Source organism: Sorex araneus, chromosome 1 (assembly GCF_027595985.1).
Source record: "Sorex araneus isolate mSorAra2 chromosome 1, mSorAra2.pri, whole genome shotgun sequence".
Taxonomy (NCBI): domain Eukaryota; kingdom Metazoa; phylum Chordata; class Mammalia; order Eulipotyphla; family Soricidae; genus Sorex; species Sorex araneus.
The window spans coordinates 449,888,861-450,033,039 of NC_073302.1; the positions used below are offsets into that span (position 1 = coordinate 449,888,861).

General features: G+C 42.5%; 2 protein-coding genes and 2 pseudogenes across 3 annotated transcripts; 1 reads left to right on the forward strand and 3 right to left on the reverse strand.

Annotated features, from left to right (window-relative positions):
- Positions 1-31,734: 31,734 nt before the first annotated feature.
- LOC101544912 (GTPase IMAP family member 7-like) lies at positions 31,735-32,397 on the forward strand (annotated as a pseudogene).
- Positions 32,398-35,975: 3,578 nt separating this feature from the next.
- Positions 35,976-75,531, reverse strand: LOC129399334 (GTPase IMAP family member 4-like). Of its 2 annotated transcripts, none has more exons than XR_008627055.1 (3): positions 75,513-75,531; positions 64,812-64,865; positions 35,976-36,106 (listed from the first exon to the last, which is right to left on the reverse strand). XR_008627055.1 is itself a non-coding variant. In XM_055118990.1 (3 exons), exons 2-3 carry the CDS (start codon positions 64,849-64,851, stop codon positions 61,806-61,808), a joined length of 975 nt encoding a protein of 324 aa, XP_054974965.1. In that variant the 5' UTR covers positions 64,852-64,865; positions 75,513-75,526; the 3' UTR covers positions 61,011-61,805. The 2 variants fall into 2 exon arrangements, 1 of the variants encoding a protein (XP_054974965.1); XM_055118990.1 differs by lacking the exon at positions 35,976-36,106 and adding an exon at positions 61,011-62,740 and having other exon boundaries at positions 75,513-75,526.
- Positions 75,532-109,166: 33,635 nt separating this feature from the next.
- LOC101545182 (histone H3, embryonic-like) lies at positions 109,167-113,869 on the reverse strand (annotated as a pseudogene).
- Positions 113,870-122,305: 8,436 nt separating this feature from the next.
- Positions 122,306-123,154, reverse strand: LOC105943411 (GTPase IMAP family member 7-like; the record flags this gene model as incomplete). Its single annotated transcript, XM_012935394.2, has 1 exon — positions 122,306-123,154. A coding segment is annotated over exon 1 (849 nt), but the record flags the coding sequence as incomplete, so codon positions are not given.
- Positions 123,155-144,179: the final 21,025 nt, after the last annotated feature.

A 144,179-nucleotide genomic window follows, 5' to 3' on the forward strand; every position in this document is an offset into this window, starting at 1 on the left:
TTACACTCTCCTCCCAGTTAACACTTACGCACTTTAGCTCCAGAAAAAGAAAAGAAGTAATGAAAATTTAAATTTCCTTATTTATAAACCTAAATTGGAAGAATATATTAATTGAACCTTAATGGTGCTTTGACGTGATGCTGCTTACCTGGCTCGATACTCTTCTGGATCTAGGCAACTTTTGTTCTCAGGTTATTAATGGGGTGTATTATGTGTAAAACTCGATTTGCTTATCTTTAAACATCCTAAAACTTCTCTTAAAAATCACACTCAATTCATTTTCAGTGTCCTACAATATATTTAGTATTTTAATCAATATTCATGATGAGACATGATGTGTTTCCTCTTTTTGGGTGAAAAGTTACTAACCTGTGGGAACGATATTATACACTCATTGAAAGAATTGAGCATTTTCACTCTTTTTGATGATAAAAATACTTTATAGCATTGAGCTGATCCCTTCTTTAGAGGTTTAAATGTGTTCCCCATCTGGACCAGGAACTGTTTGTGGGAAATCTCAATCACTTTGTTTGAGTTATTTTTTCATGGTAATTGAACAATGGAGTCCTCTTTCTTTTTTTTTAATTTATTTTTTAATTAGTGAGTCACAGTAAGGGTACAGTTACAGATTTGCACATTTTCGTGCTTGTTTTTCCCTCATGCAATGTTTCAGAGCCCATCCCTCCACCAGTGTCTATTTTCCACCGCCCATGAACCCAATATCCCTCCCACCCCCCCTGTCCCATCCCCCCACCCCACCCCGCCTCTGTAGCGGGGCATTCCAATTTGATATCTATCTTTCCTTTTGGGTGTTGTGGTTCCAAGTAAGGGTATTGAGTGGTCATCCTGTTCAGTCTCTAGTCTACCTTCATCATGCATCTCCCTTCCCGCGCAGGATCTCCAATCACATATTACTTGGTGTTCCCCTCTCTAACCGGCATGACTTTCCCCCAGCGTGTGAGGCCAGCTTCCAAGCCATAGAGCCAACCTCCTGGTATTATATACTACTATTCTTGGGTATTAGTCTCCTACTCTGTTGTTCTATATTCCACAGATGAGTACAATCTTTCTATGCCTATCCCTCTCTTTCTGGCTCATTTCACTTAGCATGATACTTTCCATGTTGATCCACTTATATGCAAAGTTCATGACTTCATCCTTTCTAACTGCTGCATAGTATTCCATTGTATAGATGTACCAAAGTTTCTTTAACCGGTCATTTGTTCTCGGGCACTCGAGTTTTTTCCAGATTCTGGCTATTGTAAACAGTTCTGCGATGAACATATAAGTGCAGATATCATTTCGACTATACTTTTTTGTTTCTCCAGGATATATTCCCAGAAGTGGTATTGCTGGATCAAATGGAAGCTAAATTTCTAACTTTTTAAGTCAATGATTGTTGAAGGTTTCCACAGGATGGGAGATGTGTACTGAAACTAGACTAAGGACGAAACATGGTGACCTCTTAGTGTCTGTATTAAAAACCATAATGCCCAAAAGGAGAGGGAGAGTAGGAAAAGGTGCCTGCTGCAGAGGCAGTGGGTGAGATGGGGTGGGGGTGTTGGGACATTGGTGATGGAAAATGTGCACTTGTGGAGGGATGATTGCTTGATCATTGTATGACTGAAACTTAATCATGAAAGTTGGTAACTATATCTCATTGTGATTCAATAAAAGTTAAAAAAACTCTCCCCAATAATAAATTCCAAGCCAGATGGGCTTGCTAGTGAATTTTTCCAAATCTTCAGAGAATCATTACCTGTATTACCAGGCCCTTCCCAAGTATCAAAGAAATGGGAATTCTTCTGAAAGCTTTTATGTAGACCACATTGCCCTAATTCCAAAATCAAACAGAGATATTACTGGGAAAGAAAATGACATTTCAATATCCCAAATAAATTATGATGTAAAGATCTTCAACAAAATCTTAGCAAACTAAATCTAAAATTACACTCAAAAGAAAACATACATCATGACCCAGATTAATTCCAGGAACGCAAGGATAGTTCACAAATATACAAGGATAATACACAAATCAAGCAATGTAACACACCATATTGACAAAAGAGAAAAATCTTATATTATGTCAATATATGCAGGGAAAGTTTTTGATAATATTTAACAGCTATTCATGATATCAAAAAACCCTCAACAAATTAGAAGGAACATCAATAGAGAATAACCATTTACAGCAAATTATCATCCAAACACTGTATTTCTTCTAAAAATACCAGCATTTAATTTCATTTTCATAGTAAGAACACACTAGTTCATAGTGTTTAATAGGTTCATGAGTCCAGTGGCTTCTATATTGTGTGTTCAGGGATAGAGTCTATCAGTTCTAATAAGAGGATACAAGATGTTGTGTTTACTCAGGGAGTGGGGTGCACAGGTAAAGACATGATATGATAAAAGCATGCAAAGTAAAAGGAACGCATGAATTTAACACCAAGAAAAAAAACCCTCTAAAAAATAGAGGGGAGTGATGTTCTCAATCTTATTCCGATTGAGTTAAGGTGCACTTTAAAACGCAGAGTCGCCTTTTAGCCTGTAATACTTTGCATGTTAAGTTCTCCAACTCACCATTGTATCCCTTTGAGTTATTTGGGATGGGGTCACACGCCACTGTGCTCAGAGCTTCCTCCTGGCTCTGCCTGTCCTCGGGGGCCATTCTTGGTGGTGCTTGGGGAACCATATGTGGTTCCATGGATTGAACCTTGTTGGCTTCAGCAAGGTAAATCTCCTCAGTGATTGCGTTTTTGAATCACAACTCAGAGGAGGTTTCACTTCAAAGTCCCTCTCACCACTTAACTTTGAGACTTCAAACATTTGCTGTAAACAACGTCTCACAAAATTCATTGCCCAAATTGAAAATCCCCCCAGGCCACCTGACCTCTGTGCACCAGTGGAACAAGGAGGTCAGTGTGTGGCAGAGGCTTCAGTGGAGCTGTGGTTCTGACTGGAATGTTCCCTGAAGGGGCACATGTGTGGCCCACATACATTGGAGGTATTTGTAGATCTTGGAACCATCTTCTCCATGCCAGAGTGAGAAGTCTCTCTCTGAAATGGCGCATACACGTAATGAACTGCAATCATACTCATAAATTGAAAGTAACAAAAGACTATTTGAAATGCTTGTGTGCCCGTTAGCTGTGCCTCAAGCTTTGGGAGACAGGGGAAAGCGGCCACAGGTAGTCAGCAGAGCTGTTGAGTGGGGCCCAGCATGGAAGGAGCCAGGGAAGGGGACACACAACCATGGCTGACACTTGCCGCTGACTCCCGGGTGTCAAGAATGAGAGAAGAGCTCAGCAAAGACAGAGCACAGGGACGAACTCACAGGCCAGGGCTCTCATCACACTCCCAAGGTTGCGTGTGGGGCTTGAATGGGGCCCACAGCCATGACCCTCTTGCTTTGAGTCTCCCATTCCTCCCCTTCACCCATTAGTGCTAGACACAGAACAATGTCATTGCAGAGAGCAGGAGGGAACCTGGCACTGACCTTTGAGTCTCTTATTATAACCTTATCCTGTTTATTCCTCAGCCCACTGCCTCACCCCCTCCCCAGTGTTCACAGAACCCTGTCAGCAAGTCACTTCCTTTCTACCCACTGCCCATCTGAGACACTTTCAATTTCCCCTCATCAGCCACTCAGAGGTTGATGTGTGTGTGTGTTAAAACTTGGTTTTTAAGTGTTTTCTCCAAGTGTGAAAACAACAGTTTCTCATCTGTGATTAGAAACCACAGACAGAGGGTTGCTGGTGCTGCTGCAGAAGCTCTGTCCTCCCAGAGGCCGGAGGACTGTCCTGTCTGGTGTCACCTGAAGATCTGTTCTCTGCCCCATCCTGCAGCTGCACCTGTTCTCCTAGAATGATGCTTCCTGTCTGTGAGGAGAGGGTCCACCAGGACAGAGACAAGGCTCAGAAGGTGCATCATTGACCACAGCACACATGCACTGTAGTTGTGGTGGGCTGTTTGGGAATGATAGCTTTAATCCAAACATGCACTAATGTAGAGGGATTGGGGGGGGTGGGGGCGCACACCCAGCAGTGCTCTGGGCTTAGTCCTGGCTCTGCATTCAGCCATCACGCCAGGAGGGGCTCAGGACACCTATGTGGTGCTGGGGATCAAATCAGGGCCAGCTAACCACAAGGCAAGGGCCCCACGCATTGTCCTGTCACTCCGGCCCCATCAACATGATTTCTATTTTAGGAAACTACCGTTTCCATTGAAGGCTCCCAATAGCCGTCAACGTTTTGACTTCCAGATGGGGTGGCAGGGGTGTGTCTGGAGGCGATGGACTCTGCCAAACTTCCAGCCAGCCCATGTCCTCCCGGGCCTCTCTCAGTGCTGCTGGTGACCCAGCTGCACCCCTCAGAGATGAGAATCATAGGCGCTGCTCAGGGTGAGGGCGCTCTCCCACACCAGCTGGTGTCCACCCTCAGGCAGGACCCATGGGAGGGTCCCCAGATGAGTGCCAAGGAGAAACTGCATGAAATTTATAAATAATTTCCTCCCAATAATTAATATTCAAAAGGACTCACCTTGAAGTTTGGGCCAGAAATAAAATATCCTGGATTGGTGCACAATGAAGTAAAAGTGTTGTTATTAATGAGAGGTTGAAAACAATGATTGTTCTGATAATGAAGTTTCATAGAGAGATTTTAAGAAAACGTTAAAGCTTTTCTCTGTACGACACATGAAAGAACTTCTTTGAAGGCACCAAACAAGTTTTTAATGAAAACAAGTATTCAGAGATAAATTATTTAAAATTTTTCATAAACGGGGCCGGAGCGATAGCACAGCGGGTAGGGCGTTTGCCTTGCATGCGGCCGACCCAGGTTCGATCCCCGGCATCCCATATGGTCCCCCAAGCACCGCCAGGAGTAATTCCTGAGTGCAGAGCCAAGAGTAACCCCTGAGCATCGCTGGGTGTGACCCAAAAAGAAAAAAAAATTTTCATAAACGTTTACAATATTCTTTGGTGTAAGCTGAGATGCTTCTAAAATAATACTTCAAGTTTCCAGATCTATGAGATCTTGCAAATTAATGGCCAAAATATTAGATATAAATATATTCTAATTAACATTTTTATTCAATTCAAGAGCCATGATTTCTAAAGTTATTCGTAGTTGTTTTAGGCGTATAATATTTCAGCACCAATCCCACCATCGATGCCAACTATTCACCACTGGTGTTCCCACATTCCCTCCCACCCCACTCTGCTCCACCCCTGCCTGCCACTTTGACAGGCACATTGCAAAGGGGCCCTGGTTGCAGCTGGAATCTCATGTTTTGTGTGTTGTTGACACTATACCTCTCTCCCCCCACACCAGAATAAGTGAATCCCCTGCTCTTGTTCACCCATTATTTCCCTTTCTTATCGTCAACCTTCTCCCTCTTGATTTATTTCCCTCACTGTCCTATTCCTCCCTAAGTTTCGAGGTTAAGTATGATTTAGGCCTCCCCTCTTTACTACATTACAATCCCCCGTTCAGTTATTCTATACACCACAGATAAGTGCGATCATCCCATGTTTATCTTTCTTCTTCTGACTTACTTGAATCAATATGATAGCTTCCAGTTCGGATTTTAAGATTTGACCAGAAACATACAGCACAATGAGGAAAATATAGGCAAAATACCCCAAGATTTGTACCTAAAAGAAGTTTTCAATGAGTTGGTACCACTGACAAAAGCAATGAAATAAAAAGTAAACCAATGAGACTACATCCAATTAAAGACCTTCTGCATGGCAAAAGAAACACGTGATAAAAATAAAAGGCAGCTAACTGAATAGGGAAATTGTTACCATTCAATGCATCAGATAAAAGATTGATACCCAAGGCAAGATAATGAGTCTCAACAGAATCAAAGGCCTTCTTTAAATCCATGAACGTTAGACAGAGCAGCATCTTGAACTCACGCAAAACCTCAGTGAGCTTTGTCACCACTTGAATATGGTTGATCATACTGAATCCTTTTCAGAACCTGGCTTGCTCACATGGTTGTCCTTTATCTAGTGTTCTGCCTATTCTATTCAGGACTCAAGTGAAAAACTTGTAGACGACAGATAACAGACAGATCTGGCGATAGTTGCCAATGTTGTGGCTGTCTCTCTTCTTATAAAACAAAATGGTCCTGCTTGTTTTTCATCGGGACACAACCTTACATGCAGAGAGGTAGCATGTGAATAGCCAACCCAGTGTATTGATGAGTACTGGCAGCAGATTCTTCAGGTGTTCAGATCTGACATTGTCTGGACACGGTGTTGTCTGTATCTTTACTGACGAAATGGCATGTCAGATTTCGGAAGGGAGAATGCTGGGAACAACATATCTGTCCTGCAGAATTTGGTGTGTGGAAAGGTGAATGTGGCTATTGAAGAGATCCGGGTAGAAGTCATGAATAATCTTTTCCATTGCCCTTCTGAAAGATGTGATAGATCCATCAGGACGTCGGAGGGCAGTCATCTTGGTCTTGTAGTTGGCAAAGGACAGCAAGGCATTGCGAATACTTTTCCCAGCTTCTGCCACACCAGCCAACACTGCTACTCTTCTCTCTTTGAGGTCTTCCTTTATCGCTTCTCTACACAGCATTGCGAGTTTAGATGTTAGCTTGTGATTGCCTGAGGCTCGTGCCAAACCACACTGGCAAATGAGCTCGAGAGTTTCTGAAGACAGGCATCTGTTTGTGGCTTTCCCACTCTCAGCATTCCTCATGCAGTCATGGAGATGCTGAACCAGTCGATCGATGTTGTCAACGACAGCATCTTCCCACATTGACGCAATAATGCCAAAGAGCTCCCAGTTGGTGGTCATTCTGGGAACTCTCTTCTTAAACGTTGCAGTCCTTTCTTCCCACTCATTGTAGTAGAATTTTTTATGAAGGAGACGGTGGTCTGATCCTGTTTGGAATTTTTGGACAACAGCAACATTGGTGCAGCAAAAACGTCCATTGAATATGATGTGGTCAATTTCATTGTGGAACTGTCCACCGGGAGACTCCCATGTCCAGCGTTTAGATTCGGCCTTCTGGAACTGTGAGTTACCATGGATGGTCTTGTCGACATGATGAACTCAGACGGTCTCTCACCCTGTTCTTTCCATTCTAGGCATGGGTTCCAATATGTAGTTCTTTGGGTGACCTTCTCGGTCCTATCTTGGCATTAAAATCACCAACAGTGATCTTGTAGAAGGTGTGGTTGTCTTTATAGAACTTCTCCAGCTCCATGTAGAACTTCTAAATTTCTTCTTCATCGTAGTTGGATGTTGGTGCGTAGACGACGAAGATAGAAACTGCTGGCAGTGAGCCACATCTATTCAAGCTTAAGTGTCCGATTTGGGTTGTTAGGCATTTTAATGAATCAGTGCTCATGGCCAAGTTCATGTCGACAAGGAAACCGACACCACCGGTGCCTCAATTGTCACATGTCCTGAGGAAGAGTTCTTCTCCAGTGTCGAAAATGGCGGGATGTGATCAATGCCTTCTCATCTCAGTCAGAGCAATGATGTCATATTTGATCTTCTGCACTTGCACCATCAGTAGATAGATGCTTCCGATTCCAGTATAAGTGCATTGAAAGTACAGATAGTCATTTTAGTCCTTCTTCCTTTTGGCAGCCTCGTTCGGCCTTGAGATTTTATCAGCTTCTCCTTGCTCATTCTTCTTAACGCTGCTGTATTGAAGGCTCTTTCAGGCTCAAGGGAATGAGGCCCATTGTTTTTATTGTTTTTGGCATATTGATTTAAAGAGTTAAAGAAGACCTTTGATTCTGTTGAGACTGAAGTGATCATCGAAGTCCTAGCCAAACAGGTTGTTCAAACTCAGTACATCAGGATATTCTGCGAGCTGTATTACAGATTCACCACCAGGATCTCACCATTCTACAAGGAAGTGATCAACGATGTAAAGAGAGGGATTCGACAGGGTGATACCATTTCACCGAAACTTTCAGTGCCACTCTCGAGAATGTCATACAAAGACTGGGAAGGAATGGGAGTGAAGACAGATGGTCGGCAACTACACCACATCCACTTCGCTGATGACATCATTCTAATAACACCAAACGTTAACCAAGCGGCACAAATGCTGGCCGGCTTCAACCATGAGTATGGGAAGGTCAGACTCAGCTGAATCTCACCAAGACTATGTTCATGAAAAACGAACTAGTCCCTGACATTCCATTTGCTCTCAATGGAGTGGACATCTGCGAATGCAGCAGCTATGCATACCTGTGTCAAGACTCAACATGAGGAACGACTTGGCACCAGAACTGCGCAGGAGGAAGAGAGTGCCTGGAACGCCTTCAAGAGCATCGAAGAAGTTGTTAAGATACAAAGAACCTCCGGCTCTGGGCACATCTTTTCAACTCCATCATTCTTCCTGCACTGACATACGCCTCAGAGACCTGGGCCCTACGCAAACAAGATGAGAACGCTGTTTGGGTATCCAAAAGAGGAATTAAAAGAGCTATGCTATTGTGTAACTGAGACTTAAGCCTGAAAGCTTTGTAAATTTCCACATGGTGATTCAATAAAGAAAAAATGTATAATTAAAAGAAAGAGCTATGCTAGGAGTATCATGTTTCACTCAAGTGAGAGAAGGAATCCGAAGTTCTGACCTCTGTAGACAGTCAACAATCAGGGACCCTGTCTCTTTTGCCAAGGCATCAAAAATAAGATGGGCCAGTAATGTGATGTGATTCAGAGATGACCGCTGGACTAGAGCTGCTACTGACTGGATTCCACGGGACATCAGAAGATCGCGTGGCCGCCCACCAACTAGATGGTCAGATATCTTCATCAAATCCCTTAATGAACGGTTTGAATCTCTTCCTGCTCCTGGAGCAAGCAGATATCATTGGGCTACACTATTACGTGACAGGGACAAATGGCGACATTACTACTGCCCGCTCGAACAAATCGAAGATCAACAGGACGAAAAGTGATACAAGTGATACAAGTGATAAATACATTTTAATTAAAAATTATCTAATTCAAGAACCACGATTTTCAAAGTTATTGATAGTTGTTTTAGGCATATAATATTTCAGCACCAATCCCACTACTGATGTCAACTTCCCTCCACCGGTGTTCCCCCATTCCCTCCCACCCCACCCGTGCTCCACCCCTGCCTGCATCCTTGACATGCGCATTACACAGTGCCCCTAGGTACAGCTGGAATCTCATGTTTTCTGTGTTGTTGACATTATACCACTCTCCCCCATCACCAGCATAAGTGAATCCCCTGCCCCTGTTCACCCATTACTCCCCTTTCTTGTCTTCAACCCTCCCCCTCTTGATTTCTTTCCCTCTCTGTCCTTTTCCTCCAAAAGTTCCGAGGTTAAGTACGATCCAGGCTTCCCCTAACTACATTACATACCCCCATTCAGTTATTCTATGCATAATAGATAAGTGAGATCACTTGTATCACTTGTACCACTTGTCATCCCGTTGATCTTCGATCTGCTCTAGTGGGCGCCAGTAACGTCTACATTTGTCCCTGTGCGTGCTAGTGCAGCCCAATGGTATCTGCTCACTCCAGGAGCACAAAGAGCCTTGAACCATTCATTCAGGGTTTTGACGAAGAAGTCTGACCATCTCGTAGGTGGTTGGCCACGTACTCTTTTGATGTCCTGTGGAATTCAGTCAGTAACAGCTCTACTCCCGAAGTCATCTCTGAACCACATGACATGTCCGGCCATCTGATTTTTGATGCCTTAGCAAACAATACAGCATCCCTGATTCTTGACTGTTGGGGGAAGTTGGAACTTCAGATTCCTTCTCTCACTTGAGTGAAACGTGATACTCCAGGCATAGCTTTTTCTATTCTTCTTTGGGGTACCCAAATAGCATTCTCATCTTGTTTTTGTGGGGCCCAGGTCTCTGAGGTGTTTGTTAGTGCAGGAAGAACGGTGGGGTCGAAAAGATGTGCCTGGAGCCAGAGGTTCTTCGTCCTCTCAACCACTTCTTTGATTCTCTTGAAGGCATTCCACGCTTCTCTCTTCCTCCTGTGCAGTTCTGGCACCAAGTCATTCTTCATGCTGACTTCTCAACCCAGGTACACATTGCTGCTGCATTCAAGATGTTCACTCCATTGAGAGCAAATGGAACGTGAGGGACTAGTTCGTTTTTCATGAGCACTGTTTTGGTGAGATTCAGCTGCAGTCCGGCCTTTCCACGGTCGAAGTTGGCCAGCATTTGTGCTGCTTGGCTAATGTTTTGTGTTATTAGAATGATGTCATCAGCGAAGTAGAGGCGATATAGTTGCCGACTGTCTATCTTCACTCCCATTTCTTCACATTCCAGTCGTCACATGATGTTCTCGAGTGTGGCACTGAAGAGTTTTGGTGAAATGGTATCACCCTGCTGAATCCCTCTCTTTACATCGATGATCACTTCCTTGTAGAATGGTGAGATCCTGGTGGTGAATCCGTAATACAGCTGTCGAAGGATCTTGATGTACTGAGTTTGAACGCCCTGTTTGGCTAGGGCTTCGATGACCGCTTCAATCTCAATAGATTCAAGGTCTTTAAACAGATGAATGTTAGACAGAGCAGCACCTTGAACTCCTGCGAAACTTCAATGAGGTTGGTCACTGTGTGGATATGGTCGATTGTGCTGAATCCTTTTCAGAACCCAGGTTGCTCACATGGTTGTCCTTCATCTAGTGTTCTGCATATTCTATTCAGGATGACTCGAGTGAACAACTTGTAGGTGACGGACCACAGGAAGATTGGGCAATAGTTGCTGAGTCGTGGATGTCTCCCTTCTTGTACAACAGGATAGTCATGCTGGTCTTCCATAGGTACAGAACCCTGCATTCAGACAGGTAGTGTGTGAAGAGCCGAGCCAGTGTATTGACAAATACTGGCGGCAGATTCTTCAGGTGTTTGGGTCTGACCTTGTATGGACTGGGTGCTCTATGCTTCTTTCCCAATGAAATGGGATGTCGGATTTTGGAAGAGAGGACGTTGGGAACAACACATCCATCCTGCAGAATTTGGTGTGTGGGCAGGTAGACGTGGCTGTCGAAGAGATCCGAGTAGAAGTCGTGAATAATCCTCTCCATTGCCCTTCTGAAAGATGTGATAGATCCATCAGGACATCGGAGGCAGTCATCTTGGTTTTGTAGTTGGCGAAGGACAGGCAAGCATTGCAAATACTTTTCCCGGCTTCTGCTGCTGCTCTTCTCCCTTTGAGGTCTTCCTTTATTGCTTCTCTGCACAGCTTCACAAGCTTGGATGGTAGCTTGTGGTTGCCTGAGGATCGTGACAAACTACGTTGGTGAATGAACTCGAGAGTTCCAAAGACAGGCATGAGATCATCCTCTGTTTATCTTTCTTCTTCTGATCTACTTGATTCAACATACCTTCCTGTTCAAATTTTAAATTTGACAGAAATATTCGGCACATTGAGGATAATATAGGCAAAGCACCCTAAGATTTGGACCTAAAAGGTGTTTTCAATGAGTTGATACCACTGGCAAACACAATGAAGTAAAAAGTAAACCAATGGTACAACATCAAATTAAAGACCTTCTGCATGGCAAAAGAAACACATGAAAAACTAAAAGACAGCTAACCATATAGGGAAAAAACTCCCATTCAATGCATCAGATAAAGTGTTGGTACCCAAGACAAGTAAAGTACTTACAAATATCAACAGAAAAATTATTCAAAACCCCATCCAAGCGATGGGGAGAGGAGGTGAATAGACACTTCTCAGGAAGACAGCAGACGTGCAATATCACTTCTCATTAGGGAAATCAAATCCAGAGGACAATGAGAAATCACTCCCACCAGTGAGAATGACACATATCAAAAAGAGTAGGAACAATCTCTGTTGGCGGGAATGTGGTGAGAAAAGAACTCTCATCCACTGTTGGCAGGAATGTGGTCTGGTTCGAGACCTGTGGAAGAGAGTATGGAGACTCCCATGAAACTTAGAATTGAACTCAGGGCCAGAGCTATAGCACAATGGAGATGGTGTTTGCTTCACACATGGCTACCCCGGGTTCTATCTCCGGCATCCCATGTGATCCCCCAAGCACCACCAGGAATAACTTCTAAGTGTAGATCCAGGACTAACCACTGGGTATCTCAGTGTGTGACCATCCTCGTCCCCCAAAATAAAAATTTTAGAATTGTCCTGACATATAACCCAGTAAGTATAGAGTTTTTTCACTTTTGTTGTGGTTTTGGGGTCATACCCAGCGGTGTTCCTCAATTATCCCTGGTCCTGAGTTCAGCGATCGCTCTGGGTGGTGCATGGGGAGCCACATGTGGTACCAGGTATCAAACTCTGCGTGCTGTTCAATCATCCTAACCCCTGTACTATCTCTTATCATTAGACAGTTTCAACTTCTCAGATGAGAATTGTAATAGGTTTTTTTCACTAACCACCTGTGACCAAATCATCAGAATTCGGTCGAAATCTCAGAGTCTGAGCCCTGTTCAGACTCAGAGCAGGGAATCCCTGCTCCCAACTCTGACACTCCCAAGTCCATCTTTATTTCCCAGAAACATTCATTTCTTTCTATTTAGTGAGTGGTTCACTAGGAAAATGTTCCCAGGTGAAATAGAATTCATCCTGAAATCAGAGCCCAGGGTCTTGTCCAGACTCAGAGACCGGAAGACTGGAAAGGACACGACACCCAGAGCTGGGTCACAGGGACCCAAGGCTGAACCTGAGTTCTCCATTCTTCTTCCCCGATAAATAAATTTTGGGGTATGATAAGAGCTACACAGCCATTCAAACACTTCCTACTATTGTTTCACATTTTAAAAACCGGACGCAGATGCAGCCAAGGTCCATTCTCTCTGGGGTCAGTAGAAGCCAGTTTTGACTTTGCCAAGTCAGAGATAATTCATCACTTATCCATCACTTTTGGTTTTGTTTTACAAGCAAACACACAAGTTCTCTTCCTACCTTGAGATTTTTCATTTTTCACTAATTTGTCATTAGCTGACACTACATCATTATGAAATTTCAGAGATTTTTTTTCATATCTCTGAGTGCCTAATTCTTTGTAAATTTTGATTTAAACACCATGATGTATAAAGTTGTTGACAACGTTGTTGTAAAGTGTCCGATTGTCCTGCACTGTTCAAGGGTGATGAGAGTAATTTAGTAACATTCTGAAGAAATGAAGTGTCCGGATAAAACTTTGAAGATTTGTTTCTGCAACAGCACAGTAGTGGTCATTGCAATGAGTCCCAGGGAAGCAACTGTTAATAGTCTGATAAAAGTCATAAAGCACTGGATCAGGGGCAGCACAGCTTCTGCCAGGAGTTCTTCAGTAGGGAATGCAGCCATTCTCTGGTCAGTTTTATTGGCAGTCATAGATATGCAACCTAGCTTATGTTTGGAAAAAAACACTTTTTTTGGAAATATATCTATCATTTTATTTATTTTTTGACGGTTGAAAGATAATTTTATTTATTTATTATTTTTTAATAAATTTATTTATTTTTAATTAATGAATCACCATGAGGGTACAGTTACGGATTTATACACATCTGTGCTTATACTTCCCCCATACAAAGTTCGGGAACCCATCCCTTCACCAGTGCCCATACTCCACCGCCAGTAAACCCAGCATCCCTCCCATCCTCCCCGATCCCATCTCCCCCCACCCCACCCTGTCACTGTGGCAGGGCATTCCCTTCTGTTCTCTCCCTCTAATTAGCTATAGTGGTTTGCAATAAAGGTGTTGAGTGGCCACTGTGCTCAGTCTCTAGCCCTCATTCAGCCCGCAACTCCCTTCTCCCACATGGCCTTCGACTACATTATAGTTGGTGATCCCTTCTCTGAGTTGCCCTTTCCCCAGAATGTGAGGCCAGCCTCCTAGCCATGGAGTCAACCTCCTGGTAGTTGTTTCTACAATTCTTGGGTGTTAGTCTCCCACTCTGTTATTCTATATGTCATAGATGAGTGCAATCTTTCTATGTCTGTCTCTGTCTTTCTGACTCATTTCACTTAGCATGAAACTTTTCATGCCGATCCACTTAAATAAAAAATTTGTGACCTCCTTTTTTCTAACAGCTGCATAGTATTCCATTGTATAGATGTACCAAAGTTTCCTCAACCAGTCATCCGTTCTAGGACATTCGGGTTTTTTCCAGATTCTGGCTATTGTAAACAGTGCTGCGATGAACATACATGTGCATATGCCATTTCGATTATACTTTTTTGCCTCTCTGGGATATATTCCCAGCAGTGGTATTGCTGGGTCAAATGGGAGCTCAATTTCTAATTTTTTGAGAATCGTCCATATTGTTTTCCAGAAGGGCTGAACCAGTCGGCATTCCCACCAGCAGTGTAGCAGGGTCCCTTTCTCCCCACATCCTCTCCAACAGCGGTTGCTTTTGTTCTTTTGGATGTGCGCTAGTCTCTGTGGTGTGAGGTGGTATCTTGTGGTTGTTTTGATCTGCATCTCTCTGATGATTAGTGATGTAGAGCACTTTTTCATGTGCCTTTTGGCCATTCGTATTTCTTCTTTGGTAAAGTTTCTGTTCATTTCTTGGCCCCATTTTTTGATGGGGTTGGATGTTTTCTTCTTGTAGAGTTCAACCAGTGCTTTATATACCATTGATATCAACCCCTTATCTGATGGGTATTGTGTAAATATCCTTTCCCATTCTGTGGATAGTCTTTGAATTCTGGTCACTGTATCTTTTGCGGTGCAGAAGCTTTTTAGTTTAATGTAGTCCCATTTGTTGATCTCTGTTTTTACTAGATTGCTTAGTTCCGTGTCACCTTTGAAGATACCTTTATCTTAAATATCGTGGAGGGTTTTGCCGACCTTGTCTTCAATGTATCTTATGGTTTGTGGTCTAATGTTGAGGTCTTTAATCCATTTTGATCTGACTTTTGTGCATGGTGTCAGGTCAAGGTCTATGCCCATTTTTTTGCATGTGGTTGTCCAGTTGTGCCAGCACCATTTGTTAAAGAGGCTTTCCTTGCTCCACTTCACATCTCTTGCTCCCTTATCAAAGATTAGATGATCATACATTTGGGGTTGTGTGTAAGGGTATTCCACCCTGTTCCATTGGTCTATGGCTCTGCCTTTGTTCCAATACCATGCTGTTTTAATTGTTACTGCTTTGTAGTAAAGATTGAGGTTGGGGAGGGTGATGCCTCCCATCGTCTTTTTCCCAAGAATTGTTTTAGCTATCCTTGGACGTTTGTTGTTCCATATGAATGTTAAGATTGCTTGATCCATTTCTTTGAAGAATGTCATGGGTATACTTATAGGGATCACGTTGAATTGTATAATGCATTGGGGAGTATTGCCATTTTGACAACATTGATTCTCCCTATCCATGAGCAGGGTATATGTTTCCATTTCCTCATGTCCTCTTTGATTTCATGGAGTAGCGTTTTGTAGTTTTCTATGTAGAGGTCTTTTACTTCCTTGGTTAAGCTGATTCTGAGGTACTTGATTTTCTGGAGCACGATTGTGAATGGGATTGCTTTTTTATGTCCCTTTCCTCTGCCTCATTGTTTGCATATATAAAGGCCATGGATTTTTGGGTATTGATTTTGTAGCCTGCAACTTTACTGTATAAGTCTATTGTTTCTAAGAGTTTCTTAGTAGAGGTTTTAGGCTTCTCTAGATATAGTATCATATCGTCTGCAAATAGTGAGAGTTTGATTTCTTCCTTTCCTATCTGGATGCCCTTAATCTCTTTTTCTTGTCAAATAGCTATCGCAAGTACTTCCAGTACTATATTGAAGAGGAGTGGTGAGAGTGGGCATCCTTGTCTTGTGCCCGATCTCAGAGGAAAGGCCCTTAGTTTTTCCCCGTTGAGGATAATGCTTGCCGTAGGCTTGTGATAGATGGCTTCGACTATCTTGAGGAAAGTTCCTCCAAACCCCATTTTGGCGAGGGTTTTCATCATGAAAGGATGTTGGATCTTGTCAAATGCTTTCTCTGCATCTATTGATATGATCATATGGTTTTTATCTTTGCTTTTATTGATATGGTGGATTATGTTGATTGATTTCCGAATGGTAAACCATCCTTGCATCCCCGGGATGAATCCCACTTGGTCGTGATGTATGATCTTTTTGATGAGTTGTTGGATCCTATTTGCCAGTATTTTGTTGAGGATCTTCACATCGGTGTTCATCAGGGATATTGGTCTGTAATTTTCTTTCTTAGTGGTGTCTTTGTTTGCTTTTGGTATTAGGGAGATGTGTGCTTCATATAAACTGTTTGGGAGATTTCCTGTTTTTTCAATTTCCTGGAAAAGTTTGAGGAAAACAGGCAGCAGGTCTTCTTTAAATGTTTGGAAGAATTCGCCAGTGAAACCATCTGGGCCTGGGCTTTTGTTTTTGGGGAGGTTTTTGATTACCGTTTCAATTTCCTTAACATTGATGGGTCTATTCAGGTATTCCAAGTCTTCTTTGTTCAGTCTTGGGAGATTGTAGGAATCGAGGAATCCATCCATTTCTTTTAGGTTCTCCTGTTTTGTGGCATATAGACTTTTGAAGTAGTCTCTAATGATCTTTTGAATCTCACTGGTTTCTGTTATGATGTCCCCCTTTTCATTTCTGATTCGATTTATTAGCTTTCTTTCTCTTTCTTTCTTTGTGAGTCTTGCTAGCGGTTTATCAATCTTGTTTATTTTCTCGAAGAACCAGCTCTTTGTTTCATTGATCTTTCGGATTGTCTTTTTGGTTTCCATGTCATTAATTTCTGCTCTAATTTTTATTATTTCTTTCCTTCGATCTGGTTTGGGTTCCTTTTTCTGGTCCTTTTCTAAGGTCTTGAGTCGTGAAGTCAGGATGTCTATGTGGGCCCTTTCTTCCTTCCTGAGGAATGCTTGGAGAGCTATAAATTTTCCCCTTAACACGGTTTTAGCTGCGTCCCATAGGTTTTGTCAGCTCGTGTCTTCATTCTCATTTGTTTCTAAGTATTTTTTGATTTCTTCCTTGATTTCCTTCCTGACCCACTCATTGTTCAACATTGAATTGTTTAATTTCCAAGTGTTTGACTTGATTCTCCGTGTCAGTGAGTGGTTAGCTTCTATCTTCAGCGCATTGTGGTCTGAAAAGATGGTTGATACAATTTCGATTTTTCCGATTCTATTGAGGTATGTTCTGGGGCCCAGTACATGATCTATTTTAGAAAATGTTCCGTGTGCACTGGAAAAGAATGTGTATTCTTTCTTTTGGGGGAGTAAGGCCCTGTATAGGTCTATTAGGCCTCTCTCTTCAATTTCTTCTTTCAGAGTCAGTGTTTCCTTGTTGAGTTTTGTTCTTGTCGATCTATTTAGAGGCGATAAGGCCATATTGAAGTCTCCGACTACTATTGTGCTGTTAGTAATGTCCTCTTTGAAGTCTGCTAGGAGTTGTTTTAAATATTTAGCTGGTCGCTCATTAGGTGCATATATGTTTAAGAGTGTGATTTCTTCCTGTTGTACATATCCCTTGATAAACAGAAAATGACCTTCGCTGTCCCTTTTAATCTTTTTCAACCTGAAATCTATGTTGTCGGATATTAGGATGGCCACTCCAGCTTTTTTATGGGGGTTGTTTGCTTGCAGGATTGTTTTCCATCCTTTGACTTTGAGTCTATGTTTACTCTGTTTGTTCAGGTGTGTTTCTTGCAGGCAGCAGAATGATGGGTTTAATTTCTGGATCCATTTTGCCACTCTGTGTCTCTTTATGGGTGCATTTAGGCCGTTGACATTGAGAGAGATTATTGTGATAGGATTTTGTGTCATATTTCTGTGGTATTTGTTGTTTTTATGTGGCTCCACCTTGTCTTACAGTAGCCCCTTTAGAACTTCTTTCAAGTTTGGCTTTGAGTCTATGAAGGACCTGAGCTGTTGTTTATCCGAGAAGTAGTGTATGGTTCCTTCGAGTTTGAGTGAGAGTTTAGCCGGATAAAGTATTCTTGGTGAGGCGTTCATTTCATTGAGTCTTTTCACTATGTCCCACCATTGTCTTCGGGCTCGGAGGGTTTCCTCTGACAGGTCTGCTGTAAATCTGAGGGGTTCTCCTTTGTATGTAATTTCCTTCTTTGACCTTGCTGCTTGCAGAATTGTGTCTCTATCCATAGCATCCGTCATTCTGACTATGATATGCCTTGGAGTCTTTTTATTCGGGTCTCTTTTTGCTGGTACTCTTCGGACTCCTTGTATCTGGATGCCTGCCTTGTCCAGCTCTGGGAATTTCTTAGCAATGATGTCTTTGACTGTGTTTTTTTCATTGGGGTTACTTCCCTGTGGTTCTGGTACTCCAATGATTCTTATGTTGTTTCTCTTGAAGTCATCCCCCAGGGCTCTGATTCTCTCTATAGCCATTTTGAGGTCTTTGGCCATGATTTGTTGTTGTCTATAAGCTTTCTGCAGCTCATCTTCCAGGTCGCTGATTCTTTCTTCAGCTGTCGTCATTCTACTGTTGAGGGCATCTAGAGAGATTTTTAATTCGTCTACTGATTCCTTTATTTGTGTGACTTCCGTTCGTAGGTTTGAGATTTCTGTTCTCATTTCTTCCTGTATTTTCTTGGTGGACCGTTCCAGTGCTTCATTCATCTCCTCCCTTAGTTTATTGGATGTCTGTTCCATGGTTGCTTGGAGTAGGTCGACTCTCCTACAGATCTCCTCTCTAAATTGTTTATCTGAGAGGTCGTAGATGTGAGTAGCCCCCATTGATGTTTCTGGAATTTTTTCTTCTCCCTCTCTTGGTGAGGGGGATTTTCGCTGCTTCTTCATATTGTTACGGAAGTATAGAGTTGGAGCTTTGTAGTTATTTATTCCTTTTTCTTCTTGTGGAAAGGTTTTCTGATCGTGCTAAACTTCCCTTATTAACTGACAGCTTTTATAGTGTCAGACTAAGCTAATGGCTATTTTGCGTGTTTGAGATCGCAAAAGTGAATTTTCAAAAAAATACAAGTACCGATTGAGCTGAGGTAACAAAGAATAACTGTGGCCGCGTCAGAGGCCGCCTCTCTGAAAGGAGGCCACGCCCACTTTAGACCACGCCCACTAAGATACGGGACACGCCCCCAGAGTCTTCCTGCGAGGGCGGGCCGCAGTTAGGGGGCCAGGTGAGGAGCCGGGGCGCGGAGGACACCGGCTGGGGCTGCTGGAGTATTTATTATTTTTTTAAATAAGATTTTTATTTTATTGAATCACCATGTGGAAAATCACAATGCTTTCAGGCTTAAGTCTCAGTTATACAATGCTGAAACCACCATCCCTTCACCAGTGCCCATATCCCACCACCAAAAAACAAAACAAAACAAAACAAAACCCCACACAGTACAGCTCCCATCCCGCCCCTCCGCGCCTTGTAACTGATAAGTTTCACTTTACTTTCTGTGTACTTTGGTTACATTCAATATTTCAGCACAAACCTCACCATTATTGTTAGGAGCACCCCACTAGAGTCAGACCTGTTGTGAAGAGAAATGAGGTCGTGCGGCCACTACCGCGGCCGCGCGGTTTTGGATTTCTGTACTTTAACAACTAAGTCCAGGGAGATTTCTTAAGGATATTGGATCATTGCAAGCTTGTAAACCCCATCTGTGGTCGTCATAATATGGTGGTCCCCACGCCATTCATCCCCAGAGAGGAAGAGGCGAGAGAGAGAAATACCTTTCCCCTCCTGGGCAGGCATGGGGCTGCGGCTCAGTTCTCAGGCTGGGGACATTCTGCAAGGAGCTGTCCACACCAAAAGTGGTTCAGTTGGGTCTGGATTCACGCTCGTGCAGCTGCGTGAGAGGCCGCACACACTTGCGGCCCCTGGGGTCACATCTCAGCAGGAAAAAACACTTTGTAAAAGTTATCAGAGGCTTCGGCCATCAGGGTTTGGTACATCTCCATGTCTGGAGGTAGAGAAAGAGACAGTGGGAATCTCCAATACAAACGGATATCCAAGAAGAGAAATGAAACAGTGTTCCTGCTAAAAGTCACTCCTTCCTCCTTCAGGAACTGAGGCACCTGTCAATTCCAAGGAAAGTGTAAAAGGAAGGAATTGTTAATCCAAAATACAGGATTCTGGTGTTGTCTAATCCACAACCTGTGAAAGAGGAGTATAAGGAATGCTCTTAATGTGACCTCGTGATATGTTAAAGGAGCTAGAGGCCTTTGCTGCAGATCTTCTGATGCTGGCTCCTCTGATTTCCTTGTGACTTCCAGCTGAAATTAGCTTTGCAATGCCTTGGGGCTGGAATTTAAAAAGTTGTGAGTCCTAATGGTCTGAGAGTTAAATCAGGCGGATGAATTTGAGTCCTGTTGAGATGTATTGGGACCCAAAGTTTCTTAGTGAGGTTATCTGTTGAAAGAAAAAAATAACCTTTTCCTCAAATTAGGAGTCTCCCTACTACCCATTCTTCGTCAAATAGAAGAATTAATAATTTCCTGAGCATGTGCACCTTCCTGAAAATGTCTTTCAGCTTCTGTATAGGGATCTTCTTGAGGTAAATTATAAAATTTAATGTAAACAATGGAATTACAAACAGTCAAACCTGGCATACCTCCATTAAGATAAAAAAAAAACTGTGCCCAAGTCATAGCTCCAGGAAGATCAGAATGAGATCTGATCTGAGTAATGAAAACAGGTTCAGAGCACTTTTGTAAAAGAATCTGTAGCTGCTGAAGCAGTTGTTGAATATAGCATTTGGGGCTGTTATAGACAAAATCACAATACCAGGGAAGAGAACAACAACATAAGCCGAGTCTGATATGATATTAAAACTTGGGAGAGTGAAAAAAAACAATGTGCAAGTTACAGCCTTTATGGGAAGCTCTTTCCTGATATCAGAAATAACTTGCTTCACAACCATACATGCACAAGCAGAAGTATTCTAATGGCGATGCCTTCTGTCCCTCACCAGACTCAGCATCTGTAATGGCTGAGTTGGTGAGAACCCATGAATGAGGTGTCTTTATGCCTCCTGGGTCAATAAACAATTGTTAAGTTGGAGAATAACTACATACCCACTGGCACTGAAGCCTTTTTCCCAGAGGTGGCATCTCATGAACTAGAAGTGGAAGTTTACTTACCCCAAAATAAAACTGTACCAGCCTGAGTCATCTTTGAATAACCTTCCTTGGAACTGGCATATCACCACAGGTTCTGATAAAAAAAACAAACAAACAAACAAACAAAAACCTGAGGCCATCTTGCTGCAGTCAGCAGTGAAGAATCCTGGCTGGTGGGCACCGCAACACTGGAGAATACTCTGGACCCCAAACTGAGCTGATATTACCGAGGTGCCCCAGAAGGAGCAGGTGCTGTCTCCCCGCCTTCTCTAGATGGATCCCAGCAACCATGAGTTTCTACAAGCATGGCTCCAGTATGTGGGGACCAAGACTATTTCTCTGAACCACGCAGCCGCTTATGTAGCCACATGATCTTTCCTGATATGAAAAGTGAGAAATTTAAAATAGATGATCTAGCATCTGCTCCTAGAGGCAGGCTTGAATGGTGGTGGGAATATCCAAGCAAAATATAATGCCCAAAACTAGAGAGTATCTGAACAATTGTCTGCCATAGAGGCAGGGTAAGGACTGAAATGGAAAAGGAGGGGATAATGGGGATATTGGTGGTGGAAAGTTTGCCAGGTGGAGGGATGGGTGATCAATCACTGTATTGCTGAATATCAATCATGTTGCTTTGGGCAGAAATGTGTCCGTAATTCTCATTAGGTTATGACGCCGGACCGCTCCAGGTGGGAATGGGTTTTGTGCCTTGGCCTGTTTCCCCTGGCAGCTCAGTCCCCACTGCCATCGTTCAGAGGCCCAGGGACAGCCAGGGAGGGGCCCACAGTTCCAAGGAACACGGGATCTTATGGAATGGGGGCGGAACAGGTCCTTTCCCCCCCGCCCCTATGAGACCCTGAGTTGCTGCCCACAAACGAGCCCTCTGGCTGCTGATCGAGCTGCTTATCGGCCATGATCTCAGAGACTCAGGAACAAAGCTCAGCACCCAGTGGCTTTTGGCAGAAATGTGTCTGGACTACACATTAGGTTTCCAGTGCCGGACCACCCAAGGTGGGAATGGGTTTCATGCCTTGGCCTGTTTCCCTAGTGGCCCGGTCACTGCCGCCATTTTCCAGAGGCCTAGGAACAACCACAGAGGGGCCCACAGTGACGAGGAACTCGGAGCCTCATGGGATGGGGGCGGAGTCAGAGCCGGTCCTTCCCCAATCCCCTCCCCCCCATGAGACCCCGAGTTGCCGCCCATGAACGAACCCTCTGGCTGCTGATCAAGCTGCTTATTGGCCATGATCCCAGAGATTCAGAAACAAAGCTCGAAACACAGGGGCTTTTGGCAGAAATCTCTCTAGATTTAATTATTAAAATTTCAGAATTCCAAAATTGCACAGCCAGTAGTGCGGCCGTGTATCATCATATGCAATTCATAATCAGCAATAGAAAACAAATTGTCTAATATTTCGGGAGACCCTGGCAAGCTGCCCGTGGCATATTTGATATGCCAAAAACAGTAACAACAAGTCTCACAATGGAGACGTTACTGGTGCCCACTCAAGCAAATCGATAAGCAAAGGATTACAGTGCTACAGAGCTAATGTTACCTTTCTGGCACATCTGAGTGTTGGGGTAAAATTCCAAATAATAATGGTGGGTTTGGTGTCAAAATGTTGAATGTAATTCAAGTAGAGAGAGAGAGTAACGTGGAAATCGTATGGCACACAGGTAGGGGAAGCATGTGGGATGGGGGGTGGATATTGGGTTTTTGGTGTTGGAATGTGTGCACTGGTGAAGGGTTGGGTGTTTTGTCATTGTATGACTGAGACTTAAACCAAGAACTCTGTAACTGCTCTCAAAGTGTTTCAATAAAATATTTTTTAAAAAATTGAAAAAAAAAACCTGAGAGTTGGTTGTCCAGATTGAGTTCCTGGAAGATGTTCTTGGGAATCAAGACTGGAAAGTAGAGAAGGCTTTTTCCACCTCTGAACTGACTGAGGGCTCTCAGGGTAGCTGAGACCTTTTACACAAAGTTCTGCTTGGTTTGCCAGCACAAATTTACCAATAGACACAACTCTTTGATTCCAAAGTTTCTCACTTTTGTCCTGAATCAAAACCTGATACACATTAGGTACAGAACTCAACTTCACATACACGGAATAGCTTCTTGTTCCCCAAACTTAACTTCTTGTCGGTGAGCCTCTAGGAATGGAGTCAGGGTTTGGAGATGCCTTTACCTTCGTTGTCAGGGAATCCTCCAGACTACCATGAAAACCTGATGTGCTGCTGGTAAGATTCACTTCAGCAAAGTCCCTTTCTACCTGGGGGCTCAAATCTTGTCCCTTTGCATCAAACTTTAATCTGTATGGACTCTGTTTGGGAGAGATGGTAACTATATCAGGGCAGGGAATATCCAAGGCAGCGCTCCCTGCCGTGGCTGGTTGCAATGAATCTACTGACTGAAGCTCTAAAACTCCACATTAGGGCGAAGGGCTGTGGCTGGGAACATCCCCTGATTTTGTGGGACATGGGGCTGACCCCACTGCAAGTTTCCCGAATTGGAGTCACCAGCTGCATCAAAATTGAAGTGATAATCTCTGGCCCAATGGTTTCCCTTACGGAATGGAGGACAAGGTTCAGGTGGTGCTCTCACAGTAGCGTGGTTGGGAGGCACCCTGCAGTCCTTACGAAGGTGGCCTGGTTTCCCACAATTAAAACATTTGTCTGATCTTGCCTCTGTATGGCATAGGCCTCAACATCATTAATACAAGCCTGATGTATGATAGAACCAACATTCTGACATGCCTTCAAGTACCCCATCATGTCCTCCTTCTCCTTAATGGGGCACAGAATGACCTGGCAATCCTCATTAGCATTTTCAAAGGCCAAATGTTTCGACAAATGCTCCTGAGTTTCCTTATCCTTAACCTGCCTTTCAATGGCCTTTGTCAACCTCCCTATGAAGTCTGCATAAGGTTCTGAGGCACCCTAAATAATCTTTATATCGCTTCCCTTAAATTCAGTATCTGCATCAATCTTCTCCCAGGCCCACAGGGCGGCTTCACGGACATGAGCAAAAACAGGACGAGGTAAGGTGACTTGTTTTTTAGGGTCATGCCATTTCCCTTAACCTATTAACATCTCATGGGCTGGAGCAATAGCACAGTGGGTAGGGCGTTTGCCTTGCAAGTGGCTGACCTGGGTTCGATTCCTCCATCACACTCGGAGAGCCTGGCAAGCTACCGAGAGTATCTCGCTCACATTGCAGAGCTGGCAAGCTACCCATTGCATATTCAATATGCCAAAAACAGTAACAAGTCTCATTTGGAGACATTACTGGTGCCCGCTCAAAGAAATCTATGAGCAGTGGGATAAAAGTGATACAGTGATACAGTGATATTAATATCTCATAAACTAATTTAATTCCTGAACATTTTTGCCAGAATGGCCTAGGATTTCAAGTTTTGCCTTGACCTTATCACTGAACCACATTCTCCACTGCATGTACTGAAAAGGGTTTAAGCATGTCTTAGCGACCACATGAAAATCTTGAGCACCCAATAAGCCTTTTTACTCCAGCCTGTAATATACTCCTTACAGTTCGGAGATGTAGGTTTGTATGAGGCACAGGCCTTTTTGAAATGATTTAGTGAATCCATTCTTAACCCTTCATAAGACAGAGACTGATCTTCCTCCAGCTGGATGGGAAAGAAGAGATGGAGCTCATGAGGTCTGGCTCACTGACACTTAAGGTCGAAAGGTTTCTGCTGTAAGCTTCTATCAGGAGCGTGTCCCAACTGGCCTGGAGGCCACACGGCGAGGAGCGGAGGTTCCTGTGAGAAGCCTTCTCTACCAAGCCACTCTCAGACTCAGAATCTGAGGAAGTGGTAGCTGGCTCATCATACCCAACACTTTCCTCTGATGCACTGGAAGTGGACTCATACAGAGGAGGTGGGGGAATCTCTGGTTGACACCAGTAGGGAACGTTAAATCACCAGCATCACAGAGATTTTTACTCTGAGAACGTGGTTCCACTGGAAATGTGTTGAGCTTCTTTCGGGGCTTGGGTATTGGAGCAGCCAAGCATAGGACTTCTTTCTAGGCTTGGGTATGGGAGCGAAAGATGTGGCTCTCTCAGTAGTAGGAACTTTCTTCATTTCATCCTCCAATTTAAGATCCTCTCTGCTTAGCTTCTGAGGAAAGCCTCCCATAGTAGACCTAACATCCTCCTCTTCGGAGGTACTTTCCAAAGCCTTAAGAACGGAGTTAACAACTTCCCAAGTTACCCAGAATTTTCAGGCGATCTGAGCCCCTTCTTTAAACTCCCTGAAGACATTATTCTTAATCTTTTCCCAAACTTTAGGCTCCAAAGTACTCTTATCTGGAAACCAAGGATGAAATTTGTAGACAGTTTTTAGGCAGGACCAGAGATGGTCCCGAGAAACATGATGTCCAGTTCTATGTGCAAAATGCTTAATCAAGTCAATAAAGAACTTGCCATGTTCAGTTTGGCACGAAAAATTTTGAAAGGGCTTGACGTGGCACTGTTTTTGTGCCATCTTACTGGGGGAGTATGGCTAGTAATAGTAAAAATCTAATTTGCCACACCACAAAATCCTGTTCTCCCACTAAACTTTTCTAGAGTGGGAGTCCACCGAATGGTGTTCTTACCTTTCATTGCACACCGGTTAGAGGTTCAGGTGTGCGCAGGGATGCCAGATGTGTATCGACTAAAGGGCAGAGACACTCTATCTCTCTCGCCACCCATGTTTAGTAGTAGTCTCACGACGCTTCCCCCACCCAGGGAAAGAGAGGATGAAGGAGGGAATGAGGGCCAGGCCAATTGGTGTCAGCTTCCGTTTATTCCCATCTCCTCTCCATTCTCCTTTGATTCTCCTCCTGCTTCTTCCTCCCATATGCTACTTCATTCTCCATCTGCCTCCCCAGCCCACTCTTACAGCTTAGTTAAATCTCCAAACAGGAGAGGTTGGGGCTTACACATAGGTAAAATCCTTTCTTCAGAAAAAGCTTCTTCTAGGACAGATTCTCATCCATCAAGAGGACTCTCTCAAGACTGAAATTCCAATTACGGGTGTGTTTCTCCTTTCTGTAGTCCAACAAACATACATTCATAATATCAGTCATTTTGTATTGACACAATAAAAGATACATTCAGCTTATAGAATTGCTCTTCTGAGGCCATCTCAATCTCAGACTACAGTGCTCAGGCCACATTAGGCTTTCCTATCCCCAGCAGGGTCCTAATCTCGTCGATACTTTTGGATCATGACAGCATTTGTCCATGACCATACTGTTAACTTAAAGTTGAGTATTATGGCACTTTGGCCTGGCCCATTTCGATGCCATAGTAGCTCACAGCTTGCCCTGGGTCCATTCAGTCCCTCGTCGGGACCCTGCTTTTGGGGTGCTAGGAACTAAGGACAACTGAGGCTTACATAGAGAAAGCAGTTGCCTGGAGGGAATATTATTCAGAATCAATTAACTCCCAAGTTACAAATGTATAATATTAACTGTCTTCCTGTGTCTATACAAAAAGGACATAGCTTTAAAATAAACTATGCAAAAGGACATAAAAGAAGGAGAAAAGCAATATTTCATTCAGAAACATAAAATCATAGATTTCTGAGGAATCTAACCGTACTAGTTAACAGAGTCTGATTGGGGGAAAAGGTGATAGACTGGTTAGGGAAGAGAGCACAGAGAAAAGGTTACAGATAAACACAGTGGAATGGAAGTGCCTCATGAGAACTGTGATAAACCTAAGCTCCCTGTGGCAAGGGAAATAGGACATACCATGTTATCCTAAAATGCTTAGAGCTACTTTACAATAAACACAGAGGAATGGAGGTGCTTCAGGAGCACTGTGATCGGTATCACCCTACAAACCTAAACTCCTTGAGTCAGAGGAGGAAGCACAAACCAGCATTATTGCACACTATAGAGCAATGTTCTTTGGTTAAACACAGAAAGACCATGAATGCAATGCTCCTAATATTTGGGAGTTGATTGACTCTGAAATATATCTACTCCTGGGCATTGGTCATAATTACTTGTCTCAGGCTTCAGTTGTTTTAATTCCTATTACCCCAAAAGGGAGGTCCCCCCCCATGAGACTGGGATTGCCCCAGGGCAAGTGGCAAAGCTACCCAGCACCGAAATGGGACAGTCTAGAATGCATAAATGCATGATCTTGGTGAAAGCAGCTATGGCTTAGAATAGAGGACCCCATGGGGAAGGAGAAGCTGAACTGGCCTGAGGAGACATGGTGTGGGATTTAGGGAAAAGCCTTTCTTGCTCACTGAGCCAAGAGAATTAACTATTGAGATGTTGGGGATGGACTGAGCTATCAGGGAGAGCCCATGTAGACTGAACTGTACAACAGACAGGAACATTTTCTCCTTTCAAGCTACCTTCAGAAAATAATTTCAGTATATTGAAAGGGCCAGTTTTCCTTTTCTCACAGAAGCCTGGCTGGTCTTAGATGTGCAGATCTCAGGTGCTAGCCAGGCCAGATCTTTGACATTGTACATTGCTGGCTCTGGCCCAGCCTAGTCTTTGGGATGTAGACTTCAGGTGCTCCCAGTTTGTATTCGAAATGTAGATTTCATGTGGCAGCCCAACCTTGTCTTTGGGATGTAAATACAAGTGCTTGTAGCCCAAGAAAGGATTTGTTTCTGGTTTTGTATCTTCTTTCTGGAGGCCACAATTACTGGCCTGCAGATGCAAGGAAAAGATACCTGTACTACTGCCTCAATTTTCTTCTTGTAACTTCTTCTGATGCATTCTGTGATGTCACTGTATTGCACCCTTAAAGGGTACCATGATCAATAAAAGGAGATTACGGGGCTCCCTACCTTTGTCTCAGAGTCAGAGAGAGTCTGAACCCTCCATGACATACATTTCTTCCGCATTCCTTGTCTCAGCACCTCCAATTGCATGAATATTCATGCAACATTGAGATCTTTGTCTCTTACTGTGTTTATCCAAACCACTTCAAATATAGATAAGATATACAACTAGAAAGAAAGATAAAAGCCATGTAGATGGCCCTGAGAGACAGAGGGTCACCTATTGTCAATCTCCCCAACAAAGAATTTCCAGTGTTTTATCTATGTAAATGATCTATGTAAATTGTCAGATATCTTATCTATGTTAACAATGAATGTAAATTTCCAGATGTCTTACCTACATAACTGATCAATCACACCTAGCTCCTATACCTCACTCCCCATCAGCTGTTCTAAGTATGCTAAGCAGCTCTGCATTAAATGGACAAATTTCACCATCAGGCTGTGATCCTCCATCTCCCTGTGTCCCTGTCGCTCTGTCTTTCTGCTGGGGAACTCTGGGGAAGAGGGGAGGTGGATCTGGGACACTGAACGCAGATGCATCATCAGAGCACCCAGACAATTTTAAGAACTCACAAATGGTCTTCAAGAAAGCTAGTCTGGGCGGCTTCCCCTCAGCCCTGCTGCTCTGGCTTCCTCTCCTGACTGGGCTCTAATTCCTTTTGGCCAGTGTATAGGGAGCTCTCCTTTACTGGGTTTGAGAAGAATGGAAAACTCAGCTTTGGCCTCGATTCCCTGTGACGATCTCCCGCTTTACTAAGGGATGCCAGATCTTTGGTTAAAATATGCTGCTGTCCTTATTCCTGGACTTATGCTGTCGTTTGTGGGGTGTTGCTTGATTGGCATTCGAAACAGTTGGATCATAGGAAACTCTTGTCAAGAAGCGATTTTCGTTTCACTCTTTCAGACCCAGGGTATTAGCGCTAGTCCAGGCCACCGCAGAGTGGACTTGGTTGAGCAGCAGGACTCGGTTCCTCGTGCCTGGAAATGTGCTGGGAATGCAGATTCTCAGCTCCTCGCCACCACCACTGAATCAGAAACTTCGTTTTCACAAGTTTTCTTATATATATTTTTTTGTTGAATCACTGTGAGTTAGACCCTTACAGACATCTTATACCATTCATAACAAGTACTACAGAATGAATTATCTAGCATCTGCCTGTGGGGCAGGTTTGAGTGGTGGTGGGAAATTTGGAAATAATGGTGGGAAGGTGCAATGTTGGTGGGATTGGTGTTGAAATATTGAATGTAATCAATTACTGTGAACTTTTTTATGAAGATAATATTTTTTAAAAAATTAAAAAGTGAGCTATTCACTGAGAAGTTCAAAAGATAATAGGGATCTCCATAAACATGTTTGTGAGATCAAAAACTCAGTAATAACTGGCAATTCTCCATGGATTCAAGTGATTTTGATTTTCCCTATCAATGAATTTAAGTGATTTTGATTTTCCTTATCAATGTCTTAAAAGAGCCTTTAAAAGAAATTCCTACTCTGATTTAAAATTATGCCAGGAAAGGCAGAAAATATTTATTGTTCAAAAACAGTTTAGAAAAGAGTATAGAGGGATAAGATACTATAAATTACTATATATAGAACAAATAATCACAAATCAATAATAATATAAACCACATTTTACACAGATATAAATAAAATAGAGATTAATGGATCCTGGGTCAAGAAAAATGTTTTATGAAAATTATCATTTATTTTCACAAATAACTGAACTAACACAGCTAAATCCTTTCAACATTGTTGAGATAGCATGTCTGTTTGGAGACTCTATGTGTTGCTGGGGGCTCAATGCAGGTCAGTCACGTGCAAGGCAAGTGCATTTCCCGCCATATTCTGACTCCAACCCAGAGCCCTAGAAGTTTTAACTTTAGAGCCTCTTGATGTGTTTTAAATAGATCAAAGATGATTGCAGGTATAACTGGTTGAGGAAAGGTCACGCTGAGAATGGCTGATCTTTCATCCAAAATGCATGGCTTGCAGATGTGAAGAGAATACTATGATAAAAGAGTTAGGAAGGGAACCTCCGAATCACTGGCCACACCAGAGGTGAAGGCAAAGAAAGGAGCTGGAAGAGGCTCGCCCAAAGCCCACGGAGGGATCCTGGCCCTAAACAGAGCTTGACTTGGGATCACCAGTCTCCAATATAGTTGAAAAGAATAATTCTGTTGTTTAAGTCTTCCATTTGTAAAGCATTTGAAATTTCTAGGAAACCTGTTTCTAGGAAACAAGTCTCACAGTGGAAACGTGAGTGGGAAATGGTGCCCGCTCGAGCAAAGCCATGAGCAACAGGATGACAGTGATGCAGTGACAGGAAACAGTATGGATAGTATGAATAGTGTGGATAATATGGATCTTTAGTCTTCAATAAAAGGGAAGAAAAAAGGACATGGCAGCATGAGTGAATCTTCAAAGAAAAGCTGAGGAAAGGTATCTCCCATGAAGACCACGTCTGATCCTTTTCAACTCCTGTGTGTGGCCAAGAGCAGGCTACTGCAGTGAGAGAAGCTAATTTCAGGGTTCTGGACAGTCGGGAGGAGAGGGCTGATTGCATCCAGAAGGTGAGGGAACTAACTCCTGATTTCTGGCAAAGCTGGAGGTTATACAACTGTGCAAAAATGAATCAAACTCTATTTTAATGGGATGGATTTTGTATATATTATTTTTTCCTAGTTGGATGCTGCAATTTAATCTTTCTATGGTGGCAGTTTTTGTCATCTGGTATCATTTTGTGTGTAATCAAAATTAGGAGTCTTTCATTTTTCTACTGAATATCCTAGAAGTCCTGTCCTCTCACCAATGTTACACATACCTTGCATGGATTTCTTCTTTTATTTATACGCACTTAGTCATACATTTCAGTTTCTAATCCATTTAGAATTTGAATGACATGCAAAAATAGATGCAACAGGAGCCTTTCCACATGCCTCGAGTTGTTCCCGTGTAGCTGTGTGCTCCGTCTGCCATAACATAACATGAGGCCCTAGTGAGTGACTATGGAAACCACTCAGCTGAATTGAACCTAAAGACCGTAAAAGGTCCCGAGTGAAGCCATTCTAAATTCTAGCTCCTCTGTGGATGCACCTGCTAATCCACTGGTGGAAACTAGAATGTTTGAGTCTCCCATTGTTGATCCTCACCTATTGCTCTACTCTTTCTTTCTTATCTGGACTGCTTTACACTCTCCTCCCCATGACTGCAACTTGCACTTAGGCACTTTAGCTACAGAAAAAATAAAGAAGTAATAAAATTTGGATTTCCTTATTTATAAACCTAAATTGGAGGTATATATTAATTGCACTTTATGGTGTTTTAACATGAGAGTGCTGGCCTGGCTCTATGCACTTCTGGATCCAGGGAACTTTTGTTCTCAGTCTATTAATGCTGTAAATTCAATTTGCTTATGTTTAAACACCCTAATACTTCTCTTATAAATGACATTGAATTCATTTTTAGTGCCTTACTATATGATAAGTATTTTATTCAATGTTCATGATGAGACATGATGTGTTTCCTCTTTTGGGGTGAAGAGCTACTAACCTGTGGAAACAATATTACACAGTCTCATTGAAATAATTGAGCGTTTTTACTCATTTTGATGATAAAAATACTTGGAACAGCATTGAGCTGATCCCTTCTTTGGTGGATTAAACGTGTACTCCATCTGGACCTGGAACTCTTTGAGGTAAAGTTCCTCCATTACTTTGTTGATTTTTTTCATGGTAATTGAACAGAGGCGTTGCCTTACTTTACTGGGATCAGTATGTATTAGAGACCATCAAAAACTTGGGGGAAGGAAATATATAAGAAAAGGGCGTTTTCCCCTCTAAAGATGGACTGTGTTCCTCTCTCCTCCCTTCTTCAAGTCAAGTGCCATGTAGGTGCAGCACCTGCTGTAGACCATGGGCGACCCTCGGTTGGATGACCCTCAATCCAACGCCCTGAGGATTGTCCTCGTGGGCAAAACCGGAAGTGGTAAAAGTGCCACAGCCAACACCATTCTTGGGGAAGACAAATTTGTTTCAAAACTCTCTGCCACCTCTGTTACCCAGAAATGCCAGAAAGCATTCCAGAAATGGAATGGGAGGAACATTCTGGTCGTGGGCACCCCAGAGCTCTTTGACACCGAGGAGAAGCTGGACACCACCTGCAAGGAGATCAGCAAGCGCATCCTCTTCTCCTCCCTGGGCCCTCACGCTGTCATCCTGGTGCTTCAGCTGAACCCCTACACAGAGGAAGAGCAGAAAGTCTTTGCCATGGTCAAGGCTCTCTTTGGGGAGTTGGTCACAAGACACATGATCGTCGTGTTCACTCGCAAAGAAGATTTGGGGACAGAAGCCTACGTGACTTTTAGCAGACACTGACGTGAACCTAAAAAACATGGTCAAGGAGTGTGGGAGCCATTGCTGTGCCTTCAGCAACAGAGCAGACAGGCTGAAAAGGAAGCTCAGGTGAAGGAGATGATGCTGCCGATAGAGGAAATGATCCACAACAATGCCTACTTCACTGATAACATCTACAAGGGTGTAGAGGAAAGGCTGAAACAGAAGGCTGAGAGGTCTTGACCAAAATTTTTGATAGTCAATTGAAAAAGGAAATTCAATAGTAGAAGAAGAATATGTCACTAAGTGGACAGAGACACATTACTGCAAGAAGCAAGGTCAAAGAAGGAAATCATATACAATGAAGCACCCCTTGGAATTACAGCAGACCTATCAGAGGAAACCCTGAAAGTCCAAAGACAGTGGTGGGACATAGTAAAAAAAACTCAACAAAATGAACGCCTCACCAAGAATACTTTATCCGGCTAAACTTTCACTAAACTTGAAGGAACCATACACTATTTCAGAGATAAACAACTGCTCAGGAACTTCATCGACTCAGAGCCAAACTTAAAAAGAAGGACTATAGGGGCTATTGTAAGACAAGGAAAAACCCTACAAGAACAAAAAACCCCACAGAAAGATGACACAAAACCCGATGACAATAATCTCTCTCAATATCAATGACCTAAATGCACCAATCAAGAGACACAGAGAAGCAAAATGGATTCAGAAACTAAACCTAACATTCTGCTGCCTGCAAGAAACACACCTGAACAGTCAGAACAAACACAGACTCAAAGTCAAAGGATGGAAAACAATCATGCAAGCAAACAAATCCCTCTAAAAATCTGGGGTGGCCATACTAGTATCCAAGAACATAGATTTCAGGTTGAAAAAGATTAGAAAGGTCATCGAAGGTCATTTTCTATTTATCAAGGGATATGTACAACAGGAAGACATCAAACTCTTAAACAAATACGCACCTAACGAGCGACCGGCTAAGTACTAAAAACAACTCCTAACAAGTTTGAAGAAGAACATCCCTAGCAGCACAACAGTGGTCGGAGAATTCAACACCGCCTAAACACCTCTGGATAGATCGACAAGAACAAAACTCAGCAAGGAAATACTGACTCTGAAGGAAGAAATGGAAGAGAGAGGACTAATAGACCTATACAGGGCTTTACACCCAAAAAAGAAAGAATACACAGTCTTTTCCAGTGCACACGGAACATTTTCCAAAATAGACATGTACTGGGCCACAAAACATACCTCAATAGAATCGGAAAATAGAAATTTTATCAACTATCTTTTTACACCATGATGCGCTGAAGATAGAAGCTAATCAAACACAGACGCGGAGAACCAAAGCAAACACCTGGAAATTAAACAGTTCAGAGTTGAGCAATGAGTGGGTCAGGAAGAAAATCAAGGAAGAAATCAAGAGATATCTCGAAACAAATGAGAATTAAGACACGAGCTACCAAAACCAATGGGACGCAGCTAAAACCCTGTTAAGGGGGAAAGTTATAGCTCCGCAAGCATTCCTCAGGAAGGAACAAAGGGCCTACATAGAGAGCTTGACTTCACAGCTCAAGATCTTAGAAAAGGACCAACAATAGGAACTAAAACCAGACCGAAGGAATGAAATAAAGCAACCGGTGTTGGCGTGGATGTGGGGAGAAAGGGACTCTCCTTCACTGCTGGTGGGAATGCCGACTGGTTCAGCCCTTTTGGAAAACAATATGGACGATTCTCAAAAAGTTAGAAATTGAGCTCCCATTTGACCCAGCAATACCACTCCTGGGAATATATCCCGGAGAGGCAAAAAGGTATAGTAGAGATGACATCTGCATTTCCATGTTCATTGCCGCTCTGTTCACAATAGCCACAATATGGAAAAAACCAGAGTGCCCGAAAACAGATGATTGGCTAAAGAAACTCTGGTATATTTACACAATGGAATACTATGTAGCTGTCAGGAAACATGAAGTCATGAAATTTGCATACAAGTGGATCAACATGGAAAGTATCATGTTGAGTGAAATGAGTCAGAAAGAAAGAGACAGACATAGAAAGATTGCACTCATATGTGGAATATAATGTAACTGAGAAGTACAAGTTGGCAACGATGCAACTTCTGGCAGATATCTCTCTGGACTTAGTTACTAAAATACTAAATTACAGAAACCCAAAACTGAGAGGCCGCTAAGTGTGGTCACTCGACCTCATACCTCTTCATCCTCAGCAATGGAAAACAAATTATCTAATGCTTCCTTTTCAGCAGGTCTGACTTTAGGGGAGAGACTCTCCAAACAATAATAGTGAGTTTTGTTGAAATATTGTATGCAATCAAAGTGAAAGTAAAGTGAAATTTATTAGTTACACAGGCGGGGGGGACTTAGGGTGGGGGGGCTAGGGGCGTGGGGGGGGTTGGGGTGTGAGGGGGCGGGGTGGAGCTATACTGGGATTCTTGGTGGTGGAATATGAGCACTGGTGAAGGGATGGGTATTCGAGCATTGTATAACTGAGATTTAAACCTGAAAACTTTGTAACTTTCCACATGGTGACTCAATAAAAAATTAAAAAAAAATTAGAGCAGAAATTAACGACATGGAAACCCTAAAAACAATCCGAAAGATCAATGAAACAAAGAGCTGTTACTTTGAGAAATAAACAAGATTGATAAACTGCTAGAAAGATTCACAAAGAAAGAGAGAGAAAACCCTAATAAACCGAATCAGAAATGAAAAGGAGGACATCACAACAGAAACTATTGAAAGTCAAAACGTCATCAGAGACTAATTTGAAAGTCTGTGTGCCACGAAACAAGAGAACCTAAAAGAAATGGACGAATTCCTTGATTCCTACAATCTCCCAAGACTGAACTAAGAAGACTTGGAATACCTGAATAGACCCATTAGTATCAAGGAAATTGAAACTGTAATCAAAAGTCTCCCCCAAAACAAAAGCCCCGTCCAGATGGATTCACTGGCGAATTCTTCCAAACATTTAAAGAGGACCTATTGCCAGTCCTCCTCAAGCTTTTCCAGGAAATTGAAAAGACAGGAACCCTCCCAAACAGTTTATATGGTATTAGGCACATATCTCCCTAATACCATAAGCAAACAAAGACACCACTAACAAAGAAAATTATAGCCCAATATCCCCTGATAGCATTTGCTTGTGGGATAGACTTAAATGGTGGTGGGAAATTTGGAAAAAAAATGGTGGTGGGAATGTGCAGTAGTGGTGGGATTGGTGTTGAAATGTAGAATGTAATCAATTATTGTGAATAACTTTATGAAGATAAAATTTTTTAAATATAAAAAACAAGCGATATATTCACAGAGAATTTCAAAAGGATTTATGAGGTCTCCATAAATGCAATGTTTATGAGACCAAAAACTCAGTGTTAACTGGAAATTCTCCATGGATTCAAGTGATTTTGATTTTCATTATCAATGCCTTCACAGAGCCTTTAAAAGAAATTCCTACTTGTATCACTTGTCATCCCATTGCTTATCGATTTGCTCAAGTGGGCACTGGTAACGTCTCCATTTGTCCCTGTCACGCACCAGTGAAGCCCAATGGTGTCTGCTTGCTCCAGGGACATGAAGAACATCAAGCCATCCATTCAGGGTCTTGATGAAGAAGTCCAACCATCTCATAGGTGGGCAACCAGGCATTCTTTTGATGTCCCATGGAATCCAGTCAGTAATGGCTCCAGTCCAGTGGTCATCTCTAAATGGCATTACGGGTCAAGTCCATATGATTTTTCAACCTCTTGACAAATGAAGCAGGTTTTCTGATCCTCAATCGTCGATGGAGGACGGAACTCCGGATTCCTTCTCTCACTTGAGTGAAGCGTGATACTCCAAGCATAGCTCTTTCAATCCGAATAGTGTTCTCATCCTGTTCAATATAGTACTGGAAGTACTTACGATTCCTGTTAGGCAAGTAAAAGATGTTAAGGGCATCCAGATAGGAAAGGAAGAAATCAAACTCTCACTATTCACAGACAATATGATACTATATCTAGAGAAGCCTAAAGCCTCTGCCAAGAAACTCTTAGAAACAATAGACTTGTACAATAAAGTTGCAGGCTATAAAATCAATACCCAAAAATCCATGGCCTTCATATATGCAAACAATGAGACAGAGGAAAGGGACATGAAAAAAGCAATCCCATTCTCAATCGTGCCCCAGAAAATCAAATACCTCAGAATCAGCTTAACCAAGGAAGTAAAGGACCTCTACAAAGAAAACTATAAAACGTTATTCCATGAAATAAAAGAGGACATGAGAAAATGGAAACATATCATTGCTCACGGATAGGGAGAATCAACGTTGCCAAGATGGCAATACTCCCCAAACCATGATACAAATTCAATGTGATCCCTATAAGGATACTCATGACATTCTTCAAAGAAACAGATCAAGCAATCCTGGAATTCATAGGGAACAACATAAACCCACGGATAGCTAAAACAATTCTTGGGAAAAAGACGATGAGAGGCATCACCCTCCCCAACCTTAAGCTTTACTACAAAGCGGTAACAATTAAAACAGCATGGGACTGGAACAAAGGCAGAGCCGCAAACCAATGGAACAGGGGGGAATATCCCTACACACAAACCCAAATGTATGATCATCTAATCTTTGATAAGAGAGCAAGAAATGGGAAGGAAGAGATACAAATGGCCAAAAGGCACATGAAAAAATGCTCTACATCACTAATCAGCAGGGAGATGCAGATCAAAACAACTATGAGATACCACCTCACACCACAGAGACTGGCACACATCCAAAAGAACAAAAGCAACCGCTGTTGGAGAGGATGTGGGGAGAAAGGGACCTTTCTACACTGGTGGGGAGAATGCCGACTGTTTCAGCCATTTTGGAAAACAATATGGACGCTTCTCAAAAAAAAAATTAGAAATTGAGCTCCCACTTGACCCAGCAATACCACTGCTGGGAATATATCCAGGAGATATATATCAAGGTGATTCACTAATTTAAAAATAAATAATTTTTTAAAAAGACTATTCTACTTGACCTTCCCTCCCTTCTCTCCTTTCAGCGTCCAATACTGAAGTTTAATTGTTTTCTTTTTTTAAAATTTTATTGAATCACTATGTGATAGTTACAAGCTTTCATGTCTGGGTTACAATCTCACAATGATCAAACATCCATCCCTCCACCAGTGCACATTCCCAACAACGATATCCCGGGTATATCACCCCTCTACCACCCTCTATCTCCCTGCCTCCATGGCAGACAATATTCCCCATACTCTCTCTCTACTTTTGGGCATTATGGTTTGCAACACAGACACTGAGAGGTCATCATGTTTGTTCCATTACCTACTTTCGGCACACATATCCCATCCTAACTGGTTCCTCCAGCCATCATTTTCTTAGTGACCCTTTCTCTTGTCCACCTGCTTTCTCCCCTCCGCTCATGAAGCAGTCTTCCAGCTATAGGGAAATCCTCCTGGTCCTTGTATCTACTGTCCTTGGGCGTCAGCCTCATGTGATTTTATTCTATACTCCACAAATGAGTGTAGTCAAGAAGTTTTATTGTTTTCTGAGCACAGCGGGTAGGGCGTTTGCCTTGCACGTGGCTGATCTGGGTTTGATTCCCAGCATCCCATATGGTCCCCTGAGAACCGCCAGGGGTAATTCCTGAGTACAGAGCCAGGAGTAACCCCTGTGCATCGCCGGGTGTGATCCAAAAAGCAAAAAAAAAAAGTTTTATTGTTTTCAAACAGTGATTTGCCTCTAATTATATTCCATCTGAATAAAACTGCCAGGTAAAATTTAGTTGGATATTAACCCTTAGTGTTTTAGACTTCTTCAGGGAATTGCCACTTTCACACTTCCCAGAGAAGCTTATTATGCTCTTGCTAGCTTTAAAGTTTATCTTTAACAGAAACTTTGGTACATCTACACAATGGAACAGTATGCAGCTGTTAGAAAAGATGAAGTCATAAAATGTATATATAAGTGGACATACATAAAAAGTATCCTTTTAAGTGAGTCAGAAAGAGAGGGACAGACATAGAAAGATTGCACTCATCAGTGGAATATAAAATAACATAGTAGAAGACTAACACTCAAGAGTTGTAGAGATAAGAATTAGGAGGTCTGTCTCACAGCTCGGAAACCGGCCTCACATGCTAGGGGAAAAGGCAGCTCAGATAGAGAAGGGAACACCAAGTAGAGGTTGTCGGGAGGACCCATTCGGGTTGGAAGATGTGAGCTGAAAGTGGACTATAGACCGAACATGATGGCCACTCAATACCTCTATTGCAAACTACAACACCCAAAAGGAGAGAGAACAAAGGGGAATGCCCTGCCACGGTGGCAGGGTGGGGTGCTGGGGGATGGGGTTGGGGTGGTGAGAGGGATACTAGGATCATTGGTGGAGGTGAATGGGCACTGGTGGAGGGATGGGTAAATGATCACTGTATGAGTAAAATGCAAATACAAAAGTTCGTAAGTTTGTAACTGTACATCACAGTGATTCTCTAATAGAAAATTTTAAAAATATAAAGATCATCTTTCACCTTTCCTTTGTATTTTACCTCTCATTGTTACAGTTCCCCAAGTCAGACTTGATTACCTATGTCAAAATTTTCTGGTAATTCTGAACTTTATATTTGTATTTGGAGTGTTGTCTATTTGTACCTGCTTTTCTATTTCTCAATAGCCTTTTTATATTTTATTATAAGCAATGTTCTTTGGCTAAACACAGAAGACCATGAATACAATGCTCCTAATATTTGGGAGTTGATTGACTCTGAAATATACCTACTCCTGGGCATTGGTCATAATTACTTGACTCAGGCTCAGTTGCTGGAGTTCCCAGCACCGCAATAGGAAGGTCCCACCGTGAGACTGGGATTGCCCCTTGGCAAGTGGCAAAGATGCCCCAGCACTGAAATGGGACAGTCTAGAAAGCAAAATGCAAGCTCTTGATGAAAGTGGTTATAGCTTAAGAGAGAGGACCCCATGGGGAAGGGGAAGCTGAACTGACCTGAGGAGACTTCGTCTGGGATTTACGGGAAAGCCTTGAATGATTTCTGAACCCAGAGAACTAAGTGTTAGGATCTTTGTCTCTTACTATGTTTATCCAAAGCACTTCAAGCAATGATAATATAAACAACTAGAAGGAAAGATAAAAGCAATGCAGATGTTCGTAAGAGACACAATGTCACCTCGCATCAATCTCCCCAACAAAGAATTTCCTATGTTTATGGAGAGTATCATGCTAAGTGAAATGAGTCAGAAATAGAGGGACAGACATAGAGGGCCTGCATTCATATGGACCAACAAACCACATGAATAGCAAAAGCAATTTTGGGGAAAAAGAAGATGGGAGGCATCAACTTCCCCAACCTCAAGCTCTACTACAAAGAGGTAATAATTAAAACTGCATGGTACTGGAAAAAAGGCAGGGCCGCAGAACAATGGAACAGGGTGGAACACCCTTACACAGAACTCCAAATATATGATCATCTAGTCTTTGATAAAGGAGCAAGAAATGTTAAGTGGTGCAAGGAAAGCCTCTTTAACAAATGGTGCTGGCATAACTGGACAACAACATGCAAATGAATGGGCTTAGACCTGAACCGGACACCATGACCAAAAGTCAGATCAAAATGGATTAAAGACCTCAACATCAGAACACAATCCATAAGGTACATTGAAGACAAGGTCCGCAAAACCCTCCACGATATTGAAGCTAAAGGCATCTTCAAAGATGACACGCAACTTATCAATCAAATGGAAACAGAGATAAAAAAAACGGGATTATATTAAACTAAGAAGCTTCTGCACCGCAAAAGATACAGTGACCAGAATACAAAGACAATCTACAGAATGGGAAAGGATATTCACCCAATACCCATCTGATTCGGGGTTGATATCAAGTGTATATAATGCACTGGTTGAACTTTACAAGAAGAAAATATCCAACCCCATAAGAAAATGGGGCGAAGAAATTGACAGAAACTTTCCCAAGGAAGAGATACGAATGGCCAAAAGGCACATGAAAAAATTCTCTGCAACAGTAAACATCAGGGAGATGCAAATCAAAACAACTGTGAGATACCATCTCACACCACCGAGACTGGCTCACATCCAAAGGAACAAAATCAACCGCTGCTGGCATGGATGTGGGGAGAAAGGAACCCATCTACTCTGCTGGTGGGAATGCCGATTGGTTCAGCCCTTTTTGGAAAACAATATGGACTTTTCTCAAAAAATTAGAAATTGAGCTGTCATTTGACCCAGCAATACAACTTCTGGGAATATATCCAGTAGAAGCAAAAAAGTATAGTCGAAATGACATCTGCACTTATATGTTCATCGCAGCGCTGTTTACAATAGCCAGGATCTGGAAAAACACGATTGCCCAAGAACTGATGACTAGTTAAAGAAACTCTGGTACATCTCCACAATTTAACACTATGCAGCTGTCAGAAAAGATGAAATCATGAACTTTTCATATAAGTGGATCAACATGGAAAGCATCATGCTAAGTGAAATGAGTCAGATAGAGACAGACATAGAAAGATTGCACTCATCTGTGGAATATGAAATAACATTAGTTAGTGGGAGACTAACACCCAAGAGTTGTAGAGATAAGTATTAGGAGGTCTGCCCTACAGCTCGGAAACTGGCCTCACATGCTAGGGGTAAAGGCAGCTCAGATAGAGAAGGGAACACCAAGTAGAGGATGTTGGGAGGACCCATTCAGGTTGGAAGATGCGAACTGAAAGTAGACTATAGACTGAAAATGATGGCCACTCAATACCTCTATTGCAATTTACAACACCCAAAAGGAGAGAGAACAAAGAGGAATGCCCTGACTCAGTGGCAGGGTGGGGTGGTGGGGGATGGGTTGGGGGTGGTTAGAGGGATACTGGGATCTTTGGTGGAGGTGAATGGGCACTGCTGGAGGTATGGGAAAGGGATCACTGTATGAGTAAAATGCAAACACAAAAGTTCATAAGATTGTAACTCTACATCACAGTGATTCTCTAATAAAAATATTTTTAAATAAAGGATAGTTAAAATGACATCTGCACTTATATGTTCATTGCAGCACTGTTTACAATAGCCAGAACCTGGAAAAAAACCCAGTGCCCGAGAACAGATGACTGTTTCAGGAAACTTTGTTACATCTAAACAATGGAATACTATACAGCTGTTAAAAAAGATGAAGTCATGAACTTTGCATATAAGTGGATCAACATGGAGAGTATCATGGTATGTGAAGTAAGTAAGAAAGAGAGGGACAGACATATGAAGACTGGTCTTATTTGTGGGATATAAAGTAAAAGAATGGGAAACTAACACCCAAGAATAGTAGAGATAAGGACCAGAAGAATTGCTCTACGTCTTGGAAGCCGGCCTTACATGCTGGGGGAAAAGGCAGCTCAGACAGTGAAGGGACCACCAAGTAAAAGATACGTGGAGGACCCTCTTGGGATGGGAATTGTATGCTGAAAATAGACTATAGACCAAACATGATGGCCACTTAACACCTGTATTCCAGACCACAACACCCTAAAGGAATGATACAGTAAAAGGGAATCAGCCTGCAAGAGAGGTGTGAGGGGGGGCTTTTGAGGGGATGAGTTGGGGGTGGTGGGAAGGATACAGGGAACACTGGTGCTGGAGAATGGGCACTGGTGGAGAGATGGGTACTCAATCATTGTATGACTGAAACGAAAGTATGTTAAGTCTGTAACTGTATCTCGCGGTGATACATTAAAAAAATTAATTAAAAAAAACACCTAAAGACTGTAGAGATATGGGCCAGGAGGATTGCTCCACAGTTTGGAAGCTGGAAGCCGGCCTCACATACTGGTAAAAAGGCAGTTAGGATGGAGAAGGAACCATTAAGTCAATTATGGTTGGCGGGATGACCCAGGTTGGGGGATGTGTGCTGACAGTAGACTAAGGACGAAACATGGTGGCCTCTTAGTAACTGTATTGCAAACTATAATGCCCAAAAGGAGAGGGAAAGTAATAAGGAAGGTGCCTGCTGCAGAGGCAGTAGGTGGGATGTGGTGGGGGGTGGCAGGAGAGATACTGGGTACATTGGTGATGGAAAATGTGCACTGTTGGAGGGAGGGTTGCTTAATCAGTGTATGACTGAAGCTGAATCATGAAAGTTTGTAACTGTATCTCATGGTGATTCAATAAAAATTAAAACACTCTCACTAAGAATTAAATTCCAAGCCAGATGTGCTTACTAGTAAATTTTTCCAAATCTTCAGAGAATTATTACCTGTACTCCTAGGCAATTCCAAAATATCAAAGAAATGGGAATTCTTATGAAAGCTTGCATGAAGACAACATTGCCCTAATTTCAAAATCAGAGATATTACTGGCAAAGAAAATGACATCTCAATCTCCCCAATAAAGTTTGATGTAAAGATCTTCAACAAAATCTTAGCAAACTAAATCTCAAATTACATTCAAAAGGAACATACAACATGATCAGTGGGATTAATTCCAGGAATGCAGGATGATTCAAAATACCCCAAACAATTAATGTAATGCAATTAATGTAATTGACGAAAAAGAAATATCGTATAGTATGTTAATATAAGCAGGGAAAATTTTTTTATAAGATTCAATAGCCATTCATGATTTTTAAAAACCCTCAACAAATTAGAATAGAAGTAACCTCAAGATATAATGACCATATACAGCAAATTAACATCCAACACTCTACTTCTTTTCAATAGTAAAATATATCTCTGAAGGGGCACCTCCATGGCCCATATACATTGGAGGTATTTGGAGCTCTTGAAACTGTCTTCTCCACACCAGAGTAGAAGTCTCTCTCTGAAATGGCGCATACACGGAATGAACTGCAATCAGACTCATAAATTGAAAGTATCAAAAAGACTATTTGAAATGCTTGTGTGCCCGTTAGCTGTGCTTCAAGCTTTGGGTGACAGGGGAAAGCGGCCACAGGTGGTCAGCAGAGCTGCTGAGTGGGGCCCAGCATGGAAGGAGCTAGTGAAGGAGACACACAACCACGGCTGACACTTGCTGCTGACTCCCGGGTGTCAAGAGTGAGAGAAGAGCACAGCAAAGACAGAGCACAGGGACGAACTCACAGGTCAGGGCCCCCATCATGCTCCCAAGGCTGCATATGGGTCTTCCATATAGGGCTTGAACGGGCATCACTGTGTCCCTCTTGCTTTGAGTCTCCCATTTCACCCCTTCACCCGTTAGTGCTGGACATGGAACAATGTCATTGCAGAGAACAGGAGGGAGACTGTCAGTGACCTTTGAGTCTCTCACTCACCCTAACCTCATCCTGTTTGTTCCTCAGCCCATTGCCTCACCCCCTTCCCAGTGTAAACAGAACCCTGCAGAGAGTCACTTCCTTTCTTCCCACTCCCATCTCAGATGTTTTCGTTTTCTCTTATGGGTCATTCAGAGGTTGCTGTGTGTGTATGTGTGTGTGTGTGTGTGTGTGTGTTAAAACTTGGGTTTTGAGTGTTTGCCCCAAATGTGAAAACAACAGTTTCTCATCCGCGATCACAAACCACAGAGGCAGGGTTGCTGCTGCTGCTGCAGAGGCTCTGTCCTCCCAGAGACTGGGGGACTGTCTCTAGTGTCACCTGAAGATCTGTTCTCTGCCCCAACATGCAGCTGCACCTGCTTCCCCAGAGCAATGCTTCCTGTCTCTGAGGAGAGGGTCCACCGGGACAGTGGTCCATCGTTGACCATCATTGGCCCATCATTGACCACAGCATACACGCACTTTAGTTTTGGTGGGCTTTTTGGGAATGATAGTTTAAATCCAAACATGCACTAATTTAGAGGGATTGGGCAGAGGGCGCACACCCAGCAGTACTGTGGGCTTAGTCCTGGCTCTGCATTCACCCATCACTCCAGGAGGGACTCAGGGCACCCTATGTGTTGCTGGGGATCAAATCTGGGCCAGCTAGCGACAAGGCAAGGGCCACACCCACTGTCCTGTCAAAATACCAACATGCATTTCCGTTTTAGGAAACTGCCCTTTCTCTGAAGGCTCCTACCAGGCATCAATGTTTTGACTTCCAGACTGGGCAGCAGGGGTGTGTCTGGAGGTGATGGACTCTGCCAAACTTCTGGCCACCCCCTTCCCTCCCGGGCCTCTCTCAGTGCTGCTGGTGATCCGGCTGCACTTCTCACAGATGAGAATCACCAGGCTGCCGCGTACCCCAGGAGCTGCTCAGGGTGAGGGCACTGGCTCACACCAGCTGGTGTCCACCCTCAGGCAGGACCCATGTGGGGGTCCACAGATGAGCGCCAAGGAGACTGCATGAAGTTTATTAATAGTTTCCTCCCAATAATCAAAAATCAAAAGGACTCACCTTGAATTTGGGCCAAAAATAAAATATCCAAGATTGGTGCACAATGAAGTAAAAGTGTTGTTATTAATGATAGTTTGAAAGAAATGATTGCTCTGATAATGAAGAGTCATAAAGAAATTTTAAGAAAACACTAAAGCTTTTTTCTATATGACACACGTAAAAACACTTCTTTGAAGGCATCAAACAAGTGTTTAGTGAACACAAGTATTCAGAGATAAACTGGTTAAAATTTTTCATAATCATTTGCAATGTTCTTTGGTGTGAGCTGAGATGCTCCTAAAATAGTTTCCAAATCTATGAGATAATGCAAAATAATCACTGTCACTGTCACTGTCACTGTCATCCCATTGTTCATCGATTTGCTTGAGCAGGCACCAGTAACGTCTCCATTGTGAGAGTGTTGTTACTGTTTTTGGCATATCGAATATGGCACGGGTAGCTTGCCAGGCTCTGATGTGTGGGTGAGATATTCTCGGTAGCTTCCCAGGCACTCCAAGAGGGATGGAGGAATGGAACCTGGGTCAGCCGCATGGAAGGCAAAAGCCCTACCTGCTGTGCTGCCGATCCAGCCTCTGTAATGCAAATTAATAGCCAAAATAATTAGATATAAATATATTTTAATTATTTTTATTCATTTCAAGGACCATGATTTGCAAAGTTATTGATAGTGATTTTAGGTATAGAATATTTCGGCACCAATCCCACCTTGGTGCTAACTTCCCTCCATTAGTGTTCCCACATTTCCTCCCACCCCACCCTGCCTCACCCCTGCCTACTACCTTGACAGGAACATTACAAAGGGCCCCTAGTTGCAGCTGGAATCTCATGTTTTCTGTGTTGTTGACATACCACTCTCCCCCATCACCAGCGTAAGTGAATCCCCTCCCTACCACTGTTTACCTTTTGCTTCCCTTTCTTAACTTCAACCTTCCCCCTCTTGATTTTTTTCCTCCTCTTTCCTTTTCCTCTCTAACTTCCGAGATTAATTGTGATCTAGGCCTCCCCTCTTTACCCTGTTCAGTTATTCTCTACACCACAGAGAAGTGAGATCATCTTGTGTTTATCTTCCTTCTTCTGATTTACTTGACTGAACGTGATATCTTCCAGTTTAGATTTTAAGTTTTGACAGAAGTATACAGCCCATTGAGGAAAATATAGACAAAACACCCCAAGATTTGTACCTCAAAGGTGTTTTCAATGAATTGATACCACTGGCAATGCAATGAAATAAAAAGTAAACCAATGAGACTACATCCAATTAAAGAGCTTCTGCATGGAAAAAGAAACACATGATAAAACTAAAAGACAACTAACTGAATAGGGAAAGTTCTCCCATTCAATGCATCACGTAGAGGATTGATACCCAAGACATGCAAAGTTATATCACATATCCTTGCAAACTCACAAATATCAACAGTAAAATTATTCAAAAACCCCACCCAAAAAATGAGGAGAGGAAGTAAACAGGCACTTCTCAAGAAGACAGACAGATGCACAGCATCACTTATCATAAGCGAAATCCATATCCAGATGACAATGAGCAATCATCTCTCCCCAGAGAATGGCACATATCAAAAACAGTAGGAACAATCTCTGTCAGCAAGGATGTGGTGAGAAAAGAACTCTCATCCACTGTTGGTGGGAATGTGGTCTGGTTCAAGACCTGTAGAAAACAGTATGGAGACTCCCATGAAAAGTAGAATTGAACTCAGGGCCAGAATGATAGTATGATGGGGAGGGTGTTTGCTTTGCACGTGGCTACCCCGAATTCTATGCTCTGGATACCACCAGGAGTAACTTCAAAGTGTTGAGCCAGGACTAACCCCTGAGCATCGATGGGTGTGACCACCCTCCCCCCAAAAATAAAGCCTTTAGAATTGAACTGATACATAACCCAATAAAAATAAAGGTTTTTAATTTTTGTTGTTGTTTTGGGTTCATATCCAGTGGTGTTCATGGATTATCCCTGGTTCTGTGCTCAAGGATCACTCTGATGTTGTTTGTGGGTCCGTATGTGGTACCAGATGTCAAACTGTGATCGGTGTGTGCTGGGCAAGCAACCCCTGTACTATCCCCTATCCTAAAATAGTTTCAACTTATCAGAGGAGAATTTCAATAGGCTTTTTTCACCAGCCTCCTGTGACTAAAGCATCAGAATCCAGCTGAAGTCTCAGACTCTGAGCCCAGAATCTCTGCTACCGGCTCTGACACTTGCAAGTCCATCTTTATTCCCCAGGAACTTTCATCTCCTTCTATTTAATGAGTGGTTCGCTAGGAAAACGTGGGCAGGTGAAACAAGATTCATCCTGAATTCGGAAATGAGGGCCTAGTCCAGACCCAGTGACCGGAAGACTGGAAAGGACACAACACTCAGAGCTGAGTCACAGGGACCCTAGGCCAAAGCTGAGTTCTCCACTCTTGTCCCCCAATAAATAAATTTTGGGGTATGAAAGAGTTAGACAGCCATTCAAACACTTCTTACTATTGTTTCACATTTCAAAAACCGGATGCAGATGCAGCCAAGGTCAGTACTCTCTGGGGTCAGTCGAAGCCAGTTTGACTTTGTCTCGTCAGAGATAATTCAATTCCAACACTTTTGGTTTCGTCTTACAGGCAAACACGCAAGTTTTCTTCCTTCCTTTTAGATTTTTATTTTTCACTAATTTGTCATTAGCTGACAATACACCATTATGAAATTTCAGAGATTCTTTTCATATCTCTCAGTGCCTAACCCTTTTTAAAATTTTGATTTAGACACCATGATTTACAAAGCTGTTGACAATAGGGTTTCAGGCATATTATGTTCCCAACTCTAATCCCACCACCCCATCCTCTGCTAATGACCCTAGGTTCCCCTTCACCCCAACCTGTCTCCTTGACAGACATGATTTTTAAGTTTAATGATGGTACCTTGGGTCTATGTTTACTTAGTGTTGGTTCCAGTGGTTTAGATAGATACAGACACATCACCTCTCACCTCAGGTGAACCTGTGGCCTCTGAACCTCACCCTCTGGGACTTCCAGACTAACTCTTCTGGCTTCCTGCTCCATCTCTCTCCTTACCTGACATTTATTTTCAATAATCTACAGCCAGTAATTTAACCACATTTTAGTCTTCTACAGCCTAGTTCTTAACCATTTTTTCCACCCAAGATACAGGACCACCTCATGATTAAAAAGACTGCTCTATTTGACCCTCCCTCCTTTTCTCTTTCTAACAAGCAAGTATCCAATACTGATGTTAAATTGTTTTCACAATCGGTTTTCCTCTAATTATGTTCCATCTGAATGAAACTGCCAGGTAAATGTTTTTTGGATATTAACCCCAAGTGTTTTAGTCTTCTTCAATGAATTGCCCCTTTATCTCCTCTCAAAGAGCTCTAGTTAACTTCCCCAATTTAGTTAAAGTTTATTTTTAACTTTTCCTTTGTATTTTACTGCTCATTGTCACAGTTCCCCAAGTCAGTCTTGATTACGTATAAGAAAAACTTTATGGTGATTTTGAACTTTGTACTGCTTTGTATTTGAAGTGCTGTGTATTTGTACCTGCTTTTCTATTTTCCAATAGCCTTTTAATATTTTACTCTAGATCTATGTTCTTTGGTTAAACACAGAAAGACCATGTATGCTATGCTCCTAATATTTGGAAATTGATTGACTCTGAAGTATACCTGCTCCTGGGCATTGGTCATACTTACTTGACTCAGGCTTCTGTTGCTGTAGTTCCCAGCACCCATAAAAGGGAGGTCCCCCGTGGGACTGGGCTGTACTTTGAGTGAGCAGCAAAGCTACGCCAGCATTGAAATGACACAGTCTAGAAAGCATAAATGCAAGGTCTTGATGCAAGCTGTTATGACACAAGAGACAGGACCCCCAGGGCGAAGGACAAGCTGATCTGGCCTGAGGAGATTTAGTCTGATATTTACAGGAAAAGCCTTGCTTGTTCTTTGAGCCCAGAGAACTAAGTGTTTAAAGCCTTCCTTGGTCTCAGAGCCCAGAGAATTGAGTGTTGGCATCTTCTTCCCTTACTGTGTTTATACAAACAACTATAAGTATTAATAACATATACACCTAGAGGGAAAGATAAAGGCCACATAGATGAAACTGGGGGACAGAGTGTAGCCTTGCATTCATCTCTCCTTAGAGAATTTCTTATGGTATTTTATTAGTGAATCACTTGTGACATACAGTTATATACTTACAAACTTTTGTACTTGCAAAAGTACATACATACAATGTCATACAATGATTGAGTACCCATTCCCCCACTAGTGTCCATTGTCCACCACCAAGGATCCCAGTATTCCTCCCACCACCCCCATCCCATCCTCCACCTCACCCTGCCTCTGTGGCAGGGCATCCATTTTGTTCTCTCTTTCCTTTTTGGGCGTTGTAGTTTGCAATAGAAGCATTGAGTAGCCATTGTGTGTTCGATATATAGTCTACATTCGGCACACATCTCCCAACCCGAGGGGTCCTCCACACACCCTTACTTGGTGTTTACTTCTCTATCTGAGCTACTTTTTCTATGTTTTATTTATGTAAATAATCTTTGTAAATTTCCAGATGTTTTACCTATACAAATGATCAATCACACCTAGGTCCTATACCTCAACCCCCCTCAGATAATCTATAATTATGCCAGTGAAACTGTCTTCTCCACACCAGAGTGAGAAGTCTCTCTCTGAAATGGCGCATACACGGAATGAACTGTTATTGATAGAATTTCATGCTTACAGTATTCCAACACCACACTCTCCACCAGAGTATCTCCTTCCCCCATAGCTATTACCCCCTGAAATTTCTGTTCTGTATACCAGTTCTCAGGATCTGATTTTTCTGTTTTCAGGCCCTTTGTGATTCCCTTACTATGTTAGTTTCTTTATATCTCACATCTGAGAGAGGGCATTCTCTCTCCTTCTGACTTACTTCACCCCAGATCCATTCATTTAGCAACAAATTGCATGACTTTATATTTTCCTATAGTAGAGTGATATTCAGTTGTGTATATATACATCACAGTATTTTTTTCTTTTTGGGTCACACACGGTGATGCACAGGGGTTACCCCTGATTTTGCACTCAAGGAATTACCCCTGACGGTGCTCAGGGGACCATATGGGATGCTGAGAATCGAACCCAGGTCAGCCGCGTGCAAGGCAAACGCCCTACCCGCTGTGCTATTGCTCCAGCCCCTACATCACAGTTTCTTTATACAATCTTCTGATATTGAGCACTTTAGGTGTTTCTATATTTTGGCTACTTTGCTATTACAAATAGGAGTTCAGATGTCTTTTCTTAATAGGTTTCTTTTTTTAATTATTTTTTTTATTAAATCACCATGTGGAAAGTTACAAAGCTTTCAGGTTTAAGTCTCAGTTATAACAGCCACCCCTTCACCAGTGCAAATATTCCATCACCAAGAATCACAGTATCCCAGGGCTGGAGCGATAGCACAGCGGGTAGGGCGTTTGCCTTGCACGCGGCTGACCCAGGTTCGAATCCCAGCATCCCATATGGTCCCCTGAGCACCGCCAGGGGTGATTCCTGAGTGCATGAGCCAGGAGTGACCCCTGTGCATTGCCGGATGTGACCCAAAAAGCAAAAACAAAAAAAAGAATCACAGTATCCCTCCCCCCCAAGACCTCACCTGTGTAGCTGATTGTTGGTATACAACATCCTATAATCTCAGGCCTAGCTAGGCCTGGATGTAAACGGTTGAAATCTCAGGCCTAGCTAGGCCTGGATGTAAATGGTTGAAATCTCAGGCCTAGCTAGGCCTGGATGTAAACGGTTTATGTTTTGGTTATTGTAACTTTAAATGGCGGTTACTGCTTCTGTTGGTTGATTTGCATATTTGCCTATGTGGCTGAATATGATTGGTTTGTATGTTAATTTTATAAATAAAAGGAGGTTAAACAGGCTGTTCTCGGGCAGACCATAACACAAAACCTCCGGAGGCAGTCCTGTGATCCTCCACAAAAGATATATTTATTCTCTGAGTAAAGTGCCTCTGACTCTCCGGTAAAATTGCAACATTGTTGCAACACTGATAAATTTCACTTTACTTTCTCTTTACTTTGATTACATTCAATATTTCAACAAAAAAACCTCACTATTATTGTTTGGAGTTTCTCCCCCCCAAAGTCGGACCTGCTGAAAGGGAAGCATTTGATAATTTGTTTTCCATCACTGAGAATGAAAAGATATGAGGTCGTGAGGCTGCAATAGAGGCTGCGCAGTTTTGGATTTCTTTATTTTAGTATTTTAGTAACTAAGTCCAGAGAAATTTCTGCCAGAAGTTGCATCATTACAAGCTCGTACCTCTCAGCTACTTTATATTCCACATAGGAGTGCAATCTTTCTATGTCTGTCTCCTTCTTTCTGACTCATTTCACTCAACCTGATACTTTCCATGTTGATCCACTTAAATGCAAATTTCATGACTTCATGTTTTCTGACAGTTACATAGTATTCCATTGTGTAGATTTATCAGAGTTTCTTTAACCATTCATCTGTTTTTGGGCACTCCGTTTTTTTTTCCAGATTGTGGCTATTGTAAAGAGTGCTGCAATGAACATAGAAATACGGATGTCATTTCTACTATACCTTTTTGCTTGTCCGGGATATATTCCCAGAAGTGGTATTGCTGGGTCAAATGGAAGCTCAATTTCTAAATTTTTGAGAGTTGTCCATATTGTTTTCCAAAAGGGCTGAACCAGTCGGCATTCCCGCCAGCAGTGAAGGAGAGTCCTTTTCTCCCCACATCCACGCCAACACTGATTGCTTTTGTTTTTTGGGATGTGGGCCAGTCTCTGTGGTGTAAGATGATAGATATCTCATTGTTGTTTCGGTCTGCATCTCCCTGATGATTAGTGATGTCGAGTATTTACTCATGTGCCTCTCAGCCATTCGGATTTTTTCTTTGGGAAAGTTTCAGTTCATTTCATCACCCCATTTTTTGATTGGGTTGGCAGTTTTCTTCTTGTGGAGTTCAACCAGTGCCTTGTATATCCTTGATATCAACCCTTTATCTGATGGGTACTGCATAAATATCCTTTCCCATTCTGTAGGGTGTCTTTGTATTTTGGTCACTGTTTCTTTTGAGGTGCAGAAGCTTCTTTTTTAAGATAGTCTCTCTGTTTTCACTTGCTTGGCCAGTGGCGTGTCATCTTTGAAGATACCGTTGGCTTCAATGTCATGGATGGTTTTGCCGACCTTGTCTTCAATGTACCTTAGGGATTCTGGTCTGATGTTGAGGTCTTTAATCCATTTTGATCTGACTTTTGTACATGGTGATAAGTGGAGATCTAAGCCCTTTATTTTGCCTGTAGCTTTCCAGTTTTGCCAGCACAATTTGTTAAACATGCTTTCCTTGCTCCACTTCACATTTCTTGCTTCCTTTATCAAAGATTAGATGATCATATGTTTGGGGATGTATGTCAGAGTATTCAACCATGTTCCATTGGTCTGCAGCTCTGCCTTTGTTCCAGTACCATGCTGTTTTAATGACTACTGCTTTGCAATAGAGTTTGCAGTTGGGGAAGTTGATTCCCCCCATTTTCTTTTTCCCAAGAATTGATTTATCTATTCGTGGTGGTTTATTGTCCATATGAATTTCAGGAGTGCTTTCTCTATTTCTTTGAAGAATGTCAAGGGTATCAGAATAGGTTTCTGAATAGAAATTTTGCATTAATTCATATGGAAGCTTAATTCTTAGTTTTTTGAGAAGTGAAACGGGATGTCATGTAATTATCTCTAGAATCTTAGTATTTTTAAAAAATAAATCTGCTAGGAAGAAATGCAGTCAATGAAAAAAAAGAAATGTAGTCAATGAATCTTTAATGAATGGGATAATAAACACGAGTTATCAAACCTTGAGAGAGGAATCATGCCTCCTTTTATGGTACTGTTTTTCAAAGCTGGTGAGACAGTCCCCAGGGGATGTGGAATGATATGTGGGAGTGAAGAGCAGAGGTACAGCTGTAGCCTTGGGTGCAATTGGGTGAACCTTCAATTTTTTTTGTATTTTTCATGTACATTTCTTACTAGAGTTCAATTATTGTCACCCTATATGGTCCCTGAGCCCGACCAGAGTGATCCCTGAGTGCAGAGCCATGAGTAAATTATGAGCACTGCTGGGTGTTACCCCAAAACCCTCCCTTAAAATTCTTGAAATGGGTTCATTATTTGACAACAGCTTGTATAAATGTAATACTTTTAAAATAAGACTTGATGGGAGCTCCTTAACAGGATCAATATCAAGGTAAGAAAGCTTGTTAGGGGACTGGATAAATAGTATAGGGGGTAGGATGCTTGCCTCACATGTGGCTGATGCAGGTTTTAAAAAAATTTAATTAAATTTTTATAGAGTTTTTCATGATTACTTATTGCATTCAATATTTCAGTACCAATCCAACCACCATTACACTCTTCCACCACCATTATTTCCAATTTTCCCAAACATCACCCAAGCCGGGCCCAATATAGGCCCTAAATAATTTATTTTGTATGGTTTGTTATGAATAATTTGCTAAAATGATAAAAATTTTCTTAGAAGAATGTGTATGAAGATTGTTGCATCTGACCCTGAGTCATTTAGCTGTTTTATAAGAGAATACTAACATCTTGTTACAGGTTGAGCTTGTGGACTAATATTATCTTAATTGAGATTGGTTGCCTTCTACTTTACATCCCATCCAATGTGGTGTGCTACTCCTGGAATATCAGTGGTATAGAGTATGAGATGTTGTGCGTCTGCAAATATACCCACATGCTCTAGGAATTCTAAACTTTTGAATGGGGTGATACAGCTGGCCTTAAAGTTTTTAACTGGATGGTGACTTTGAGGCCCAGAAGCATCTCTGCAGCTTGTTGGTCTATTCTGAGATTTATTTCTGAATCTCTGGATCATGGCTAGTTAATGGGCTTATATGGCACCAGAGGCAGTTCATGGGTGTGTCTGCCAGGATCCTGGAAGAACAGGGGAATGGGGGGAGGTCACCCATCCCTGACTCCATGAGATCCTGGAGATTTCTGTCACAAAACCTACATACCTGAATTTTTCAACCTGGATGAGGTTCATCCGGAGACTCTGGAGTTCATCTGTGAGCACAGGAGCTATTGGGTTATGGAGTTTTGGGCTGCTGGAGCTCTGTTTGGGTGGGTGGTGGGCTAACCCGCCCCCCATTTGGGTGCCCCAGATAACAGTCAGTCTGGCACAGGGTCTCGAGGCATCTCTGAAGCTTGTTATCTCTTCAGAGATTTATTTATGAGTCTTGAACTTTCTGTTAGTTCACTAAAAGAAGATATATTCACGGGGGCACTGAGTAATTTACAGCAGAGCCTGGCAAACTACCCATGCCATATTTAATATGCCAAAAACAGTAACAATAACAGGTCTCATTCCCCTGATCCTCAAAGAGTCTCCAATGCGGCAGCTTTGTTGGGAAAAACGAGTAAGAATAGACTGCTAAAATCTCAGGACTGGGACAAATGGAGATGTTACTGGTGCCCACTCAAGTAAATTGATGAACAGTAGGATGACAGTGATACAGTGATACTGAGTAATTATTTTTCTGAAAAAAGGCCAGTAGGCCAAGTAATTTAAGTGTGGGGTGAAAAATAATAAGTAGTTAGGACACTTGCCAATACTCCATCCTATCTGGGTTCAATTTCCAGCATCATGAGACTCCCATGCATCACCAGGTGAAGGCCTGGAGGTCTCCAAGTACTGCTAGGTCGGGCCAGGTAATTCCTGGACCCACAGAGCCTGAGTGGAATAACATCCCTGGGCCCTGACACTGAACTGCCAGCCTTGTTAGCCGAATATCCCTGAGACTGGTCCCTGAAGCTCCTAAGCACTGCCCGGGGGTCTCCAACCAACTAGCAAAACAACCAAACAAGCAAAAGCCAAAAACAAAAATGGCCAGACTAGGGGCTTCTGTTTTATTCAACCACAATGTGCACATTTATAACGGATCTGTCAGCCCTGGAAGTGAAAGGGCAACACTGGTCACTGACTCTCTCACGTGGCGTGGTCTTCTCTTTCTGCTCCTCAAGAGACTTTTTTTTCTTTTTGGATAACACCCAGCAATGCACAGGGGTTACTCCTGACTCTGCACTCAGGAATTAACCCTGGCGGTGCTCAGGGGGCCATATGGGATGCTGTGAATCGAACCCAGGTCAGCCACGCGCAAGGCAAATGCCCTACACACTGTGCTATTGCTCCAGACCCAAGAGCAGAGATTTTTGAGATATCATCTTGTATTGGGCTCGAGCGATAGCACAGCGGTTGGGCTTTCGCCTTTCATGCCACCAACCCATGTTCGATTCCCCCGCTCCTCTCAGAGAGCCCAGCAAGCTACCGAGAGTATCGAGTCCACGCGCCAGAGCCTGGCAAGCTACCCGTGTGTATTGGATATGCCAAAAACAGTAACAATAATTCTCTCAATGAGAGATGTTACTGGTGCCCGCTCAAACAAATCGATGAGCAACGGGATAACATGTGGAGCTAACAAGCGGAGCATTTTGTATCAGTGACAATGGCACAATCAAAAACCCAACCCAAACCAAAACAAAACACTATCTGGAGACAATCTCTGTTGTGATGAAAAAGGAATTGTTACCCACTGCTGTGGGAATGTTGCTCTGTGGAAAACGGCATAAAAGTTTCTAGGCAAAGTAGGAATAGAACTGCCACCCCACTCGGTACCTAGATTCTCGGTGTCTACCCTCAAGGCACAAGCATATTCATCTAAAATGACTATTACTCATTACAGCACTTAGTACAATAACTGGTATTTGCAATCAACCCAGGTGTCCAATGACACAGGAGTCAATAATGAAAGTGTGGTAAATGTGAACAGTGGAATACTATTTGCCACAAAGAATGATGAAATATGCCTTTTGCTGCAACTAGAACGGAACTGGGAAACCTCACATTAAGTGAAGTAAATCAGAAGAAGGGCAAATATCGAATGATTTCACTTATCTGTGGTATATAAAGCAACAGGACAAGAGAATACAAGGTATCAAATGAGGGACACCTAGATTACCCTGAAATGTAGATACAGGATGAGGACAGGGAGGAAAGAAATCAGTAGGGGAGTGAAGAAGAGAAAGACGGGATGTAGCAGGGGCAGAGGTGGGTCCTCGGGCACATTGGTCTAAGGTGGGATATATTTATATATTTAAACCACAGAACCTCCTTTTGACCCTGCTGCAGAGCGAGCATGATGGAAGAGCCCAAAAGAGCGCCCTTGGACTCCAACCAGCCCACTGAACTAATTCCGGCACGGGATCGGAGACCCCACGGCGGGCTGAGACAGTGGAAACCGGGCATCCCCCAATTCTTTTAACCTCTCTCTCTCAACCCCTTCCTCCCGAGCACAGCGCAGGGTCTACGGCTTTCTGAGCGCAAAATGGAGACGTCGAGCCTCTCTCTAGGTTTCTCCATTTTATGAGCACCATAAAAGGGTAAAAGTTTGTAGTGATGTTATTTCTGGTTGTACTTTCCCAGCGGCCGCGCGACCTAATGTCATCTTAGCATCAACAATATGTAATGGTTCCTTTTTAATGGGTTGGACTTTTGTGGGAGATCCTAAAAAGAATAGTAAGTCTTTTGCTGAAATATTGAAGGCAATCAAAGTGGTAGCCATCTCTGTAGACTGAACTAAGCTATATCCCCACGCTGGTTGAGAAGAAATATCCTTCTTTCTCGGGAAGAAACGCGGCGTGGCGTCAACGATAGTGTGATGTCCATTAAGCAAACAGACCTGGTGACGTGGGAATGGGATATAAGGGGAAAAATTATGTACATGGAACAGCGGGACGCTGGTGGAATCTCAAGCCGGAGCCCATACCAGCGCAAGACATTTGGTTCCAGAAACTGCTTGCAGACACTCTACTAGACTATCAACTAAGCCAGAGCCCCACGCCTGCTGATGACGGGAAATAACCATCCTTTTCGGTTTTTTTCCCTTTGTCAGACAGCATGGCGATTACTAAACAGGCATGAACTCGGTGGCGCGGGGCAAGGGGGAAAAAGAAAAGTTATGCAACAAACAGCGGGACTTAATATCTCTATATTCTTAGCAATGGAGAACTATCAAATGCCTCCTTGGCAATAGGACTGTCTTTCTTTAGGGGGGGAAACCCCAGCAACGGTAGTGAGTTGTGTGTTGAAACATGGAATATAATCGAGATAAAACGTAAACGAAGTGAAACTTATCACTTACAAGGGCGGGGACTGGGGGGACTGGAGGGGGCGGGAGGTATAATGGGGTGGTTGGTGATGGAATATGGGCACTGGTGAAGGGAAGGATGTTTGAGTATTGTATAACTGACATAATCCTGAGAACTATGTAACCCTCCACATGGTGATTCAATAAAATTTAATAATAATAATAATAATAATAATAAACCACAGAACCAACAACTCTGTAAGCATGGGACCCCAACTACAACAACCAAACTTAAAATGTGCCTGTTAAGGAGGCACACTGGGAGGCGGGAGGGAACCTGGGGAGGGAATTAGTGGACACTGGCTGACACTGGTGGTGTGACTGGTGTTGGAACATGGTAGGGCTGACATTATATTATGAACAACCTTTGTAAGTCATGGTGTCTTAATAAAAAAGCTAGAAAATTAGCAGATATTTTCACAGTTTTATCTACAACATTAACCTGAAGACATGGGAAAGAGTAATTAAATAGATTTACGCAGAAATAACCATCACAGTTAAATACTCATTTTACTTATATTAAATATACATTTACTTTTCTTGGAAAGATATGTGTCTCTGGCTAAATATTTGTTCATCAGTGTTGTAATACAATGGGATGTTAAGTGCATCTCAGTATTTTGGCCACAATTGCTATGATGAAAATAAGAGACACAAAGTAGGTAGACATTCTGTAGAGTGAAATTAAATCTATTTTACTCTGAGTCTCTATTTCTAAATTATCAAAATTATCAAAATGATCATAAGCAATTTAAATGGAGACCAGGAGGAAGTACAAGCACTTGCCTCACCTCAGTCAGACCTCAGTTCAATCTCTGGCACTATATGTGCCCCCTGAGTACTGTCTGGAGTGATCCCTGTGTGTATTTACCAAAGGCGGCATTCTATCTCTCTTGCTGGTGCTCTATCTCTCCTGCCGCTTGTGTCTGGTGGTCTCCACTTCCCCTACCCCAGGGAGGTCAATGGCGATGGACAGGTGAAGGAAGGAATGAGGGCCAGGCTGGTCAGTCTCAGTTGCAGTTTATTCCATTCCCATCTCCATTCTCCTCTGATTCTCCTCCTGCTTCTCCCTCCCTCATGCTACTTGATTCTCCTTCTGCTTCATTCTACTTCTCCTTCTCCTCCTGTTTCTCCCTCCTCTATGCTACTTCATTCTCCTTCTGGCTATGGATCACCCTTAGATCTTACAGTCTGAGTTTATATATATCAATCACGTAGGATGGTGATACAAAGGTGGGTTGAATATTAGCAAATCAGCAAAGACAGGTAGACCACCCCTTCAAGAGATTAATCCAAGGACAAAAATCTCATCTAAGGAGATTACTCCAGATTACAAGGAGATCCGCCCAAGGGTAGGAGCCCAATGAAACTGTGTTGCTTTCCTCTTTCCTCAGCTAGCAATCCACTTAAATAGTTGTAGTAAATCTACTTCTAATATTTTCTAGCAATGTCATTCTGTGTGAGCACAGTAAGACATATATCAAACTTAAGTTTGTTTATTCCTGAGGACATCTCACTATATATTCCAGATCACAGTTCTCAGGTCAGGTTAGTCTTCCTAACCCAAGCAGAGTCCTTATCCAGTTACCTCTTTGGGTCATGACATAATTTGCCCATGACCGTGCTCTTAACTTATAGTTAAGTATTATGGCACTTAGCCTGGCTCATTTCGATGCCAGGGTAGCTCACAGCTTGCCCTGGGTCCATTCAGTCTCTCGTCGGAACCCTCTTTTTGGGGTGTTATTCTGGGAGTGAATAATATTCAAAGTCAATTAAATCACAAGTTACAAAAGCATAATATTAACTGTCTTCCTGTGTCCATACAGAAAGGACAGTGCTTTAAAATAAACTACTCAAAAGATGGAGAAAAGCAGTATTTAACTTACAATACAAGTTCAGTGTTCTTAGAAGAATCTGACCTTACAATTTAACAGAATCTGATTAGGGAAAAAGGGTGTTTTACTGGTTGGGGAGGAGAACACAGAGAAGGGTTTACAGATAAAGGAATGGGAGTGACTCGGGAGCATGTGACGGGGTATAACCTGATAAACCTAAGTTCCCTGTGGCACGGCTGAGAGGACAAACCCAATGTTTTCCTACACCCTGAGCACAGAGCCCAGAGTTAGCCCTGAGAGCAGCCAGACAGACCCCCCAAACCGAAATACAGATAATAAAATGGAGATACAACATTCCATGAATGAAGCAAGATATCAAATTAATTGAAACAATTAAACTTATTCTAAGTCAACTAGCAAGTTTCCAAGCATTGCCTCTTCCTGCTGCTATTTAAGGCACCCTTTGTCCTTCCTTTTTCGGGGAGACTTTTCCGGCAGTGCTAAGGGGGCCTACGGGCTACTTCCAGTTATAAGGGTCCTGAAGTTCAGTGTGAGGGTTTGAGGAAGTGACACTCTTTGGGCCCAGGGGTACGGGGTGTCCAGAGCCCTGGGGTGCTGGGTGGATTTCACATCCAGTCACATCCAGTGATGCCCAGTGACCATTGGTGCCGAGGATGAAGTTGGGTCAGCCACCCACACCTAACCCGCAACTCCCTCTGTACCCCAACAGAGCTTTGCTTCAGTCAAAAACAGAGCAATTACCGCTTTACTGGGAAAGGCGTCACCACGGACCTGGCCCTGGCACAACCCAGACGCAGTTTTCCACCTTGCTCTTGGCACATGTGGTGCCCACCCCACCCAGCCCGTCACAGTTCACGGGCTTCGTCCCTCCATTCCCACTTCCAGTGTCAGCTCTTTTTCTCAGGACAGACCCCAAGTAGACTTTCTTTTTGAAAAAATGTGTATTTACAATTTCAGAACTGGACCGATAGCACAGCGGGTAGGGCGTTTACCTTGCACGCGGCTGACCCAGGTTCGATTTCTCCATCCCTCTCGGAGAGCCCGGCAAGCTGCCAAGAGTATCCTGCCTGCACGGCAGAGCCTGGCAAGCTACCTGTGGTGTATTCAATATTCCAAAAAAAGTAACAACAAATCTCACAACGGAGACTTTTTTGTTTAGCCACACTCAGCTGTGCTCAGGGCTTACATCTAGCTCTGCACTCAGGGATCACTCCTGATGGGGCTGAGTAGAACCATCTGTGGTGCCAAGAATCAAACCTGGGTCGGCTATGAGACTCAGTGACTTTGTTAACTCTTATTAGTGTAGTCATTGTATTTGGGGGAAATAAGGAAGTAGTAATGATACATTTTGGGGTAAAATGTGGTGATGGGGGAGTCACTTTCAAGATGGCAGAGCAAGATGAATTGATCCAAGTGACATGTGATCACCAAACCTTTGGCATAACATGAAAGTGTACTTTGGGAAGTCTTAGAAATTTCTAGACATGGAGTGCCAGTAGAAATGAGAAAAGAGGGGCTGGAGCAATAGCACAGCGGGTAGGGTGTTTGCCTTGCATGTGGCCAACCCGGGTTCGATTCCCAGCATCCCATATAGTCCCCTGAGCACCCCAGGGGTGATTCCTGAGTGCAGAGCCAGGAAGAACCCCTGTGCATCGCCAGGTATGACCCAAAAAGAAAAATAAAAGAAATGAGAAAAGAAATAGGGACTTCAATGCTTTATATATAAATATATTTATATACAAATATATATTATATATTGGTTTTTGTCTTGGTTTTTGACTTATATCTGTTACTGTCACTGTCATCCTGTTGCTCATCAATTTGCTTTAGCGGGAACCAGTAACATCTCCATTTTGAGACTTGTTGTTACTGTTTTTGGCATATCAAATACACCACGGGTAGCTTGCCAGGCTCTCTGAGAGGGGTGGAGGAATCGAAACCGGGTCGGCCGCGTGCAAGGCAAATGCCCTACCGCTGTGCTATTGCTCCAGCATTAAAAGTAATTTAAAAATGAAAAAAAATTTAAGCATGATTTAAACGTAATTTATATCAGCTCCTAATAAAAGAATCCAAGTTTTTTCAGCTGGCACAAGGGCTGACAGTGTGGCTCAAAACTTCCAGGAGAGGGAAGAAAGATATTATGAGGGGATCCCTTAGCTAGCTCTAAAATTCCCTTAAAATTTACCTGAAAAATGTTCACATCTACAGTGAAAAAGTAAGGCATATCTATATGACCTAAGAAAAAGTAGTGTCATTTTCCAAAAAAAATCAAATAATTACACAGATTCCAGTCTTGCAATATGAGAGAACAGAAAAGTTTATTACAATGATAAAGAAACTAATAAGTCTGGCACTAGTGTAGAGATAAATGCTCAAGCAGTAATAACCAAGGTGTGGGGTGTTGGAGGTGGGGTGGTAACAGTGTCACAGCAAAAAGAGACTGCAAGCTATTAAGCAAATTGGTAGTGAGGTTAGCCACTGAGTTTCTACAGATACACATAATTAACTGAGCACTTCCGCACTGCTCTCTTCCTGTTGACCACACCCCTCCCCCTGCCTCTTCCTCCAGTCACACTCTCCCTGGCATTTGAGTTTAGTAGTATTCTGAGAGGTCACTTTCTAGAAAGAACTTTGTTTACAATGGGTAATAATAAGGAACAATTTGAGCAGTTCTGTAACTATGAATAAAATAAATCTATGGTTATCTAGAGTGAATTCATCTATAGTAGGAACAACTCCATTTCTTAAGATCACTGAATTCAGAGACGTCATTATTTCAAAGATCCATTTGGGAAAGTCATCACAGAGGAGCCAAAGGCAAAAGCATATGAGGGCAAGACTGGGGCGGGGGAGTAAGTGTCTAAAGCAGAAATTCTGTAAGTGTTAAAGAGACAAATGCTGGGTCACCTTGGTTGGCTGTCTGCATGGTCTTTCTCCATGTTTCTGAGAAAGAAGTCATAAGGTGGGGATGTTGAACACAAACCTAGAATATGTCTGCCCTCCTGTTTCATAAATTTGTCTCTTGCCAACTGCCCACAGTCAACTTGTTGACTCCTTAGTCCTGAGATTATCAGTAAAATGAGAGTGCTCTGTCTTTGAGCAAATGAGTCATGTGGAGCGGGGCAGCCAGGGAATGCGCAGGAAACAGAGATTTTCATTTGGTTTTGTCTTTAAACACTTCTGTAAGAACTAAGGAAACTACTTTCAGTACCTCTGTGAGGAATTCAATGATCCGAGTAAGAGTCTCCACTTGTTCTCTGGCATTGTCTCGCTTCGTGACATACACAGATTCCCTTTCTACCAAAGCTCTCTCCATTTCATCCCTTCTTGCTTGCTTCTCCAGAGTATCCTCCAGATTTCTCATTTTCTCTTCATACTCCTTTCTTATCTGGGCTTTCTCTTTCTCCAGCTCTTCTCTGTAATATCCTTGCTTCATGAGGGTTTGTTTTTGAATTTCCCGCTCAACCAATTGATAATACCTATTAGTGTAGTATGTTCCTTCATTCTCTGTCATCACCTTCTCGACCAGAGCGATCAGCTCTGCCTTCTGGGCCTCCTGCTCAGCTCCTGTTGCCTTGTTGTTGAACAGGCAATAGCGATTGTCCAGTCTAGCTATCAGTTCTTGAAGGACTTGAGCGCCCTTTAAGTACTCTGAGAAATCTTGGGTGCCCAACTCATCTTTCCGGGTGAATAAGAGAATCATGTGTCTCTGAGCTCTGCCATCAAACATTTCCAGGATCTTCTCTGTGGCCATCTGCTCCTCTTTGGTGTAACATCCCAGAGGGACCACCAGGATCAGAGCATGAGGACCTGGGGAGGTCAGCAGGAGGCAGCGAACAATCTCACTCTCGGTGGCTGCATCAGGCACTTCGGTGTCAAAAATGCCAGGAGTATCCACAACAACAATTTTTCTCCCCTTCCAATTCAGACTCCCTTTTTCGCAGGATTTGGTGATGGATTTTGCTGCTGTGCTTGACTTAAACACAGTCTTTCCCAGGATGCTGTTTCCTGTAGCACTTTTCCCTGCTCCAGTCTTACCCAGTAAGACAAGTCTCAGTTCTGGAAATCCGGGGTCTTTGTTTGCAAGTCCTGGGGAAACAATAACTGCAGGGTTAGGATAGTTTCCAACAGTTTCCATTGCTGGTGCCCTTCCCTTTGTCCACTAGGCACCTCTTCTGGAGTGCCGACTGTTCTCATCAGAAGTCCGTGGGAACCCTGAAGGCCTGGTGTTCTTCTTGGGGGTTCTGGGGAACCACAAGTACTTTTTCGGATTCCAATGAACTGTTTTTTTTCCTGAAACTTTTGTAACTTATTAGTCTACTGAGTAGGAAAGATAATGATTTAAGAAGAAGAAGAAGAAAAGGTGAAAAAATAAAAAAATAGAAATATGGGCCTGGAGCGATAGCACAGCGGGTAGGGCATTTGCCTTGCATGTGGTCAACCTGGGCTCGATTCCCAGCATCCCATATGGTTCCCTGAGCAGTGCTAGGAGTATTCCTGAGTGCATGAGCCAGGAGTAACCCCTGTGCATTGCCGGGTGTGACCCAAAAAGCAAAAAAAAGAAAAAAAAGAAGAAGAAAATGTGAGCTGTTCTTGTAGCTCTTCTGAGGAGACCCAGTAGGAAGTAATATAAGATCTGAACTAGAACATCCCAGTTGGAGATTCTACCCTACCCCAACTACTTTTTTTAAAATAGATCTTTTCTTCTTCCCTTAAGAAGTCAAATCAGTGCACTGTGTAACCACCCAGGCTGGGAGAGGAGCAGAGAGATAATTGTCCCTCTATAGTTCACATGAGATCCTGAAGGGGACTCAAACCCTCAGGAGAATAGGAATCCTCTAAGTAAAGTTAAAGACATAGTTAACAAGTGAGGAATAGTGGCCAATCCTCACTGCTTACATATTTGTTGCTGAAACATTTACTAACACTGACATAAGAAGAAGCATTCCTAAATCAAAGTTTCACATTTGACAACAAAAGTATTTGGAGGAGCAAAGAAAGTCTCTAAGAGGTGAGAACACAGTAAACAGGATGGCTTAGGTTATTGAGGTGAACATGGTTGGATGTTCAGATCATTATTTGTTAGATCATTTCTTGGTTACCCCACTTGGGACTATTCTGAGATTAATGATTGCCATAGAAAGGGGCACAAACAGCCACCTCCTAACTGTCACAACTTGCTGATGCCCAGAGCATTTGTATGACATTCTATATGATCAATTGAAGATAAGATCTCAATTCACCCCAGTATGCACATAGGACACAGATGATCCCAATCTGCACAGTGGATTTGTAGCTCCTTCTCTCAAGATGCTGAGTCTATTTCTCCAGCCTGTGAATCTGGTGGGCCAGGCGGATTGTGAAACCAAAAAGGCCGAGATTCCAAAAGTGCCTATGTTCAGTACCTTGCCTGTACCTGCTCTTCAGAACCCTTAGCTGCCCTTTGATGAGGTCTGAACTGGTCTACTGGAGGATGAGGGACACAAGGTCCTGTTACACCTGACCCTGGGCTGCTCAGGAGACTGCTAACTACCAAGGACGCCATGAGGCATCCAAGTTCGTTCATACTGAAACATAAGTTAGCTACAGATGAATGAGTGATTCTGAGATTAAACACATGGATCTGAGCCCGCCTCCCAAATTGAGAGACATCTTAATCCTTGATGTTTAAGCTCTACACCCTGGGGTGGCTGAAGTCATATAGTGAAAGCCTGTGGATAAGGGCATATGTCTATGGATATATAGATTTCGTCAGTCATTTGGATTGGTTGGTTATAGTGAGGTCTCCAGGAGCATGGAAACAGGGAATTGTATGAGGAATCCATGATACCCAGGTAGTCCTCCAGACTGGAAAAAGTACAGACAACAAGACCAGCTGGCCCAGCTGCTCTGGTGACTCCACAGCATAGAAAACAGGAAAAAAATACATTTATTCCCTCCAGGATCGGTCAGAATATTGGAACTGCTCTTCCTGGCAGAGTGAGTAGAAGGAGGAAAAAAATATAAAGGGTCAGAGAAATGGGAAAGCAGAGCCTATGAAGAAAGAAAGAGATTGAGTAGAAAATATTTGGCTTTGCTCAGGTGGTGACTGGCTGGAGAAACAGGTCTCTGCCAACTCTTCATGCCCAGCCTGACCTGGGGACCTCCTTGTCCATCTTACCGTGGGTTCTCCAGGGATTGCAGTGGAACTGTGCTTCCATGGTGGTCAGAATTCCTGCAGATAAGAAGATATAAACAGGTTATTTTAGAGAAGTGGACATAACTGAACATTTCACCACTCAGATAGAAAACAGTTCCTTTTCCCATAAACTTTCTGTTTCAATTTTCACATCTCCTTTCTGACATTCCTCTCACTTCCTGTTTTCTGCCTCAGTTTCAAACCATTCCATTTTCTTTGCACAAAGAAGTTCAAAGAAGTGTTCCTTGACTGTAAATCCCAATCCTTCTCCCCTCTCTAGTCAGTGGAGTAGAGACTCTATCTTAGATCCTAGAAATCCCAACTGTTTTTACCCCGTTTATCTTTTTTTCCACTTGGAAGTGTTATGGGAATTTCCAGTAGAATCAGCAAAACTGCACCCCTTGAGCTGCAGCCCGCCTGCACTGCTCCATCATGTCGTTCCGTGAATGTGATAGCTCTCATCAGAGCTATTGACTCCCGGGAAATCTTGGTTCGTCCCAGCTCTTCTTTCCTCATTTCCTCATTGTCCATCTCCAAATCCTTTTGGCTGACTCTACTTACAAAGTTCACAGAATGATATATTCTTTTTAATTTTTATATTGTTATTTGTTTGCAATGAAAACAGATCCTTCATTACTTCAGTTTAAATCTCCTTTTCTCGGGGCTGGAGCGATAGCACAGCGGCTAGGGCGTTTGCTTTGCACGCAGCCGACCCGGGTTCGATTCCCAGCATCCCATATGGTCCCCCAGCACTGCCAGGAGTAATTCCTGAGTGCAGAGCCAGGAGTAACCCCTGTGTGCTTCTGGGTGTGACCCCAAAAAGAAAAAAAAAACTCCTTTTCTCTCTTATAATCAAATGCTTTGTTCTGCTTTTGTTTTGAGACCCTACCCAGTGGTGCCCAGGGCTTACTGCTCACTCTGTGCGCAGGGATCACTCCTGGGTAAGATGAGGGGACCATACATGATGCCAGCTATGAAAGCCAGGTCTGTTATGTGCAAGGCAAATGCCTTCACACCTGTACTCTCCCTGGCCCATAATCAGATGCTTTGAAGAAACTGCGAAAATTTCTGGGGGGATGTTGACACTGGAGATAGGTTTGGTGTTAGGATATTGTATGCCTCAAGCTTAACTATGAATAACTTTATAAACCGTGGTGACTTAACAAAAATATATAAAAAAACAAAACTTAGATTTTTTTCTAACTGACATTTCCCAGTAGCTTTTTCCATAAAGAGATAAACATCAATGAGGTGGTTCACAAGATGGTGCTCGAGCAGTTTGTCTCGCTCCAAAAGGGTTTAAAGCTCCCACTCTTGCCCCTCTCTGGACTCCGTGGCATCTTCCCTCTCCCTAGAGCACTCCCAGTCCATTCCACAGCCTGCTCTGTCCCCGCTCCTGAGAAGCCTGGGTCTCAGTATTCTGACCCTCACTGCTCCTGAGAGAGTTTCTCCAGCACCGTGATCCCCAGCTCCACCACCTCGACCAACATTAGCATTGATGCTCCATTTGCTGTTTGCCCCAATAACTCTCCCGGGGGTTCTCAGAGAAACCACTTTACATTAGGTGAGGTCTGATATTTCCCTGGTGCCTCCACAAGACGTTGAGATCTTATGATGATTGGACAATCTGTGTCTCATATTTTAATCTAATCTATGGGTACAATCACAGTCCTGGACAAAGAGATGTGCAAGTGATTTCTAAATAAACAAGTTGATTGAAAAAAAGATCTTGATTCTTGCTTCCTCTCGGACTGATCTTTCTATCTGCTCTTATCTGTGAAATAATTTTTCTTGTTAAATAATAAATGTTATAACAACTTGGTAGTATGTTTTTAATATTTATACAAAGGTTTTGATGGTTTGAAGACCTCTTACATGCAGAAACTTTTCTAGAACAGACTGAAGATGCTGATTGTATACAGAAAGCTCAATAGAAAATCACCAAGTACAAAAGTGCAGCACTGAGAAAGAGGGGCGATTCTTTGAAAGGGAGGCTATTTATTCATCCTTTAGGTGTAGGCAGTAGGAAACAGAGTTTTGTACACTAGGAAGAAAAAAACATCAAGAATTTTTATGAAGCATTTTAGGTCCATTGATAGTGGTAGCGATTGGTATTAAGAGAGGCTGCCCCATCAGAAAACGGGGAGAAGCCATCCTGCAGGTAAACAGGCAATCCCTTGGAGAGCCTTCCTCAGCGCGGAGAAGCCCCCTCCCCGCCCCCTGCCCGCCTCGGCTCAGGGCTTCTCCTGAAGCCCCTGCCTGGCACCTTTCCGCCGCCGCACTCGGATCCTGACCAATCCCCACTCTGCTGCTTAGGGGCGTGTACTCATCTTAGAGGGCGTGGCCTAAAAGTGGGCGTGGCCTCTTTCCGGAGCACAGGCCGCTAACGCGGCCGCGTTCCATGCATTGTCCTTTGGCCACAATTGATTGAACCCATTCCTCCGAAGAACTCCCTCATCATCTTAGTTACTATATGTTAATATTCAACTAACCTAGCCTATCCTAACTTCACAAAAACTGTCAATGAATACATCAACTTGCACAGAAAAGTCCTTTGTCAAAAGAGCATAGCCAAATATCTTCAGTCGAGGTTCCTCCCAAGCTAACGAGAGCTCCAGATAGTAAAGCCCATAACAACATGAAGAAACTAAGAAAATCCCCACCACTAGGAGAGAGCCAAGAAAACATCTCACTAACCTCAGCAGCGACCTCCCAGAAATACACCCTCCTCTCAGATAGAGAATTCAGGGAGGAAATTGTGAGGATGGTTCACGAACTCAACACAACTATGGAACGAACATCCAATAAATTAAGGGAGGATATCGATGCAGCGTTGGAACGCTCCACCAAGATAATCCAGGAAGAAATGAGAGCAGAAATTTCAAAGCTACGAACAAAAGTCACACAACTAAAAGAATCAGTAGATGAAATGAAAAACTCCGTAGGAGCCCTCAATAGTAGAATGACTACAGCCGAAGACAGAATCAGTGAGCTTGAAGATGAGCTGCACAAAGCATATAGACAACAGCAAATAATGGTAAAAGACCTCAAAATGGCTCTAGAGCAAGTTAGAGTCCTAGGAGACGACCTCAGGAGAAACAACATAAGAATCATGGGAGTCCCGGAACTACAGGGAACCAATCCCAATGAAAAAAAACACCATTAAAGACATCATTGCTAAAAAATTCCCAGAGCTAGAGAATGCAGACATCCAGATACAAGGAGTCCGAAGGGTGCCAGCTAAAAGGGACCCAAATAGAAAATCCCCAAGGCATATCATAGTCAGAATGATGGATGCCACAGATAGAGACACAATACTGCAAGCAGCAAGATCAAAGAAGGAGATCATACATGTGCAGATGTTGTTTCGATTGTACTTTTTTGCCTCTCTGGGATATATTCCCAGCAGTGGTATTGCTGGGTCAAATGGGAATTCAATATCTAATTTTTTGAGAGTCGTCCAAATTGTTTTCCAGAAGGGCTGAACCAGTCGGCATTCCCACCAGCAGTGAAGAAGGGTCCCTTTCTCCCCACATCCTCTCCAACAGCGGTTGCTTTTGTTCTTTTGGATGTGTGCTAGTCTCTGTGGTGTGAGGTGGTATCTCAAAGTTGTTTTGATCTGCGTGGATGGGCATGAAAAGTTTCATGCTGAGTGAAATGAGTCAGAAAGAGAGAGACAGACATAGAAAGATTGCACTCATCTATGGTATATAGAATAACAGAGTGGGAGACTAACACCCAAGAACTGTAGAAATAAGTACCAGGAGGTTGACTCCATGGCTTCGAGGCTGGCCTCACGTTCCGGGGAAAGGTCAACTCAGAGAAGCGATCACCAACTACATTGTAGTCGAAGGCCATGTGGGGGAAGGGAGTTGCGGGCTGAATGAGGGCTAGAGACTGAGCACAGCGGCCACTCAACACCTTTATTGCAAACCACAACAGCTAATTAGAGAGAGAAAACAGAAGGGAATGCCTTGCCACAGTGGCAGGGTGGGGTGGGGGGGAGATGGGATTGGGGAGGGTGGGAGGGACACTGGGTTTACGGGTGGTGGAGAATGGGCACTGGTGAAGGGATGGATTCCCAAACTTTGTATGAGGGAAGTATAAGCACAAAAGTGTATAAATCTGTAACTGTACCCTCACGGTGATTCTCTAATTAAAAATAAATAAATTTTAAAAAAAAATAAAAAAAAATGCCAGAAATCCAAAATCAAAAAAAAAAAAAAAAGAAGGAGATCATATACAAAGGCGCACCCCTTAGATTCACAGCAGACCTATCAGAAGAAACCCTCCAAGCCCGAAGACAATGGTGGGATATAGTGAAAAAACTTCATGAAATGAATGCCTCACCAAGAATACTCTACCCGGCTAAACTCTCAGTTAAACTTGAAGGAACCATACATTATTTCATGAACAAGCAACAGCTCAGGAACTTCATAGACTCAAGACCAAATTTAAAAGAGGGACTCAAAGGGCTACTATAAGACAAGGAAAAAGACCTATAAGAACAACAAACCCTACAGAAAAATGGCACAAAATCCCATGACAATAATTTCTCTTAATGTTAACGGGCTAAATGCACCAATCAAGAGGCACAGAGTGGCAAAATGGATTCGGAAACTAAACCCAACTTTCTGCTGCCTACAAGAAACACATCTGAATAGCCAGAACAAACACAGACTCAAAATCAAAGGATGGAAAACAATCCTGCAAGCAAACAGCCCCCTCAAAAAAAAGCGGGGGTGGCCATACTAGTATCCGATAGCATTGATTTCAGGCTGAAAAAGATCAGAAGGGACAGCAAAGGTCATTTTATATTCATCAAGGGATATGTACAACAGGAAGAAATCACACTCTTAAATGTATACGCACCTAATGAACGACCAGCTGAATACTTAAAAGAACTCCTAACAGAATTTAAGGAGGGCATAACTAGCGCCACGATAGTAGTTGGAGATTTCAACACTGCCCTATCACCTCTGGATACATCGACAAGAACAACACTCAGCAAGGAAACGATGGCCCTGAAGGAAGAAATGGAGGAGACAGGGCTAATAGACCTATACAGGGCTATATACCCCAAAAAGAAAGAATACACATTCTTTTCCAGCGCACACGGAACATTTTCCAAAATAGACCATGTTCTGGGCCACAAGTTATACCTTAATAGAATTGGGAAGATAGAAATTGTATCAACTATCTTTTCAGACCATGATGCACTGAAGATGGAAGTTAATCATGCACAGACGCGGAGAACCAAATCAAACACTTGGAAATTAAACAACTCACTATTGAACAATGAGTGGGTCACGGAGGAAATCAAGAAAGAAGTTAAGAGATACCTCGAAACAAATGAGAATGAAGACACAAGCTACCAGAACCTATGGGACGCAGCTAAAGCTGTGTTAAGGGGAAAATTTATAGCTCTGCAAGCCTTCCTCAGAAAGGAAGAAAGGGCCTATATAGATAGTTTGACTTCGCAGCTCAAGATCTTAGAAGAGGACCAGCAAAAGGAACCCAAACCAGATCGAAGGAAAGAAATAATAAAACTTAGAGCAGAAATTAACGATATGGAAACCCGAAAAACAATCCATAAGATCAATGAAACAAAGAGCTGGTTCTTCGAGAAAATAAATAAGATTGATAAACCGCTAGCAAAACTCACAAAGAAAGAAAGAGAGAAAACCCTAATAAACCGAATCAGAAATGAAAAGGGGGACATCACAACAGAAACCAGGAGATTCAAAGGATCATCAGAGACTACTTTGAAAGTCTGTATGCCACGAAACAAGAGAACCTAAAAGAAATGGATGAATTCCTTGACTCCTACAATCTCCCAAGACTGAGCCAAGAAGACGTGAAATACCTGAATAGGCCCATAAGTATCAAGGAAATCGAAACGGTAATCAAAAGTCTCTCCAAAAACAAAAGCCCAGGTCCAGACGGATTCACTGGTGAATTCTTCCAAACATTCAAAGAAGACTTGTTGCCAGTTCTCCTCAAGCTTTTCCAGGAAATCGAAAAGACAGGAACCCTTCCGAACAGTTTCTATGAGGCACATATCTCCCTAATACCAAAAGCAAACAAAGACACCACTAACAAAGAAAACTACAGACCAATATCCTTGATGAATACCGATGCGAAGATTCTCAACAAAATACTAGCAAATAGAATCCAACAACTCATCAAAAAGATCATACACCATGACCCAGTGGGATTCATCCCAGAGATGCAAGGTTGGTTTAACATTCGGAAATCAATCAACATAATCCATCACATCAACAAAAGTAAAGATAAAAACCATATGATCATATCCATAGATGCAGAAAAAGCATTTGACAAGATCCAGCACCCATTCATGATAAAAAAAAAACTCTCACCAAAATGGGTTTTGGAGGAACTTTTCTCAAGATAGTCAAAGCCATCTACCATGAACCTATGGCAAGCATTATCATCAATGGAAAAAACTAAGGGCTTTTCCTCTAAGATCGGGGACAAGACAAGGATGTCCACTCTCACCACTTCTCTTTAATATAGTACTGGAAGTATTAGCAATAGCCATCAGGCAAGAAAAAGATATTAAGGGGATTCAGATTGGAAAGGAAGAAATCAAGCTCTCACTATTCGCAGACGATATGATACTATACCTAGAGAAACCTAAAAGCTCTAGTAAGAAACTCTTAGAAACAATTGACCTATACAGTAAAGTCGCAGGCTATAAAATCAATACCCAAAAATCCATGGCCTTCCTATATGCAAACAATGAGACAGAGGAAAGGGACATGAAAAAAGCAATCCCGTTCACAATTGTGCCCCAGAAAATCAAATACCTTGGAATCAGCTTAACTAAAGAAGTAAAGGACCTCTACAAAGAAAACTATAAAACGCTACTTCATGAAATAAAAGAGGACATGAGGAAATGGAAAAATATCCCCTGCTCATGGATAGGGAGAATAAACATTGTCAAAATGGCAATATTCCCAAAAGCATTATACAGATTTAACCCAATCCCTATAGGGATACCCATGGCATTCTTCAAAGAAACGGAGCAAGCAATCCTGAAATTTATATGGAACAATAAACGCCCAAGGATAGCTAAAACAATTCTTGGGAAAAAGATGATGGGAGGCATCACCTTCCCCAACCTTAAACTCTACTACAAAGCGGTAACAATTAAAATAGCATGGTACTGGAACAAAAGCAGAACTGCAGACCAATGGAACAGGGTGGAATATCCCCACACACAACCTCAAATGTATGATCATCTAATCTTTGATAAAGGTGCAAGAGATGTGAAGTGGAGCAAGGAAAGTCTCTTTAACAAATGGTGCTGGCACAACTGGACAACCACATGCAAAAAAATGGGCTTAGAACTCGATCTGACACCATGCACAAAAGTCAGATCAAAATGGATTAAAGACCTCAACATCAGATCACAGACAATAAGGTACATTGAAGACAAGGTCGGTAAAACCCTCCAGGATATTGAAGATAAAGGTATCTTCAAAGATGACACGGAACTAAGCAATCTAGTAAAAACAGAGATCAACAAATGGGACTACATTAAACTAAAAAGCTTCTGCACCGCAAAAGATACAGTGACCAGAATACAAAGACTATCTACAGAATGGGAAAGGATATTTACACAATACCCATCAGATAAGGGGTTGATATCAAGGGTATATAAAGCACTGGTTGAACTCTACAAGAAGAAAACATCCAACCCCATCAAAAAATGGGGCGAAGAAATGAACAGAAACGTTACCAAGGAAGAGATACGAATGGCCAAAAGACACATGAAAAAGTGCTCTACATCAGTCGTCAGAGAGATGCAGATCAAAACAACCATGAGATACCACCTCACACCACAGAGACTAGCACACATCCAAAAGAACAAAAGCAACCGCTGTTGGAGAGGATGTGGGGAGAAAGGGACCCTTCTACACTGCTGGTGGGAATGCCGACTAGTTCAGCCCTTTTGGAAAACAGTATGGACGATTCTCAAAAAACTAGAGGTTGAGCTCCCATTTGACCCAGCAATACCACTGCTGGGAATATATCCCAGAAAAGCCAAAAAGTATAGTCGAAGTGACATATGCACTTATATGTTCACCGCAGCACTGTTTACAATAGCCAGAATCTGGAAAAAACCCGAGTGCCCTAGAACAGATGACTGGTTGAAGAAACTCTGGTACATCTATACAATGGAATACTATGCAGCTGTTAGAAAAAATGAGGTCATGACGTTTGCATATAAGTGGATCAACATGAAAAGTATCATGCTAAGTGAAATGAGTCAGAAAGAGAGAGACAGACATAGAAAGATTGCACTCATCTGTGGAATATAGAATAATATACTATAAGACTAATGCCCAAGAATAGTAGAAATAAGTACCAGGAGATTGTTTCCATGGCTTGGAGGCTGGTTTCTCATTCTGGGTAACTCAGGGAAGGGACCACCAAGTAAAATGTGGTTGGAGGTCATGTGGGGGAAGGGTGAGGCGGGCCGAATACAGACTAGAGACTGAACACAATGGCCACTCAACACCTTTATTGCAAACCACAACATCTAATCAGAGAGAGAGAACAAAAGGGAATACCCTGCCATAGTGGCAGGGTGGGGTGGCGGGAGACGGGACTGGGGAGGGGGGGAGGGATGTTGGGTTTACGGGTGGTGGAGAATGGGCACTGGTGAAGGGATGGGTTATCGAACTTTGTATGGGGGAAACATGAGCACAAAGATATATGGATCTGTAACTGTACCCTCACGATGACTCTCTAATTAAAAATAAACTAATAAAAAAAATAAAATAAAATAAAATGCTTGATGGGTACCACTAAAAAAAAAGGGAAAAAAAAAGAAAACGGGGAGAAGAGATGAGCAAAAACTTCCTCAAAGAAGAGATATAGAAGACCAAAATGTACGTAAAAACGTGATGCACCATACATCATCAGGGAAATCCAAATCAAAACAATAATAAGATGTCACCTCATACCAGTGAGACTGGCACACAACACAGATTAAAAACAACTATGTCGGCAGGGATGTGGGGAATAAGGAACCGCAGGTGGGAATGTTGATTGGTCCAGCTCTTTTGGAAAACAATATGGATATGTCTAATAAACTAGGAATCTGGGATTAGAGTGACAGGACAGTGTGGAGGACACTTGTCTTGCGTGTGACCAACGCAGGTTTAAACTTCAGCATCCCATATGGTCCCCTGAGTACCACCAGGAGTGATTCATGAGTACAGAACCAGGAGTAAACCGTGAGCATTGCCAGGTGTGTCCCCTCCCCCCAAAACCCCAACAAAACCCAACAAATTAGGAATTAATCTCCCATATTGTGCAGCAAATTCACTCTGGCATTTACTCCAAGGGCCCTAAAACTCTATTTAGATAGGATGCCAGTGGAGAGTTTCACTACAGGACCGAGACACACAACTGTGTCATTGTTCTTGCAACACTATGTTCATTGCAACACTATTCAAAATATTCAAAATACGGAAACAACCTAGGTGTACAAGAACAGATGAGTGGGTAAAGACACAATGGTAGGTACCATTGTGTATATGGTATATATATTCAGTGGAATACTACTTGGCTATAGGAAAAGATGAAATCACACAGTTTGCTGCTAAGTGCATGAATATGGAGAATATCATGCTGAGTGAGGTTAGTAATAAGGAGAGGGATAGATACAGAATGCTCTCCCTCAGATGTGGGTTACAAAGAAACATAATAAGGAACAACCGAAACCCAACCAGGGCCTGAGAACTGAGTGGTCTTTAGTAGGGGGCCCACAGTGAAGGCAGATGGAGCAGCGGGGAAGAGTTGGATAACAAAAACTGGAAAACAAAGTTTTGGGCATTTCTTCTAAAACTTGTACATTCTGTAGCCTTTTAGCCTGCCAATTTATTTTCAGTAAAATTTATATCGAATTACTATTGGTTGACAATACTGCACGCGTTTTGGGAGTAACTCCACACTTGGATGCGTTTCTCTACCTTCCTGCCAGCTCTATGCTGATCCCACTCTCAAACCCACACCCCCTCCTCCTTCCAGCGAACTCTCTGGTCAGAGGTTTCAGCTCTGGACCATTTACCCTGACCCAAGAAGGAACCAAGAGTTGCACTTCTAGGGTGTTCGCATGGCTTAGCTCCCATTCTGCAATTTAAGAACAAGCACCTGCTGACCCCCAGTCTCCCCTGAACCTCCGAGTCACACGGGAGGAATTTCACTCTTCTTGCCTCCTGAAGGTTCCCTTTCCTGACCTGTATGTGACTTGGGACATGCCCAGTTGTGCGTCTCGGTCCTGTAGTGAAACTCCCCACCGGCTCCCAACAGAATTCATTCTGACAGCTCAATACTGTCCCTGGAAGTTTCAGATTAATTGGAACTCCCCAAGAGGCAAAAGAAATAACTTATTTGAATAAATATTTTTATTAATAATTAATACCCCTTGAGAGGTTATGCCTGAAGGAGGCATTTGTTCATAATGAACAGTTTTGAAAATAGTTCACAGTCCAAAATCAGCACAAACAGGAAGCAGGAAACAATGAGAGATACATTTTGAGAACAAGTTTTTTCCCCAGTTTAAGATAGACTCGGGATCGGGCACTCCTTTATCAATTACACGCAGGCACCCTCGTTTCCCACTCACAGATCCCCCATAACCCTTACCTGGAAAATCTGGGTCCAGCTCCCTTCTTGAATTTTACAGTATAAGTGAGTCAGGATATTGAGAAGGAGGAGGAGGAGAGAGGAAGTGAGGGGAGGAGCTGTCGTCGCTGCTCAGGAAGAGGTCTGGCGCCTATTCAAGCATCTAGCAAACCTGAGCTGACTGTCCGCTGCTGGGCTATGAGCGGATTAAGAGTGGCCTGACCCAAGACTGACTTGTTTCTTCTTTTAGTCTCCCAAGCAGCGCTCAGGGGGCCCAGGTGTCATTGCTGAGAGAACTGGGATGAATATTTCACACCTAGGGCCTAAAGATGCAGTGTTGGGGGTGCCCAGGGGTAAGCAGGGCACAACCAGCATTTTTCCTTTTATATAATCACTTTTATGGAGCTACTGGGATTTACAATACTGTTAATCATACTTTTTTTGTACATACATCACTCCGATACTACAGCCATTACTGAGACAGTGGAGAGGCAGCGGGGGCTGGGTCGGGCTAGTCAGGCACGAAGGGGCTGTTGAGGAACGATAGAGCCAAATATCCAAGCCACAGAGTCAGCAGCACTGAAGTGAAGAGACCCAAACTTTAACAACTGAACCTAGAAAGGTGCCTGTCAGGTGTGGGAGGGAACCTTGGAACACTGGAGGAGGGACATTGACACGGGTGGTGGGACTGATGCTGCGATATCACTGTCACTGTCACTGTCATCCCGTTGCTCATCGATTTGTTCGAGCAGGCACCAGTAACGTCTCTCAATGTGAGACTTATTGTTACTGCTTTTGGCATACCAAATACGCCACGGGTAGCTTGCCAGGCTCTGCCATGCGGGTGCAATACTCTCGGTAGCTTGCCGGGCTCTCCGAGAGGGGTGGAGGAATTGAACATGGGTCGGCCGCGTGAAAGGTGAATGCCCTATCCACTGTGCTATCACTCCAGCTCTGCGATATCATGTGTCTAAAACTCAACTCTGAATAACTTTGTAAATCACGGTGCTTAAGAAAAACTACCTACCTCTCTATGTATTATTATCATCTATCTTCACAGATCTATAAATAATAAATAATGTGTAAAAAAATTGGAAAACTGGGCTTGGAAGGTGGTAAAGTACTCGTCTTGTATATGTGAGGCTATTGCTTCAACTTTCAGGACCATAGCACTGTAGCACTGTTGCACTGATGCCCGTTGTTCATCGATCGCTCGAGCGGGCACCAGTGACATCTACATTGTGAGACTTGTTGTTACTGTTTTTGGCATATTGAATATGCCACAGGTAGCTTGCCAAGCTCTGTCGTGCAGGCGGGATACTCTCAGTATCTTGCCGGGCTCTCTGAGAGGAACAGAGGAAACAAACCCGGGTCGGCTGCATGCAAGGCTATCACTCCAGTCCCAGGACCATAAATGAAAATAAACATAAAAATTGAAAAAGGAACACCAAATTGAACACAGAATAAACAGGATTAAGAAAATAACATTGGGGACTGGGAGTTAGCACGTGGATTGGGGTGCATGTACAAAACCCCGGTTTGGTCCTTGATCACCAGATATAGCCCTGGAAGTTTCCAGCCCCTCTGGAATGAGCCCGGTGATGCCCTCGGTTTCCTGAGAACTGCTTTGGAGGATTTGTGTCTCCCACCCTTTCCACCCTCCCCCCAAAAGAAGGAATGAAACAAGGAAGACATCATTGAAACAAATACAATGAAGAAAATATATGAAAACAAAAACAGCTTCTTGGAAAATAAGTAACAAAACCAACAAGCTTCTACCTGCATAAATTTTAAAAAATGGCAAAAGTATATAAATAACCAATATCCGGGACCGGAGAGGGAACATCACTACACTATTTCAATCATTAAGGGCAAATTATAGACTGTAAACTAAAACTTTATGCCAACTAAGTTAACTATATAGATAATATAAGCATGCGCCCTGAATAAAAAACAACTAACCTAAGAAGAACCAGGAAATTTAAAAATACTTATATTCATTAAAAAAATTAGGTTCATAATAGTAAAAATTCCCTCAAGGAAAACTTCACTGTATCACTGTCATCCTATTGTTCGTCTATTTACTTGAGCAGGCACCAGTAACGTCTCCATTCATCCCAGTCCTGAGATTTTAGCAGCCTCTTCTTTTTTTAAAATTTTTTATTTAATTTTATTGAATCACCGTGAGATAGTTACAAGCTTTCATGTTTGGATTACAATCTCACAATGATCAAACATCCATCCCTCCACCAGTGCACATTCTCCACCACTAATATCCCTGGTATACACCCCTTTTCCCACCCTCCCTCTGCCTCTAAAGCAGACAATATTCCCCACACTCTGTCTCTACTTTGGGGCATTATAGCTTGCAACAGAGACACTGAGAGGTCATCATGTTTGGTCCATTATCTAATTCGGCATGCATCTCCCATCCCAACTGGTTCCTCCAGCCATCATTTTCTTAGTGATCCCTTCTCTATTCCATCTGCCTTCTACCCTCCTCTCATGAAGCAGGCTTCTAGTTATGGGTCAATCCCCCTGGCTCTTGTATCTACTGTCCTTTGTTGTCAGCCTCATGTGATGTTATTTTATACTCCACAAATTAGTGCAGTCCCTCTATATCTGTCCCTCTCTTTGTGACTCATTTCACTTAGCATGATACTCTCCATGTTTATCCATTTGTAAGCAAATTTCATGCTTCATCTTTCCTAACAGCTGCACAGTATTCCATTGTAGATGTACCAAAGTTTCTTTAACCAGTCATCTGTTTTAGAGCACTTGGGTTGTTTCCATATTTTGGCTATTGTGAGCAGTGTAGCAGCCTCTTCTTAATCGTCTTTCCCAATGATAGGAGGCACTTTCAGGGTCAGGGGAATGAGACCTGTTATTTTTACTCTATTTGGCATATCAAATACGCCATGGGTAGCTTGTCAGGCTCTTCCGTGCAGGCGGGATACTCTCAATAGTTTGCTGGGCTCTCTGAGAGGTATATATATATTTCCCTTTATGATGATGTGTCCAGGAATATGTTTGCTCATGCGTGAGGCTCGGCCTGAGTGTGTGAAAAGCGTGGAGCGTGGCGGCGGTTGGGTAGTGGAGGACGGCTGCAGGGGCTGGGTCCCTTGAGGCAAGGAGGGCTCTCACCCGCCCCCTTCTGGAGCACCCTGAGTGGAAACAGGCTGGAGTGGAGTCCAGTGGTATGGGTATGGGGGCCTCCTTTTTTCCTCCCTTCCAGGAAGAGCAGTCTGAAAACTTCAGGGAATTAATTGATGTATTTCACTAAATACATCAATCCCAGTATCCCAAATGGTCCCCTGATCACTGCCAGGAATAATTCCTGAGTATAGAGCCAGTAGTAACCGCTGAGCAAGCCAGATGTGGCTCCAAAACAAAACAAAAAAAAACAAATGAAAGACAAATACACTTCTTTCTAACACCTAGGAATTCCACTTCAGCTTGGGTCAGTGGCTATTGGATCTAATAAAGCACTTGTCTAATCTAGTGGCTGGGTTCATGGATTTTCACGTTTCTATAACGTTTCTGAATGTTCTGTTTGTGTTTTGTTTGCTCATTTTGCTTGGGGCCTATACCCCGAAGTGCTCAGGGAATTCTCCCAGGTCTGTGCTTGAGGGTCACTATTGCTTTCGGGACAAGCATGCATTCAGCTGGTAAACTCTGTTGTCATGAATGTTGAGGAAAGGCAACATTTATGTGTGATATACTATAAAAGGACTGGAGCAATAGCAAAGCAAGTAGGGCAAATGCCTTACATGCCGCCGACCCAACTCCATCCCTCTCGAAGAGCACAGCAAGCTACCGAGAGTATCCTGCCTGCATGGCAGAGCCTGGGAAGCCACCCTTGGTATATTTGATATGCAAAAAACAGTATCAACAAGTCTCACAATGGAGACATTACTGGTACCTGCTTGAGCAAATCGATGAAGAACAGGATGACAGTGCTACAGTGCTATTCACTAAATATTTAAGGAAGAAATTATATGATATTAATCTAACAGAAAAGCAGAAAACAGAAAATAAACACATGAGAAAGGTGCTGAACTTGACAAATTTGAGGGAAAGCCACATTAAATTTACAAAAAAAATAACACTACATCCAAATTAATAAGACTAGTTTAAAAAACACTGATAACACACATTGTAAACCACTGACAAGTTAATTAATAAAAGTGGGGAAAATGACAATGCCAAATGAAGTCTTGGCTCTCTTCAATTTCAACAAAAATTTGTAAGGCATTACATTTCAGGGAAAACACTGACAGTATGTCATTTGAGTTCAGCATGCAAACCAGATAACCAACTTCTATATATTTACTTAAAAATAAAACTATACATATGTGTTGATAATTGTTTATTCTGACATTTATTAGCAGTCCACAGTAGAGATGCTCAAATATTCAAAAACCAGTGAATGAATATACAAGTTCTGGTACATCCAAATTATTATGGGTTAAGCTGTTTGTCCCACAACTAAAAAAAATTTATATTGCAGATGTAATTGGTCATAAGGAATGCAGATTGACCCTTAATCTAATATTCATGGTGTTCTAAGGAGGAGAATTCATTTGATGACAGAAGCATTGTCACGGGAGGGACTTTTCTCTATAGGACAGAGGGGAGATGAGAGGCAAAGATAGAAAAGAAGTTGGAACATGATCCCCAGAATCCACGGAGGGAGCCTGGCTCTGCACAGCCCTTGATTTTGGTCTCCATTCCCCGGTGTGGGAGAGCATATATCTGTCTCTGCTGTCCTTGGAGAGTGTTTGGGCAGCTCTGGGAAACAGACACTCACGTGATGGATTTATAGCCATCAATTAACAGGAGCAATTAAAAGGTTATACAACTGTGAATTTAGCAACATTCATAATCTGTGTTTTTAAGACTGATCATTTTTAATGTTAATTATAAATCAACAGTGAAAAGTTATAGTCATTGTGGTATAAGCAGATACCACTAGCAGAATCTCTTGTGGTTGGCTGTGAAACTGTCCCCAGGTCTTTTTTGTCCATGACCTTTCAATATGAACCTAAACTTGCTTTATCTGGTCATGACCCTTCTTTGCATTTCTCTTTTCTTTGGGGAGGCGGTCACATCAGGCAATGCTTAGGGGGTTACTCCTAGTTCTATGCTCAGGAATTACTCCTGGTGGGCTCAGGGGACCATGGGATGCCAGGGATCTAACCCAGTCAGCCATGTACAAGGCAAGCAGCCAATGCATTGCACTATTGCACTGCCATCATTTTTGCTTCTCTTGAAGTTTAAAGAAAAGTTGTTTTATAGTTAGTTTTAAAATTTTTCTTCATTTTTATGTATTCCCTGTTTTTATCTCACAGTTTGGCGCTTGTCCCAACCCCTTCACTATGCTGCCATGCATGTAACCTCTTTGTTATATAATAGAGACCAGAGGATAATTTTGACATCTCGAGACCCTCCCCAGAGAGTCTGTGTTTCATACTGGTGTCACCACACTTCCCAGAAACCCCTCAAAGAGCAATAAAAGCTTTTGCAACTCACCCGTGTGAAGTGATACTTCCTCTCTGTCTCTGCCTCAGCTGCGTCTGCAGCACCGACTCCTTTTTTCCGTTTATTAGTCACACACAATTTGACTTCACGTGACAGAAAGGTGAGGTAGGGGACAAGTTCATGACTCCACTCTGCAGGGAATGGTGCTCCCTCTGGTCCAGAGAAAGAGACCTGAAAAAAAATCACCCAAGGAGATGTCAGACTTCTAATTGGACTCCTTTCTTCAGAATAGCATTGGCTCAAGGACAGGCCAGGATAATATTCCACGAGACTCAAACCAGGGGAGGAGCCTCTTCAGGGCATTCTCTTGTGTTGAGCTGAAGAGAATTCTTGAAGTAGCCAATGGAGGCAAGTGGTTCTCCTTGTCACAGCTTTTGAGATTTTTTTTGGTGATGGAGCTATGTAGAAAACATAGCAGCTTAATTGTTTTTAGTTTACTGCTGCTTGTTATGACTTAATCGCAGCTTTCAATACTTTTTTCTATTTTCAAATTGCAAAAGACCACAAGAGATTCTGTGTAAAATAGACGTGTGAAAATAGCCTACACAATCTCACTTTCATTCTACTTGATAGGAGATTGGGGTTTCGAGGCGGGAGAGCTAATTTGCCAGGTACTGTTGTTTCTATAAAATGGAATAACAAAAACTGCAGACCACAAATGTCCTGTATTTCTAAACATCCTCATAAAAGTATGATGTAATAAGGGAGTTGGGAGTCTGAGAATCAGTGACAAGCGGTTTTAATACATTTATTTAAAGCAGAGGTGAACCGCAGTAGCTGTGAGGGTCACTGGAGCATCTTCCATGGGGGTTGTACAACTTTCAGACTTCAGCTGCAGAAGAATGAGCTGTGGGGCTGAGAGGGAGCCTGAGCTGAGATGGTCTGTGAGTCCATGGATTCCATGACTCCATCAGAATCCCCAAATCCAGAGCCCAGACTTCAGCACATCTTCCCCAGACGAGAGGTCTAGATAGCAAAGCCTCTGCCTGCTGTATCATGGGTTCCCCTGCTCTGAGCAGTCACCGTCAGGGCAAGTCTGTTTTCACCCAATGTGGCTACATGCCCTGTAGCACTGTTATCTCATTGGTCATCGATTTGCTCGAGTGGGCACCAGTAACATCTCCATTATGAGACTTGTTGCTACTATTTTTGGCATATCAAATACGCCATGGGTAGCTTGCCAGGCTCTGCCATGCGGGCGGGATACTCTTGGTAGTTTGCCGGGCTCTCTGAGAGGAACGGATAAATCAAACCCAGGGTTACATGGATATTAAAGATTTATTGGTAATTTATTGAGTAAAGGCCATCAAGGAGAAGTGACACTAAGTAAAAATTGTAGCATGAGAGAGAGAGAGACAGAGGGAAAAGATGAGCAGAATAAACAACCCAAGAGGGAGCTGTTAGTTCCAGAAACAAAGACCAAACTATGAAGATACCAACCCAAGCCGAAACAGACAAAATTAATTATTCCCTCTCTGTTAACTAGTTTATTAGTTCTATCTCTGACATTAACGAGAAAAACTGAAAAAATATTGTGTATTGTTGGAGCCAGACCAGAGTCACGAGGAAGTTCCAGGAACGCTGCCTTGCATACAAGGCCGTGTCATAGCTGCTAACAGCTAGGAACTCTGAGTGAACTGGGTTGGGGTCAGCATGTCCCAATGCAGGCGCTTTCTGTTATAGATGAGCTGTCCTGTGATTGGATGAAAGTTAAACAAATACCTGATTGGGTCATTGTGTAGGTTTGCATAGATTCTGATGTGGAATATATGGGAAGTGGGATGTAAAGATTTACAGGTGGTCTGATTTACTTCATCAGGAACTTTGTGCATCATCAGGCTCCCAAATAATATGTACCTTAAGGTGTTTTGATCTTATGTGCTTTGAACTTATGTACTTCAAGGCATGCTAGATGTTTTGATCCTTAACCCAATAAAAGGGGGCTGTAAAAGCCGATAAGTGCCAAATGGCCTGAGTGAACTTTAGTCCTCCATGCTTTAACATTCCACAGACCTTGCTTATTTCTGCGCCTTGACTGATCACTCCATCGAGAACTAACAGCTGGCACCCAAACTTGGAATCTGAAGGTAAGACATAGGGAATTGGGTGGAACCATGAAGGTTTGGATTGCATTAGGTCTGCGTATTTTTCTAGGATCTGGAGTGAGAGAAGATGGGGAATTTTCCCTCTGCTATAGAAAATTATATTACCACCTTAAAGTCATTACTCGAGCTGCTGGCATGCCTTTTTTTAATTTTTGGGTCACACCTGGCGATGCACAGGGGTTACTCCTGGCTCATGCAGTCAGAAATTGCTCCTGACAGTGCCCATGGGATCATATGGGATTCTGGGAATCTAACCCGGGTCAGCCGCGTGCAAGGCAAATGCCCTACCCGCTGTGCTATTGCTCTAACCCCCTGGCATGCCTTTGAAGAAACAGGTTGTTAGGCATTTGCTAGAATGCATTCAAAAGCATTGTTCTTGGTATACACCTGAAACTAAGGGCCAGTTTAACTTGACACTGGAAGCAGGTAGGGAAGGCTTTGCGCTAAGCACACCAACAGGGGGATTTTATCATAGCGGAAGAACAGGGAGCCTTTGGCATAATCACTTCCGCTCTCCAGCCATTTCAGTCTGATTCTGAAACGTCCTCAGAAGAGGCTGGTGAGTGTGATTACACCAAAGTTGGAAAATGCATGGCTACTGCTTATCTGTACTGTCTAGGGGGAGGCGGAAAAAAAATGCAGGTGAAAAACCAGAAAAACTAGCTTTTCCAGGGAAATGCGCTGGAGGGTTGCTGGTTGGAGAGTGTGGGAGACATCCCCGCTGCCCAGGACACCATTTTTGTAAGCCAAGTTGTGACAGGACTGGCAAGAATAACAGGGTGTGGAGTCGCCCTGGAGGGGCGATGTTGTTGGCTAACTAACGTCTGTGTCTGTCTTCTCCATTTTTGAAATTAAAATTATTAATCTAAATTTTGTATTGGAAAAATGTTAATGGTTATTAGCAGTTGCTTTTTTTTCTTGCTTTTTGGGTCACACCCCGTGATGCACAGGGTTTACTCCTGGCTCATGCACTCAGGAATTACTTCTGGCGGTGCTCAAGGGACCATATGGGATGCTGGGAATCGAACCCGGGTCGGCCGCATGCAAGGCAAACGCTCTACCCACTGTGTAACACGCCAGCCCCAGCAGTTGCGATTTTTTTGAGCTTTAGAATTTGCATTATCTCGAAAAGAGCTGCAGAATTAGAGCCTGAAACAAAAGTGAAATAAAAATTTAGAGAATGCAAGGCTTTATCTTACAAGATTCAGCCAAATTTGACGAAAAATTAGTTTGCTTTTAGAGTTATAAAATTGGCTGCGAAACTCGTACCCCATCAGAGTTTAAAGATATCAGGCTTTTTTTGCTGAAATTTTTGACCAGCTTGAGGTCTTCTTGCTGAAGGAAAAAAGTGAGTCACTTGAAAATCCAAGCTTGCGCATGAAACGGCCCCTCTGTTCCTTAAAGACTGATCCGGGAGGTCTACTAACCGATTTTGGCAACCAGCGGTTTCTTATAGAAATGCATCTAGACTGTGAACTGAGCTAAAACATCAGAAATCCAAAACCGCACGGTCACTGTCTTGCTCATATAATGAGCCAGCTCATATAATCTTCATTCTCAGCAATGGAAAACAAATTATCAAATGATGCCTTTTCAGCAGGTTTGATTGTTGGGGGAAAATTCCAAATAATAATAGTGAGTTTTCTGTTGAAATATTGAATGTATTCAAAGAGAATAAAGTGAAGATCATTAGCCACTCAGGTGGGGGGATGGATGTGGAAGGGGGGTATATTGGGGTTCTTGGTGGTGGAACATGTGCACTGGTGAAGGGATGGGGGTTTGATCATTATATGACTGAGACTTAAACCTGAAAGCTTTGTAACTATTCTCAACAGTAATTCAATAAAATAAAAATCAAAAAGAAAAAAAGAAAATCCAAGCGGTTAAAATCTGCCCCTCTGGCTCTGGAGACTTTGCAGCCAAGGAGAGGTAGCTGCCGTCCGCCCACCCCTTTCTTTCCCCTCCACCGTTTCTTAGCTAAGGCCAAGTCGAGCTGAGAATGGTGATAAGTCACAGCTAATACTGATTCCAGTTTTGAAGTTAAAAAGTCTATATTTGAGTGTAAAAAGTTTTGAATACCTTTTGAATTGAATATCCAGAAAACAAAATATTTATTTTGTAAAAGGTGATTTAAAGTTTAAAGTAGTCTGGCAGAAGAATTTTATTTCAAAATAAAAGGAAAAGAGAGATAAAATGGAAAGCTAGAAGGATTATTTGACCTTCATACTAAGATACACATAGACAATCTGAAATTTTGTCCCCTTTTCCTATACCATGTGGTTTTCAAAGTTGCTTAAAATATAAGCTTAAATTGCATTTATGACTATTTGAGTTGTGTATTGGAGAGAAAATAAAATTGAGGTTAGAGCCATTTAAATAAATAAATAAATAAATTCAAAATGCAATCCATTGGAAGTTATGAAGTGGGCAAAGATTGAAGGGAAGGTTCAAAAATTATAAGTCATGATGGATCCTGGAGCAGATGTGTTAATTATTACCTCACACCACTGACCACAGAGATGAAAAAAAAACGCTCTGTAAATGTTACCTTCACAGGTTTAGGTGTGTTAATGGAAAGTTTTAACCTGTACTGGCCCGGATGACACAGTTTCTAATTTACAACCATATATTGCAGACATTGCCATCACCTTATGGGGGAGAAATTTACTAGAACAATGGGAATTAAAACGTCCAGAAGAAACCTTTTGGATAGGGGCCACTGCTTGTAAAAAAATCTTCTCCCTGAGCCGCTCTTTCCATTACATGGAAGTAGACTGTCTGGGTTTGTGTATTCACGAGATGGCTTGGGAAAGCTCCGATGGTTTTCCCTCTCGCCGCCTGAGTTTGGTGGTCTCGAGCCGCTCTCCCACCCAGGATGGCCAATGCCACAGGTGAATGAAGGAGGAAATGAGGGCCAAGCCAGCTGGTGATCAGCTGCAGTTTATTCCATTCTCCCCACATGCCTATTTGAGTCTCACTGAGCCCCTCATTCTAGTCTCACACTGCCCCTCATTCCTGTTTCCTCCTGTCTCTCCTGCTCATCTCTCCGTGCTCTATCTCATAGCCTTGTCTCTCTCTAGTCTCTCCCTAAACTCCCCCCAAATCCCCTGCATTGAGGGTAGCACAGTCACACCCCTTCATGTAGCAAAATCAGCATATGAGAGCCCTTCTTCCACTCAAGAACAAAATACCACCTAGGGGGGTTTCTCCTCTCCTTAGTCCAATAACTTAATTAACATTTTAATTAACATCTTAATTCTACTTCTTAGTATCAGTTATTTTGTATGGACACAGTAAGACATACATTAAGCTTGTAGGGTAACTCTCCTGGGAACATTCTTTTATAGTGTCAGACTAGAGTACACAGGCCAGATTAGTCTATCCTAAACTTAGCAGGCTCTTAACTTATAGTTATGTATTATGGAACTTTGGCCTTGCCCATTTTGATGCCAGGGTAGCTCACAACTTGCCCTGGGTCCATCAGGTCCCTCGTCGGGACCTTGCTTTGGGGTGCTAGGAAGTAAGGACAACTGAAGCTTAAGTTGAGAGAGAACAGGTGCCCAGGAGTGAATATCAACTGGGATCTTTGGTGGAGGTGAATGGGCACTGGTGGAGGGATGGGTAAGGGATCACTGTATGAATAAAATGCAAACACAAAAGTTCAAAAGTTTGTAACTGTACATCACAGTGATTCTCTAATAAAAAATTTTTAAAAAAATAAAGTTCATATTTAACCTTTCCTTTGTATTTTACCTCTCACTGTTACAGTTCCCCAAGTCAGACTTGATTACCTATGTCAAAATTTTCTGGTAATTCTGAACTTTATATTTGTATTTGAAGTGTTGTCTATTTGTACCTGCTTTTCTTCTTCTCAATAGCCTTTTTATATTTTATTATAGAGCAATGTTCTTTGGTCAAACACAGAGACCATGAATACAATGCTCCTAATATTTGGGAGTTGATTGACCCTGAAATATACCTTCTCCTGGGCATTGGTCATAATTACTTGACTCAGGCATCAGTTGCTGAAGTTCCCAGCACCCCAATAGGAAGGTCCCATCGTGAGACTGGGGTTGCCCTGGGGCAAGTGGCAAAGATGCCCCAGCACTGAACTCTTGATGAAAGTGGTTATGGCTTAAGAGAGAGGACCCCATGGGGAAGGGGAAGCTGAACTGACCTGAGGAGACTTCGTCTGGGATTTACGGGAAAGCCTTGCTTGATTTCTGAACCCAGAGAACTAAGTGTTAGGATCTTTGTCTCTTACTATGTTTATCCAAAGCACTTCAAGCAATGATAATATAAACAACTAGAAGGAAAGATAAAAACATTGCAGATGTTCGTAAGAGACACAATGTCACCTCGCATCAATCTCCCCAACAAAGAATTTCCTATGTTTATGGAGAGTATCATGCAAAGCGAAATGAGTCAGAAAGAGAGGGACAGACATAGAAGGCCTGCATTCATATTGAATAACAAACCCCCACGAATAGCAAAAGCAATTTTGGGGAAAAAGAAGATGGGAGGCATCAACTTCCTCAACCTCAAGCTCTACTCCAAAGCAGTTATAATTAAAACTACATGGTACTGGAACAAAGGCAGGGCAGCAGAACAATGGAACAGGGTGTAACATGCCTACACAGAACCCCAAATGTATGATCATCTAGTCTTTGATAAGGGAGCAAGAAATGTGAAATGGAGCAAGGAAAGCCTCTTTAACAAATGGTGCTGGCATAACTGGACAACCACATGCAAATGAAACGGCTTAGACCTCAACCTGACACCATGCAAAAATGTCAGATCAAAATGATTAAATACCTCAACATCAGACCACAATCCATAGGGTACATTGAAGACAAGGTCCGCAAAACCCTCCACGATATTGAAGCTAAAGGCATCTTCAGAGATGACACACAACTGATCAATCAAATGGAAACAGAGATAAACAAATGGGATTATATTAAACTAAGAAGCTTCTGCACCACAAAAGATACAGTGACCAGAATACAATCTACAGAATGGGAAAGGATATTCACCCAATACCCATCTGATTTGGGGTTGATATCAAGTGTATATAATGCACTGGTTGAACTTTACAAGAAGAAAATATCCAACCCCATAAGAAAATGGGGCGAAGAAATTGACAGAAACTTTCCCAAGGAAGAGATACGAATGGCCAAAAGGCACATGAAAAAATTTTCTGCAACAGTAATCATCAGGGAGATGCAAATCAAAACAACTATGAGATACCATCTCACACCACCAAGACTGGCTCACATCCAAAGGAACAAAATCAACCGCTGCTGGCATGGATGTGGGGAGAAAGGAACCCTCCTACTCTGCTGGTGGGAATGCCGATTGGTTCAGCCCTTTTGGAAAACAATATGGACTTTTCTCAAAAAATTAGAAATTGAACTGTCATTTGACCCAGCAATACAACTTCTGGGAATATATCCAGTAGAAGCAAAAAAGTATAGTCGAAATGACATCTGCACTTATATGTTCATCGCAGCGCTGTTTACAATAGCCAGGATCTGGAAAAACACGATTGCCCAAGAACTGATGACTAGTTAAAGAAACTCTGGTACATCTCCACAATTTAACACTATGCAGCTGTCAGAAAAGATGAAATCATGAACTTTTCATATAAGTGGATCAACATGGAAAGCATCATGCTAAGTGAAATGAGTCAGATAGAGACAGACATAGAAAGATTGCACTCATCTGTGGAATATGAAATAACATTAGTTAGTGGGAGACTAACACCCAAGAGTTGTAGAGATAAGTATTAGGAGGTCTGCCCTACAGCTCGGAAACAGGCCTCACATGCTAGGGGTAAAGGCAGCTCAGATAGAGAAGGGAACACCAAGTAGAGGATGTTGGGAGGACCCATTCAGGTTGGAAGATGCAAACTGAAAGTAGACTATAGACTGAAAATGATGGCCACTCAATACCTCTATTGCAATTTACAACACCCAAAAGGAGAGAGAACAAAGGGGAATGCCCTGACTCAGTGGCAGGGTGGGGTGGTGGGGGATGGGTTGGGGGTGGTTAGAGGGATACTGGGATCTTTGGTGGAGGTGAATGGGCACTGCTGGAGGTATGGGTAAGGGATCACTGTATGAGTAAAATGCAAACACAAAAGTTCATAAGATTGTAACTCTACATCACAGTGATTCTCTAATAAAAATATTTTTAAATGAAGGATAGTTAAAATCACATCTGCACTTATATGTTCATTGCAGCACTGTTTACAATAGCCAGAACCTGGAAAAAAAACCCAGTGCCCGAGAACAGATGACTGTTTCAGGAAACTTTGTTACATCTACACAATGGAATACTATACAGCTGTTAGAAAAGATGAAGTCATGAACTTTGCATATAAGTGGATTAACATGTAGAGTATCATGGTAAGTGAAGTAAGTAAGAAAGAGAGGGACAGACATATGAAGACTGGTCTTATTTGTGGAATATAAAGTAAAAGAATGGGAGACTAACACCCAAGAATAGTAGAGATAAGGACCAGAAGAATTGCTCTACGTCTTGGAAGCCGGCCTTACATGCTGGGGGAAAAGGCAGCTCAGACAGTGAAGGGACCACCAAGTAAAAGATACGTGGAGGACCCTCTTGGGATGGGAATTGTATGCTGAAAATAGACTATAGACCAAACATGATGGCCACTTAACACCTGTATTCCAGACCACAACACCCTAAAGGAATGATACAGTAAAAGGGAATCAGCCTGTAAGAGAGGTGTGACGGGGGGCTTTTGAGGGGATGAGTTGGGGGTGGTGGGAAGGATACAGGAAACACTGGTGCTGGAGAATGGGCACTGGTGGAGAGATGGGTACTCAATCATTGTATGACTGAAACGAAAGCACGAAAGTATGTTAAGTCTGTAACTGTATCTCGCGGTGATACATTAAAAAAAATTAATTAAAAAAAACACCTAAAGACTGTAGAGATATGGGCCAGGAGGATTGCTCCACAGTTTGAAAGCTGGAAGCCGGCCTCACATACTGGTAAAAAGGCAGTTAGGATGGAGAAGGAACCATTAAGTCAATTATGGTTGGAGGGATGACCCAGGTTGGGGGATGTGTGCTGACAGTAGACTAAGGACGAAACATGGTGGCCTCTTAGTAACTGTATTGCAAACTATAATGCCCAAAAGGAGAGGGAAAGTAATAAGGAAGGTGCTTGCTGCAGAGGCAGTAGGTTGGATGTGGTGGGGGATGGCAGGAGAGATACTGGGTACATTGGTGATGGAAAATGTGCACTGTTGGAGGGAGGGTTGCTTAATCAGTGTATGACTGAAGCTGAATCATGAAAGTTTGTAACTGTATCTCATGGTGATTCAATAAAAATTAAAACACTCTCACTAAGAATTAAATTCCAAGCCAGATGTGCTTACTAGTGAATTTTTCCAAATCTTCAGAGAATTATTACCTGTACTCCTAGGCAATTCCAAAATATCAAAGAAATGGGAATTCTTATGAAAGCTTGCATGAAGACAACATTGCCCTAATTTCAAAATCAGAGATATTACTGCCAAAGAAAATGACATTTCAATCTCCCCAATAAAGTTTGATGTAAAGATCTTCAACAAAATCTTAGCAAACTAAATCTCAAATTACATTCAAAAGGAACATACAACATGATCAGTGGGATTAATTCCAGGAATGCAGGATGATTCAAAATACCCCAAACAATTAATGTAATGCAATTAATGTAATTGACGAAAAATAAATATCTTATACTATGTTAATATAAGCAGGGAAAGTTTTTTTATAAGATTCAATAGCCATTCATGATTTTTAAAAACCCTCAACAAATTAGAATAGAAGTAACCTCAAGATATAATGACCATATACAGCAAATTAACATCCAACACTCTACTTCTTTTCAATAGTAAAATATATCTCTGAAGGGGCACCTCCATGGCCCACATACATTGGAGGTATTTGGAGCTCTTGAAACTCACACCAGAGTGAGAAGTCTCTCTCTGAAATGACGCATACACGGAATGAACTGCAATCATACTCATAAATTGAAAGTATCAAAAAGACTATTTGAAATGCTTGTGTGCCCTTTCGCTGTGCTTCAAGCTTTGGGTGACAGGGGAAAGCAGCCACAGGTGGTCAGCAGAGCTGCTGAGTGGGGCCCAGCGTGGAAGGAGCCAGGGAAGGAGAAACACAACCATGGCTGACACTTGATGCTGACTCCCAGGTGTCACGAGTGAGAGAAGAGCTCAGCAAAGACAGAGCACAGGGACGAACTCACAGGCCAGGGCCCCCATCACACTCCCAAGGCTGCATATGGGGCTTCCATATAGGGCTTGAACGGGCACCCTTGTGTTCCTCTTGCTTTGAGTCTCCCATTTCACCCCTTCACCCGTTAGTGCTGGACATGGAACAATGTCATTGCAGAGAACAGGAGGGAGACTGTCAGTGATCTTTGAGTCTCTCACTCACCCTAACCTCATCCTGTTTATTCCTCAGCCCATTGCCTCACCCCCTTCCCAGTGTAAACAGAACCCTGCAGAGAGTCACTTCCTTTCTTCCCACTCCCATCTCAGATGTTTTCGTTTTCTCTTATGGGTCATTCAGAGGTTGATGTGTGTGTGTATGTGTGTGTGTGTGTGTTAAAACTTGGGTTTTGAGTGTTTGCCCCAAATGTGAAAACAACAGTTTCTCATCCGCGATCACAAACCACAGAGGCAGGGTTTGCTGCTGCTGCTGCAGAGGCTCTGTCCTCCCAGAGACTGGGGGACTGTCTCTAGTGGCACCTGAAGATCTGTTCTCTGCCCCAACATGCAGCTGCACCTGCTTCCCCAGAGCAATGCTTCCTGTCTCTGAGGAGAGGGTCCACCGGGACAGTGGTCCATCATTGACCATCATTGGCCCATCATTGACCACAGCATACACGCACTTTAGTTTTGGTGGGCTTTTTGGGAATGATAGTTTAAATCCAAACATGCACTAATTTAGAGGGATTGGGCGGAGGGCGCACACCCAGCAGTACTCTGGGCTTACTCCTGGCTCTGCATTCACCCATCACTCCAGGAGGGACTCAGGGCACCCTATGTGGTGCTGAGGATCAAATCTGGGCCAGCTAACTGCAAGGCAAGGGCCACACCCACTGTCCTGTCAAAATACCAACATGCATTTCCGTTTTAGGAAACTGCTCTTTCTCTGAAGGCTCCCACCAGCCGTCAATGTTTTGACTTCCAGACGGGGCAGCAGGGGTGTGTCTGGAGGTGATGGACTCTGCCAAACTTCTGGCCACCCCCTGCCCTCCCGGGCCTCTCAGTTCTGCTGGTGATCCGGCTGCACCTCTCACAGATGAGAATCACCAGGCTGCCGCGTACCCCAGGAGCTGCTCAGGGTGAGGGCGCTGGTCCACACCAGCTGGTGTCCACCCTCAGGCAAGACCCATGTGGGGGTCCACAGATGAGCGCCAAGGAGACTGCATGAAGTTTATAGATAGTTTTCTCCCAAGAGTCAAAAATCAAAAGGACTCACCTTGAATTTGGGCCAAAAATAAAATATCCTAGATTGGTGCACAATGAAGTAAAAGTGTTGTTATTAATGAGAGGTTGAAAACAATGATTGCTCTGATAATGAAGATTCATAAAGAAATTTTAAGAAAACACTAAAGCTTTTTTCTATATGACACACGTAAAAACACTTCTTTGAAGGCATCAAACAAGTGTTTAGTGAACACAAGTATTCAGAGATAAACTGGTTAAAATTTTTCATAATCATTTGCAATGTTCTTTGGTGTGAGCTGAGATGCTCCTAAAATAGTTTCCAAATCTATGAGATAATGCAAAATAATCACTGTCACTGTCACTGTCATCCCATTGTTCATCGATTTGCTTGAGCAGGCACCAGTAACGTCTCCATTGTGAGAGTGTTGTTACTGTTTTTGGCATATCGAATATGGCACGGGTAGCTTGCCAGGCTCCGATGTATGGGTGAGATATTCTCGGTAGCTTCCCGGGCACTCCAAGAGGGATGGAGGAATGGAACCTGGGTCAGCCGCATGGAAGGCAAAAGCCCTACCTGCTGTGCTGCCGATCCAGCCTCTGTAATGCAAATTAATAGCCCAAATAATTAGATATAAATATATTTTAATTATTTTTTATTCATTTCAAGAACCATGATTTGCAAAGTTATTGATAGTGATTTTAGGTATAGAATATTTCGGCACCAATCCCACCACTGATGCTAACTTCCCTCCACTAGTGTTCCCACATTCCCTCCCACCCCACCCTGCCTCACCCCTGCCTGCTATCTTGACAGGAACATTACAAAGGGCCCCTAGTTGCAGCTGGAATCTCATGTTTTCTGTGTTGTTGACATACGACTCTCCCCCATCACCAGTGTAAGTGAATCCCCTCCCTACCCCTGTTTACCTTTTGCTTCCCTTTCTTTTTTTTTTAATTTTTTTTTAATTTTTATTAAATCACCATGTGGAAAGTTACAAAGTTCTCAGGTTTATATGTCAGTTATACAATATTCAAACACCCATCCCTTCACCAGCGCCCATATTCCACCACCAGACACCCCGGTATACCCCCCGCCCCCACCCCCTACCCCCTACTGTATATCTAATGAATTTCACTTCATTTTTTCTTTACCTTGATTATATTCCATAATTCAACACAAAACTCACTATAGTTGACATAACTCTCTCTCTCTCTTTTTTTTTCTCTTTTTCCTTTTCCCTTTTTTTTTTCTTTTTCCCCCTCATCCCCCTTCCTGCGCCTCATAGTATGGTGTACGCCACGCCACGTCGGCCAGCGTGGGGCTTTTGCTTAGTTCACAGTCCAGAGGTGGCTGCTACATTAAAAACCTTCAATATTTTCAACAAAAACTTACTGTTATTATTTGGAGTTTCCCCCCCAAGTCAGACCTGTTCAAATGGAACCGATTCACATTGCTGACAATTATAAATTGCACGACACTCAGAGCTGAGTCACAGGGACCCGAGGCCAAAGCTGAGTTCTCCACTCTTCTCCCCCAATAAATAAATTTTGGGGTATGAAAAGAGTTAGACAGCCATTCAAACACTTCTTACTATTGTTTCACATTTTAAAAACCGGAAGCAGATGCAGCCAAGATCAGTTCTCTCTGGGGTCAGTCGAAGCCAGTTTGACTTTGTCTCGTCAGAGATAATTCAATTCCAACACTTTTGGTTTCGTCTTACAGGCAAACACGCAAGTTTTCTTCCTTCCTTTTAGATTTTTTATTTTTCACTAATTTGTCATTAGCTGACAATACACCATTATGAAATTTCAGAGATTCTTTTCATATCTCTCAGTGCCTAACCCTTTTTAAAATTTTGATTTAGACACCATGATTTACAAAGCTGTTGACAATAGGGTTTCAGGCATATTATGTTCCCAACTCTAATCCCACCACCCCATCCTCTGCTAATGACCCTAGGTTCCCTCTCACCCCAACCTTTCTCCTTGACAGACATGATTTTTAAGTTTAATGATGGTACCTTGGGTCCATGTTTACTTAGTGTTGGTTCCAGTGGTTTAGATAGCGACAGACACATCACCTCTCACCTCAGGTGAACCTGTGGCCTCTGAACCTCACCCTCTGGGACTTCCAGACTAACTCTTCTGGCTTCCTGCTCCATCTCTCTCCTTACCTGACATTTATTTTCAATAATCTACAGCCAGTAATTTAACCACATTTTAGTCTTCTACAGCCTAGTTCTTAACCATTTTTTCCACCCAAGATACAGGACCACCTCACGAATAAAAAGACTGCTCTATTTGACCCTCCCTCCTTTTCTCTTTCTAACAAGCAAGTATCCAATACTGATGTTAAATTGTTTTCACAATCGGTTTTCCTCTAATTATGTTCCATCTGAATGAAACTGCCAGGTAAATGTTTTTTGGATATTAACCCCAAGTGTTTTAGTCTTCTTCAATGAATTGCCCCTTTATCTCCTCTCAAAGAGCTGTAGTTAACTTCCCCAATTTAGTTAAAGTTTATTTTTAACCTTTCCTTTGTATTTTACTGCTCATTGTCACAGTTCCCCAAGTCAGTCTTGATTATGTATAAGAGAAACTTTATGGAGATTTTGAACTTTGTACTACTTTGTATTTGAAGTGCTGTGTATTTGTACCTGCTTTTCTATTTCCCAATAGCCTTTTTATAGTTTACTCTAGATCTATGTTCTTTGGTTAAACACAGAAAGACCATGAATGCTATGCTCCTAATATTTGGGAATTGATTGACTCTGAAGTATACCTGCTCCTGGGCATTGGTCATACTTACTTAACTCAGGCTTCAGTTGCTGTAGTTCCCAGCACCCCCAAAAGGGAGGTCCCCCCGTGGGACTGGGATGGACTTTGGGTGAGCAGCAAAGCTACGCCAGCATTGAAATGACACAGTCTAGAAAGCATAAATGCAAGGTCTTGATGCAAGCTGTTATGACACAAGAGACAGGACCCCCAGGGCGAAGGACAAGCTGATCTGGCCTGAGGAGATTTAGTCTGATATTTACAGGAAAAGCCTTGCTTGTTCTTTGAGCCCAGAGAACTAAGTGTTAAAAGCCTTCCTTGGTCTCAGAGCCCAGAAAATTGAGTGTTGGCATCTTCTTCCCTTACTGTGTTTATACAAACAACTATAAGTATTAATAACATATATACCTAGAGGGAAAGATAAAGGCCACGTAGATGAAGCTGGGGGACAGAGTGTAGCCTTGCATTCATCTCTCCTTAGAGAATTTCTTATGGTATTTTATTAGTGAATCACCGTGACATACAGTTATATACTTACAAACTTTTGTACTTGCAAAAGTACATACATACAATGTCATACAATGATTGAGTACCCATTCCCCCACTAGTGTCCATTCTCCACCACCAAGGATCCCAGTATTCCTCCCACCAGCCCCATCCCATTCTCCACCCCACCCTGCCTCTGTGGCAGGGCATCCCTTTTGTTCTCTCTTTCCTTTTTGGGTGTTGTAGTTTGCAATAGAAGCATTGAGTAGCCATTGTGTGTTTGATCTATAGTCTAAATTCGGCACGCATCTCCCAACCCGAGGGGTCCTCCACACACCCTTTACTTGGTGTTTACTTCTCTATCTGAGCTACTTTTTCTATGTTTTATCTATGTAAATGATCTTTGTAAATTTCCAGATGTTTTACCTATACAAATGATCAATCACACCTAGGTCTTATACCTCAACCCCCCTCAGATAATCTATAATTATGCCAGAAGTTTTTCATTAAATGGGCCATTTTCACCATCGGGCTTGGTTTCCCATCTCCCTGTCTCCTGTTTCTCTGCTGGGGAAGCCTGGGGAGGAGGGGAGGCAGCTCTGGGCCACTGAGCGCAGATGCATCATCAGAGCATCCAGACAATTTTGTGAACCCACAAATGTTCTTCAAGAAAGTCATCCAGGCAGCTTCCCCTTAGCCCTGCTGCTCTGGCTTCCTCTCCCAGCTGTGCTCCACTTCCCTTTCGGTCAAAGCTCTCCTTTACTGGGGGAGAAGAATGGAGAATTCAGCTTGGGCCTTGGGTCCCTGCAACAGTCTCCAGCTTTACTAAGGGGTGACAGATCTTTGATTAAAATATGCCACTGAATCAATAGCCAGAATCTGGAAAAAACTCAAGTGCCCGAGAATAGATGATTGGCTAAGGAAACTTTGGCACATCTACACAATGGAATACTATGCAGCTGTAAGAAAAGATAAAGTCATGAAAATTGCATATAGGTAGATCAACATGAAAAGTATCATGTTAAGTGAAATGAGTCAGAAAGAGAGGGACAGACATAGAAAGATCACACATATGTGGAATATAAAGTAACAGAATGGGAGACTAACACCCAAGAATAGTAGAGATAAATATCAAGAGGAGTACTCCACAGCTTGGAAGCTGACCTCACATGCTAGGTGAGGAAGCAACTCTGATAGAGAAGGGATCACCAAGCAAAGGGTGCTAGGCGGGCCCACTAAGGATGGGAGATACAGGCTGAAAATAAACTATAGAACAAACAAGAGGCCTAATTAATACCTCTGTAGCAAACCACAACACCCCAAAAGAGAGTGATCAAATGGGAATGCCCTGCCACAGAGGCAGGGTGGGGTGAAGGAGACAGGGTGGGGGTGGTGGGAGGGATGCTGGGACCATTGGTGATGGAAAATGGGCACTGGTGGAGAGATGGACACTCGATCATTGTATGACTGAAACGTAATCATGAAAACCTGTAAGTCTGTAACTTTGTCTCACGGTGATTCACTAATAAAAAAGAAATGCCGCTGACAAATCCAGGCTTCAAGGAATAGGGGATAGGCCGGTCCCTCTCATTCCCCCACCCCCACCCCATGAGACCCTGGAGGTCATGCCTAAAAACTGTCTCCAGCTGCTACTTAAACTCCCTAATGGCCATGATCCAGAGAGACACATTAAAAAATCTCCAAACTGAGCAGCTCTCTGCTGAGATGCCTCCGGAATTTCAGCCAGCCCAACTTCACTGGGTGCCTCAGACAGGAGCAGGTGTTGTCTTACCTGCCCCCTAAAAACCCTGGTGGCCGTCAATTTCCAGAACCCAATGAGAAGTGCAGTACACAGGTTCAGTGATGGCAAACTCCAGGCCTCAAATGATAGTATATGGGGCAGTCCTCATCATCCCCTGGTCAATTTCTGTTTATCAAGGGATATGTACAACAGGAAGAAATCACACTCTTAAACGTATATGCTCCTAACGAACGACCGGCTAAATATTTAAAACAACTCCTAACAGACTTCAAAGAGGACATCACTAACAGCACAATTGTAGTCGGAGACTTCAATACGGCCTTATCGCCTCTAGATAGATCCACAAGAACAAAACTCAACAAGGAAACACTGACTCTGAAAGAAGAAATTGAAGAGAGAGGCCTAATAGACCTATACAGGGCCTTACACCCCAAAAAGAAAGAATACACATTCTTTTCCAGTGCACATGGAACATTTTCTAAAATAGACCATGTACTGGGCCCCAGAACATATCTCAATAGAATCTGAAAAATAGAAATTGTATAAACCATCTTTTCAGACCACGATGCGCTGAAGATAAAAGCTAACCACTCACAAACACGGAAAATCAAATCAAACACCTGGAAATTAAACAATTCAATGTTGAACAATGAGTGGGTCAGGAAGGAAATCAAAGAAGAAATCAAAAGATACTTAGAAACAAATGAGAATGAAGACACGAGCTACCAAAACCTATGGGACGCAGCTAAAGCCGTGTTAAGGGGAAAATTTATAGCTCTCCAAGCATTCCTCAGGAAGGAAGAAAGGACCCACATAGATAGCTTGACTTCACGACTCAAGACCTTAGAAAAGGACCAGAAAAAGGACTCCAAACCAGACCGAAGGAAAGAAATAATAAAAATTAGAGCAGAAATTAATGACATCGAAACAAAAAAAAAACAATCCGAAAGATCAATGAAACAAAGAGTTGGTTCTTTGAGAAAATAAATAAGATTGATAAACCGCTAGCAAGACTCACAAAGAAAGAAAGAGAGAAAACACTAATAAATCGAATCAGAAATGAAAAGGGGGACATCATAACAGAAACCAGTGAGATTCAAAAGATCATTAGAGACTACTTTGAAGGTCTTTACGCCACAAAAAAGGAGAACCTAAAAGAAATGGATGGATTCCTTGATTCCTACAATCTCCCAACACTGAAGAAAGAAGACCTGGAATACCTGAATAGACCCATCAATGTTAAGGAAATTGAAACTGTAATCAAAAACCTCCCCAAAAACAAAAGCCCAGGCCCAGATGGTTTCACTGGCGAATTCTTCCAAACATTTAAAGAAGACCTATTGCCTGTTTTCCTCAAACTTTTCCAGGAAATTGAATAAACAGGAACTCTCCCAAACAGTTTCTATGAAGCACGTATCTCCCTAATACCAAAAGCAAACAAAGACACCACTAAGAAAGAAAATTACAGACCAATCTCCCTGATGAACACCGATGCGAAGATCCTCAACAAAATACTAGCAAATAGGATCCAACAACTCATCAAAAAGATCATACATCACGACCAAGTGGGATTCATCCCAGGGATGCAAGGATGGTTTAACATTCGGAAATCAATCAACATAATCCACCATATCAACAAAAGTAAAGACAAAAACCATATGATCATATCAATAGATGCAGAGAAAGCATTTGACAAGATTCAACATCCTTTCATGATGAAAACCCTCGCCAAAATGGGGTTTGGAGGAACTTTCCTCAAGATAGTCGAAGCCATCTATCACAAGCCTACGGCAAGCATTATCCTCAACGGGGAAAAACTAAGGGCCTTTCCTCTGAGATCGGGCACAAGACAAGGATGCCCACTCTCACCACTCCTCTTCAATATAGTACTGGAAGTACTTGCGATAGCTATTAGACAAGAAAAAGAGATTAAGGGGATCCAGATAGGAAGGGAAGAAATCAAACTCTCACTATTTGCAGATGACATGATACTATATCTAGAGAAGCCTAAAACCTCTACTAAGAAACTCTTAGAAACAATAGACTTATACAGTAAAGTTGCAGGCTACAAAATCAATACCCAAAAATCCATGGCCTTCATATATGCAAACAATGAGGCAGAGGAAAGGGACATGAAAAAAGCAATCCCATTCACAATCGTGCCCCAGAAAATCAAGTACCTTGGAATCAGAGGTACAAACCAAAGAAGTAAAAGACCTTTACAAAGAAAACTACAAAACGCTATTCCATGAAACCAAAGAGGACATGAGGAAATGGAAACATATACCCTGCTCGTGGATAGGGAGAATCAATGTTGTCAAAATGGCAATACTCCCTAAAGCATTATACAGATTCATTGCGATCCCTATAAGTATACCCATGACATTCTTCAAAGAAATGGATCAAGCAATCCTAAAATTCGTATGGAATAACAAACGTCCAAGGATAGCTAAAACAATTCTTGGGAAAAAGATGATGGGAGGCATCACCCTCCCCAACCTCAAACTTTACTACAAAGCAGTAACAATTAAAACAGCATGGTACTGGAACAAAGGCAGAGCTGTAGACCAATGGAACAGGGTGGAATATCCTTACACACAACCCCAAATGTATGATCATCTAATCTTTGATAAGGGAGCAAGAGATGTGAAGTGGAGCAAGGAAAGCCTCTTTAACAAATGGTGCTGGCACAACTGGACAACCACATGAAAAAAATGGGTTTAGACCTTGACCTGACACCATGCACAAAAGTCAGATCAAAATGGATTAAAGACCTCAACATTAGACCACAAACCATAAGGTACATTGAAGACAAGGTCGGCAAAACCCTCCACGATATTGAAGATAAAGGTATCTTCAAAGGTGACACGGAACTAAGCAATCTAGTAAAAACAGAGATCAACAAATGGGACTACATTAAACTAAAAAGCTTCTGCACCGCAAGAGATACAGTGACCAGAATCCAAAGACTATCCACAGAATGGGAAAGGATATTTACATAATACCCATCAGATAAGGGGTTGATATCAATGGTATATAAAGCACTGGTTGAACTCTACAAGAAGAAAACATCCAACCCCATCAAAAAATGGGGCGAAGAAATGAACAGAAACTTTACCAAGGAAGAAATACGAATGGCCAAAAGGCACATGAAAAAGTGCTCTGCATCACTAATCATCAGAGAGATGCAAATCAAAACAACCATGAGATACCACCTCACACCACAGAGACTAGCACACATCCAAAAGAACAAAAGCAACCGCTGTTGGAGAGGATGTGGGGAGAAAGGGACCCTTCTTCACTGCTGGTGGGAATGCCGACTGGTTCAGCCCTTCTGGAAAACAATTTGGACTATTCTCAAAAAATTAGATATTGAATTCCCATTTGACCCAGCAATACCACTGCTGGGAATATATCCCAGAGAGGCAAAAAAGTACAATCGAAACAACATCTGCACATGTATGTTCATCGCAGCACTGTTTACAATAGCCAGAATCTGGAAAAAACCCGAATGCCCCAAAACGGATGACTGGTTGAGGAAACTTTGGTACATCTATACAATGGAATACTATGCAGCTGTTAGAAAAACGGAAGTCAAGAATTTTGTAGTTAAGTGGATGGGCATGAAAAGTTTCATGCTGAGTGAAATGAGTCAGAAAGAGAGAGACAGACATATAAAGACTGCACCCATCTATGGTATATAGAATATCAGAGTGGGAGACTAATACCCAAGAACTGTAGAAATAAGTACCAGGAGGTTGACCCCATGGCTTCGAAGCTGGCCTCATGTTCCGGGGAAAGGGCAACTCAGAGAAGTGATCACCAACTACATTGTATTCGAAGGCCATGTGGGGGAAGGGAGTTGCGGGCTGAATGAGGGCTAGAGACTGAGCACAGCGGCCACTCAACACCTTTATTGCAAACCACAACAGCTAATTAGAGAGAGAGAACAGAAGGGAATGCCTTGCCACAGTGGCAGGGTGGGGTGGGGGGGAGATGGGATTGGGGAGGGTGGGAGGGACGCTGGGTTTACGGGTGGTGGAGAATGGGCACTGGTGAAGGGATGGGTTCCCGAACTTTGTATGAGGGAAGTATAAGCACAAAAGTGTATAAATCTGTAACTGTACCCTCACGGTGATTCTCTAATTAAAAATAAATAAATTATATAAAAAAATAAAAATAAAAATAATGCTGCAATGAGCCTTAAAAAAATAAATAAATACATTGTTTTTAATTTATTAATTTTTTTTTAGTGAGTCACAGTGAGGGTACAGTTACAGATTCACACCTTTTCATGCTTGTTTTTCCCTCATGCAACGTTTGAGAGCCAATCCCTCCACCAGTGTCCATTCTCCACCACCAATGAACCCAGCATCCTTCCTACCTCCCGATCCCATACCCCCTCCCCACCCCGCCTCTGTGGCTGGGCATTCCAATTTGTTCTCTCTCTCCTTTTGGGTGTTGCGGTTTGCAGTAGGGGCACTGAGTGGCCATCATATTCAGTCTCTAGTCTACTTTCAGCACGCATCTCCCTCCCCGCGCAGGATCTCCAATCACATTTTACTTGGTGTTCCCTTCTCTATCTGGGATGACTTTCCACCAACATGTGAGGCCCGCTTCCAAGCTATGGAGCCAACCTTCTGGCATTATATACTACCATTCTTGGGTGTAAGTCTCCTACTCTGTTATTTTATATTCCACAGATGAGTGCAATCTTTCTATGCCTGTCCATCTCTTTCTGGCTCATTTCACGTAGCATGATACTTTCCATGTAGATCCACTTATATGAAAAGTTCATGACTTCATATTTCTAACAGCTGAATAGTATTCCATTGTATAGATGTACCAAAGTTTCTTTAACCAGTCATCTGTTCTCGGGCAACTCGGGTTTTTTCCAGACTCTGGCTATTGTAAACAGTGCCGCGATGAACATATAAGTGCAAATGTCATTTCGACTATACTTTTTTGTTTCTCCAGGATATATTCCCAGAAGTAGTATTGCTGGATCAAATGGAAGCTCAATTTCTAATTTTTTGAGTAGTGTCCATATTGTTTTCCAAAGTGGCTGGACCAGTCGGCATTCCCACCAGCAGTGTAGAAGGTTCCCTTTCTCTCCACGTCCTCTCCAACAGCGGTTCCTTTTGTTCTTTTGGATATGTGCCATTCTCTGTGGTGTGAGGTGGTATCTCATGGTAGTTTTGATCTGCATCTCCCTGATGATTAGTGATGCAGAGCATTTTTTCACGTACCTTTTAGCCATTCTTATCTCTTTCTTGGAGAAGTTTCTGTTCATTTCTTCACCCCATTTTCTGATGGGGTTGGATGTTTTCTTCTTGTAGAGTTCAACCAATGCTTTGTATACCCTTGATATCAATCCTTTATTGGATGGATATTGGGTGAATACCCTTTCCCATTCTGTATATTGCCTTTTTATTCTGGTCCCTGTGTCTTTTGCGGTGCAGAAGCTTCTTAGTTTAATGTAGTCCCACTTGTTTAACTCTGTTTTTAATTGATTGCTTAGTTCCATGTCATCTTTGAAGATGCCTTTAGCTTCAATATCGTGAAGGGTTTTGTCGACCTTGTCTTCGATGTACCTTAGTACCTTATGGATTGTGGTCTGATGTTGAGGTCTTTAATCCATTTTGATCTGACTTTTGTGCATGGTGTCAAGTCGAGGTCTAAGCCCATTTTTTTGCATGTGGTTGTCCAGTTATGCCAGCACCATTGGTTGAAGAGGCTTTCTTGGCTCCACTTCACATTTCTTGCCCCCTTATTAAAGATTAGATGATCATACATTTGGGGTTGTGGTAGGGATATTCCACTCTGTTCCATTGGTCTGCGGTTCTGCCTTTGCTCTAGTACCATGCTGTTTTAATTGTTACAGCTTTGTAGTAAAGTTTAAGGGTGGGGAGGGTGATGTCTCCCATCATCTTTTTCCCAAGAATTGTTTTAGCTATCCGTGGGCATTTATTATCCCATATAAATTTCAAGATTGCTTGATCCATTTCTTTGAAGAATGTCATGGGTATCCTTATAGGGATCACATTGAATCTGTATAATGCTTTGGGGAGTATTGCCATTTTTACAATGTTGATTCTCCCTATCCATGTGTAGGGGATATGTTTCCATTTCCTCATGTCCTCTTTTATTTCATGGAGTAGCGTTTTATAGTTTTCTTTGTAGAGTCCTTTACTTCCTTGGTTAAGCTGATTCTGAGGTATTTGATTTTCTGGGGCGCGACTGTGAACGGGATTGCTTTTTTCATGTCCCTTTCCTCTGTCTCATTGTTTGCATATAGGAAGTCCATGGTTTTTTGGGTATTGATTTATAGCCTGCAACCTTACTGTACAGGTCAATTGTTTCTAAGAGTTTCTTAGTAGAGGTTTTAGGCTTCTCTAGATATAGTATCATATCGTCTGCGAATAGTGAGAGTTTGATTTCTTCCTTTCCTACCTGGATGCCCTTAATATCTTTTTCTTGCCTAATGGCTATTGCTAGTACTTCCAGTACTATATTGAAGAGAAGTGGTGAGAGTGGGTATCCTTGTCTTGTCCCCGATCTTAGAGGAAAGGCCCTTAGTTTTTCCCCATTGATGATAATGCTTGCCATAGACTTGTGGTAGATGGCTTTGACTATCTTGAAGAAAGTCTCTTCTATGCCCATTTTGGCAAGAGTTTCCATCATAAACGGATGCTGGACCTTGTCAAATGCTTTCTCTGCATCTATTGATATGATTATATGGTTTTTATCTTTACTTTTGTTGATATGAAGGATTATGTTCATTGATTTCCGAATGTTAAACCATCCTTGCATCCCCGGGATGAATCCCACTTGGTTATGGTATATGATCTTTTTGATGAGTTGTTGGATCCTATTTGCTAGCATTTTGTTGAGGATCTTCACATCGGTGTTCATCAGGGATATTGGTCTAAAGTTTTTTTTTGTTAGTGGTGTCTTTGTTTGCTTTTGGTATTAGGGAGATATGTGCCTCATATAGACTGTTTGGGAGGGTTCCTGTCTTTTCATTTTCCTGAAAAGCTTGAAGAGAACTGGCAACAAATTTTCTTTAAACGTTTGGAAGAATTCGCCAGTGAATCTATCTGGACCTGGGATTTTGTTTTGGGGGAGACTTTTGTTTACAGTCTCGATTTCCTTGATATTTATGGGCCTATTCAGGTATTCCAAGTCTTCTTGGTTCAGTCTTGGGAGATTGTAGGAATCAAGGAATTCGTCCATTTCTTTTAGGTTCTCTTGTTTCGTGGCATACAGACTTTCAAAGTAGTCTCTGATGATCTTTTGAATCTCCTTGGTTTCTGTTGTGATCTCCCCTTTTCTTTTCTGATTCGGTTTATTAGGGTTCTCTCTCTCTCTCTCTTTCTTTGTGAGTCTTGCTAGCGGTTTATCGATATTATTTATTTTCTCAAAGTAACAGCTCTTTGTTTCATTGATCTTTCGGATTATTTTTTGGGTTTCCATATTGTAGGATAACATGAGGTTTGGTCCTTTTAGCCTTGCCTTAGGGAACATAGTTTATCTTAAAGCAATGTCTTTTCTGTATGGACACAGGAAGACAATATTATGATTGTAACTTGGGAGTTGATTGACTCCAATAATATTTACTCCTGGGCATCTGCTTTCTCAACTCAGTTGCCCTTAGCTCCTAACACCCCCCAAAACAGAGTCCCGACGAGGGACAGGACGGATCCAGGGCAAGCGGTGAGTTATGTGGTACCCTGGCATCAAAATGGGCCAGGCCAAAGTGCCACAATACTCAACTATAAGTTGAGGGCATGATCATGGACAATGCTGTCATGATCCAAAAGAAATGATGAGATTAGGATCTTGCTGGGGTTAGGAAGACTAACCTGGCCTGAGGACTGTGGTCTGGATTATATAGTGAATGTCCTCAGGAAAAACCAAACTTTATATCTCTTACTGTGCTCATACAGAATGAGATTGCTAGAAATATTAGAAGTAGATTTACTATAACTATTTAAGTAGATTACTAGCTCACACCCTGACACACCCTTGTTTGGAATCACACTCTTGAGTGGATCTCCTTAGATGATATTTCCTTAGATGAGATTTTGTTAATCTCCTCGAGAAATGGTTTTACCCTTCTTTGTTGATTTGTTGATGATAAACTCACCTTTGTGTCACCACCCTATGTAATTTGCTATAAAAAATAAGACTGTGGGGCACTGAGGGGGAGAAAGAAGACAAGGGAGACAGAGGAGCTAGAGGAGACAGTAGAGGGAGACAGATGAAAAAGACAAGGAGATAGAAGAGACAGAGAGGCAGAGGAAGAAGACAGAAGAAGAAGACAGAAGACGCAGAGAGACAGACGCAGAGAGACAGACGCAGAGAGACAGACGAAGAGAGACAGACAAAGAGAGCACAGTGGCACACACATAAGCAGAGCACAAGGTGAAAGAAGTGAGAGTGAGCAGGACAGAAAGGGGAATATTAGAAGATCCGGAGAGAGATCGAGAACAAGGAGGATGCAGCGAGAGAGACGGGAGTGTATAGAGAGGAGATTGGAATAAACTGCGATTGAGACCAACCAGCTTGGCTCCATTCCTTCCTTCGCCTGCCTCATCATCGCCATCAACCTCCCCGGGGTGGGGGAAGCGGCTGGAGACTACTGAACACCGGCAGTGGGAGAGATAGAGCCCCGCTGGGCCCCCTCTTCTTTTTTGTGTTTTTACACACCATATCATTAATTTCTGCTCTAAGTTTTATTATTTCTTTCCTTTGATCTGGTTTAGGTTCCTTCTGCTGGTCCTCTTCTAAGATCTTGAGCTGCGAAGTCAAGCTATCTATATGTTTTAAAATTTTTTAAGTTGTATATTCACTGAGAATTTCAAAAGGATTCATGAGATATCTATAAATGCAATATTTATGAGATAAAAAACTCAGCACTAACTGACAATTCTCCATAAATTCAAGTTATTTTTATTTTCCTTATCACAGAGCCTTTAAAAGAAATTCCTACGCTGATTAAAAATTTTGCCTGGAAAGTCTGAAAATAATAGTTGTTCAAAAAGAGTTTAGAAAAAAATAAAGAGATAAAATATCGCATATCATGAATTACCATAAATCAATAATAATATGAACAATATTTTACATGCGTACAAATAAAATAGAGATCAATGGACTTTGAGTCCAAAAAATATTGTATGAAAATCATCATTAATTTTCACAAATAACTCAACTAATACAGCTGAGGAATAGTAGTTCTTTCAACATTGTTAAGATAGCACATCTGTATGGAGATCCTGCGTGGTGCTGGGGCTTGAATCCAGGTCAGTCACGTGCAAGGCAAGTGCATTCCCCACTGTATCCTGACTCCAGCCCAGATCCCTTGAATTTTTAACCTTAGAGCCTCATGATGTGCTTTAAATAGATCAAAGGTGATTGCAGATGCAACTGGTTGAGGAAAGATCATACAGAGGATGGCTAGTATTTCATCCAAAATGCACAACGTGCAAATGTGAAGAGAATACTATGATAAAAGATTTAGTTTGGGAACCACAGAAACACTGGCCACACCAGAGTGAAGGCAAAGAAAGAAGCTGGAAGAGGGTCGTCCAAAGCCCACGGAGGGATCCTGGCCCTAAACACAGCTTGACTTGAGTCCTCCAGTCTTTAACAGAGTTGAAGAGAATAATTCTGTTGTTTAAGTCATTCCATTTGTTAAGCATTTGGCATTTCTGAAACAGTGTGGATAATATAAATAGAATGGGTAGTATGAATCTATAGTCATCAATAATAGGGAAGAAATTAGGACATGGCAGTATGAATGAACCCTCAAAGAAAAGCTGAGAAATGGTATCTCCCATGAAGACCACGTCTGATCCCTTTCATTCCTGTGTAGCCAAGAGCAGGCTACTGCAATGAGATAAGCTGATCCTGGGGTGCTGGACAGTCAGGAGGAAAGGGGTGATTGCCTCCAGAAGGTGAAGGAACTAACTCCTGATTTCTGAGGAAGCTGGTGTCTGTACAACTGTGCAAATATTAATCAAACTCTCTACTTAAATAGATGAATTTTGGTATGTATCAATTATAAATTCAATAGTAAAATGTCACAGTCATTGAGAAATCAGCAGAGAGCCAACTCTGTTGTGAAGGATCGTGAAATTGGTTCCCAGGTCTTCACACATTCTTGTGGTCATCAGCTTTATCCAAGGAATCTGTATCTGCTCCATTCAGTAATGGACTCCTCTCTGTGCCTCTTAAATTATAAAATAAAAGTCATTTGCAGATAGTTTTCAACAATATCCGCCTTAAAGTGCATCTGCTTCACAACCCCAGACGTTTTTAATCTTTCTACTACTTTGTCATGCATTTAGAAATATAGTTATTGTCTAGAGAGGTTCTATGACAGAGAGCAGAGAGCCGTTCCCACACCATCTCTTACCCACCTCCGAAGGTCTATGACCACATATCAACCCATTTCCTAAAACCTTTTCAAAGAACAAAAATACAGATCTGTAATTCTCCATGCTCAAAGAAGCTCCTTCTATCTCTGCAACAACCACTTCCTGCAGCAGCTCCTTCTCATTTTAGCTAACCTGTGACATGCAGTGTGGTCACTTCTAGAACAGAAAGCTGAAGTCCATTACTTCTCTCTACATGAATGGTGCTTGTGATGGACCAAAGTGAGCACCTGGGAAGAGCAGCAGCTGGAGAACACTGATCAAGTTCTCCCAGGAATTCCTCATTTCATTCCCCGTGCCCTCTGCAGCATCTAAATCCCAGATGCGGCCTGACATGGTTTGAGGTTCGAGGAAACAACCCCACTGGGCAGGGCACAGACAAGTCACTGTGAGGCCTCCCTTATTGTCTCATAGTTACCTAGAGATCCCCTGGTTTACCTGGTTTGTTTGTTCTGTGGATGAGACATGAGAGTTTTCCGATGATAAGGGTCATTCTCCTTATGCTAGCTTGGTCCTCATTTCAGAAGTCCTTTGCTTCTTGCCTTTTTAATAGCAGGTGAATCACACCTGGAGAGGACTGGCCGCCATATGTGGTACTAGGGAATGAATCCTGATTGGTCCCTGCAAGGCAGATGTCCTGCCCACTGTACTATTTCTCCAGCCTCTAAATTTCCTGTTTCTAAAAAGAAGCTAGTCACCATTCTATTCACCCATATAAGATGTATTAACACGTCCTCCATGGCAGACATGAATGCTTCTTCAAATCTCTTTTCTTTTAAATTTTAGTCTTAATGGATTAAAGAACCTGGGTGACAGGGTACTGAAGGGACCGAAAATTCATTTTAATGCCAATACCCTGAACTTGGCTGATTGGATCAGAAAAATTAGCCTAATGCCCTGCTGCTCACAAGAGACCAATATGAATCATCAAAATAAACACAAATTCAAAGTAAAAGACTGGAATATTATCATACAGGCAAGTATCACTGTCACTATCTTCCCGTGAATCATCGAGTTGCTCGAGCGGGCGCCAGTAGCGTCTCCATTTGTCCCAGCCCTGATATTTTAGCATCCTGAACTTTATACTTTCTCTCCACGGATGCGGCACACCAGCTGGTTGTCCTTGGGCATAAAGGTGACACGCTTGGCAGGGAATGCGCAGACGGTGGTGTCCTGGAAGAGTGCCACTAGGTGGGCCTGAAACGCCTCCTGCAGCTTCATGATGGCAGAGTTCTGGAAGCACAGTTCGATCTTGAAGTCCTACGTGATCTCGCGCACCAGCTACTGGATGGCAGCTGGCGGATCTCGCGCAGTGCCACAGTGCTGGGCAGTAGCGGTGCGGCTTCTTCACGCCGCCCGTGGCTGGTGCGCTCTTGCCGGCTGCCTTGGTGGCCAACTACTTGCAGGGCGCCTTCCCACCTGTTGACTTGTGCACCGTCTGCTTGGTATAAGCCCTCTCGTTCTTCCCAACTCAGCTGGAGACTCCTTCAGGGTTAGGGAAATAAGACCCATTTTAGCTACTGTTGTTGGCATATTTAGTACGTCACAGGTGGCTTGCCAGGCTCTGCTTTGTGGGCTGGATACCCTCGGTAGCTTGCCAGGCTCTCCGGGGAGAAGGTGAAGGCTTTTGGGGAGATCTCTAGTCATCACTGCAGGTGTTCCCAGTCTACCTGGTAGACAGGTAAATATAGACTTTAAAAACTGGGATAGTCATATTTATATCAGTGAGCGACGTTTCAAACTTAAAAAGGTTATGAAAGATAAAGATGGTCAATATATAATAATCAAGGGATGTACACATCAAAAAGACGTAATGCTTATCAGTAATGCACACCAAGATATAAAGAAACTACTATCAGCCCTAAGGGAAAATATAGACAGTACTAGACTCACCTTGGGAAAAAGGAGAAACACATCAGTTGAACGAGCGGAGGGTGAAAAATTATGTCAGAACCAGAAATCCAAATGATCATATAAAATTACTAGGAACAACTTTGTCATTAAATTGAAAAATATGCAAGAAATAGATAAATTTCTAGTGTCTAACAATCTTCCAAGACTAAGTCAGTAGGAAGTAGAAAACTTGTATAGAGCTATTACTATCAAGGAAAGAGTAACCAAAAATCTCCCCTAAGACAAAAGCTCAGGACCAGGTTGGTTTGGTAATGAGTTCTTCCAAAACTTTGAGGAGGACGTTACTACATTTCTCACACTCTTCTAGAAAGTAGAAAAAATAGAAATACTCTCAAACAATTTCTAGCAGACTGACATTACATTGACACCAAAAGCAGAACGGTCCTACTGGTTCCTAGTGGAAAACCAGTCGGACCGTTCTTTTGTACAAGAAGGTAGACATCCACGACATCGGCAACTATCGCCCAATCTGTCTGCTGTCTGTCGTCTACAAGTTGTTCATTTGAGTCGTCCTGAATAGAATAGGCAGAACACTAGACGAAGGACAACCATGTGAGCAAGCTGGGTTCCGAAGAGGATTCAGCACAATAGACCATATGCACACAGTGACCAAACTCATTGAAGTTTCGAGAGAGTTCAAGATGCCGCTCTGTGTAACATACATCGACTTAAAGAAGGCGTTCGATTCTGTTGAGACTGAGGTGGTCATCGAAGCCCTAGCCAAACAGGGCGTTCAAAGTCAGTATACCAAAATCCTCTGCGAGCTGGATTGTGGATTCACCACCAGGATCTCACCATTCTACAAGGAAGTGATCATTGATGTAAAGAAAGGGGTGCAGCAGGGTGATACCATTTCACCGAAACTCTTCAGTGCCTCCCTTGAGAACATCATGCATTGACTGGAATGGGAAGAAATGGGAGTGAAGATAGATGGTCAGCAATTACACCACCTCCGCTTCGCTGATGACATTGTTCTCATTACACCAAACATTAGCCAAGCGGCACAAATGTTGACAGACTTCGACCACGAGTGTGGAAAGGTCGGATTGCAGCTGAATCTCAACAAGATGATGTTCATGAAAAACGAACTGGTCCTGAAGCTCCATTTGCTCTCAATGGAACGAACATCTCGGAATGCAGCAGCTATTGTACCTGGGTCGAGAAATCAACATGAAGAACAACTTGGTACCAGAACTGCACAGGAGGAAGAGAGCAGCGTGGAATGCCTTCAAGAGCGTCGAAGAGGTGGTTAAGAGAACAAAGAACCTCCAACTCCAGGCACATCTTTTTGATTCCACCGTTCTTCCTGCACTAACATATGCCTCAGAGACCTGGGCCCTTCGCAAACAGAATGAGAATGCTATTAGGGTATCCCAAAGAGGAATCGAAAGAACTATGCTGTGAGGTATAGTTACAGACTTACAAAATTTTGTACTTACACTTCAGTCATTCAATGGTCAAGTATCCATCCCTCCACCAGTAACCATTTTCCACAACCAATGGTCCAGTATATCTCTCACCATCCCCAAAGCAAATGGAACATCAGGGACTAGTTTGTTTTTCATGAACACTGTCTCGGTGAGATTCAGCTGCAGTCCAGCCTTTGCACACTCACGGTCGAAGTCGGCCAGCATTTCTGGTGCTTGGCTAATGTTCAGTGTTATTAGAATGATGTCATCAGCGAAGTGGAGGTGGTGTAGTTGCTGACCGTCTATCTTCATTCCCATTCCTTCCCATTCCAGTCATTGCATGACATTCTCGAGGGTGGCACTGAAGAGTTTCGGTGAAATAGTATCACCCTGCCGTACCCCTCTCTTTATGTCAATGATCACTTCCTTGTAGAATGGTGAGATCCTGGTGGTGAATCCATAGTAATACATAGTACAACATTTGGAGGATCTTGATGTACTGAACGCCCAGTTTGGCTAGGGCTTCGATGACTGCTTCAGTCTCAACAGAATCAAAGGCCTTCTTTAAATCGATGAACATTAGACAATGTGGCATCTTGAACTCTCGCGAAACCTCAATGAGCTTGGTCACCATGTGAATATGGTCTATCATGCTGAATCCTTGTCAAAACCTGGCTTGCTCACATGGTTGTCCTTCATATAGTGTTCTGCCTATTCTATTCAGGATGACTCGAGGGATCAACTTGTAGACGACGGACAATAGGCAGATTCGGCAATAATTGCTGATGTCATAGATATCTCCCTTCTTGTACAACAGAACTGTCCTGCTGTGTGTGTTCATAAAAGAGACCAGCAGGGCAGCAGGGCTCTATCTCTCCCGCCGCCCGTGTTTGGTAGTCTCACACCGCTTCCCCCACCCCAGGGAGGCTAATGGAGATGGGCAGGTGAAGGAAGGAACGAGTGCCAGGCTCGTCGGTATCAGTTGCAGTTTATTCCAATCTCCATTCCCGTTCTGCTTCTCCTCCCATGTTTTGTGTATTTCCCCTACTTCTGTGTCTTCCCCCGTGTTTCTGTGTGTTCTCTCTACTTCTCCTACAGTCTTAATTTATATAGTAATAACATAGGGTGGTAACACGAAGGTGGATCGGAACATTAATACATCGACAAAGAGGTAAGACCACTCCTCAAGGACAAAATCTCATCTAAGAATATTACTAGGAGATCTGCTCAAGGATGGGGTCCAAACAAGGGTGTGTCACTTTCTTCTTTCCTCAACTAGTAATCCACTTACATAGTTGTAGTAAATCTACTTCTAATATTTCTAGCAATGTCATCAAATGCTTCCTTGACAGTAGGACTGTCTTTTCTTTTTGGGGGGGAAACCCTAGCAACAATAGTAAGTTATGTGTTGAAACATGGAATGTAACCAGAATAAAGCGTAAATGAAGTGAAATTTTTCACTTTCAAGGGCGGGGACTGGGGAGTCGGGAGGGGGCGGGAGGTATAATGGGGTGGTTGGTGATGGAATATGGGCACTGGTGAAGGGAAGGGTGTTTGAGTATTGTATAACTGACATAATCCTGAGAGAACTATGTAACCCTCCACATGGTGATTCAATAAAATTTATTAAAAAATATTTCTAGCAATGTCATTCTGTATGAGCACAGTAAGAGATATAAACTTAAGGTTTCGTTATTTCTGAGGACATCTCACTATACATTCCAGACCACAGTCCTCAGACCAGGTTAGTCTTCCTAGACCCAGCAGGGTCCTAGTCTCATCGTTACTTTTGGATCATGACAGCATTTGTCTATGACCATACCCTCAACTTATAGTTTAGTATTGTGGCACTTTGACCTGGCCCATTTCGATGCCAGGGTAGCTCACAGCTTGCCCTGGGTCCTTTCAGTTCCTCATTGGGCCCCCGCTTTGGGAGTGCTAGGAACTAAGGGCAATTGAGTTGAGAAAGCATATGCCCAGGAGTAAATATTATTCGGAGTCAATCAACTCCCAAGTTACAAGAGCATAATATTAACTGTCTTCCTGTGTCCATACAGAAAGGACATTGCTTTAAGGTAAACTATGCAAAAAAGACACTAACTTACAATACAAGTTCAGAGTCCTTAGAAGGATCTGATCTTACAAGATAACAGAATCTGATTAGGGAAAAGGTGATTAATTGAGAAGGTGGGTTCAGAGAAGAGTTTACAGATAAACAAAGGAATGGGAGTCTCTCAGGAGCACTGTGATGGGTGTAACCAATAAAACCTAAGTTCCCTGCAGCAAGGCTGAAAGGACAAACCCAATGTTTTCCTACACTGCTGGTTTTCCATTGGGATGGAAGCTTGCATTCAGACAGGTAGTGTGTGAAGAGCCGAGCCAGGTATTCATGAATACTGGCGGCAGATTTTTCAGGTGTTCGGGTCTGACCTTGTCTGCAAAGGGTGCTGTATGTTTCATTACGGACAAAATGGCATGTTGGATTTCATGAGGGAGAATGTTGGTAACAACATATCCATCCTGCGGAATTTGGTATGTGGGCAGATGGATGTGGCTAACGAAGAGATATTGTGAGAAACATGGGAAACAAACACATTTGTCCTTGATGGTGACTGAGGGCTTCATTAAGGTGTTGATGTTATCAACAATGGCAATGAGTCCAAGGCACTTACGCCAGAGCTTATGGTCATGAATGGCAGAACTGAGCGTTTGGAAAACGCAAGAAGACCTTTGGTAGGAACTAGTGTTGCCCGTGGCCTGGTAAAGTGGAGAGCAGGATAGGTAGACTCCAGAAGAGTGTCCCACCACTCTGCTACACCCATCTCAGTCATTCCAACTTGTGTAAATACCTGGCTTGGCTTAGGAATGGCAAAGTCTGATGTGGGCACCTACATGGCACAGGTGTTCAAGTCCTGACAGGCCCACGAGGCTGCCTTCAAGTGCATCTGGAGTTCTTGTGATATTCAGTGCATGGGAGATGATCCCAGCCACTCAATTACTCAGATTGCCGTGGATTCAGGATGAAGCAAGGAATTGCATATTGCAAGAAGATTTGGAACACCTGAATAGACCTATTACTATCAAGGAAATTAAAGCTGTAATCAAAAGTCTTCCCAACTATAAAAGCCCGTGTCCAGATGAATTCACTAGCAAATTCTTCCAGACATTTAAAGAGGACCTATTGCCAGTTCTCCTCAAGCTTTTCCAGGAAATTAAAGAAACAGAAACTCTCCCACACAGTTTCTATGAGTCATATATCTCCCTAATGCTAAAAGCAAATAGAGATACCACAGACAAACACAATTACAGATTAATATCCCTGAACACAGATGAACATGGATGCGAAGATACTCAACAAAATATTAGCAAATAGAATCCAACAACTCATCAAAAATATCATATACTATGACCAAGTGGGATTCATCCCGGGGATGCAAGGATCGTTTAACATTCGAAAATCAATCAACATATGCGGGCCAAATATAGACTAGAGACTGAACACAATGACCACTCAACACCTTTATTGCAAACCACAACACCTAATCAGAGAGAGAGAACAAAAGGGAATACCCTGCCATAGTGGCAGTGTGGGGTGGGGGGAGACGGGACTGGGGAGGGGGGGAGGGATGTTGGGTTTACTGGTGGTGGAGAATGGGCACTGGTGAAGGGATGGGTTATCAAACTTTGTAAGGGAGAAACATGAGCACAAAAATGTATAAATCTGTAACTGTACCCTCACGTTGACTCACTAATTAAAAATAAACTATTAATTAAAAAAAAGAAAATCAATCAACATAATCCATCATATCAACAAAAGAAAATATATAAAAACCATATTACCATATCAATAGATACAGAGAAAGCATTTAAAAATATTCATAACCCATTTATGATGAAAACTCTGACCCAAATGTTTATTGAAGGAAATTCCCTCAATATAGTCAAAGCCATCTATCACAAGCTTATGATAATCATTGTCCCCAATGGGGAAAAAAACTAATAGCCTTCCCTCTAAGTTCAAGGACAAGACAAGGATGTCCACTCTCACAACTTCTGTTCAGTACAGTACTGAAAGTACTTGCAATAGCGGTTAGGCAAGAAAAAGTTATCAAGGGCATCCAGATAGGAAAGGAAGAATTCAAGCTCTCACTATTTGCAGATGATATGATACTATATTTAGAGAACCCTAAAGCCTTTACCAAAAAACTCCTAGAAACCATAGACTTGTACAGTAAAGTCACAGGCTATAAAATCAATATCCAAAAGTCCATGGCTTTCTTATACGCAAATAATGAGAGAGAAGAAAATGACATGGAAAAAGCAATTCCATTCACAACCATGCCTCAGAAAATCAAGTACCTTGGAATCAGTTTAAGTAAGGAGGTAAAGGACCTGTACAAAGAAACCTACAAAACCCTACTTCACAAAATGAAAGAGGACAAGAGGAAATGGAAACATATCCCCTGGCTCAGGATTAAGAGAATTAACATTGTCAAAACGCCCCAAAGCATTATATAGATTCAATGCGATTCCTATAGGGATACCCATGAAATTCTTCAAAGAAATGGATCAGACACTCCTGAAATTCATATGGAAGAACAAAACCCCACGAATAGCTAAAGCAATTATTGAGAAAAAGAAGATGGGAGGCATTACCTTCCCCAACCTCAAGCTCTACTACAAAGCATTAATAATTAAAACAGCACGGTATTGGAACAAAGGCCAAGTCACAGACTAATGGAATAGGATTGAATATCCTTACACACACCCTCAAACATATGATTATCTAATCATTGATAAGGGAGCAAGAAATATGAAGTGGAATAAGGAAAACCTCTTTAACAAACAGTACTGGCAAAACTGGATAGCTCCATGCAAAAAAAGAAAAATGGGCCCAGACCTCTACCTAATACCATGCACAAAAGTCAGATCAAAATGGATTAAAGACCTCAACATCAGACCCAAATCCATAAGGCACACTGTAGACAATGTTGCAAAACCCTCCACGACATTGAAGCTAAAGGGATCTTCAAAGATGACACACCACTGACCAAGCAAGTGGAAACAGAGATAAACAAATAGGGCTATCTTAAACTAAAAAGTTTCTGCACCTCAAAAGAAACAGTGACTAGAATACAAAGACAGTATACAGAATGAGAAAGGATATTCACCCAATACCCTTCTGATAAGGGGTTGATATCAAGAATATACAAGGCACTGGTTGAATTCTACATGAAAAAAAAACGTCCAATACCATCAGAAAAAGGGGCAATGAAATTAACAGAAACTTTCTCAAAGAAGAAATACAATGGCCAAAAGGCACATGAAAAAATGCTCTTCATCATGCTCATCAGAAAGATGCAGACCAAAACAACAATGAGATATTATCTCACACCACAGAGACTGGCATACATCCCAAAGTACAAAAGCATCCAGTGCTGGCATAGATGTGGAGAGAAAGGGACTCTCCTTCATTGCTGGTGGGAATTCTGAATGATTCGGTCTTTTTGGAAAACAGCATGGACGTTTCTCAAAAAATTAGAAATTGAGCTGCCATTTGACCCAGCAATACCTCTTCTGGAAATATATCCTGGAGACACAGAAAACATAGTAGACATGACATCTGCACTTGTATGTTCATTTCAGCATCTACACAATGAAATACTATGCAGCTCTTAGAAAAGATGAAATTATGAAATTTGCATATAAGTGGATCAACATGGAAAGTATCATGCTAAGTGAAATGAGTCAGAAAGAGAGGGACAGACATTGTAGGACTGCACTCATTTGTGGAGTATAAAATTACAGAATGGGAGACTAACACCCAAGGATAGTATAGACAAGGACCAGGAAGATTGCTCCATGGATTGAAAGCTGGCCTCCCATGCTGGAGGAAAGGGCAATTCAAATCGAGAATGGACCACCAAGTAAAGGATGCTTGGAGGGCCTGATCGGGATGGGAGATGCGTGCTGAAAGTAGACTATAGACTGAACATTATGGCCACTTAATACCTGTATTGCAAACCACAACACCCAAAAGGAGAGAGTAAAAGAGAATGTGTCTGCAATAGAGGCGGGGGGGGGGTGGGAGGGTGGGAAGGATATTGGGACCATTGGTGGTGCAGAATGGGCACTGGTGGAGTGATGGGTATTCGATCATTGTATGACTGAAATGTAAGCACAAAATTTTGTAAGTCTGTAACTGTACCTCACGATGATTCAATTAAAAAATTAAAAAAAATAAATGATAGTGTCACATCAAAATAATAATAATAATAATTTTTATTTACCACCTATCACAGGGAGTGAAAGGAGATAGAGCAACTTGAATAACTATCCATTTCTTTTCTCCTATTTAGGTGAGTTTTAGAGTCAAAAATATGTTTCAGGTTTTGTTTGTTTGGGGGGTTTTTGATTCAGACTCAGTGGTGTTCAGGGATCACTGTTGGTGGGCTTTGGGGAGCCATGTAGGGATCAAACCCAGTAGCTTGTAAGCAAAGGCTCTACCCACTGTACTCTCTCTCTCTGACCCTTCTAGTGCTAACTTTTGGTATTTGAGAATGTGACCTTATTTGGAGTAGGGTCTTTGGCAGATACTCAAGTCAAGATAAGGTCTTCAAGGTGGGCCCTAAATCAATGACTGTTATTGTAAAACAAGATAACTCTGGGTGTAGAAGTTTGAGCCACAGATCTGCCAGGGTTAATGGTGGATGGAAGACTCCAGTGAGGGGCAAATTTTGGAAATGAACCAGGTAAACCACATGAAGAATAGAAGTAAGGTAACAGAAACAGTGCTGGAGTCACAGATACCTCCGGTTCACGCTAAGGTGAAACGGCTCTCCATTTTCTTTCATTTTAGTTGAGAGAAAAGTGAAAAGAAAATTGTTCTATAAAAAATTGTATTAGTAAGAACTTTATTTCTTTGTGAGTTAAAAAAAATTTTAAGACCTGAATGATTTTTTAATCCTCTTAAGAGTATGTTTTTTGTGTTTGCATAGAATTTTAAAATTTTGCTTTAGCCACCATGATTTATAATACTGTTTGTGATGGGGTTTTATGCAGACATTCTGACACCGTGTGCTCCACCAGTGTCCACTCCCAGCACTGTCTCAGGGAATGCCCCTGCCCCCTACCCCGCCCCCTCAAGTTCCCTCTTCTCCCAGCCGTGCCTGGTAAGCTCAATTCTGTGGATCTGTTGCCTTTGGCCATTTGTTATTCCCTTACTGTGTTTATTTTTTATTTATTTCTGTGTTTAATACCCCACATATGAGAGAACATTCTGTACCTGTCCCTCTCCTTCTGTATAGAGTTTGTGTGTATAACTTTTACATAGATCTTTTTTTTCTTTGCTTTTGGGGTTACACCTGGCGATGCACAGGGGTTACGCCTGGCTCTGCACTCAGGAATCACCCCTGGGGGTGCTCAGGGGACCATATGGGATGCTGGGGATCGAACCCTGGTCGGCCGCATGCAAGGCAAATGCCCTACTCGCTGTGCTATCGCTCCAGCCCTTACATAGATCTTTGTATATCAAAGTAGGTATATTGCTTCATTAGGAATATGAAGCAATATATTGCTTTCCTTTCATTTACTTGATTGTTTGGGGGTCATACCCAGCTGTGCTCAGGGCTTATTCCTTTCTCTATACTCAGGGATCACTCCTGGTGATGCTTGGGGACCAAATTTGGTACAAGTTAGGTGCCTGTCCTGCTGCACTATCTCTCCAGCCCCTGTATTGTACTCATCAGAATATCTTTCTGATATCTGTTTTGTTCATGACAGTGCATTTCAGATTTATCTCCCACTAAGCTACCGAGAGTATGGAGCCCACACGGCAGAGCCTGGCAAGCTACCCATGCGTATTGGATATGCCAAAAACAGTAACAATAAATCTCTCAATGAGAGACGTTACTGGTGCCTGCTCGAACAAATCGACGGACAATGGGATGACAGTGACAGTGAATCTCTGGAGACAGATGACTCACTCTGTAAATCTACCAGAAGGTTTTATGTGGGAGGTTGCCTTTGTAAGGCAATTTTAATAATGAGTAGAGTTATTTTATATTAAGTCAATGATCATAGTAGAAGTATTGATTGATAAACTCGGGCAGCCTGTGAGTGGCGGGCACTGTAGAGTTGACTGAGAGCTTATTCCTGGCTCTGTGCTGAGGTCACTCCTGGCAGTGAGAGGGGGCTGTATGCTGGGCCAGGGCTCAAACAGAGGTCAACCCTGTGCAAGGCAAGAGCCTTAAATCCTGTGCTGTCTCTCCAGCCCCAGTCTGACATTTGGGACTAAGCCCAACTCTGCTCCTCCATGATATGATGTCTTTATGTTTTTATCAGTCACAGAAGAGTTAAGAATCTCTTTAATATAGTTCCTTAACTTAATATATCTCCTTAATCACAATAATAATAATAATTGCTACTCAATTATTTCAGTTGGTATTTTCTTGTTTTTACGGCTAATTTGCTTTCAAAAACTATTGAAATCAGTTATGCCTTCAACAACACTTAAAAGGAAAAATTTATGTCAGCAAACCTTCCCTCCCACGGACTATTTTTAGAATTGAAATATTCAGCATTTCATACAGCACATAATACATGTTATATATAAGTATTATTCTATCAAATAATATTCAAATTATATAAATGCATGTTTCCGTGAATGATATGCACATATAAAAATGCATATAATCTCACATATACTGGTTTGTTTAACCATGTGAAATCAATTATGACTGATAAGGGACTGAGTTACTTACACTTATATTATTTGTGTGAATGATGCTGTGAGCAACACAAAGGAAGGAAAATTTCCTAAACTGTAGCAATATATCACCAAACATTTACATAAAGACTTTGGCAGAGAAAGATCGGGCTAGAGAGAGAGGATTAGAGCCCTCCAGTCACTGTGCAGCCCTGATGTAAGAGAAAGTATTCACTGCTGTGGGAAGGTAAGATTAGGAGCTATGTAAACACAAAAAAACGGGGGTAGCACAGGGCAGCGGCACTCTATCTCTCCCGCCACCCCAGCCTGTGTTCCGTAGTCTCCAGCTGCTTTCCCCACCCCGGGGAGGTTGATGGCGATGAAGAGGCAGGCAACGGAAGGAATGGGAGCCAGGCTGGTTGGTCTCAATTGCCGTTTATTCCAATCTCCTCTCTATACACTCCCGTCTCTCTTTCTGCTTCTCCCCAGAACCCCCTCTTACAGCCTCCTTAAATCCCCTAGCATGAGGGTTTACACATAGCTGTAAACATATGTGTATGTTTTGAGAGCTTACACATAGGTGTGGTCACAATCAATAGGGATAAAGTTCTTTCCCTCAGGGGATGCTGCTTCTAGGACAGAATCTCTTTCAGCAGGACACCCGCCCAAGAGCGGAATCCCATGGGTGTGTTTCTCCTCTCCTTGTCCAACTAACATATAAGCATTCATAATATCAATCATTTTGTATGGACACAGCAAGAGATGCATTAAGCTTATAGAATTGCTCTCATGGGGTCATCTCGATCTCAGACTACAGTGCTCAGGCCAGATTAGTCTTCCCTATCCCTAGCAGGGCCCTAGTCTCGTCGTTACTTTTGGGTCATGACAGCATTTGTCCATAACCAAGCTCTTAACTTATAGTTAAGCATCGGGCACTTTGGCCAGGCCCATCTCGATGCCAGGGTAGCACAGAACTATAACTCACCACTTGCCCTGGATCCGTCCAGTCCGTCTTCCGGACCCTGCTTTTGGGGGTGCTAGGAAATAAAGGCAGCTGAGGCTTAAGTCAAGAAAGTAGATGCCCGGGAGTGAATAATATTCGAAGCCAATTAAATCTTAAATCCCATGTTACAAAAGCATATTAATAACTGATTTTCTTTGTCCATACAAAAAAGGAAATTGCTTTAAAGTAAACTATTCAAAAGACACGAGGAGAGGAGAAGGGCAATATTAACTTACAATACAAGTTCAGTGTCCTAGAAAGATCTGACCTTACAAATTAACAGAGTCTGATGAGGGGGAAAAGCTGATTAACTGGTTGGGGAAGAGAGCATAGAGAAGTGGTTACAGATAGACAAAGGAATGGGAGTGACTCAGGAGCACTTCGGTGGGTGTGACCCGATAAACCTAAGCTCCTTGTGGCAAGGAAAACAGGACATACCAATGTTGTCTTAAAATGTTTAGAGATTATTACCAGATAAACCCAAACTCTTTGTGGCAGGGTAGAAAGGACAAACCAAAGTCAGGTTTAAAATATTTAGAGTCATATTCCAACAAGGAGCCTTAGTGAGTTCCGGTAAATTACGTTTCTGTTTCACTCACTGATCCCTCACATTCTATGCATGTGCCATAGACTGTCCATTGCATTGGGTATTGACATACATGACATACATGATCTCTCGTTCCTGGTGGGGGAGCACATCTGGCAATACTCAGGGGCTACTCCTGGCTGAGCACTCAGGATCACTCCTGGCCATGCTCAGTGGACCCGCTGGTAAGTGCCTTACTACTAAACTCTCTGTATGGTCCAGTCTCTTCATTTTTCAAAGCTTGTCCCTAAGATTTATGGCACCCATCTGTGCTAACTTTGTAACTCTGTTGCCTCTAGAGGCCCTGGCCAGACCCTGGATCTTGCTCGGACCTTCCAGACTGACTCCCTGGTCAAGTGACAGCAAAGTGCGCCCTGACCCTGAGTGTAGAAGAAATCATTCTCTCTCTTGATCCTGTGACTGTAACCACGACTTGTTCCCCTCGCATCTCCTCAGGATGGGGGCAATGCTTTGTGTTGGTACAGATTCACCATATTCTAGAAACAACAATAGAAGATAAATGGAAAATTACATTACTTCCAAAAAGGAGACAATAATTTTATTTTTTAATTTTTTTTGAGACAATAATTTTAAAAAGAAATTTCTAATCATGTTGAAAACATCAGCAAATATGTTCTTCTCAGCTTCTTCCCTTATATTTCTTATTTGGGCAGCATGTTGCTCTTTCAGAAATTTTATTTTTTGCTCCTTTTCTTCCTGTGTTTTAGTGACATGTTCTTCTACTAGTTGAATTTCCTTTTCCAACTGACTACGAGAAATTTTGGTCAAGTCCTCAGCCTTCTGTTTCAGCCTTTCCTCTACGTCCTCGTACTTGTTATCAGTGAAGTGGGTATTATTGGGCATCATTTCCTCTACCAGCTGTATCAGCTCCTGCACCTGAGCTTCCTTCTCATCCCTCTCTGCTGTGTTGCTGAAGGCACAGCAGCGGTTCCCACACTCCCTGACCAAGTTTTTTAGGCTCACGTCAGCTTCAGCTATGAAGTCACGTAGGTTTGTGTCCTCCAAGTCTTCTTTGCGCGTGAACACGACGATCATGTGCCTGGTGACCGACTCCCCAAAGAGATTCTTGACCATGTCAAAGACTTTCTGCTCTTCCTCAGTGTAGCGGTTCAGCTGCAGCACCAGGATGATGGCGTGAGGGCCCGGGGAGGAGTAGAGGATGCACTTGCTGATCTCCCTGCAGGTGGTGTCCTGCTTCTCCTTGGTGTCAAAAAGCCCCGGGGTGTCGACGACAAGAATATCCCTCCCCTTCCATTGCCGGAACGCTTTCTGGCATTTGGGGGTTATAGAGTGGGCAGACAGCCTTGAAGGAAATTTGTCTTCCCCAAGAATGGTGTTGGCTGTGGCACTTTTACCACTTCCAGTTTTCCCCACGAGGACAATCCTCAGGGCATTGGATTGACGGTCGTCCAGCAGAGTGTCACCCATGTTCCCACAGCAGGTGTTGCACCTAAATGTCACTTGACCTGAAGAATAGAAGAGAGATGAAAATTGTTCATCTCAGAAGATGGAAAATGTAATCATCCCCTTTTCTTTGTTTTCGTGCCTGGAAATTTACTGAAATTGTATCTAATATGCTTTGATCCCAGTAAGGACAAAAGAATTGCACAAGTCAATAACTATGAAAAATATAATAAAGTAGGGGCTCAAGAAATAGTCCAGTAAGGTTTCTGCTTTTTAATGTGTCTGACTAGGGTTTGATCCTCAACATCACTTGTGGTCCCAGAAGTCCTTGAGTAGAGCCAGAATTAAGACCTGAGCACAGATGGCTGTGCACTGTTGCCCCTACCACACACCCTCCCCCTCCCGATAAAGAAAAAAGTAGCTAACAAGATTTTCCACAAAAAAATTTTAATACAGATGTGTTCGTGGGGAAACATTTAAACCACTAAATAACTGATAATTCCAATGCCATCTTATTGATCAAATAAAAACTAAGAAAGACGCCCCACACAATCTGTGAAGTTATGAAATATTGATGCCCAAAGTTAGACAAGTTTTCACCAACCATCTCAGAGCATCAACAGCCTTGATCCAGAGACACAGCAGTGAACCCCGGAAGAAAGCAGCTCGTCGGAGACCTCTCTGGACCCCTTATCAAGGCAGTTCCACCCGGGCTCCTCAGATGGAGCAGGTGGGAGTGTCCTCTCTGCCTACTCCAGATGAAACCCCAATGGCCATGAGCTTCTAGAAGGAAAACCCAGGCATGTGGGTTCCAGGACTAAGACTCCAGGCCACATGGCACAGCATAGACAGGCCATCCCTCCCGTCTCCCCGCCCACTTGGGGTCCTAGCTGTCACACCCCTGATCTGCCTCCAGGCGCCATCTCAGATCATCTACAGTCTTGATGATCTCCCAAATGAATCTCAAAGTGGATTAGCTCCCTACAGAGATGTCTCTGGACCCCAACCACTTACAATTTTAAAATTTCAGAAGTGCACGGCGGCTTCCATGGCTGCACAACCTCTCATGATATTCATAATAAGCAATAGAAAATAAAACATCTAGCATCTGCCCCTGGCAGGCAGGTTTGAATGATGGTGGGAAAATTCGAGCAAACCATAATGCCCAAAAGTAGAGAGAGAGTCTGGGTGAAATTGTCTGCCATAGAGGCAGGGGGAGGTCTGGGGTGGGGAGGATACTGGGGACATTGGTGGTGAAAATGTGCACTGGTGGAGGGATGGGAGTTCCATCATTGTATGATTGAAACTCAAACATGAAAGCTTGTAGTTCACTGTGATTCAACTAAAAAATAGAAAGAAAAGAAAATGAGCCAATTTAATACATGTTTCTGTGTAAATCACCATAAAATTGATACATAGGATTAATCAACAGCTCTCTATAAAATCTTATAAGTATGTAAATTCAAATTTTATATGTTTTTAGAAGCCACACAGTCTAGTACAAAATACATGAGAAATAATATAAATCAGTCTGGACAGCCAAGAAAAAGAACAGTGAAGAAAAACTAGCTGCTGAAAATAAGGCACTCTGATTTCTCTCAGTAAAGCAACAAGATGCTGGTGGTGCAAGAACAGAGACTGAAAGTCAGAAACAGAATAAATTGTTTTTCCCATATTAATTTCTGTTTGATTCTATCCAATAGTGTTACACTTACATTCACTGGGGCAGCAATGCACATCTGCAGGAAACAAGATTCACCAGACACCTCTAACCATGAATAAAAGGGGAAATTGTGGGAAGGAGCCAGAGTCATAGGACAGCAGGGAGGGCACTTGCCTGGCACACAGTGGACCTGGGCTGGATCCCCAGCACCCCGTATGGTCCCCTGGGCCCTCCAGGAGTGATCCCTGAGCACAGAGCCATGAGGAAGCTCTGAGAACCAACAAGTGTGGCCAGAAAACTCCAACAAATTGTGTGAACTTCCTCTTTCCTTTCAAACCCTAATAGATTTGAATGTAAAATGTAAAAATGACTCCATGTAAATAAGAGAAGAAACAAAGGTAAAATTTTGGTAACTTGGATGGGAGAAAGTATTTCTAAAATTTGATATAGAGAATTGGGAAGCTTATAATTTAAATTATATCAAATTATAACAAGTAATGTGGCAAAAACACCATAAGCAAAACTGTCACTGTCACTGTCATCCCGTTACTCATCTATTTGCTCGAGCAGGCACCAGTAATGTCTCCATTGTGAGACTTGTTGTTACTGTTTATAATTTATGTTTTACTTATGGGCTGGAACGATAGCACAGTGGGTAGGGCATATCGAATACGGCATGGGTAGCTTGCCAGGCTTTGCTGTGCGGGCGAGATGCTCTCGGTAGCTTGCTGGGTTCTCCAAGAGGGGCGGAGGAATCAAACCCTGGTAGGCCGCATGTAAGGCAAACATCCGACCTGCTGTGCTATCGCTCTAGTCCATAAGCAAAACACAAATTATAAACTAGAAAGAATGTTTTCTAACTCAAATCAATATAGGGAATTTTTAGGCAAATACTATAAGTGTAAAGAAATAATATACCAACAATATGAGAGAAAATAAAGTTACTCTGATGGGAAGGGGTGGCTGGGAGAGTTCAGGAATGGGCAATGGAGCTAATTTGATCTTGGAACTATGTAGTTTGCATAATTATACAAGAATAACTCAACATAATTCTAGTAAAAATTAAAAGCAAATGAGAAAAGGTAATTATATTTTGAGTTATGGATTGCTTCTAAACCATTAAAATGTAATGATTCTGTTGTCCATCACTAGAAAATTTATATTAAAAAGTCTTCAAAAATTCTTAAGTAGAATAAAATGTGTGAGTGTGTTTATGTGTGTGAAATATTTTTTTTAATTCTTTTATTGATTCACCATGTGGAAAGTTACAAAGCTTTCAGGTTTAAGTCTCAGTTATACAATGCTCAAACACCCATCCCTTCACCAGTGCACATATTCCTGTGTGTGAAATATTTTGAAAAGGCTTAAAGAGATCCCAGTAACAATGTACATCCTTAGTAATCTTCAAATGTCATTTCCCAAAAAAACTATTCAAGCTCTTAGGAGCAAGTACTGATTCCAGGTCAGGGTCAGGAAATATGAGTTAAACCAAGATCAGATTTTGGTCATACAGTGTTCCCAAACACATTCCTCCACAGTGTATATTTCCCACCACCAATGTCCCCAGTTTCCTTCCACCATCCTCCCCCAAGCCTGCCTGTCTCTATGGCAGACACTTTCCTTTTCCCTCCCTCCCTCCTTCTCTCCTTCCTCTCTCTCTCTCTCTTTCTCTCTCTCTCTCTCCCCCCCCTTTTCCCTCCTCACCCCCCCGGGCTTTGGGGCATAATGGTTTGCAATATAGATACTGAGAGGTTATCATGTTATCATGTTTGTTTCTTTATCTATTTGAATCCATGTTAGAATCAAACTTCATCAAGAGAGGACAAAAAAGAAACCTTCTTCTTTATGTTGCATCATTATATTGATATCAATAAAATGATATCAATATAATGAAAAACAAGCAATCTTATATTTCATGAAAATGTAATAGAAAACAAATTTTTCAAAAAATCTCGAGTGTGACATTAGAGAGTTACTTCCATTTCCTCAGGTATAACTAGAGTGAGCACCTCTGCAGAGCAGTAGCTGATGTCTCTGTGGACCTAACATATACGAAATCCTTTCCCTCACTCCCCCGTATTGTTCATGACCTTTGTGCTGGACTGCTGACCATTGCAGAGGACTGCCACCTCTTCCTTTTCCCTCAGGCCTTCAGGGACAAAAAGTAATGGGGGGGATTCACAAATGTATTTTCTTTAGGAAAGTTAATCCTTCAACAAAGCACCTCAAACCCTCAACCCATATGCAGAAAAATGCAGGATCAGTTCCTCATGGGGAAAAATAGAACCATAAACACTGCACAATTGTTACTTCAAGAATAGTCTTGAGGCCAGAGAGATGCACAGGGGTTAAGTCATGTGCCCTGCATCCAGCTAACCCTAGTTCAATCTGGGCACCATGAATGTCCCCCAGCACAGCCAAAACTGATCCCTGAGCACATAACTAAGAGTGATCCCTGAGCACTGACAGTTGTGGCTCAACCCTAAAGAACAGAATCTTAAGAACAAGTTTCCCAGTGGAGATGCTGATTCAGCACTTAGCCTGCACCACTGGGGGAAGCCAGGATATCTAATACTCTTTTCCCTTTTTAATTTTTATTTTCTTCCTGCACTAACATATGCCTCTGGTACCTGGATCTATGCAAACAGGATGAGAACACTATTCGAGTATCCCAAAGAGGAATCTAAAGAGCTATGCTGGGAGTATCATGTCTCACTCAAGTGAGAGAAGGAATCCGGAGTTCCAACCTCCGTCAATGGTCAAGAATCAGGGACGCTGTCTCGTTTGCCAAGGCATCAAAAATTAGATGGGCCAGACATGTAATGCAATCCAGAGATGACCGCTGGACTAGAGCAATTACTGACTGGATTCCATGGGATGTCAAAAGACCGTGTGGCCGCCCACCAACGAGATGGTCAGACTTCTTCGTCAAAACCCTGAATGAATGTTTTGAGACTCTTACTGTTCCTGGAGTGAACAGATATCATTGGGCTACACTGGCATGGGACAGGGATGAATGGAGATGCTACTGGCACCCATTCGAGCAAATCGAAGATTGGGATGACAAGTGATACAAGTGTCTATACAAAAAGGACATTGCTTTAAAGTAAACTATTCAAAAGACATAAGGAGAGGAGAAAGGCAATAATAACTTACAATACAAGCCCAGTCTCCTAGAAAGATCTGACCTTATAAATTAACAGAGTCTGATTAGGGGAAAAAGCTGACTAACTATTTGGGGAAGAGAGCACAGAGACGTAGTAGCAGATAAATGAAGAAATTGGAGTGACTCAGGAGCACTTTGATGGGTGTGACCTGATAAACCTAGGTGTTATCTTGCCACAGGGATCTTAGGTTTATTGGGTTACACATATCACAGTGCTCCCAAGTCACTCCCATTCCTCTGTGTTTATCTGTAAACTCTTCTCTGTATTCTCCTCCCCAACCAGTTAATCACCTTTTTCCCCCTAATCAGATTCTGTTAGCTTATAAGATCAAATCCTTCTAAGAAAACTGCGGGCCCAATATAGACTAGAGACTGAACACAATGGCCACTCAACACCTTTATTGCAAACCACAACACCTAATCAGAAAGAGTGAACAAAAGGGAATACCCTGCCATAGTGACAGCGTGGGGGGGGGGGGGAAACAGGACTGTGGAGGGGGGGAGGGATGTTGGGTTTACTGGTGGTGGAGAATGGGCACTGGTGAAGGGATGGGTTATCAAACTTTGTAAGGGAGAAACATGAGCACAAAAATGTATAAATCTGTAACTGTACCCTCACGTTGACTCACTAATTAAAAATAAACTATTAAATTAAAAAAAAAGAAAACAACTTGTATTGTAAGTTATGTCTTTTGCATATTTACCTTAAAGCAAAGTCCTTTCTGTATGGACGCAGGAAGACAGTTAATGTTATACTTTTGTACTTTGGGAGTTAATTGGCTCCAAATAATATTCACTCCTGAACATCTGCTTTCTCAACTTAAACCTCAGTTGCCCTTAGTTCCTATCACCCCACAAGCAAGGTCCCAACGAAGGATTGAATGGACTCAGGGCAAGTTGTGAGCTACCCTGGCATCAAAATGGGCCAGGCCAAGCACCATAATACTTAACTATAAGTTAAGAGCATGTTCCTGGACTAACTCTGTCATGACCCAAAAGAGGTAGCTGAATAAGGACCCTGCTGGGGTTAGGAAAACTAACCTGGCCTGAAGACTGTGGTCTGGAATATATAGTGAGATGTCCTCAGGAAGAACCCAACCTTAAGTTTATATCTCGTACTATGCTCATAAAGAATGGCATTGCTAGAAATATTAGAAGTAGATTTACTACAACTATCTAAGTGGATTACTAGCTGAGGAAAGATGGAAGCAACTCACCATGAGTGGAATCCAACCCTTGAGTGGATCTCCTAGTAATCTGGAGTAATCTCTTTAGATGAGATTTTGTCCTTGAGTTAATCTCCTGGAGGAGTGGTCTTACCTCTCTTTGTTGATTTGTTCATCTTTAGCCCACCTTTGTATCCCCAGCCTACATGATTTCTATATAAACTAGGCTGTAAGAGTGGGCTGGGGAAAGCCGGAAGGAGAATAAGGAGGAAACAAGAAGGAGAATGAAGAGCGAGAGCGAGAGAGAGAGAGAGAGAGAAGCAGAAGGGCAATGAGAGGAGAATGGAGAGGAGATTGGAATAAACTTCAATTGATACCGACCAATCTGGCCTTCATTTCTTCCTTTTTTTTTTTAGTTTTTCAAATTTTATGGAATCACCGTGAGATAGTTACAAGCTTTCATGTTTGGGTTACAATCTCACAATGATCAAACACCCATCCCTCCACCAGTGCACATTCCTCACCACTAATATCCCGGGTATACCCCCCTTTCCCACCCTCCCCCGGCCTCTAAGGCAGACAATATTCCCCATACTCTCTCTCTACTTTGGGGCATTGTAGCTTGCAACACAGACACTGACATGTCATCATGTTTGGTCCATTATCTACTTTCAGGATGCATCACCTATCCCAACTGGTTCCTCCAGCGATAATTTTCTTAGTGATCCGTTCTCTAGTCCATCTGCCTTCTCCCCTCCGCTCATGAAGCGTATCTACCATCCTTGCGTGTCAGCCTCATGTGATGCTATCCTACACTCCACAAATAAGTGCAGTCCCTCTATGTCTGTCCCTCTTTTTCTGACTCATTTCACTTAGCATGATACTCTCCATGTTTATCGATTTATAAGCAAATTTCATGACTTCATCTCTCCTAACAGCTGCATAGTATTCCATTGTGTAGATGTGTCAAAGTTTCTTTAACCAGTCATCTGCTTTAGGGCATTCAGGTTGTTTCCATATTTTGGCTACTGTGAACAGTGCTGCAATGAATATATAGGTACAGATGCCATTTCTATTGTGCTCTTTTGCATCCTCGAGATATATTCCCAGAAGTGGTATTGCAGGGTCATATGGAAGCTCCATTTCTAGTTTTGGAAGGACTGCCCATATTGTTTTCCAGAAAGGCTGGACCAGTTGGCATTCCCACCAACAGTGAAGGAGCGTCCCTTTTTCCCCACATCCACACCAGCACTGGTTGCTTTTGTTCTTTTGAATGTGTGCCAGTCTCTGTGGTGTGAGATGATATCTCATTGTTGTTTTGATTTGCATCTCCCTGATGACTAGGGATGTGGAGAATTTCTGAGGGAAAAAAGGGAAGAAAGGGATTTAGTAGATATATACAGGACGCTTCATCCTCAAAAAGCTGAATATACATTCTTCTCAAGTGTGCATGGAACATTCTCCAAGATAGACCACATGCTGAGCCACAAAACATACCTCTATAAAATTAAGAAGATAGAGATTGTATCAACGATATTCTCAGACCACGATGCGCTGAAATTAGAAATAAATCACACACACAAACAGAAAATGAAATCAAACACCTGAAAATTAAATAGCTCACTATTGGACAATGAGTGGCTTAGAAAGGAAATCAAAGAGGAAATCAAAAGATTTCTGGAAACGAACGACAATAAGGACACAAGTTACCAAGATCTATGGGACACAGCAAAAGCTGTGTTAAGAGGAAAGTTCATAGCTCTACAAGCATTCCTCAGGAAGGAGGAGCGAGCCCACATAAGTAACCTAACCTCACAGCTTAAGAGCTTGGAGAATGACCAACAAAAGAAGCCCAGTCCATAAGGGCCTTTCCTCTAAAATCAGGGACAAGACAAGGATGGCCACTCTCACCACTCCTGTTCAACATAGTCCTGGAAGTACTTGAGATAGCTGTTAGACAAGAAAAAGATATCAAGGGCATTCAAATAGGAAAGGAAAAAATAAAACTCTCACTATTTGCAGATGATATGATACTAAATCTAGAGAAACCTAAATCCTCTACTAAGAAACTCTTAGAAACAATGGACTTGTACAGTAAAGTTGCAGGTTATAAAATCAATACCCAAAAATCCATGGCCTTCCTATATGCAAACAATGAGACAGAGGAAAGGAACATGAAAAAAGCAATCCCATTCACAATCATGCCCCAGAAAATCAAGTACCTCGGAATCAGCTTAACTAAGGAAGTAGAAGACCTCCATAAAGAAAACTACAAGACGCTACTCCATGAAATAAAAGAAGAATTGAGGATATGGAAACATATCCCCTGCTCATGGTTAGGGAGAATCAACATTGTCAAAATGTCAATACTCCCAAAAGCATTGTACAGATTCAACGCAATCCCTATAAAGATACCCATGACATTCTTCAAAGAAATGGATTAAGCAATCCTGAAATTCATATGGAACAACAAACGCCCACGGATTGCGAAAACAATTCTTGGGAAAAAGATGATGGGAGGCATCACCCTCCCCAACCTCAAACTTTACCACAAAGCTCTAACAATTAAAACAGCATGGTACTGGAACAAAGGCAGAGCCTCAGACCAATGGAACAGGGTGGAATATCCCTACACACAACCCCTAATGTATGACCATCTAATCTTTGATAAGAAAGCAAGAAATGTGAAATGGAGCAAGGAAAGCCTCTTTAACAAGTGGTGCTGGCACAACTGGACAACCACATGCAAAAGAATGGGCTTAGACCTCGACCTTACACCATGCACAAAAGTCAGGTCAAAATGGATTAAAGACCTCAACATCAGACCACAAACCATAAGGTACATTGAAGACAAGGTCAGCAAAACCCTCCATGATATTGAAGCCAAGGGTTTCTTCAAATATGACATGCAACTGACCAACCAAGAGGAAATAGAGATAAACAAATGGGACTACATAAACTAAGAAGCTTCTGCACCCCAAAAGATACAGTGACCAGAATACAAAGACAGTCTGCAGAGTGGGAAAGGATATTCACCCAATACCCATCAGATAAGGGGTTGATATCAAGGGTATATAAGGCACTGGTTGAACTCTACAAGAAATCATCCAAACCCATCAGAAAATGGGGTGAAGAAATGAAAAGAAACTTTCTCAAAGAAAAGATACGGATGGCCAAAAGGTACATGAAAAAGTGCTCTACATCACTAATCATCAGGGAGATGCAAATCAAAACAACCATGAGATACCACCTCACACCACAGAGACTGGCACACATCCAAAAGAACAAAAGCAACCACTGTTGGAGAGGATGTGGGGAGAAAGGGACCCTTCTACACTGCTGGTGGGAATGCCGACTGGTTCAGCCCTTCTGGAAAACAATATGGACTCTTCTCAAACAATTAGAAATTGAGCTCCCATTTGACCCAGCAATACCACTACTGGGAATATACCCCAAAGAAGCAAAAAAGTATAGTCGAGATGACATCTGCACTTATATGTTCATCGCAGCACTGTTTACAATAGCCAGAATCTGGAAAAAGCCCGAGTGCCTGAGAGCAGATGACTGGTTAAAGAAACTCTGGTACATCTATACAATGGAATACTTTGCAGCTGTTAGAAAAAAATGAAGTCATGAACTTTGCATGTAAGTGGATCAACATGGAAAGTATCATGCTAAGTGAAATGAGTCAGAAAGAGAGAGACAAACATAGAAAGATTGCACTTTCTGTGGAATATAAAATGACAGAATAGGAGATTAATATCCAGTAATAGTATAAATAGGTACCAGTAGGTTGGGTCCATGGCTTGGAAGCTGGTCTCACTTGCTGGGGAAAAAGGCAGCTCAGATAGAGAAGGGAACACCAAGTATAATGTGGTTGGAGTTCCCGCTCGCGAAGGGAGATGTGTGCTGAAAGTAGACTAGAGACTGAACACAATGGCCACTCAATACCCCTATTACAAGCCACAACAGCCAATTGGAGAGTGAGAGAGATAAAAAGGGAATACCCTGCCACAGAGGCAGGGTGGGGTGGGGGGGAGATGGGATTGGGGGGAGGGATACTGGGTTTATTGGTGGTGAAGAATGGGCACTGGTGGAGGGATGTGTTTGTGAACATTGTATGAGGGAAAAACAAGTCCTAAAATGTGTGAATCTGTATCTGTACCCTCATGGTGATTCACTAATTGAAGAAGAAAATTTAAAAAATTTTAAAAGCCCAGTCCAAACAGGAGGAAGGAAATAATAAAACTCAGAGCAGAAATTAATGAGATGGAAACCAAAAAAAAAAACAATCCAAAAGATCAATTAAACCAAGAACTGGTTCTTTGACAAAATAAACAAGATCGATAAACCTCTAGCAAGACTCATTCCTTCCTTCGCCTACCCATCGCTGTCAGCCTCCCCAGGGTTGGGGAAGCGGAGACCATCAAACGCAAGTGGAAGGAGAGTTAGAACATCGCTGTCCTTTAGAAAATACACAACATATGAGCAGTCTTTAGCAACCATTAATATCTCATGGGCATGATCTCTCTTATTCATATGTGAATGGAAGAATTTTATTTCTTTCTAGATAGACTTTTGATGGTAGATAACCGTAAGATTATAAAGGGAATCAGTATAAATGTTAATCTTTTCTCCCTCACAGAGAATCAAGACTTTAGTGAGTGTAATTAACTGTGCCTCCTGAACTGATATCCCAGGTGGCTAAGCATGATTACAGGGTTGGTTTTTTGTAAAGTTACACTTGGATATGTGTTGTAAAAACTTTATCTCTGAAAAGTGCCTTTTTAATGGAGATACAATTTTGTAGCTTTGTTTATTTTTACTTGATTTCTTTGCTAATGGCATTGAATTATTAGATATGCCTCTGAAACTAATATCATGTTGAATTCTGTCAAGGTGTTACATAATGAACTTAATAGATTTGGGCCTAATATCAAGATTTTAAATCAATTTTGTATTAACACTTGTATATGATGAGATAGGATTCCAAATTAATTTTTGCATGCTATTAACCAATTTTCCCAGCACTATTTATTTTTTTTCCCAGCACTATTTATATTCCTTGTACTATTTCATTCACCTACCTTCTCATGGAAGAGTAACTGAACAAATAACTGAGGGTTTATCTCTGGGCTCTTAATTCTATTCCTTTTATCTGAGAGTTTACATTTATTACAGTACCATGTAGTCTTAGGTTACTAAAGCTTAATTGTACAATTTTAAGTGAAGGAGGGAGTACCTTATATTTTCCCAGGATGCTCTAGACATGCAATTTTATTATTCCATATAAATTTTAGCAGTATTTGGTTCCTGCCACTTTGGAAATGTCAAGGGATTTTCATGTAGACTGCATTAAATGTGTATATTGCTTTGGGTAGAGTTGTAATTTTAGCAATGTTAATAATTCCAAACCATAATTATTATGCACTTTTATTTCTTTCTCTAGTGCTTTATAGTTTTTTTGTAAATGCTATCAGCTCCTTTGTTAATTTGATTATGAGATATTTGATTTGGGGAGCACATCTGTTCCTAGAATTGTTTTCTTTACATGCCTATCTTTAATTTTATTTTTCTGTTTATAGAATTCAATGGACTTATGTGTATCATTTTATATCCCACCACTTTACTGCTTAGGTATTTGTTTGTATGGGAGATTTTTGTGGTATCTTTGCAGCTATCATGTCAGCTGCAGATACTGATAATTTGGTTTCTTCTTTTCCAATTGAAATCCATGTAATAACTCTTTCTTGCCTAATTTCTGTAGCAAAGACTTCCAATATTATATTCCTTTCAATATTATGTTTCCAATAATAGTGGGGAGAGTGGACCTTCTTTTCCTGTGTTATGTCCAACCATTTTCTTCTGTCTTACAGAATTTCAGATAGATCTGATGTGAGTTTTATAGGGTTCCTGTACATGGAGTTTTCTTCTTTTATCACATTATTTTCATGATCCTATACTTTTTCCCTTTTTCCCACTCCTCCCCTGTCCCTTGAGGCTTGGTGTTTGCCACCACCGCCGCTCGTACCTGGAGCTTGTCACTGACTTCTAGAAGATGGCGGCCCCCCAAGGCTCCTAGAGGGCAGGCAGAGGGATGGCACCTGCCCCCGTCTGAAGCGGCTCAGCAGATCAGCCTATTGCAGTCCAGGCCCATCTCTGCAGAAAGATGCTCGGGTTTGAGATTCGTTTGTGTATCCTAAAATTTCTGGGTTTTTTGAATGGTGAAATACAGATACTCCAACATCACAATAGACTGTGCTTCCAAAGGCTTTAAAATCTCTTTCAGAAAACTTGGGGCCGAGTTGATGGAGAAGAGTGCACTGTGAATAGCACTGGGTTCAAAATGCAACAAAAGAAAGACCAAAAATATTCTGAAAGAGGCCCCACAGGAGAAGTGTAGGATGACATTGCTGTGTCCTTTCCCCCTTGCCACAAGGAGCTTAGGTTTATCCCAGTCACACCCATCAAGGTGCTCCCGAGTTACTCCCATTCCTTTGTCTATCTGTAACCACTACTCTGTGCTCTCTTCCCCAAACAGTTAATCAGTTTTTCTTCCTAATCAGACTGTTAATCTGTAAGGTCAGATCTTTCTAGGAGACTGAACTTATATTGTAAGTTAATATTGCCTTTCTCCTCTCCTTATAACTTTTGAATAGTTTACTTTAAAACAATGTTCTTTTTGTATAGACACAAGAAGAAAATATTATGCTTTTGTAATTTGGGATTTAATTGGCTTCAAATATTATTCATTGCTGGGCATCTTCTTCTCGACTTAAGTGTCAGTTACCCACAGTTCCTAGCACCCCAAAAGCAGGGTCCCTATGAGGGACAGGACTGACCCAGGGCAAGCGGTGAGTTATGTGCTACCCTGGCATTGAGATGGGCCTGACCAAAGTGCCTAATTCTTAACTATAAGTTAAGAGCTTGATCATGGACAAATACTGTCATGATCCAAAAGTAACTATGAGACTAGGACCCTGCTAGGGATAGGAAAGACTAATCTGGCCTGAGCACAGCAGTCTGAGATTGAAAGGGCCCCAGGAGAGAAATTCTAAGCTTAATTCATTTCTTATTTTGTCCATACAAAATGATTAACATTATGAATGCTTATATGTTAGTTAGACAAGGAGAGGAGAAACACACTCATGGGATTCGCCCTTGGATGATTCATCCTGCTGAAGGAGAATCTGTCCTAGAAGCAGCATCTCCTGAGGGAAAGAACTTTAACCCTGTTGATTGTGACCACACCTATGTGTAAGCCCCAACCCCCTCTTGCTGGGGGAATTTAACTAGGCTGTAAGAGTAAGCTGGGGGAGAGATCCAGAGCCAGAAGAGAAGCGAGAGTCGGGAGTGAATGAAATAAATGACAACTTATCAATCACCCAGCTTGGCCCTCATTTCCTCCTCCATCTGCCCCATGGCCAGGGTAGATCCAGCTGGGGGAATGGCCCGGGACTGTCCCCCTTAAACCTGGGGGCGGCCGACGGGGAGAGCTGCTGGGGTTCTCCCTCGGTCGCCCCCTGGCAGATGTTTTTTACAGAGAGGTACCTGGCAGTTACCAGCAAACAGCCATGGGAGAGTTTTAATGGGAGGGACCTCAACAAGTATGGAGGTCCAGTAGCCCAGCCCCAGAATTGGTGGAGGGATGAAGCAGATAGACAGACACATGATAGTCAGGTGATTTTAATGGGAAATTATAAGTTCACACAAAGCCTTGAGTCTTGCCTTATGAAATTGGCAAATACTGTAAAATAGAGCTTTGTATTTGTATTTCTTGGTCTCTTGCTACTTCTATTATTTCTTATAACCCCGAAAATAGCTTTATTGTTGCTTTGAATGTTGAATTTTCCACAGTTTCACATATAAACAATAGGTTATATGTTTAAACAATGGAATGTCAAGAAATAAAAGATCTTTATTACCAGGAAAACAAACAAACTCAATTATGTAACATCTGCCTGTGAGCAGGGTTGAGTGGTGGTAGGAAGGTGTAATGATGGTGACATTCGTATTGAAATACTGAATGTAATCAACTATTGTGAAAAACTTTATGAAAACACAAGCACAACACAAAAATACAGTTTATACACAAAGAATGCACACACAAACATACCACATTCACACTGGGACTTACATCCTCTCTGGGCATGTTTCCTCTCTCTGGGGCCTTGTTCTTTTGTGGATTTGTTGGTCCTCCCTTTGGCAGTGAACACACTGCAGCAGAAGGTGGGGGTTGCTAGACACAACACACCTAACAGCTGTCAGATTCCAAATTCAACTGAGAATAGGGAGTGTGTGCTTTGATCACGTTTGGTTACTGATAGACTCTTGGGTGGTTAAAGTGTGTCTGGAAGCATTGGTGGGGGGAAGAGGAAGAATTAGAAATAGAACAAGCTCTACAATGTCAATGGATGATATTCCAACCTCTCGTGTTGCAAGTCATACCTGCAAAACATCTCTTTTATAAGGTTCTTCCCACCGGGCCAGGAGACCACATCAAAGGAACTTCCCCCTAATCCGGGTGCTGAGGACTTGGATCTTAACTCTCCACAGGAGCTTCTGGGGCCTCTCTTTGGCTCTTTAACCTCCTCCTCAGACTCTCCCATGCCTCCTTTGGGCCTGTCACTATCCTGGTGGAACCTTTCCTCAGAGACAAGAACCATTGTTCCAGGAGGTGCAGGCTGGAGCAGAGAACAGAGAACTTCAGGTCACTAGAGGAAGGGCATTCATTCCTCTGTCTCTCAGAACACAGAGTTTCCTCAGCAGCTGCAGCCCTGCAGCTCATGGTTTCAGACCACAGACAGGAAAAGGTTATTTTTATTACTTGGAAAAGACACTCAAAACAAAGTTCTTCTAAAGGCAGTTGGTTTCAGGAATCGAAAGAGAAAATGAAAAATTTCAAGTGGAAAGAGGGTTCAGAGGGGTGAAGGGCTGAGTTGGCTCTGTGCAAGGGGAGTCTGTGGAGAACAGATTGAGGAATTGTTTCTCCCTGAGGAGTAAACAGGATGAGGATGTGGTGACTGAGGGTGAGGGGCTCAGCAGGCACCTCTCAAGGCCACAGCCACTCTCCTTCCCCTCTCCACTTAACCAAATTGTTCTGTTTCTGTGTGAAGCAGAGAGTTAGAGGGCCATTGAGGAGGACCCCAATACAAACGGCAGCATATAGGTCATGGGAAGCACGATGTAGGAGCTGGCGACTGAACATGTTGTCTGTTTTGCCTTGTAAGTCTCATGCCCGTGACACCTTAGAGTCAGGAGCAAGTGTCAGCCATAATCATGTCTCCCATCCTTCTCCAGCTCATTCTACTCTGGGTCCCAGCCAGCAGCCATGCTGTCATCTCTCACCTCCCTCCCCCCTCCATCAACACCTGTGAGGCAACATAAGCATTTTGCATGGTCGGATTGGTTTTGTTTTTAATTTTTGAACTCATTATATACATGTAAGCTTGTCGTGCAGTGTGGGGAAGATAATTCCAACAATTTCAAATACGGTTAATCAAAGTGGTATTAACTTTGATAAAGGATCAACTTCGATAAACTTTGGTAAAGGAAGTGATCATTAATGTAAAGAGAGGGGTTCGGCAGGGCGATACCATTTCACTGAAACTCTTCAGTGCCACCCTCTAGAACATCATGCGACAACTGGAATGGGAAGGAGAATGGGAGTGAAGATAGACGGTCGGCAACTACACAACCTCTGCTTCGCTGATGACATCATTCTCATAACACCAAACATTAGCCAAGTGGCACAAATGCTGGCTGACTTTGACCAGGAGTGTGGAAAGGTCAGACTGCAGCTGAATCTCAGCTAGTCACTGACATTCCATTGGCTCTCAATGGAATGACCATGTCCAAATGCAGCAGCTATGTGTACCTGGGTCGAGACCTCAGCATGAGGAATGACTTGGCACCAGAACTGCACAGGAGGAAGAGAGCAGAGTGGAACACCTTCAAGAGCATCGAAGAAGTGGTTAAGAGTACGAAGAATCTCTGGCTCTGGGCACATCTCTGACTCCACTGTTCTTCCTGCACTAACATACGCCTCAGAGATCTGGGCCTATGAAAACAGAACAAGAACGCTATTCGGGTACCCAAAGAGGAATCGAAAGACTATGCTAGGAGTATCACGTCTCACTCAAGTGAGAGAAGGAATCCAGAGTTCCGACCTCTGTCGACGGTCAAGAATCAGGGACGCTGTCTTGTTTGCCCGGTGTCAAAAATCAGATGGGCCTCACACGTAATGCGATTCAGAGATGGCGGCTGGACTAGAACCATTACCAACTGAATTCCACGGGATGTCAAAAGACTGCTTGGCCACCCACCAACAAGATGGTCGTATTTCTTTGTCAAAACCTTAAATGAGAGTCTCGGGCCAGGGCCGGTGCCGGCTCGAGCTCCGCCGAGATTCGATCCAGGTGGCCATGCCTTTGCACAGCCGCTTTGCTGCTGAACAACCAGGATCCACAGCCAGCTATATTACTTGGGGTCCCAGAGAGTGCTTGCAGCCATGTCTCCAGACTGTGAACAAAGTTTTTGCCCTATGTCGGCTAAGGAGGGAAATATCCTTCTTCCTTGGTTTTAATTCCCTCTGGGAGAAAGCGGTATGGCGTCCGCCATATTATGGAACTTATAAAGAAGTATGAACTTGGTGGTGGGGGGAAAAAAATGTGTTTTGAACTTGAAACAGTGGGACACTTGGGCAGTTCTGGGCCAGGGCCGGTGCCGGCTCAAGCTCCATTGAGATTCGACCCAGTTTGCCATGCCTTTGCACAGTCGCTTTGCTGCTGAACGACCAGGATCCAGAGCCAGCTATATTACTTGGGGTCCCAGCGAGTGCTTGCAGCCATGTCTCCAGACCGTGAACTCTTAGACTGTGAACTAAGCTTTTGCTTGCAGCCATGTCTCCAGACTGTGAACTCTTAGACTGTGAACTAAGCTTTTGCTCCATGTTGTCCAGGAAGGGAAATGATGCAATTTCCAAGTTAAATCTCCCTGGACTTAATTACTAAAATACAGAAATCCTAAAACGCGCGGCCGCTACTGCAGCTGCACAACTTTATATCTCTTCATTATCATCAGTGGAAAACTAATTATCAAATGTTCCCTTGTCAATAGGGCTGTACTCTTGGGGGATAAACTCCAATAAGAATAGTGAGTTCTGTGTTGAAACTCCAACAACAATAGTGAGTTTTGTGTTGAAATATGGAATGTAATCAAGGTAAAGAGAAAAGAAAGTGAAATTTATCAGTTATACGGGGGAATGGGGGGTTGCGGGGCAGGGGGGGTGGGAGGTATACTGGTTTTTTTTTTCTTTTTTTTTTTGGTGGTGGAATATGGGCACTGGTGAAAGGACGGGTATTTGAGCATTGTATAACTGAGACATAAGCCTGAGAACTTTGTATCTTTCCACATATTGATTCAATAAAATAAATTTTTTAAAAAACTTAAATGAACTGTTTGAGGTTCTTTCTGTTCCTAGAGTGAGCAGATATCATTGGGCTACACTGGCATGGGACAGGGACAAATGGAGACGTTACTGGCGCCCACTGGAGCAAATCAAAGATCAACGGGATGACAAGTGATATAAGTGAAGGATGACTAGAAACCAGTAGTAGCCATATCTCATGCTAAACACCCACAGTCAAGAAGAACAAAAAAAACAGCACAGAGCCAAAGGGGTGAAGCACCGGCTGACTGTGGGATCCTGAATGGGTTGAGGCCCTGCCTCAGAGGATCCTTGGAGACCCCTGAGGGCAGACTCTATGCTGGGCTGGGGTCAGCCTCTGCACTGGGCTTTTGGTCGACTTTCTCTTCTACAGCTGCCAACTGGGTCCTTCCCACCTGCACTTCTGATGGCCTTGGTCTTCTCCAGCCCAACCAGGTCATTTGCCCTCACCCTCCGCCTCCCCATCCCAAGCATCCAGCTCCCAGGGACACTTGGCTGAGCTGGTGCAGGCCCAGACCCCAACACCTGAAACGCCCCACCCCGGGGCTGGTGAATGTGTGGGGCACCTTCCACAGTGCCTGGGAGTCTGTGCACAACATTGTTTTTTTCAATCCACCCTTGAACTCAGAGCAGTTTTTGTTAGGAAGTGCCCAATCATTACTCAACATCACGGTTGACAGTAGTCTGCTCTGTCCAGAGGTGGTGAGAGTCATTTTTCTGCATTTTGATTACAGCTGCGGTAGTTCTCACAGCATTGAGTGTCTGAAGAACTTTAATGCTGTCTGAAGAACTTCAATCAGAAGTCTAACAAATTGTCCGGCAGTCTTGTGAAGAAGCTAGAGGACTTTTTTGCAGTTTCTCTGATGCTGACTCCTTAGATTTGTGAGCTTCCAGCTGAAATTGGTTTGGCCGACTGGAGTTTAGAAGGTTAAACAGTTTCTGACCGTCTGAGGATTGAATTCAGCAAATCAATTAGACTCCTGAGGAGACATAGCAGAAGCCAAAATTTCTTTGTGGGGTTGTCATCTGTTTAAATATAAGCATAGACTTTCCCTCCTACGAGGAGTTTCCCCAATACATTCAAGTGGGGAAATACCTCCTTTTTTGTTTTTGTCTTAATATTCTATATGTCGGCATAAAGCCACAGTGTTCCCTATTTAAGAGTTAGCTCCAGAGTCAGGGGCAATAGGGGGATGCAGAATGGGAACTCTAATCTCTGCTTGCCATTGCTCAAGTAAATCTAGTCCCCATAAGTTCAGAGGCATGGGTGCTATGCTATATAGGGCTGTATAGTGGCTTTAACGCCCTCAGGACCATAACATTTTAACTGTCTGGCACTCTGCTGGACAGAGGAAGAAGGTATCTTAACTACTCCATGCAAACCATAGGGTATTTCCTGCACGGCCCACTTACGGGGACAATATAGGGTAGAGATGATAGAGGCATTGGCTCCCAAGTCAATCATTCCCTTAAATTTATTTCCATGAATCTCAAGAGTTACAAGTTGGCGGTGCCCTCCCTAAGACGGGCAACATAGGCAATCAAAGTGCTGCCCAAATCTTCCATGCTAGGGTGAGTGGATTGACCTGGCATAACAAAAGGAAGCAAGAGAAGCTGAGAAATGTGCTCTCCCTTATCAAGTGTCCAAACTGTTGGCACCGTAATAATGATTATTATTCCACCAGTATAATCAGAATCAATGGCCCTGGTATGAACAGTAATTCCCTTAATAGTTAAACTGATTCTCCCTAAGACTGGGCCTACAGTGCCTCGTGGGATAGATCCCTTCACACCAGAATTTAATCTATAGGGACACTGGGCAGGGGTTATAGTAACTGTATCAGGGCACAAAATATCCAAGCCTGCGCTTCCTGCTGTGGCCAGCTGCAGCAAATCTACTGAGTGGAGCTCTGGGGCTCTGTTTTGGGAAGGGGGGCTGCAGTCTGGGACATCCCCTGGTTTAAAGGGGCCTGGGGATGCCCCCCTCGCTGGTTTCCCACAATCAGGTAACCCCTAGCATCAAATCTATCAGGTAGTCTCTGGCCCAGTGGTTTCCCCTCTTACACCGGGGTCAGGGCCCAGATGGCGCTTTTGAAGAGGTAGGGGGTTTCCTGCAATCCTTTGAAAGAAAAAGTGACCTAATTTCCCACAATTGTGACATCTTTTCTGAGCTTGTCTCTCTACTGCATAGGCCTCAACAGCCTTCATCTGTGCCTTGTTTCTAACAGAACTAACATTACAACATGCTTTCATGTACCTCATTATGTCTTCTTTTTCCTAAATGGGTCACAGAATAGGCTGGCAATCCTCATTTTAGCATTTTCGAAAGACAGTTGTTCTGACAGGTTTTTTTTGAGTCACTTTACACTTAACCTGTTTATCAAATGCATCAATCAATCTCCCTATAAAGTCTGCATATGGTTATGAGACGCTCTGAACAATCTTTGTATAACTTCCCTTAAATTCGGCATCTGCATCAATCTTTTCCCAAGCACACAGGGATGCCTCATGGGCATGAGCAAAAATAGCATGAGGCAAGGTGACTTGCTTTTGAGGGTCGTGCCATTTCCCTTCACCTATTAACATCTCATAAATAAATTTAATCCCAGAAAATTTTCATCCAGCATGACCTAAGTTATGAAGTTTTGTTAGGGCCTCATCACTGAGCCTCATCCTCCATTGCATGTACTGAGAAGGATTTAAACATGTTTTAGCAAACACGTGAATATCATGAGGTGCTCAATAGACACTTTTACACCATCTTATAAGAGATTCCTTACAGTACGGAGATGTAGGTTTGTAGGTTTGTGCAAAGTACAGGCCTTTTTGAAATGGCTGAGTAAATCCATTCTTAATCCTTGATAAAATGGAGGCTACTTCTCCTTCAGCTGTACTGGGTAATTGGGAACACGTCCTGAGCGATCTGGAGGCCGCTTGGCTAAGCCATTATCAGACTCAAAATCTGAGGGAGTGGCAGCAGACTCAAAATCGGTATCCCTTTTATCTGATGCACTGGAAATGGAGTCATATGTAAGACATGAGGATCCTCTGTAGGGAAGATTCATTCACCAGCATCAGAAGTACTTTTACTTTGAGAGCACATTTCTACTGGAAACACATTGTGTCTCTTTTGGGACTTAAGTACGGGAGGAGCTCAGGGTTTCTGATTTATAATATCCTCCTCCTAAACTGTACTTCTCCAAAACAGAATAAAATTAACAATCTCCATGTAACCCAGAATTCCATGGGGATCTTAGTCCCTTCTTTAGATGCCATGTAGATCCTTTTCTTAACTTTTTTCCAAATCTTGGTAACTAGAGTCCCTTCACCTTGGAACCATGGAGTGATTTCATAAACAACTTAAAAGCAGGACCTGAGTTGGTCTCTGGAAATACAGTCCTCCGAGTTCCCTGTTCTGCAGGAGAGATACTGAATCAAATCCACAACTGACTTGGCCCGTCATTCTGGCTTGAGAAACACTGAAAGATCCTCAGAAGGCTCAGGATCTGTCCCATCTTAGTGGGTGGTATGGCTACGATTATAAATCCTAGTACCCTAAAGAATCTACTATTCCACTCTCCTCTGAATGGCGGAATACAACTAGG

What these genes read in the sequence shown, in the direction of transcription:
- LOC129399334 (XM_055118990.1), bottom strand. Translation starts at nt 64,851, where the DNA reads ATGGAAGCACAGTTCCACTGCAATCCCTGGAGAACCCACG. An exon ending in CAATCCCTGGAGAACCCACG is followed by an intron (nt 62,741 to 64,811) that starts GTAAGATGGACA and finishes TTGTTTCCCCAG; the next exon opens with GACTTGCAAACAAAGACCCC.